Source organism: Cupressus sempervirens, chromosome 6 (genome assembly GCF_028749045.1).
Source record: "Cupressus sempervirens isolate cs-2001-9-10 chromosome 6, ASM2874904v1, whole genome shotgun sequence".
Taxonomy (NCBI): domain Eukaryota; kingdom Viridiplantae; phylum Streptophyta; class Pinopsida; order Cupressales; family Cupressaceae; genus Cupressus; species Cupressus sempervirens.
This window is the reverse complement of record NC_143123.1, coordinates 65,313,981-65,458,159: the sequence shown is the minus strand read 5'-3', so window position 1 is coordinate 65,458,159 and position 144,179 is coordinate 65,313,981. Positions and strand designations below refer to the sequence as shown.

Here is a 144,179-nt window from a genome sequence, read left to right as displayed (position 1 = left end):
CCCATTTGCAACATATCCTTTCAGACACCGAGCTAACTATAAGGCTAGACCCTTCTTCTACTTCAGGATCTACAAAACCTAGGCAGGTGGACTTATTAGATTCTTCATATGGTACTAGTGCTAAAACATACACTTGAATCTAACAAAGCAGATGAAACCCTTAATCTTCTAACACTTATGCAAAGATCCCAGACAAAAAATAGCTAATAACATGACATAATAAATCAATAAGCTAAGTGAAGGCAACACTTTTCTATTCCCTCAACATGAAAGGGAAAAAATATTGATTAATGGTGTTGATTTTTAGAAAAACCAAGACATGAACAACTTAACACTTTGATCCTGTAGCTGACTAGTGCCTTATCTATTGGGAAATCCCACAAACCCCTAACACACATCCTTGAAAATCATTGACATATCCCATACATCAAGACTTTTTTGATCTATCCATTCACCTTGTGAATCAGACATCTACATCTTTCTGAATCTCATACTTGACCTATCCCTTCATGAGATCTACAATCCTATAATGATAAACTAAGCATTTACATGACTCCTTGAATCACAAGCAAACAATATCAACATATAGGATCTAAAATAGATTGCAACTGGACAACATGCACCTTGTACATATATCACAAAAGATCACAAATAGCATGAACAATAGACAAAACTTAGATAGGAGATTAACTTGTTGTTGCACTTTGATTTATTTCCTTGAAACAAATACAATAAGATGCATGAAAATGAATCATAAGACTACCTAACAGATCAAAACTATCTGTATTCTTATTACTTGTTGTTCATTACAAGAGATAAATATGTTGAAGAGAAATGATATCATAGTAATGAAACATATCAAAATTTGGAACCAATTGGTCTCACAGTAAAAACTATCAACCCTTACAACGGATAAGAAAGAGAAAGATACATGAAAGGAATGTAATCCTAGATCTGATTTGGAAGTGAGAAGTGTCCACTTAAATCTTCATTCCTTGCTGTTACAATACATCTCTCATCTTTCTACAACCAAAATTTGATATGATTCTCATCATTATCTATACCAAACTTGGGAATATCTCTTCTTAATGATGAGAAACCCTTATTTTTCCAAAATATCTAAAATGCTGATAATATCTTTAGTAGACTGACTTGGAGGTGAGAAAATCCATTCCTAATTGCATTCTTACTGCCTCTGGTATACATTTAGTTCATCATCTTGGTAGAAATCAAATTTGAACTTCAATACCTAAATGTGGTTACAAACTGAGTACCTGAGACAAAACCTCACATAACTTGAACCAATGGCTTCTTGTGCAAAAAAAAACTCCCAAAATGGAAAATTCACTTTCTCCCAGCTATGACAGAATATAATAGTACTATATTGGTGCATCGAAGATGCCCATAATCTTCATTTGAAAATCATGCCCTTAGACTAGTTTCACAGGTTTGCACCCTTTTTTTAAACATTTAATTTTTTTAAAATGTTTAAACTATAGGTTATAGTTCAAACTTTATTTAAAAGACTTGTAGTTGAAACCAAAAAAAATAAAAATTGTTTTCTAACTCAAAAAATTTCCCTCCAATCCTGCATTTTGGGTGAACTCAAGTTTAATAGCATGTGCCACGTGGCAACATGCCATTGATTGGGGTCTACCATGTCACCTATTGGTGTTTTGAAATGTCACAATTTCAAATTATCCTGATGAGAACAATATACATCTAGGGGCAACTACTTCCCATCTACAACATACCTTTTCAAACATCAAGCCAACTATAAGGCTAGACCTTTCTTCTACTTCAGGCTCTACAAAACCTAGGTGGGTGAAACTATTAGATTCTTCATATGGACCAGTATTCAAAGCATAGACTGAATCTAAACAAAGAAGATGAAACCCTTAATCTTCTAACACTCATGCAAAGATAATAGACATGAAATAGCTAATAACATGACCTAAGAAATTGATAATCTATGTGAGTGCATCCTTTTAGCTCTTAAATAGAAAGGGAAATGGATGCTTATAATGTTTATTTCAACAAATCCCCAAATATAAAACAATAAGAAAAAGTTGATCCTATAGCTGATCAGTGCCTTATCTATTGGACAGTTCCATAAATCACACACATACATCTATGATACCACTGACATATTCCATACATCAAGATATCAGATCTATCTTATCACTTTGTGAATCAGACATCGATGTTCATAGAGACCTCATTCTCATGAAATATCCTTCTCGAATAATCAAGAACCCTATCAAATACATCAAGAATTTACTTGGCTTTTTTTTCCAACATTAAAACATATCAAACATAAAACCTTAAGGGGATGCAAATGGGTCTAAGTTCTTTGTCCCTAAACCAGAAAATATTGTAGATTTTAGAGATAGGAGACAAAAATCAAAATGAAACTAAGAAAAATATTTCTCATTGTATTCATTTCTTTGAAACTATACATTCAAGATGCATGTAAACAATTCATAAAATCACTAAATAGATCAGCAGTATCTATATTGGCTTAACTACTACTATTCATAAAAGAGAGAAATATGCTGAAGAGAAATGGTATCACAGTAATGAAACGTATAAAAAATTGGAACCAACTAGTCTCACAATAAAAACTAGCAACCCTTACAATGGATGAGAAAGAGAAAGATATAGGAAAGGAATGTAATCCTAGATCTAACTTGGAAGTGACAAGTGTCCACTTGAATCTTGATTCCTTGCTTTTGCAATCCATCTCTCATCTTTCTACAACCAAAATTTGATATAATTCTCATCATTATCTATAACAATCTTGGAAATATCTCTTCTGAATGATGAGGAACCCTCATTTTGCCAAAATATCTAACATGCATATAAAATGCTGATAATATCTTTACTAAATTGACTTGAAGGTGAGCAAATCCATTCCTAATTGCATTCTTACTACCTTTGGCAGTTCATCATCTTGCTAGAAATCAAATCTGAACTTCAATACCTGAATGTGGTTGCAAACTGAGTACTTGAGACAAATCCTCACATATCTTGAAACAATGGCTTCTTGTGTAGAAACAAACTCCAAAAAAAAAAAAATCACTTTCTCCCAGTTTTGATGGTATATAATAGTGCTATATTGGCGCATCAGAGATGCCCAAAATCTTCATTTAAAAATCATGCCCCAAGACTAGTTTCATAGGTCTGGACCCTTTTTTTAAACATTTAAATCTTCTCAAAGGTTTAAACTATAGGTTATAATTCAAACTTTATTTAAAAGACCTTTACTTGAAACCAGAAAAAAACAATAATAAAATATTATCTTCTAACTCATAAATTTTCCCTCCAATCTTACATTTTGGGTCAACTCAAGTTTGATCACCTATGCCACATGGTAGCTCACCATTGGTTTAGGGTTTTCCAAGTCACTTGCCACCTAGGTGCCATGTGGAACCCTTTGATTGTTCATCTAGTTATCTAACATGCTGCCACGTGGAAGCTTCTCATTGGTCCTTCTGTGCATAGTCACTGCCCCACATCATCATCTGTCAAACACTTTCCACGTGGAACTTTGATACTGGTCAAATCTCTTCTCTTGCCATGTCATCATTGACCGAGGCCTGCTTCCATGTGTCATTTAGGCACTTTTCCATATTGCTTAATGGTTGAGCAGCTTCACAATGCGGTGAAGCGTTGACTGTCAGATCTCACCACATGGTGAAATCTAGAGCATTCATCTTGGGCCTACCATGTCATCGTTGACCTTAGAATTCATGCCACTTGGAAATCTTTGGTCCTTCTAGTAGGTTGCCACTTGTCACCTCCTGGTTGGTCCGTAAAGGTCCATGCAATCATTCTACGTCAGCAGGTTTGTTCAAAATTTCCTCTTTATCCAGTCCAACTAGCCATGGGCCCCTCTAGCAAGCATTGGCTTAACAAAAACCTTGTGTCTTAAAGATAACCAAGGTTTAGAGTGCTTTGGTACTTAAATAATAGAAAAATACTCTGCCCACTAAATGTGGGATAAAAAATCTTATCTTCCAACTAACAGATCATGTGCTTTCATGATGTCTCATACTTTCCAAACAAAAACTTCACACCTTGAAGGCAAATTGGACACAGCGGCAGATGGATAGAAATAAAATGTTGCAAGCTAAAATTCATGCCTAGACCTTTCCATGGTCATTCCCTTCCATCCACAAAAACTCGTCATGACGCAGATGAAGATGCAAGGCTCTAATAAGAGGTACCCAAGCCCCTTCTTACTCGCCATTGAACTGGTGTGTTGATTGCTGCTTAGATCTCTACTGCTATCATATCTTTTACCATGTCCAACTTTGAGCTATCTCTGTGAGTCCAATGCTTTGATGGGATTCATATTGATTTCTATTGACACGTGTGAATCATGTCCCTAGTGCGAATCATCTCCTCCCCATAATGAGATTCACACTATGCTTCATGTGTACATCATACTTAGACTAGTGAGAAGTGTAAGGTAGAGAGGATGGAGTCTAAATGGCCACCTAACAGTCAAGCTGGCAGTTCCCTACAAAGCGGCTCTCCTCAACACAAAAATCAATACCAATGACAACACTACAGACAAAAATGAACTATCCTAGATTTCTAATGCCCATTTCAATGGAGTGTTTGATCAGAAACACCCTCCCATTTCTAGGCTACAGCTCCTTCAAAAGTGATAGGGCCTTATTATATTATCTCTAGCCATTAAGATTTTACACATTGCAACATGTCCTTTCCTCCCTTCCATCATGGACTACTATGCATTATGTCAATAATAACATTCACACCTTTGGGAAATGTAAGATCATCTCTTAACTTTACTGAAAAATTAGTCACATCTTTGAAAACTTACCTCTGCATGACCCCTACTCCAGGTGGGTATAATCTCAACATTTCATTCAGTATAATCCCAATAATTTTGAGCTTTGCTAAATATTCCATGGTGATATTTTTGTGTCCACACATTGCACTGCCTTCTTCGTGGGCTTTTCTCTTGTCAATCTCAACATTTTTGTTCACAAGTTAGAAGAAACAAATGCTACACTCTTTCTTAGGTTGAACTCTATTGGTAACATGAAGATGGCTATACTAGTAATTTTCACAACTTATATTATATTTTCCCCTATGGCCAAAGCATGTGAATCTATGATTTTAACAAGGGAGTGTAGGAAAGAGTAAATAATGTCACATAAAGTGCTGATGATTATTCATTAATAACAGTGTTGCTTGTAGTTGAAGGCCTCTAGACATTCTTCCCATGTGTCATAGTACACATTTTGAGAATCTTGATGCCTTGAACTCAGCTTTGGAATATCAATTATCCGTAGTCCTCAACTAAAACAACAAGGTGTAGTTAAAAAAATTAGTGCCTTTACAATCCATTTCTTACCTAATGGCCCCTACTTGCACTGACAACATTCATATATATGTTAATGTCATTTCAGACTGGGCCTCAATGATTTATATGTGTATCATAGCCTTGCAAACTCATTTGATCTTCTAATGATGAGGAATTTTTCCTTTAAAACATTTATTTTCATTGGTTCCCTAAAAAATACATTTAAAGCAAAATATAATATCTTGAAAAGCCATATCTTGATCATAGGAGTCGGGTCACATGGTGGTTCGGCTATTTTTTTTTTTGTTTTCAAACAATCGAACCCTCAAAATGATTCAATGAGCATTTGACATTGATTATAATCAAATTTAACCCTTACTGCATCATTGAAATATCAATTAAACTCATTTTACCATATATCTGCAAACTGCCAAATTCATCCCAAGGAGTCCTTTGACTAGCCTTAAAAATTGACTGAAATTGACATCTGGGCCCTGAAATCATGATTCTTTATTTTAAATTCTCTTAGACTAAAAATCTTGCCTCATGACGATCAATTAGTGAAAAAATATTGACTGTCAAAGTTGCCTTCATGAATTGCTTGCAAGCAAACATGTCAGTCAACCATAAAATGCATTTGGTTTTGTCTTCGAAAATAGGTCAGATTGACACTTGGGGGTACAAAAATTGGGGCATTAGTTTACTATCATGAGGAGAGTATAAATCTGGGATTTGGGCTCATGAAAAATAATTAGGAAAATTTGGCAAGCGGTCAACGTGGGCTACCTGGATTTGCAGGACTGGGAACAATGACAAAAATGTGATTTTTGCAAATGGAATGGACCTAGAAAAGTGTGTAGATGGATTCGCCAAGACTTACAAACTGGCACACTTAAAGTATTTTTAGAGTATAACATAGCCAAATTCAAAGTTATGACATCCCGAACAAGGGTATCGATCAATTTGCACTTTATGATACCGATAAAACTTTACAAATTGCATATGGAATCACGTTTAAAAACTGATCAAATGGATTTGTCATAAGCTCAAATATGAAATATAACAAGTCTCTAACCTCTAGAATATAATGCAAAAGGAATTTTCTCATTTTGGTGAACTGGGTCAAAATTATAACAAGTCAAACAGGGCCTCCTAGAGTTCTAAACAATTTGTATCAACATGACAACAATAAACAACTGACTTTGAGGGATTCAAAACCTATCCAACACATATTGAAATGACTTAAAATTTGAAATATAGGTTCTCTGATATGCATACTAAACATTCCAAAATTGGTGAGTCAGGAAACATTATTGGGTGCAAGATATTGACATGCAAACTAGGCTTCCTGTCATTGTTTGACACTTAAGCAAAAATGCAAATTTGGACATTGCTCAAAATAGAACTTCACAGAATGACTCAGAATGGCAATTTATCTTCATGGAATGCATGGATATGCTGAATGCAAGGATTTAGAAACATTCAACACCTCTTAGGCCTCAAATGGACAACTGGGTAAACATGAATTAAAAGCACTACAAAGGGCTCACAAGCTTGGAATGGTACTCAAATCAGGAAGGCGATTTTGAGTCCCAACAGTGGCTCTATTTGGGGATGCATGTCCCTTGTGGGCATGGAAAGGATCTCAGACTCACTAGAAGAGGCAGACCATAGACTTGACAACAAAAACTTCTCTCAAACAACTTACTAAAAGAAAAAAACAACTACTCCTAAACTATACAAATGATGACCTCGAGCCATCGAACTTCAACAAAAACTTTTATCTCTATCATAGATCTCATTTTCATTTGCACTTTCAGGAGGTATACTAAAAACATGTCTTCTATCAGTTTCACTAGTCAAATTAACATCTTGAATCAAATCAATTGGCAAAATAGAATCTACACCTTCACTTTCATAATGCATATAAAAACTAGGATCATTCTCTACAACTTGCTCATTATGAAAGTATGGATCAGCATGGTCAAACATATTAGCATCAAATTGAAACTCTTCTTCATCGAATGAATCATGCATGTTATCAATCTTGAATATGAAAGTTTCATATTCAACTTGGGGGAAAAGATCACACATACCTTGAAATTGTGTATCCTTATATATAACTGGATGGTACTCGAATGTGAAATAAAATTTATACTCATAAATGTCATCTATGTCAATATTTAAGACTAATCCAAAGTCCTCCAATGATTCTTTGCAATCAGCCAACAAATTAGCCATCAAGTTAGAATATTCAGCATATAACTCGTTGCAAGGTGCATGTTGATTTTCAATCATAACTTCATTAGACACCTCATTATCAACATCATAAGATGCAACGTCGTCATCATAATCACTATCACATCTAGAAGAAGAGCAATCTGATCTCTTACAGTAGTAGGATAGCATATCAGCATTAACCAAATCTGAACATTTCATTTGCTCTTCAAAAAGCAGGTTGATAACTCCATGCAAAGCTCCCTTATAAATGTTATAACAAGTGATATGTTGATCAACATCAAGTTCTTCACCATACAATGGATTTGTGAAAAATTTAAAACCATTCCTAACATCACCGTCATGAACACTTTTAGCATATGAAGAAGAAAAATCAGAATCATCACATGAAGACACACCATCCACTCCATCAATGAAGCATGTAGAATATAAATCAATGTTACTTTCATTGTCTTCTCTAAGATGATTTAAATGTCTTCAAAACCAATCATCTTTCATTTTATCAATAGTTGTTGATGCATAAATCTTTGAATCACTTATATATTGTTGATTACTACTGCATGCAACCTTATGACATTCATCTATACAACTAAGTAATTCATCCTTATAAATGATCTCCTTATCCTCATATTGTGTAGACAACTCTTCTTCAAAAGTTTCAACCTCAATCTGATTTGTATAATTCTGAGATGGAACTTCATTTTTAGATTTAGAAAAAGAGTTCATACCTTTACTTGCATAAGAGTACTCACTTTCATTGTTGCTTTCTTCTTCCCAATTTGCATCAGATTCATATGAAGATGAACATGTGTTATCACTAGCCTTTTCTTGATTCAAGTAGCCACTCTCATCATCTTCTTCATATGATGCTTCTTCATAATACACCAGATTAACAACCTTTCCTTCATCACTTGAAACATAACTTTCAGCCTCTTCATCCTCACAAGACTGAGATGAACGCATTTTAACTTCATGATTAGTAACATTCTCAACACAAAGAAAATCATCACTAGGAGAAGCTACAACTGAAATCATTTCTTGCATATATAAATGATCAAGTGAATTAACTATGTCATCTATTGTTGTGATACTATAAACATGTGCACTATGTTCAACAAAAAAAGGATTAGCTCTTCTTTTCAATAAAGAGACTTCATCTTCACATGTTTTTATTTTTGAATTTTCAACAAAATCATTTTCATAAGTAGGGGTACCTACATACTAATTTGAACTTGAACACTCAACATGACATTGGTTTTTCTTTTCGACTTCATCTTGTCGAAAAACATTTCTAGAGAAATGACTCTTAGTTAGTCTATACCTTCCATTGTTTTCAATCTCTATTGCTATCATGAATGCTTGATGCAAAGTCTTAGGCTCTTTATCTCTCAACCGATAACTTATCTTCTCCAAATGCATTAAGATAAACTACTAGACATACTTGATTATCTAGTCTACATTTCTCAAGAATCTCATTTAAAAATCTTGCAAATTTGATATTAATTTTAGGAACTAATCCATCATTCCTAATTTGGATCTTCAAGAACTTATCAAAAGAATCAGAGATGCTTATTCTTTCCCCAAACTGCTTCATGAAGGGTAAATGTAATTCATTCCAAGATAAAATAGAACATACTGATAGAAAGGAAAAACAATCTCTAGCATCACCTTCTAAAGTTTGAACAAACAACTTCATATGCACGTTTTCATGAACAATTTCAAAATCACCAATCAAATCACTAAACATGATGATTGGCTAAATCCAAATGGTTCCCACTGAACTTAAGAAAATGTTTTCTAAGATCATACATCATAGTGTTTGAGAAACCATGAATGCCATCAAAGAGTAATGGAAAGTACCTTTCGACAGAGATAGATCTATAATCTTTATTCATGAACTACATACTAGGTGAAAATAAATTTTCCATTTCTTACAAACTTACAACTCATTCACCAAAATTACTTTTAGAATTTGTAACTTGTAGTAGATCTGAAATTTCTTCTACCAATTACAATCCCTAACATACTTGAAAATGTAAAAACATTTGATGAATCTATCCTTCATAAAGTATGCTGAGATGCATCAAACAAATCTCCTATTTAGTACTAAAAATACCACTTGATGGAGAAGCTTTTGTAGAATTTACTTTCATGGAAAACAAATCTCATGAAAGTGGAAAATACCTTGAGTGTTGATGCCTGAAAACTTAATCTGTTGATTTGGCATGAGTGCAAACTTCATTTCTTCACACCATTTATCACAACCATATAGAGCCACCATCCCCTTGAGAAGAAAAAAGTGAAATCACTATTGTAATTCATTTTTAACATTTAAATTTCTCACAACAAAAGATTTGCATACAACACCGAAAACTTATCAAGAACTTGTACTTCTCTTTTCTTTCCAAGATCTTAAAATAACTTTCAGATCTGCATAACTAATTTGAAAACCCTTAAGAAACATTTATATAGAACCAACTTGCACTGGTACAGAGATATTTCAGAGATTCGCCACTCACAATCATGAGAAATATTTAAAAAATAATTTATCACTTGACAAATCTAGACTGAACTTTTAACTTATAGTATCATCAAAGACTTAGAAAAGAGAAAAAGCCTTTGATCAATTCTGACTCTAATTTAACAACAACACTTTCAAAACAATATCCAACTGAATTGATAGAAGGTAATTTCACTAGTTACAATATAATTTTCATTCAAATTTCAAACCTATTGTCATTCTGAATAAAGCATCACTAGGGTGCATGGTAATTAAGGAAATTGGAAAGAACATCAAAAAACTTAGTGCTGCAACTTTTTTCCATGCACTTCTTTTGCTGTATTGAATCTCCTCTCTTCAAATTCTCAAGGTTTTTCTACCATACTGATTCAATACAGTCCCCAACAGAGTCGCTATTTTTTTGGTGAATCAGATGAAAAACCATTATGAAAAATAAGATTGAAATATTCAATTCACACCAGAGATTCTTGTCCTTTTAACAAGGCTTATTTGCCATCATCTCCCTAGCAAAGTGACCACTTTATTGGTGTTTTGAAATATCATGGTTTCAAATTATCCCAATGAGAACAAGATACATCTAGGGGCAACTACTTCCCATCTACAACATACCTTTTCAGACATCAGGCCAACTATAAGGCTAGACCCTTCTTCTAATTTAGGCTTTGCAAAATCTAGATGGGTGGACCTATTAGATTCTTCATATGATACCAGTATTCAAAGCATAGACTAAATCTAAACAAAGTAGATGAAACCCTTAATCTTCTAAAAGTTATGCAAAGATCCTAGACATGAAATAGCTAATAACATGACCTAAGAAATTGATAAGCTAAGTGAGGGCATCCTTTCAGCTCTTAAATAGAAAGGGAAATGGCTGATTATAATGTTTATTTCAACAAATTCCCAAAAATGCAACAATAAGAACAAGTTGATCTTGTAGTTGATCAATGCCTTATCTATTGGGCAGTTCCATAAATCACACACATACATCTATAATACCACTAACATATTCCATAAATCAAGATATCATATCTATCTTATCACTTTGTGAAACCAACATCGATGTTCATAGAGACCCCATTCTCATGAAATATCCTTCTCAAATAACCAACAACCCTGTCAAATCTATCAAACATTTACTTGGCTCTTTGTTCCAACAAAAAAACATATCATAAATAAAACCTTAAGGGGATGGAAAAGGGTCTAAGTTTTTTGTCCCTAAACCACAAAACATTACAAATTTCAAAGATAGGAGACAAGAATCAAAATGAAACTAAGAAGTTTCTTGCTCATTGTATTCATTTAATTGAAACTATACATTCAAGATGTATGCAAATAATTTATAAGACCACTAAATAGATCAAAAATATCTATATTAGCTTAACTACTACTATTTATACAAGAGAGAAATATGTTGAAGAGAAACAGTATCACAATAATGAAACATATCAAAAACTAGAACCAATTGGTCTCATAGTAAAAACTACCAACCCTTACAATGGATGAGCAAGAGAAAGATATAGGAAAGGAATGTAATCCTGTATCTAATCTAGAAGTGACAAGTGTCCACTTGAATCTTCATTCCCTGCTATTGTAATACATCTCTCATCTTTCTACAACCAAATTTTATATGATTCTCATCATTATCTGTAACAAACTTGGGAATATCTCTTCTGAATGATGAGAAACCCTTGTTTTAACAAAATATTTGAAATGTTGATAATATCTTTTCTAATCTAACTTGGAGGTTAGAAAATCTGCTCCTAACTCATTCTTACTGCCTCTAGCATACATTTAGTTCATCATCTTGCTAGAAATTAAATTTGAACTTCAGAACTTGAATGTGGTTACAAATTGAGTACCTAGGAAAAAAAAAACCTCTCATAACTTGAACCAATGGCTTCTTGTGTAGAAACAAATTCCAAAGACAAAATATTTACTTTTTGCTAGTTCTGATGATATATAATATTGTTATATTGGTGCATCGAAGATGCGCATAATCTTCATTTGAAAATCATCCCTTTGGACTGGTTTCACAAGTTTGCACCCTTTTTGAAAACATTTAAATCTTCTCAAAGGTTTAAACTATAGGTTATAATTCAAACTTTATTTAAAAGACTTGTACATGAAACCAAAAAAATAATAATAAAATATTATCTTCTAACTCATAAATTTTCCCTCCAATCTTGCATTTTGGGTCAACTCAAGTTTGACCACATGTGCCACATGGTAGCATGTCATTGGTTGGGATTTACCACATCACCTACCACTTAGGTTCCACATGGCACCCTTTGATTGGTCCTCTAGTTATCTGACACACTACCACATGGCAACTTCTAATTGGTTCTTCCATGCACAATCACTATGACACATCATCATCTATCAGACACTCGCCATGGCATTGCCATGTGGCACTTTGTTATTGGTTGAATATCTGATCTTGCCATGTTAGCGCCAACCAGGGCCCGCTTCCATGTGTTGGCTAGGTGCTTCCCTGCATTGCTTAACGGTTGAGTAGCTTGACAATGCGGGGAAGCACTGACCATCAGCTCTCACCACCTGGGAAAATTTGGAGTGTTGATCTTGGGCCCTCCATGCCATTGCTAACTTCAAAATTTGTGCCACTTGGCAATTTTTAGTCTATCCGGTGGGTTGCCACTTGTTGCCTCCTAGTTAGTCTGTACAAGTCCACGTCATCTTTGCACGTCGGTAGGTTTGTTCAAAATTTCCTCTCTGTCTGGTCCAACTGGCCATGGGCCCCTCTAGTGAGCATTGGCTTACCAAAAACCTTGTGTCTTAAAGACAACCAAAGTTTAGAGTGCTTTGGTACTTAAATAATAGAAAAGGCTCTACCCACTCAATGTGGGATAAAAAATCTTACTTTCTAGCTAACTGATAGCATGCTTTCATGGCGTCTCATACCTTCAAAACAAAAACTTCAAACCTTGAAGGCGAATTGGACACAACGACTGATGCATAGAACGAAAATGTTCCAAGCTAAAAGTCATGCCTAGACCTTTCCATGGCCATTCCCTTCTATCCATGAAAACTCATCATGACCTAGTTGAAGATGCAAGACTCTAATAAGAGGTACCCAAGCCCCTTCTTACTCACCATTGAACTGGTGTGTTGATTGTTGCTAGGATCTTTGTCACTATCATGTGTTTTACCACATCCAACTCTGAGGTATCTCTGCGAGTCCAATGCTTTGATGGGATTCATGCTAATCTCCATTGACAAGCATGAATCATGTCCCCAGTGCAAATCACCTCCTCCCCATAATGAGATTCACACTATGCTTCTTGTGTATGTCATACTCCAGACTAGTGGGAAGCACTAGGCAGAGAGGATGGAGTCTAAATGGCCACCCAATAGTCAAGCTGGCAGTCCCCTACAAAGCAACTCTCCTCAACACAAAAAGTAGTACCAATGACAACACTATAGGCAACAATGAACTATCCTAGATTTTTGATGCCCCTTTTAATGGAGTGTTCAATCAGAAACACCCTTCCATTTCTAGGTTGTGGCTTCTTCAAAAGCAACAAGGCCTCCTTACATTTTCTCTAGTTGTTGAGCTTCCACACGTTGCAACATATTTTCTCCTCCCTTCCATGCTGGACTACTATGCATTATGTCAACAATAAAATTCACACCTTTGAGAAATGTAAGATCATCTCTTAACTTTACTCAAACATCAGCCACATCTTTGAAAACTTGCCTCTACATGACCCCTACTCCAGGTGGGTATAATCTCAAATTTTCATTGAGTATAGTCCCAATAATTTTGAGCTTTGCTAAACATTCCATGGTGAGATTTTTGTATCCATTGATTGCACTGCCTTCTTCGTGAGCTTTTCTCCTATAAATCTCAACATTTTTTTTTCACAAGTTAGAAGAAACAAATGCTACACTCTTCCTCAGGTTGAACTCGATTGGCAACATGAACATGGTTGTGCTCGTACTTTTCACAACAACATATATTATATTTTCCCCTATGGCCAAAGCATGTGAATCTACAATTTTAAAAAGGAAGTATAGGAAAGAGTAAATAATGTCACATAAAGTGCTAATGATTATTCATTAATAATAGTGTTGCTTGTAGTTGGAGGCCTCTAGACATTCTTCCCATGTGTCACAGTACACATTTTGAGAATCTTGATGCCTTGAACTTAGTTTTGGAATATCAATTATCCATAGTCCTCAACTAAAACAACAAGGTGTAGCTGAAAACATTAGTGCCTTTACAATCCATTTCTTACCTAATGGCCTCTACTTGCACTGACAATATTCACATATATGTTAATGTCATTTCAAACGGGGCCTCAATGATTTATATTTGTATCATAGCCTTTCAAACTCATTTGATCTTCTAATGATAAGGAATGTTTCCTTTAAAACATTTATTTTCATTGGTTCCCTAAAAAATACATTTAAAACAAAACATACTATCTTGAAAAGCCATATCTTGATCATAGGAGTCGGGTCACATGGTGGTTTGGCTAAAAAAAAATTGTTTTCAAACAACTGAACCCTCAAAATGATTCAATGAGCATTCAAAATTGATTATAATCAAATTTAACCCTTACTGCATCACTAAAATATCAATTGGACTCATTTTACCATTTATTTGCAAATTGCCAATTTTGTGCCAAGGAGTCCTTTGATTAGCCTTAAAAACTGACTGAAACTAACATTTAGGCCCTGAAATCAAACATGCTGATTCTTTATTTGACATTCTCTTAGACTACACAATCTTGCCTCATGAAGATCACTCAGTCAAAAAATATTGATTGTCAAAGTTGCCTTTGTGAATTGCCTGCAAGCAAACATGTCAGTAAATCATAAAATGCATTTGGTTTTATCTTTGAAAATAGGTCAGATTGATACTTGGGGGTATGAAAAACTGGGGCATTAGTTCACAGTGATGAGGAGAGTATAAATCTGGGATTTGGGCTCATGACAAATAACTAGGAAAATTTGGCAAATGGTCAAAGTGGGCTACTTGGATTTGCAAGACTGGGAACAATGGCAAAAAGGTGATTCTTACAAATGGAATGGACTTGGAAGAGTGTGTAGACGGATTTGCCAAGAATTGCAAATTGGCACACTTAAAGTATTTTTAGAGTATAACACTGCGGTACAATCCATTTGATTTAGGAAATCACAGATTCAAAGTTATGACATCTCAAACAGGGGTATCAATCAATCTGTACTTTATGACACCCGTAAAACTTTACAAATTGCATATGGAATCACGTTCAAAATCTGATCAAACATATTTATCATAAGCTCAAATCTGAAATATAACAAGTATCTAACCTCTAGAATATAATGTAAAAGGAATTTTCCCATTTTGGTGAACTGGGTCAAAATTATAACAAGTCAAACAGGGCCTCCTAGTATTTTGAACAATTTGTATTAGCGTGACAACAATAAACAACCGACTTTGAGGGATTCAAAACCTAGTCAAAACATATTAAAATGACTTGAAATCCAAAACATTGGTTCTCTGATATGCATACTAAACATTTGCAAAATGGTGAGTCATGAAACATTACTAGGTGCAAGATATTGACATGTAAACTAGGCGTCCTGTCATTGTTTGACACTAGCAAAAATGCAAATTTGGACATTGCTCAAAATGGAACTTCACAGAATGAATCAGAATGACAATTTATCTTCATGGAATGCATGTATATGCTGAATGCAAGGTGTTAGAAACATTTAAACACCTCTTAGGCCTCAAACGGATAGCCAGGTAAGCATGCATTAAAAGCGCTACAAAGGGCTCAAAAGCTTGGAATGGTACTCAAATCAGGAAAGCGATTTTGAGTCCCAACAACCCTAAGTATGGAAAATAATATTCTCTATGTGCCTTGACAAAAAAATATAGCAAAAAGTGCTATGAAAATAAAAGCTTTTATAATTTTTTATAAATTCAATTGTACCAATTTTGCATATTGAATCGTATGAGTCAGGCTACAAAACAATATTGTCCCAATTGTGAATTTCACCAAATATTGGCATGTTTATAGGGTGAGTGCACCAAGATGGTGTACAAAAAGGGGGGTATAAGTGGACACCTTTTTTCTGAAATTAAGTAAACCTAAACTTGGACAAGACACTTGAGGGTCATCCACTAAAAATGTCAAGATGTGTAAAACATATAAATTGTAGTACTCTGAATCCACTTTCTAACCTACTAGAGTTTTTACAAAATGGATAAAGATTAGATGGGTCAAACCTTGCACACACAAAAATATTTTTTTAGAAAACATAATATAGCTATTTCCGTGTGCAGCACAAAAAACATAGTTATATTTAGTATTTTGCATATCCCTTTGGTTGTATGATAGTTAAGAGTCATTTTAGAAGTTGTGTAGGGCCCATTTGCCATTGCACCAAAAGCCATGACTGTTAGTGAACATGGAAAACCACATAATTAACCACCTATGGGCAGGGGAGCGCGTCGCATCACCCAACAATCTCACCCTCGACGTGCATACCAAGTGCTTACGCAGGTCGAGAAGGCACTAGGGAGATTTGAACCCATGACCATGCCAAAACTAGGCTCTGATACCAATTGTAAGGCCCATTTTCCATTGCACCAAAAGCCATGACTGTTAGTGAACATGGAACACCACATAATTAACCACCTGTGGGTAGGGGAGAGCGTTGCATCACCCAACAAGTTGTGTATTTTTTTGTAAATTTATGATGAGTATTTTTTTTGTTATGAATTATTGAATAGACCACATACTGAAATTTTGGTACATGTTTGTCTGCTGAGCATAACTTGCATCAAAATAATTGAAAATGGCTTTTTTTTAAATGTGTATATAATCAAGTATAGAATAGTAATATGTAATTTATTTTGAATTTTGCTATGTATATCAAAAGTTATTTAAAAAATGGTAGACATATGTCTATGAGGAATGTCAAGGCATTAGTAAAAGTGATTAAACTTTAGAATGTTAAAGTTTTCCAAAAAAAGAAAAAATTATATGGTTAGAAAGCTAAGAAGACGTGTAAGATTATGGTAGTGATTTTAGAGATACCCACTTCACCATTAGTGTACCTGATGAAGATAAAGACGATAATTCATCTTAGAATATGAAAAAATGTCTAAAGGAAAAACAAATGGAAGTTAAATAGTCTCCCAAGATTTTGGGTCGTTTTCCTAGGCTATCACCAAGCCATAACCCAATCGGGTTTTGTGGATTCAAATAATCCGATTGGGTTATGAAAATAAAAAATGCATTTAGAACCCAATTGGGTTCTATAAAACCAAATCAAATTTTGTATTACTACTTCACAAGGTTAGATTGAGAGAGAGAGAGAGAGATCGGGTTATGTATTATACTAAACAAGTGTCTATCATATCCTCCAATCCCTGTCTCCATCCCATCCTCTCTCTCTCTCTCTCTCTCTCTCGCTCTCTCTCTCTCTCGCTCTCTCTCTCTCTCTCTCCCCTACCCCCCTCTCTCTTTCTCCTATCTCCTCTCTCTCTCTCTCTCACACACACTCTTTCTATCCTTTCCCCAAATCTCTCTCTCTCATATCCCCTAATCTCTCTCTCTCTCTCTCTCTCTCTCTCTCTCTCTCTCTCTCTCTCCCTCCCCCTCTCTCTCCCCTCCCTCCCTCCCTCCCTCCCTCACTTTCTCCTATCCCCTTCTCTCTCTCTTTCTATCATATCCTCTAATTCTTGTCTCCATCCCATCCTCTCTCTCTCTCTCTCTCTCTCTCTCTCTCTCTCTCTCTCTCTCTCTCTTTTTCTCCTATCCTCTTCTCTCTCACTCTTTCTATCACATCCTCTAATTCTTCTCTCCATCCCATCCTCTCTCTCTCTCATTCTCTCCATCTCTCTCTCTTACTCTTTCTATCAAATCCCTAATCTCTCTCTCTCTCTCTCTCTCTCTCTCTCTCTCTCTCTCTCTCTCTCTCTCTCTCTCTCTCTCTCTCTCTCCATCCTATCCCTTTCTCTCTCTCATTCTCTCCACTTCTCTCTCTCTTTCTGTCATATTCCCTAATCTCTCTCTCTCTCTCTCTCCCTCCTATCCTCCTCTCTCTTTCTCCTATCCCATTCTCTCTCTCACTCTTTCTATCATATACTCTAATTCTTCTCTCCATCCCATACTCTCTCTCTCTCTCTCTCTCTCTCTCTCTCTCTCTCTCTCTCTCTCTCTCTCTCATTCTCTCCATCTCTCTCTCTCTCTCACTCTTTATATCATATCCTCTCTCTCTCTCTCTCTCTCTCTCTCTCTCTCTCTCTCTCTCTCTCTCTCTCTCTCTCTCTCTCTCACACACACACACACACACACACACACACACACACACACCCTTTCACTCTCCATCTCTCTTATTATCTTTCCCTCTTTGTATCCTCTTCCACCTCTTTATCCTCACCTCACCCTCTCATTCTCTCCATTGCTCCCTCTCTCCTTTAATCTACCTTTGTATAGTAGTAATACAGAACCTGACTGGATTATACAAAACCTGATTGGGTTATTTGTCCATATAGATAATGTAGTTAGAACTCAATAACCCAATCAAGATATTTGCCCATATGGATAATGCAGTTAGAACTCAATAAATCGACCGATTTATTGAAAACTATAAATAAAACAAAATGTCAACAGTTATTATGTTGTTTCAGTGCGGTCCACCAGATTCTACTACTGTTTCATATGTATTTCTATACTAGGTATGCAAGTTGATGAGGCATATTAATGTCTTCATTTTGATATAGTTTTCATAGTTTGGATTTTCTCTTTGTGCTTTGTCAAAAACATTTCCAAAACATTTGTGTAAATATCTTGTGAACTTATGCCAGAGACAGCTAGAACTTACTAAACCTATGGGTAGTGTGTATGACATACTTTTCTTAATATTATACATAGAATGTAGTATTTCATATAAATATCTTAACCTATGTTCTAATATTTGAATAAGAGTAGGAATGTTATCTTGCATATATGTTATGGATGTTTCTCACTTTCAGGAAAATGAAGAGCGACCCAAAGGGTGGTGATTACTGCATTAAAGGAAGAGGATGATGGAGACTGATCGTGGCAAGGAAAGCACAGTTCAGTTCCTATGGATAAGTTGTGCCTGTAGAGGAGTTACTGTTCCAAAATATCTAGGAGACTCAACTTGCTATATTTCCTGCAAGTTGTTATTGTATTTCTTAGTAATAAATGTACTATGTCATGGTTGATCTTTCGCCTTCTTTTCTAGTGATGTTTGTTCAAAAATTTTATATCATGTTTTAAATAAGTATCCAATCCTCTATATAATGGATTTGGACCGTCTTAGTAAGCTAAGGAGAAAATAGACAATGTTGCTTTAAGATTCAGAAGTTACTCTTTTTTTGTTCTTCATGAATTATTCTATTGATGTAATCAAAGAAGGATTTTAATGAAAGAGTGATTTTGGAATACTTGTTGTGCTCATAGTTATTTGAAACCAACCAAGAAGTTAACTTGGGAAGCGGAATAGATTTCTGTAGAGTAGATTCATTCTTTATAATTTCTTGTTTTCAAGATAGATTTACTGTATTCCTCCTACAACATTGTTACTATGAAATTTCCTATAGCACTTGCGGAAAATGATCATGGTAGATGTTTTGAGTTGTTAACAGGTTCATTTTCCAAAGCTTTCTACATTTATATGTTGTTAGCCCAAGTGTGTTTACTATTTTGTAATAGTAGTATAGATTCTTTTCATGCATTTTACTTTCCTGCAGCATAGGTGTTAAGACTCTTAAAGGAACTTAATACACATACTATACTGACCCATTTCAAGTCCTACATCCTTGGGTTGACAATTAAAGTGTATTTCATGATGGATTAGGTAGTCTTTAGAATAGATAAAGTATCCTTGAGAGAGACAATGGTGTAATTATCTTCATCTATTATGAAACCTTGCACAAGTGTAAGGTTTTTTGTGCTTGGAAATGCTAAATTTTATATTTTTCATGTGCCAAAATCTTATTTTATGTTAGTATCTTATGATTGAGCATAAAATAATCATGCAAATTTGTTTAGTTTTGTATTTTATTTTATTTTTTATTCATGTTTTTTTTGTTCAGTAATTTGCACCTATAATCATGGGAAAGAACAAGAGATCAACAATTGAAAAATGAGAGGCAACACATGCAAAAACAAGGGAGCATATGAGGAGATTGCATGAAGGTACATCATCAAATGCTTCCAATGTAAGTGATGAAAATATACCTATTGATATTGATGTCATAAACACACCTAATTTGACAAACGAAAATGTTCAATATACCCCATTTGAAATGATTATGACAAATACGCTTATGTTAGTTGATGCCCCTAATGTGACATGTCAAGTTGAAATGATGAATGCACATGATGTAAGTAATGAATATATAGAGCATGCACATACATCAACATCTTCTAGAATAATTCGTAGAAAGCCAAAGTTTATAATTGACATTTTTGAAAATACTTTGAAGCCAATGCATGATAAAATGTCAGAAAGAAATTATATGAGAATTGTTCAAAAGATTTGGAACAACTATTTTGAAAATTTAAATCAAAGTGTAAGATGCCAACTTCTTGTTGAAATGGTTAAAAATCTAAAATTTAGAGAGACAATAAGAATTTTTAGGTTGAGAACATTTGAAAATAGTAGTGAAAGAAGCATTATTAGAAATCTCTTTTATGCATACCAATCCATTGGTTCAAAAGCACATACTAAAGATGCTAATACAAGTCGATGGGTCCTCACATCAACATAATGGGAAAGGAAATGACAAAAACTTGTATGATAAGAAAAACAATGAAATCATTAAGGATAAGTAGAACAATGTTACTCAAAGCCTTAGTGAGGCAAGAGAAAATATAGAATTCTAATGAGACTTCTTTTTGGCCATTCAAAGGTAGACTCCCAAATAAGGATAAAGTTATTTTTGATGCACTAAGAACATTAATAGAAAAATATTGGCACAACAACACAAGGGCTTTACCAAACCAAAAGATGTTCTCAAAAGATGAATTGGAAAAATAAACTGTGAGCCACATGCAAAATATTTTTTGGATATGACTCAAACACAATTTTATGAAATGTTTCTTCAAAGATTCCCTCAAATTAAAATCAGCCAAAGGTTTTTTGAGATGACAAAACCATTCTATGTTAAGATAAGTCATAAATGCACTACATGTTATTGTAGGGTTCATGTTGAGTTTTCTATGCATTATTATGTTTATCGTTATATATATTGTACTTTGTATACTAACAAAATATTGCAGGAATGTGGTCTACAATTACCTCCTATGTCATTGAGAGAATTTATTGAAAGTGTACTATGTAATGAGATGATGGGTGAATTTATTATAAGACCATGTGTTTGAAAGGTTTTTGCCCTCAACTTGCATAGATGCCTACATATAGATAGCGCACATGAAATTGGTAAGATACTAGTTTCTCTTAGAAAGTACAAGTTAGTTATACATGGCATTGAAGATGGAAAAGAATTAAAAATGTGTGAAATAGTAAAAAGTGATGTATGTGTAGCTGATTTTATGAAATTGTTTCAAGAGAAAATAGTTTATGACTACATAGGTCAGACACATAGAGCTAGATGGCTAGATGAGCAATTCAAGTTGTGTAAGGACACTTTTCCCTTGGGTACGATTGTGTCAGTTGTTGACTTCACTAAAAATTGTACACTAAAACCTCAAAATGAAGTGCAACCAATGTATTACAACTCTATACAAGTGTCAATTTTTGTATACATAGCATTTATTCATGCGCATCATGGCACAGAGGATGACATAAATGTATTAAATGAGTATCACTTCTATATCATTGATGATCAAACTCATTCATTAGAGTTTTGTGCAGGATGTTTTAGAGTTTTCTATGATAATTTGAGGGAAAGAGATGAAAAATACAATCAACACATTATATGGTTAGATAATTGTGCTGCACAATTTAAGAATGCAAGGATGTTCTATTGGTTGAGTAGGATGCATGTGACAAGTGGAGTGCAACATTTTTGGAATTTAATTGAGGTAGGACATAGAAAGGGAGAGCATGATGGTGTTGGAGCATGTGTGAAAAGAGCCCTTAGTAGAGAGGAATTAAAGTATGAAGGTGGCACAATATTATAAAATTATGAAACAAATGTCCAATGATGGAATTCTATGATGGGACTAGGTAATAAATGTAAGTCTATGGTTTCTAGATATCTTTGGTTGATGAACTTAACATTGAAAATTTGCAAGATTGTTGTACACTTGCAAGAGCAAGTGAGATGCATTCATTTCGAAGTTCAAATGCAACATCACTAGCTATTCATATCAACATCCTACAACACTAGGACTCAACTAGGTTAAAGCATCAACATATTTTGAGCATGTATCTGACCTAGTTGAGGTAGGTACTAAGTTATCAATTTAATACTTAGTTAAAATAGATTACTTTCAATTTTGCCATTAACTTATCCTTCTATATAATGCAGGTCATGTATATGCAGTTAGTGCATATGAGAATAATGATGAAGCAACATATTACTTTCTATGTAGGTGTATTGAGCCTAGAAAGAAACTGATAGCTACAGTCATTGATGGTGAGGATATTGAGTACCCAATAGGATCCGTCATTGTGACAAACACATGGTTTAACAGGTAGTATATTTTTCTCCCCTACCATGAAGATATCTTTAAGTCAATTTGTCATGTATAATGTATCAATTTTGACTTTAAATTGTCTTTATAATTAAATGTAGGTACCCTATCAAGAATTCTACAACGTGGTTATTTGAGGATTTTGAGACACACATACATATTCTTCATTACTTTAACCTTATTGTTGTAACAAATATTTGATTGATACCATATCGTGGTAGGCCTCTTAACAAGTAGTTGTGGAAAGTACGTGAATCTGATCACGAGGCAATACTTGATACAATAAGGGTTAGAGCTGATCCAAAAAGTTCCCTTGATTGATTGTGTGCTATATAGCTGAATCATTCTACATATGGTAGAATAATTTTAAAAATTTTGTAACTATTTTATGTGAAATGTTGCAACTTCGTAGTGATGTACATATGTAGATGCTAAATTTTGTATATAAATCCGATAAGAGATGTCACATGTGCATATTTAGATGCCAAATTTTGTATATAAAACCAATAAGACATGCAACATGTGCATATTTATATGCCATATTTTGTATAAAAATCCGATACTAGATGTCACATGTGCATATTTAGATACCAAATTTTGTATATAAAAAGAGAAGACATGTAACATGTGCATATTTAGATGCCATAGTTTGTATAAAAATCCGATAAGAGATGTCGAACATGTGCATATTTAGATGCCATATTTTGTATATAAAACTGATAAGAGATGTAAATATTGTGCATTATTGTTATAAATTTGTCTCTTGAACTCTTTTTTGTGGGTTTGATGATATCCTTAAAAAAAATTCAATTATCTCCAACTTATATGGATTTAGATGGTTGTCCTCTTGCATTTTTCTCCCAAATTTCCCAAAACATCAAGAAATAAATTATAGATTTGGATACCCATTTGACATCTCTACAACATATGCAAAGCTTGGATAGGGTTGTTTTGGATTGTGTCCTTGCTGTCACACTACATCACCCATTTTTAGGCTTAAAATAGCCCCATGATTGGTAGAAGGCATGATGATGATGTCATCATGAGTTCAATAGGGTCTACGATGATTTAGGGTTAGGTTTTTACCATAGATAAGGTTTGTGGTTAAGTTTGAGATGATAGGAAGGTCATTTGACCAAATTGGTGAAAAGTTGCAAAATAAATGTTAAAAGTGCAATGTGCAACTTTGCAACTTTCAAAAGTTGCTTGAGCAACTTTTGGAAAGAAAGTTGCAAATAATTTAAGAGGAGTCCTAAAGGGTGACTAACCACCCAACCACCCTATATAAAGAATGAGAAGAGTAAAATTTCATAATAGTGCAAAAATTTGTTAAAAAGTTGCAAAGTGCAATTTTTGCAATTTCTTGCAAAAGTTGTCAAGAATGCACAACCAAGTGTAAAATTTGATTGGAAAACAACCAAATGACCTTGACTAGACTCCACAACCTGACTCCTCTTCCTCATCTCCATATCCATGCGTTCAACCATGCCCCATGCTCCATGGTTGCCTTCAAACCAACCAACCCAACACCCCTCAATCTCTCCAGTAGGTGTGGAATTTGACAAGAAACCTTCTAACCTTCCAAAATATTTCCAAATGTTGCAATGTTGCTCAGTTAAAATGAGCAAGGTTGTGTATATTTCAAACCATTAGTCCTAGGATCGAATTTTTTGCTCTGTTAGCTCTAGCTAGTTGGCTTTAGACTAGGACCAACCTTTTTCCAGACATAATGTCCCTCTGACTGTATCAACCACATTGAATAGAAGCATCCCTAAGGGTCTCTAAGCACCATTGGGCTACAATATTTGATCAGACATTTCTTTGAGCTTGTGAGAGGTGTTGACAAACTATCAGGTGCTATAGGATCACATTATATAGGCCTACAACAACCTATCTCAATTTTAGATATTTGACTTTGTTTGGATTTGGCATCCGTATCTCTCCTATTGCCAAAAGTTGCAATGTTGCTTAGTTAAAATGAGTAAGGTTGTGTATATTTCAAACCGTTGGTCCGAGGATTGAATCGTCTTCTCTTTTAGCTTTGGTTGGTCAGGTTTAATATAGGACCAACCTCATTTTAGCCACAATGTCCCTTCGACAGTATCAACCACACTGAACGGAAGCATCCTTAAGGGTCTCTAAGCACCATTAGGCTTCAATCTTTGATCATACATTTCTCCGAGTTTGTGTGAGGTATTGAAAAATTGTAAAGTGCTATTGAATCATGTTATCTAGGCCTACAACAACCTCTCTCATCTTTTAAAGATTCGAATTTGTTTGGATATGGCATCCGTATCTCACCTATTGCCAAAAGTTACAATGTTGCTCAATTAAAATGAGCAAGGTTGTGTATATTTCAAACTATTGGTCCTAGGATTGAATTGTCTACTCCATTAGCTCTTATTGGTTGGGTTTAGCCAAGGACCAACCTCGTTTTGGCCACAACGTCCCTTTGATGATATCGACCACACTGAATGGAAGTGTCCCTAAGCTTCTCTAAGCACTATCAGGTTGTGATCTTTGAAACAAATACAAAAATCATGACATATTTTTACTTTTCATGTCTTATTACGTCAAAATAAGTGACATATGATTATATGCTATAATGAATTTGATAAAATGTTACATTTTATATATAAAATAGTGAATGTTCATGTGTTTGATTAATTGCAAGAAAGTAAGCTAAAATACAAGTTTGTATGCACACATTGAAAAAGTTGGATGGAAATCCAAGTTTAATGTATATCAAAATGAACAATATATTATGTCATACCAATCATATAGTTACAAAAAGATATTATGTCTCATCAGTACAATGCAAAAGTCAAATACCCAACAAATGCCGAATGTGTACAATAGAAATGTCAAATGTGCACAACAGAAATCTTGAATATAGACAATAAAAAAGTTGAACATATGTCAATGTCATGCAATGCCTCTTTGATGCAATTTGTGGCTCACCAAGTGTCTATATAACCAAAATTAGAATACACTATCAAATATCTTATTTATAAGTAATATGAAAATAACTAGAAATTGGGTTCTAAATTATGGATAGAGTTGTTCATTACCTCATCCCTTTTTCCCCACAATTGGACTAAATGATAACGATAATGGGCTCCTTTGTCGATGGGTGGGACTCCTAATAAAATGATGAGGTTGAGTGACGATGGGAGACACAACTACTGATGAATCAATGCTCACGGGAAGAAAAACCACCGATGAATCAGTGCTGGTATGAGGCAAAACATGTATGGTAAGTGATAAAATGTTAGCATTATAGAGTGGCATTAGGGATTCCAAATAGAGTAAAAAAAAAATAAGGTATTGTAGCCTGAGCTATATCTCCCATGCTAGTAGGAGGTACAACCACTGATGAAGCAGTGTTGGTATGAGGCACAACTTGTATGGTAAGCGATAAAATATCAGCATTATAGAGTGACATTAGGGATTCCAAATAGAGAAAAAAATTAAAAAGTGTACTATAGCCTAAGCTAGATCTCTCGTGCTAGCAGGAGGTACAACCACTGATGAATCAATGTTGGTCTGAGGCATAACCTTTATGGTAAGCGATAAAATGTTAGAATTGTAGAGTGGGCATTAGGGATTCCAAATAGAATTTTTTTTAAAAATGTATTGCAGCTTGAGCTAGATATCTCGTGCTAGTAGAAGGTACAAACATTGATGAATCAGTGTTGGTATGAGGCACAACCTATATGGTAAGTGATAAAATGTTAGCATTGTAGAGTGGCATTAGGGATTCCAAATAGAGTAAAAAACAAAAAAATATTGAATCCTGAGCTAGATCTCTTATGCTACCAGGAGGCACAACCACTATTGAATCAATACTAGTATGAGGCACAACCTGTATGGTAAGTGATAAAATGTTAGAATTGTAGAGAAGGCATCAGAGATTCTATCACACACACAAGATGATCCTAATGCCATGGGTGATGATGATGGAGTTGTCACATGTTGTGATGACCCTAAAGGTGCATCTAATGATGGTCAGGGTGCCATAGGTGAAGGAAAACCACCTAACTATGAGCCATGCTCAATGATAACATTTGTCAATGATGTAGCCACATGAAGAGTATGTAAATCAATAGACTCATTTACAATTGATGGGAGCACAATATGAGGCATGATTTTTCATGCTATACGTCTCCTCTCATGTTGTGGTACCACCTTATGGGCCCCAGGTCTATCCTACACAAATCCTCTCCCTCTGCCTTGGAAATAACATATGTCAAAATAATTTGGCTTCTCGCCAAGGATGAACTCACAATATAGCTTTCTCAAAAAATATAGAGGCACCTCATGATTATTACATGGTGGTAGGTCAAATACCATTACAACCTATCCAAAAAACATGATCTCATCCTAGCATGAGTGCACCAATGAATAGGAAAAATTTTGATTGTGTGTAATAGAGAGTTGTTGGATATAGGGTCGATGAAAAGAGAACATATAGTACATTTCTTTATGTCTTTATCTTTTGATTTTCTGGTATGATAACCCATTGGCATAAAATGCATGACACCTATCCCATTTCAACCTCCCTAGACACCTCATTTGCATTTTGGGTCATTTGTTCAAGGGTATTTGCTAGGGTTGAGTGGTGAGAAAGTGTAATGACCACAACCTATTGACCATTTGGGTAATGTTAGCACTATTTTGTGAGAGGCAGTTTATGAGGTCCTCTTGTGTAGTAGTTAAATGATGTACTTGTGTGTGTGGAGGGTTTATAGGAAGAGGTGGTTGTTGAACAGGGATATTGAGTGAAGGATTTTGTGGTTGTGTCACTACGGGTGGAGGGTTTGTGGTTGTGTCACAATGGGTGGAGGGTTTGATTGTATAGGAGATGGTATTTCTTCTCTCCCTCATTTTCATGGATTCTTTGATGCATCTATATTTAAAAAATTTTAAAAATAATTACAAAACTTATAAATTACAAAATCACATTACAAAATTTGATAAAAAAGCACATAAATGTTGAATAGAATGAAGACTTACCTTGTTTGTGGGGCGCCATGGATGGAAATGCAATCAAAAATTAGTTTTTATGCTAAACCTGGTCAAGTTTTTAAAAGTATAAATAACTTGATTGGGTTATTGAAATTTTTTAAAAAAAATTTAGGGGGTGGGGAGGGGGTGTCCACTTTTTCCTATAATTGATAACCTCCTGAATGTAATGGTGATGTCTAAATTATCAAATTTTACACCCACAATTGAAAGACAAGATTACATTTCTTGAGAAGACTTTTCACACCTTGAGAACTCTGATACTATGTTAGAGTTTTAGGCGACTCTACAACACCCCTAGCATCAAACAAAAGACCAAGATGACTTCCTAATGTAAAATGAATCTCTCACCTTTTGAACATCTACACACTCTTCATTATCTTCTCTTAAATCTGTATCTTTGTACCCTAAATTTGCATGTTATACCACATTCGATTCACAATCTCACCATTATTTCCAAGTCCTCAGACACGCAACATCCATATCTCAAATGACAAGAATTTCATTTCTCCTCCTACGTATCCATTGATCACATATTGGGTTCTTATTTACAAACAAGATATCTTGACTTCCACAAGCTCACATTCTTAGTTCCAAAATCAAGAAAACTAGGTATTTCCTTCTAAATGCAAAAATAACAAACTTTCATTGCATAGGCCTGCGGTTGCATATATTTATTTGTTAGTCTTTTCTTCTTCTCAATCCCGATCTCCCTTCCATTATTGGGTTTTTTTCTTTCTTTAACAACTATCACCTTTTCAATACCACAAGATCCGTGAAGAAGGCTCGACTAATTCACGATGTCATCTCCTGCATATAAGCCACCACCTTTTCCATTATAGGAGCACAAGCTGTTAGTTGTGCGATCAAGTCTCAATAACCCACCAACTCACCTCATTAGCGGATTCCACTATAATAATACCACGCTCAACAAAATAGCAAGATGAACTTCATTAAAACCGCATGTACATGGTGGTCCATCTTGATATTCTTGGTTCATATCGAAACCAACTTACCATTTACATGTTGGGTCATATTTTCCCAAATATGGTGCATGCGGCTTGTTGTTATATAATACTGAACCTAATTAAAAAAATGGAAGGATTTTAACAAGAATCTGACTGTCATGAGGAAAGAATCCTCCTCAAGATTAATGCCAAAACACTGAACACAAAGGATAGATAGAAAGATTATTGCGAAAAACAAATACTGAAAACACTATCTGACATAAACCAAAAACTTGAAACTTGAATGACTACATTCATGAGTACATTCTCTTATCTATTCTTTTGTGCTCTCTCTATCAGCAGTATCTTTTAAACTCTCTACTCTCCTCCTATCTCCTGATTTGGTTACATTGCCTCCCTATTTCAAGAGATGTTAAGGTAGTTTAAAAAACTAACCTATTTGCCTGCAAACTTAATGCTCTTTGAAACATTCTCATGATGTTTTTAACACATTACAATACAATTTTAGAGATTTTAACCCTTTCTTGCCATGGTCTCACAAATTTCAAAAGAACTCAAACATTACAAAATTATGAACTTCCTCATAATATTAATGGTCACGATGCTCTCGCATCACTTCCACAAGAGATTGGAAAGACAATTGCATTAATATGCAAGAATAATATTATTGATAGTGAACTACAACTTGAGATGGACATGATTAATTGAGTCCAATAGATTGATCAAAATGAATACAATAGGCCTCCTTAAATATATGAAAGGTGATAAGAGACAGTGATAAGGAGAAGATAACTTATCGCCTACACAAGGTGGAATCACATGTCCACGAAAGGTGGATCATCCTCCATTATGCAATTAGGTGTGTGCAATGATGAGGATGCTAATGTGATATGTGCACTAAAGGTGGATAAAGATAGCAACTATTACCACCTAGAGAGGAATTCTCCCACACCATGTGCTTATTAAGGTGCAAATGCCTAGGTGTCTCAATGAAAAACTACTATGAATTGCATTATCCTAAGAAAGCAAAAGTAAAGTGTAATATAGTAAATATTTAATTACACCAACACATTTTATTATGGAATCAATGCATTCTGTCTCTAACTTTAATTTATTTTTATGTCAAGTGAATGAGTTCATTTAATATGGAAACTAATTTTTTTTTCTATGCTTTGCTCTGAACTATTGTAGTTTCAACATAAAATAGATAAGGCTATGAATGCATTTCAGTTAATCAAATATAAGTATATTTGAATTGTGTGTGGAAATTACATCAAATGTATATAAATGTATAGATTTTTTAGACAAATGATTCTTTATAAAAATAAATAAATGTATAAATTAGGATATGCCTTGGTACATTTATAGTGTCTTCCATTTTCATATGGCAATAAAATTTCATATATTGTATAGAAGATTATAAAATAGCAATAATATTGTTATTGGACTTGTTTTATAATAAGATATGTGATTTTTTTCAAAGGAGGAGTAATTAAAATACATGGAAAAGAAGGAGACAATTATTAGTGAAGTAGTGGAGGATACATATAGACTTGAATGATTACTCTAAGGTATATATTTAGAGTGGGGAAAGAAAGATAATTAACTGAATTTTCTTGATTTGCAAGATTAAATGGATTCTCAAAAAACTTTTATCTATGTTCTCAAACAGGCATAACGAAGACCATACTAGAACCAGTGAATTGATCCATTAAAAAGGAACTCTTAAGACTGAAAATTGGAGTGAGTCATGCAACCTTCAAGACCAATGCTACATTCAAGTTATTTTCCTATATTTTATATGTAGTTGTAGCTAATGAGTAGATATAGTTTTCTTTCTGAAACAAGAGCTCTAGTCAAGTTTGAGTCCTTGTCTTTGTGATTAAACTGGAAGATAGGGAGACACCTTTTGAATGCATGCACATGTTTGTAAATGTTTTTTTGGGAGATTTAAGACATAAGTGGACCATTTTTGAGTTGGCTTGAGACAATTTATGTGAAAATTAGTATTGTAGTCACTCATTACCTATCTTAAAAGGTTATTTAACTACCGAATCTTTTTAACACTAGTGCAACATAATGGTAAATATTTATTATATATTGGCTAAAGTCTAGCAAAAATAAATAATAGTAATTATTTGAAGGTAGATATTATCATTAATTTGATAAATAAAAAATAAAACACGTAAATAAAGATTTAAGGAGACACTTGATTTGTAAGGAAAAATAAAAAAGGAAAATTTCTATTATTTTCAAAATGAAATAAAGTCTAGAGAAAATACAATAAAATGAGCTGAAAAAAACTTCTAATAATGTCACTTAACATTCTTTTAAAAAAATTGTTGAATTTGTACAAAATACAAAGAAATTAAGTTTATCAAACAAAATAATTCTTAATACCTTTATTACAATACCTATTAAATTATTAGAACATTTTCTTTTATTTTTTTTAATATTCAATTAAATTTTTTAGAACATTTAAGTAAAACAATATTTTTATCCAAATAAAGGAGGCGTACGTGGCCAATAAAAGACTTGGTAAAAAAAAAAGTTTTAATTTTAGACAGTATACGCTTGACAAATAAGAGTAGTAATAATATAAATATGAGTAGAAGAAAGTAACGCTAACATTAATTACTACAAGTTTTATAATTGTAAGATGTCTAGGAAATGACAAGATGAACCAGTTGACTTTTCTTCTATTCGATGTGACCAGTAAGACTATGTGAAAAAGAACTTGTAGATAGATGTGAATGGAACCTCCTTTGTTGACGACCAATGGTGATGAGACATAAAAAACATCAATTTTTTTTATTTAACCTTTGCTGATGTGGACTGGTGAAAGTACTCTCTACACTACCTAATTACAGTAACGTCCATGGGCAGGCAGTTAATGAGAATTGTAGAGGGATATTTAGTTTTTTTTGACAGTGTAATAAATTTGATTGTAACATTTTATCTATTTTTTCATATTCAAAAAATAAAAATAACCCTAGCATAAATGCTATCAGCCAATAAGAAAAAAGAAATTGCTTTTAAAAAATAAAACCATCAAAACCTTTAGAATTGTGAATTTATTTGTCATACCAATTAATTGTAGGGGGGTCTAATGAAAACATTAGTTCCCTACCTATAAATAGGTAGGGACTAATAAAAGTTATAAACTAAGAAACTTGGTGGTTTAAATGTTGCATGTGGATCTTAAGTTTTTGATTAAGGACAACAAGTTTTGAAGGGTGTCTGAAACCCTTTACATTTCAAAAGATTTTCAATAGAGCTCGATCAAAAGATACAACAAACTAAAGGAAAAATAGGTCACCAACCAAAATAAGGTGACCAGGGTGGCCTCACAGATATCACAGTACACTTCTGCCACCAAATAAAAATCAATAAAACAATTTAGGACCCCATAATCCCAAAAGAATGAGACCTAAGAATGACTGTCGGGATCGTTTACATTTTTTACCTTTAACCTTTGTCCAACCTTCCTTTACTAGAGACACCTCCTCCCAAACCAAAGCATTGACATCTGACCCAACTGGAGAATTAGGAAAAACCTCACCATAGACATTGCCCATTGGAACCCATCCAATGGAGGGAGAGGCAACAATGGCAACCACATCGAATAATAGATCAATAGCTAGGTCCAACAGAATAGAGCTGTTGACACCATCAACAACCACAGATGGGGAGTATCCTTAAGAGTAGAGTCTTTCAGCACAGAGTAATGCTGAACCAAAGCCCCAAACCACCAAGAAGGTCTTTTGTTTGATTTCCTTAAAACTGCAGGACAACACACAACAATGTGTCTAGTCTCAGAGCAAACCCTACAACAGAAAGGGATTCCTTCGTAGTCTAGATTCTGAATCTAGGAACCATTAGGGAACTCAAGTTTTATCTTCTCAGGGAGGCCCTTCGAAGAATCCACCACAACGAGAATGCAAGCGTAAGTTGTATGATAAATATCAGATGATTTGGAAGTCCCCAATGGAATCACCCACAGCTTCAAGAACCGAATCCAGCGATAGGTGAAGGGGAAGATTTGGGAGCTTGACCCAAAGAGGCATATGAGAAAAAGATTTAGTTGCAAGGTCGAAACCCTTGTGCCAGGGTTTGGCCAACAAAGGGTAACGATCCTCCTAGCTGAAGCAACTACACAAAATAGCCCTCCTATCATCAACATCATCAAATTTAACTATGAAAAAAATCCACAGGGAAAATCTAAACAGACTCTGAAATCAATGGGTCCTAGTGCTTAGATACCCAAGCATGAAGAGCCTGAAGGGATGGCCAAAATCCTCAAAATCTGAAATTAGCTTCCTTCTTAGCAAAGTCCAACATCATTTGAGCGATTTCATCTGCAATATCATCCTCCAACACCAATTGGATAGGACAGTTAACCGAGATAAGAGTCACAACCTAAATCGAATTTGTTATAATTTTGATAAGGGTGTTCCTCAAAATTCCAAAGAATATGAAAAATATATTGGAAAAATACAACATTCATTAATTTTAATCACAAATGTGCACGGTTAAAGAGTGGAGAAACCCAAGATTTTGACAAAATCCATTGTCGCCCCATCAATTTTTGTGGTATGTCATTCAAGGATTTCAATTCTTTAGTTCCTATGTTAGTCTCATCATTAAAGTTTTGCATATAGAAGAGGATAATATCGAAAGTTTTAGATTAAGACTAGTCGGAGAGGATCAAAATACTATGTATGGAAAATGGAAAGAACCTTCCCAAATGAGGTTTTTTAGTGGGATGTCATGCATCTACCCCACCCTTTCTCGTGATTATCTAGTCAAACTCTACATTCCTAGAACTTTTTCTCTTAAGCAGTTTAGTATGATGGTGGGTTTCATTTTTATCATTTGGGATAGTCAAGAAAAGCATTTTGTCCTTTTTCCTTTAATTACCCAACACAACTTCACATATCTCTATGTAATGATACATATAGTTGTTTAACATTTTCCAAGCTAGCCATTATCCATTAGGTGAAGGCATGTGTCAAAATGGTGATGCCCTAGAGGGCTCTAATGACAGTTTTCTATATTTCTTAGTAGTAAACAACAATATCTGATCGGCTTTAGATTTACCAAAGGGTTTATAACCACATGAATCATGTTGAAGACAACCCAAGCAACTCATCCAAATGCTAGGCAGTGTGATCTCAAGTTTGTATGAGAACATTTGGCTCTATTGCATATATAACTAACTGGGAAAGTAGTAACTCAATTTGATAAGGTTAGATATAATCTTCGTGTTCCTATCTAAGTTTAGCTTCAATGAGAAATGATAGGACAATGCAATTGATCACCTATGGTATTGGAAAGGTAAAGGGGTGAGTGTGGACCATGAACCTATTGCAATTGTTACTCTCATTAATGGTAGATAGCCATGAAGATGTTTTTGATTGATTTGGTTACCAAATGAAGTATGAATGTTAGTGTTAATAGGTTTCCAAGAGAATAATGTTGGAACAAATCCATTAAGGATGGGATGAATTAGTCCATAAGGTTTGTGATAGGGTTGTAGGCTTGCAAACTACCGTCAACAAGTTGATAGTCAACACTATGAACAATTTAGTGTTCTTTTCCATTTCTAATAGTCTAGAATCTATCAAGAGTTGGAATTTGCATTCCAAGACCTCAAGTTAAACATTGGGACATAATATATATTGTGATTTTGATGGTGATATTTAGAGATATGCCTTATGGAAAACTGTGAACATGAATGTACTATATTGAGTAGTTAAGGTAATTGATTTATGAGATAATGTTTATCCTTAAAGTTGATAGCTAGTATACATGCATGAGGGTGTTGAATCTTGGAATAGTAAGTTTGTAAGAAGGGCCCTTGAGGATTGAAGATCATTGTAAGTTGTGACAACAAAGGTAAGGTCATTGTGCTTGTTTGGAAAGGTGTTTGAGACCCTAACTAGTAATTGATAGGATGCTATCCCTATTGCTTTTGTTTGAGTTTGTTTGAATTCTTGTGTTGTTTTAATGATAGGTAGGATCGAGGAACCTACCAAAGTTCTATATCAAGTCTGATTATGATTGGAAGCCTCTAATGATTTGTATGGTCGATAAAATAAGTGATGGAATAACATGATCCTAGTGTAAAGTTAGTTATTTGAAAGCCATATGAGTGTTCTTCTAAACCCCAAGAGATCTCCAATTTGGGATGATATCTTGACAAAGTCTTAGGATCCATGAATAACTCACGTTGGTAGTAACTTTGCAATCTTGACAGTCACTTATACTATTCCATAAATAAAATCATAAATGAGTGATCAACTTCCATGAAGTGATATATTCCCTATTTTCTTGGTGTGATAAAGATATATTCAAACTATACATGCAACCTTATAATAAGGATCAACTAAACAATATGTTATCATCTTGATGTGACTATCACGATTATGAAGGTTAATTGTACTTCGGAACGACCACCATAGAATTACCTTGCCTGACATATTAAAGGAACGCTAAGGTTGTCTCAACCATATTTACTTGTCCTGTGCAAAAATCCAGAGAAGAAAAGTTCATAAGGGAATGAAAAAGGCTACTGTGGATTGAATGTTGCTCAAAGTTACCACTATGATGAGCATTCATTAGCTTTGTCCTTGACACTATGTGTCACAACCATCTACCCAAACATTACATTTAGCTTTAAAACTCAGATAATAAGGGTTTTTAGATATCTGTACAATCAATTGCATGAATTAAAATTTCCACTTTGGCCTTTCGTTCTAGGCAATAGGACCCAAACAAAACATGATTAGACATAAGTGAATATAATAGTTTATGATTGCACAATTAGATTTGTATAGATATAGGTGTGATCATATAAGTGAAATAGTGAGTGGGTTATAGGTTTGTTTTGGTTATTACATATTTAGATGCTTTGGGTTATTTTGATACAAGGCCTCAAATGTGAGGAATATATCTATAATGTTCATTTCTTTTTATACTCATTGTGGTTTGATTAGTCAGAGCATTATCACCTATTGGAATAAACTAGTAAACCAGTCCATTCATTCAACATTCTCATCATTTCATAAACTCAATGATGGTCAATCCAATGTTAATTGGTCATGCAACTAACTATATATTAAGGAGTTTTCTTATTGTTTAGACTTACTGTCTGTTCTTCTCATCTCAAAATGTTTTGGCAACATCCTTCATGTTGCTGAGTATTCCAATATTTTTATGCTATTACCATTCCTGTCATGGTTGTCGGTGCATTGACGTGTTTATAAGATTATATTGTATTCCCTATTTTGAGATGAAACAATGTTTTGTATGCGCATTCCATAAGATGTGGTCACTTGTTCACAATTGTAGAATGTTTGAAACGAATTACAAACTTACATGTTGACACTATACTTTTGCCATGATTTGAATGACCTCTTTATGATATAGAATCAACTATACAATTATAAAAAATTTCAACCAATTGTTATTAGTTGAAATCATTACTTTTTAGTTCTCTCATTATTACATTTTGTGAGATTTTTTTATGTGGGAAATATACATAGCATATGAGAACTCTAGATTTGAGTATCATGAGTTGGAGTTAAAACTATGGTATAAGACCAATGTGAAAAAACTATGGTTAGTAATGGGTTTTATAAGATATTATGAGAATTTTACTAGAATTATAGGCATTTAAGATTGAGAATATCCAAAACCTCAAACCATGTACATTAATTGTTGAAGATTGTATAGTTCATCTTCTTTCTATTAATAAACAATATTAAATTTTCTTGATTTTTAAACTTTTAGTATATGATTCTACTAGATTTGTCATTGTTAATAATCAAAGGATTATTGAGGTATATTTAATGTATGATTATATTCGGTAGCTCTGGGAGTAAATGATCAAATTCTAAAACATAATTAATTATTTGTGCATTTATTGTGGGTAAGTATCAATGGGTAATGGTGTATTGGGACGTTAATTAATATTATCAAATGGTTATGTTGTATAAGTAGGTGATCCTTTCACAAAATCATAATAGAAGGGGTATATTTATTAAATAGTATACTGGGAAATTATCTCATAAACACGTATTAAAAATGTGGAAGCATAGACAAGTGACATAATTTTTTTGACAGAATGCCTCAAAGAGATTATATTTTATGCAATACAATAATTATAGGGTATGTAATCAAATTATGAAACTTAAACCTCAACCGAGACTTCCTATCCCAACCTGACCATAGGTGACCATAGGTGTCCTCCCTTTACAAATTCATCAACATATTTCCTTATTAACGTCTTCCTAAATCTCCCAAGGCATTAACCCACTTAACATATTCTCATTGTCTTCCAAAAACCTCTAGCTCACAAACTCAGAGATTACAACAATCTTCCCTATGATTGATCACAAGATTCTCCTTGACAGATCCATGCCCCCATTACTCTTAGCCATAGTAATTTATCTCCTCTTTGCAATTGAAACCCTGACTTAATGGGCCATTCCATATCCTCACAAACACTTGGACAATCCCTTACAACCCTTTGCAACAATTTCACAATCACTTACATGTGTGACTACCCCAACCCCATCATCCTTGCAAGGGACATCCTCCTATTTTTTTGGGTCTACCCTACTTATTACCAAGGAACTCCTCTAGCTATAATAACCCTTATCACCTTTTTTAGGCTCCACACCAATCCTCAAAATTAAACACCATAATTCTAACCCACATGTATCTATAATACTTATGTGTTGTCAAACGATGATAATTTTGCCTAGTTTCTTAAGATCGACACCTTTAAGTCCCTTGAATTTATATTCTTGGTAATCCAACAACTTATATTATTGAAGACCTTTTTCCCACATGTTACCATACCCCATAGTCATCCAAGTATTATATCATTTTTTTGAAAAGTGTTTACCAAACATGGAGTACCCGACCACGTATCATTCTGAGAGTAAATTAAAAATTACCTCATTCTGTTCCATGTGAAAATGATTTCTTGAGGCTTCGTACTCTTGTTGGAATCAAAGTACATGTTTACTACTCTCATCCTACCAATTTGGAGGTTTATTGGATAAAATACTTACTAGTTTTACATTTTATTATGCTTACTGGTAACCCTAGGTGAGGTTTTAACCATTTTTACGAGAAATTGAATTTCTTTCTTTAGATAAAATGAAATGACCTAGATACAACACCAAAAGGTAGAGAATTGAATGTACTAGAAACTCAAAACAACTTACAAGTCATTTTAATCAATTATCTCTATGAAAATATCCATGACAAAATTGTGGATTTTACAGACAATACTTGATCTTTTTTACCAAATCATTCAGCTCTAACCATTACATGGCTTTTGGTGCATTTACAACATTTATGCAACCATCTAAACCTATTGCAATTGACCAAAATCCCCTCTTAACCATCCAAAACCGATTGATGCACAAAGTTGTCAAGCAATTTTGAGAAGTTGTTTGACAATTTTTTGTGCAATTTTACAATGTTTCTAGTTTTTTTTTTCATTTTGTCAATCTAAGGACTCTAAAAGTATATATTATATGTTTCAACATTGAACATGACCCAAAATTCTCATTTCCACCTTTGTATTTACAACGGTCTTGGTCTCATCGTAATTTTTTTTTGTCTTCTACGATAAATCTAATACCCTAGTCAAGATTTCAAAGTCATTTTCCATGGTTTAATGTTGTTGTTGTTACAAATTCACTTTTAGTGATCACAATAACACAGTTAGATACATGACCAATGATGTTAATATGGATGAAAAATGAACAAGCTAGTGTGATCAGGGAATGAATGTTAGATCAAATTTGTAACTAAGGAATGATGATTTTTGTGTATGTATGAATAAGCTTTTCAACTAATGCTCTTTGAGAAGTATTAAAGTAGAATGGATGGTGATCTTGTGAATATGGTGATTGAACCTAAATGAAAAAAGGTAAATTGGTTGAGTAGACTTGGAATGTACCTTGGGTCACCGGTTTGAGCATTGACATATCTCATATATTTAATCCATTTGCCGACCATATTCACTTTGCTCTCAAACATCAAACATTGTCCATAACTCCATTTGCTAATTACATTATTTTACTCATTAGCACCTATGACGTCAAATGTCACAAAATACCCACAAAAAGGAAATGAAGTTGTAAAAGGTCATAAACTGTGATGGCTCTAATGACCTTATTGATCTCAAGCACTTCAGGATCTAGCTTTATGTGGCCCATGTTGTTCCTTCAAGTCTTGGTGCTCCTACACCAGAACTGGGGACACTGACCTAAGGATGTCCCCACGCTGGATACTTGGGGGTACTCGAGTACTATGTTACTATGTTGAATGTTCAATGGTTTTGGTCCATTTTGCAATTTCATTATGTTTAAGTATATCAATTTTGTATCTTATACTAAAAGTACATCATTTCATAACTAACATTTTAAGTTCCATATAAGTAGTTCTAAGAAGATTTTTGTATTTGTGACATCATTTTGCTTAGTTTGAGAAGTTTCCATAGCCTAAATTTTTTCCTCGTGAAGCTTAGGCTATAATATCAAAGAAGAACAATATAAGGAGACAATTGGTAGATTGTGGTCTAGCTTGAAAAGAAAAGGTGATGGAAGATGTTATTGTCCTGGCAAAAATAGTTTGGGCTTAAAGATTAGAGGACTTTTAATTACAACAATTGCGAAACATTGTAGGCAACATGGTCACATTGAAGGGTGCATGATTATCATCCATTGGTAGTTAAGTTGTTCATTATATCATTTTAACAATTTAGATACATAAGGACCACTTGATGATGACTTCATCCTCAAGAAAATGCTTGCCCAAGCAAGAAAATTGGGGATGCATCCTCAAGATGCATGAAATGGTCTACACATTCCCAGTGGGCGTTGAACGTCTCAAGGATGGCTAAATTATCCCTCGACTGTCCCAAGGATTGATTAAAGTATCCAGCTAGAAAATAATATTAAATGTATAAAAGGTTATTAACTGACAAAGAAATTGCTAAGTCATAGGCCTCACGCACAATGGAAGAAATTTAATGTTGAGTACTAAGGGATGGATATTTGAACAAATATCAAATCGAGGCATGCTAAAATGAAAAAGATGCTTATTAAACAAAATTAACAAATATAGAAAAAATGAAGAATTTAAATTTAAATTTTCCAATGCTAAGGGAAAAAATTTCGACTAAAGATAAGTAATTGATGAGAATTAATGATTAAATAAGTCTGAAATTCTGAATGAATGTCTTAACCATAGTTCAAAATTGTGTAGTCATAGCACCAATAAACCAACTTCTCAAGAGAAATTAGAAGCCGCGAGAAAACATATGGTTTTCATGCAAGAAACCAAGAAAGAGAAGTTGCAAACTTCTTGGCACGAATTTTGCCATTTCTTGGCGCTACATTGCCACTTCTCAACGATAACTTACCAACTTCTTGTGGGCTTCACCAGTAAAATTGGGATGCACAACGAGATGCAAAAATTGATTTCATTTTTGGCGTTCAATATTTTGGCAACGATTTAGAGTGATTGCAAGTGAACACAAAGAAAATTCAAATCTCTTTTCAAGCAAATCCAAATTCACAACTAAGCTTCCTAAATTATTGTTCTTTTAAGTTAAAAATCAGTGTCTTGCCTTAGTTACATCTAACTTTATTGAGACTTTAGAATACCATTTGCAATGTTCTCTAACATGTTTTAGAGTGTAATGCCTAAGATCTAACGCTTATGTTTTTGCAATTTCCAAAAAAGAATCACAGTTTTCCCAATGATTTCATAACCTAATATATTTTTGGTTTTTTCTCTTTCAAGATTGAGCTTGTGTTTAAACTTATTTGAAGTTTTAATCTAATTTAGTTTTTTTCCTAAATATGTTTATTAAATTTCTGAATTTATAGCTTCGATATGTATTTTGTATGTTTAGGTTAATTTTACATAAAATGACAAATATGGTTTTCTCTACAACTAGGTTAGTTGCAACATATGATAGTGGCCCTAGAAATGCATGTCCATCTTAATTCATAGGCAGGTGCCCTAAAGTGGCTAGAGACTATGCATGGAAATATAGCTTTGAAGGAACATAGTTTAATAGTGTGATATGCATAAAATGCAAAAAACAAATTTGTGGAGGCATATCTCATTTGAAGTGCCACTTTGCAAGTATAAAAAAGCGTGACACGAGGGTTGGTGATGCAACTATGAAGGAAATAAAAAGAGAGATGATTGCTTTGATCAGTTCCCAAAAAGAGAAAAAGGTGAAAATGGAAAGGGCAAAATTGGCCATGAGGGCATCCATTTCCGAATAGCAAGGTATGTTTTCTTTTTAAGAATCATTTATTATTTTCTAATCACCATTATTATTTTGGATTGTGCTAAAATAATGAGCATATTTCATTATGAAATGATGTTGGTTGTGACTAGGTATCCCAGTCACCCTTGATGAAGAAGCTACACTTGAGGGCATAGTGGGCTCTCTTCGTGGCCCATGAATTCACACCCCTACCATGCACTCAACTTCCACTTTTGTTGGTTCTAGTAGACCACATGAATATTCTATTGATGGTTATTTTGTGCATAGAAACACACTTGGAGCACAACCATCACTGGAGGGTACTGGATGGTACAATGACGTGCATCAGCAAGTTAACATTCAATGTGTCAATTTCTAGTTTTTTAGCATCATCACCTTAAATGTTGCATCAAGTCCACATTTTTTGAATTTTGTAACTGGTTGTATGACAGCGAAAAAGGGCTGCAAGCCACCTACTCTTGCAGACTTGAGTGGGAGGTTAGTTTACTTTTTTCAAATTTTAATACTTCTACAGTTTTACAATTTACTTATTTTTGTTGAATTTAATTATTTTTAATCGAAGTTGAATACTTACTGTTATTTTTTATTTTGTGCTTGTAAATTGCTCAAAAAATGTTGTTTCTAGGGCTAAAAATGTGGTTGAGTAGAAAAAAATTACAAGGGATGGATGGATGGAAGAAATTGTACCATCATCAACTTTTTTTATTTCTTGCAAGGATCAAATAGTCTTTCTTAAATCCTTGGATGCCTCAGACAAGGTAAAGACAGCTAAGAGTTTGGCTCTAACGCTAGAGAATGTTGTGATGGAGGTTGAGGCTGAAAATGTGGTGCAAATAATAATCGACAATGCAGCAACAGATGTGGTAGTGGGCAGAATATTATAGGAAAAACATAGCACACTTTTTTGCTCTCCTCGTGTAGCACATGTTTTTTACCGTCTTTTTGAGGATATAGGGAAATTGGATTGGGTGAAACCAATTATAGATGATGCAAGGAAGATAACAAAAAATATATACAATCACCCTCGGGTCCTTCGTTTGATGAGAGACTTCACCCATGACGAGGAGTTGATAAGATCTAGGGTCACAAGGTTTCCAATGATTTTTTTAATGTTGCAAAGTGTTCTTGTTTATATGAATCCTTTGAGGCAGATGTTAGCGAGTCCACCATGTCTAGAGTCAAGTTATTCAATGAAGCTCGATGGATGTGCATTGTCTATGACAACCACTTTTTTGATCTACCTACATAAATTGTGGAGGTAACTTATAAACTGCAGAATTTTTTTTAAAATTTTTTTTTTGCATTCAATAATTAAGTTTCATTATTAATTTATGATCCTACTCTCTTATTAATGAATCGTTTTGTATGTTTCAATTGTAGGTGGCGAAGCTCTTGGTTAAAGTTCTATGCTTGGTATATAAGGAACAAATTCCAATGGGGTCCATTTATGAGGCCATGGATAGGGCCAAAGAGGCTATAAGAAATCGATACACGAGAACAACCTAAAATTTGAGCCTTTATGAAAAATTATTGATAGGGGGTGGAGCAATCAGCTCCACGAATCCATTCATGCAGCGAGGTATTTCCTCAACCCTCCTTTCCATTTCTCTCCATCATACAGGGATCCCAATGGAGAGGCCATGGAGGGCTTCAGTAAATGCATGCAGAGGATGGTACCTGACATTGTGGTGAGAAAGCTCATTGTGGTCAAGATGGAAGTGTATCCAAATGTAGAGAAGCGCACACTCAAACCCCATTTATAATATTTGGAATTTAGAGTCTTTCAAATGCATAATAAGTAAGATAAATACTAAGCTACAAAAGCTTGTTGTTACCTTTCTTTCTAGCTCTTTAATAATTACCTTACAGATGCTTGGTGGCAAAATCGAGGTGGAAATGTTCCAAATTTGCAATAACTTACCCATATCTTATGTCAATCATGTAGTTCATCCAATTGTGAGTGTAATTTGAGCTTACTGAAATCCGTTCACACATAGAAGAGTCATGTTGGCACAAAAATACCTAAATGGCGTTGTCTTTGTGGAATATAACCTTAAATTGTGCATAAGAAAGGTAGAGTTGTCACCACTCAACCACTTGATTTGGATGACGTAGATCTTTTTGTGATTGCACAACACATGAGCAACTTCCATTATTCATAGAGGATGACATATATGATTTAAGAGGCAGACTATGGAGGAGGGTGGTTTTGCACCAAGAGTGGAGAATATTTAGGAGGGTAGCGAGAGGAAATTGACATTGAGAGTAGTGACGATGAGGATTCAAATGATCAAGAGTTATTGCTAGCACTAGCACCAACATCAGGACTTGACAACATTTGGGAGGAGGGTAATGAGAGTGAGGATTCATATGACGAGTCATTGCCAACACCATCTACATCACAAAGGACTGCCAAGTCTAGAGCCACTAGACCCCCTCCCTCTCCCATACTTTTTACTAGAACTACTGGGAAGGGTTAGGGGAAGAAAAAGATGTAAACTAGTTTCATATTGTGCTTGATATTTATATTTGCTTATTGTCTTATATAGACAATTTTCTATTAGTAATTTGCTTCAGAATTCAGAGTCTCTAACTACATCGGCATTCCACATGAGAATACAATTTTGTTACTTATTTCATTTATATATATCTAGATCAGCTTGTTTGGTTTGTTTACTTATTTATTGACTCGTTAAATGCATCTAGTTACTAAATTTTGCAAAAAATAAATGCAATTTTAATTAAATTTTAGTCATTTTTTAAAATTCTCGATATTTTCAATTTATCTCTGATATTTTCCTTGTCGAAAAGTGGTAGAGAACGAGACTTTTAACTTTTGTCTTAACAACCAAAAATAATCATTCAAATCAAGATGATGATTCAAGTTGATGCTATGGTCTATGATGAATGGAATTAATAATTTCAAATTATGTTGCTATGATGGATGTTACAATTGCAATGTTATGAAATTCGTGTGTGTAGCTGTTCTCTGCTCTAGGCCAAAAAAACAAAGTACTAGAAGCCCGTTCCCCCATCCCCCCATCCTCTATCCTAGACACTTGGAGTAACATACCAAAAAAAGATGGAAACAACCACGCTTTAATTTTATATTTTTTTAAAATCAACTATTAAAGTTGAAATGTTCCAAGTTTCTAGATATATAGTTTAGTCACGGTTATATTTTTTCACATTAACAAATACATATGAAAAATTATAAGGCTTGTTAGAAAAGCTTAACAATATAGAGCAAAGCATTTTAAGGTTGCCAATATTAATTTTAGCGAACAGAAGATCATAGAATACATTAGATTACATTATATTAAACAACTTCACATACCAATCTAATATTTGTATCTCTAGTGGAGAAACAAGGAGGAGGCTAACAATGAATGTAGAATTAGTAAAAAGATGATGCACAACTTAGAGCAAATAGATAACTTTTTTGCCAATTATACAATTTAATCCTTGCTTGAAGGTTGAAGCCAAGAATCTGAAAGACAACTTGTGATCACAGAAGTAGAGGAATCATCGATCCACATGATTTATGACGTAGAGCATATTCCAATGAACTTCAATCACGAACATTACCTCTGACGGAAGTAAATCAACAAAAGAGATTGAAGAAAACTAAGCTAAATGTTGTGTGTTAATCTGCAATGGACAAATCTATTCAAAACAAATTTTAATTATCCTCCCACAGGGGACTCCATATGACCATCTTGCAAATTCAATAAAGTCATTTGCTGCCAAGAGAAGAACTCAACTTTTCAATCTGCACACAACCAGCAGCAAGAAAATGTTTAGAAATCTGGAATGCTTGATATCCATGCTGTAGATTGCATAATCTTACTCTTTTATACCTGGCTGACAAGCATGTCTATTTGCTCTCTGTACATTTGCTTGACATCAGCAAGATCAGCCTTAAGTTCTTCTAACTGCAGTCATGCAAATGATGAGTTTAAAACTGAATAAAAATGATGACACTGCACCTACGCCTTCTTTGTTTCAAATAACTTAAAAGTTAAATCCATTGAACAAACAGCATTGTTACTCCGAAAATATCAAGTTACCATTTTGCTTTCCAAGTTTGTATTATCATATTAGACACAAAAACATATTAAATGGACTACACAATAATTTATACTTTGCCTCTCATTTGCAAATGTCCTCACGCAATGCATTATTTTATAAAAAGTGTAACATGGGGATATAACCCCTAAGGATGGATGTGCACCTCCTGTACAGAGTCCCCATCCCTGAAACGGGATCAGAGACCTGGGAATATCTACTTGAGAACAAGGTGAACTGAAGGTGCACCACAAATTTCCAGGATGTTCCTTGAGCAACACCCAAACAAGATAACCAATGCTATTTTCCAAGAAAATCAGCAAGAAGGAAGAGAACAGTGGAAAATTTAACCCATATGGCTGCAACTCATCCATAAAAAATTGTGAATCCCCCACATAAATAGAGACGAGAGAACCCGAACAAAATGAGAAACCATATTAATTAAACCGAATAGAAAGCAGATATGGACCTTCATGTGACGAGTCTAGCTTAATATGTCGAAACTATTTTTTGCTGTATTTTATATGGCTTTAACTTTTCACTGTTCAAAAATAGAGTATGGCTTCTCATATAAACTTGAGCTGAAAGCCATGCTCCTGCTCTTACAGAAATAAAGTACAGCATTCATTATTCCCACCACATAATATGAGCCCCCCATACTCCATCAGATATCTAAAGTCTCAATTGGAAAATCTATCGCTAACATAGGGATTTTTGTTTGTAAAAATAGAATAAACCCCCATTTTAATGTCTGAAATGGGAAATCTAAGGCTTGGGAATAGAAGTGTGCACAAAGAACATAGAAACGGGATATTTCAAAATAAGTTGATATTTGAAACTATGCCTAATACATGTTATTTTGTATTACAACTTTCACCCTGGACTTCACAGAATTCACTGTTATCAAATTCTCATTAAGCGTATACATAAATTATAAAGTAGTACTATGATACTACCATTAAATTCTTTACGCAGCAAGGAAAACGAGTTTTACCTCCTCATCGCGCTCCCCCATTAGCTCCAAGGCAGATGTATGTCGCCGCCTTAATGCCTCTAGCTCTGCTCTTAACCCGGGCAAAGCAGCTACCCCTATTCGTAGTTTTTCACACTGAATGGATCACAGCAGAAGTCCTTAGATCTTTCCAAATAAAGCAAAGAAAATCAAGAATATTCACCATTGAAATCTTCCTAGAATTCAAACTTCATAAATCATATGCACCGCAGCACATAAACTAACCTCATTAGTCATTTTGACCAACTCTTCAGCTAATGAATCACGTGTTGATTCCAAAGAGGCCTGTGATCAGACAACAGGAAATGAATCAACGACTCATCCAGCAGATTGGAATTTAAACCAAAAAGATCATTTTTGTTTCTGACAGTTGTATAAATTTGTATTAAAATGGGAAAAGCGATAAAAAGCAGAAGATCAAGTACAGCCCAAAAAAGGATTACAATGTAAAAACAAAGAACAATTATAAATTCATCAGGATAAACCCAGACTTATCCCACCAGAATAGAAGCTATAGTTGGCATCACACATTGAACCTGTTGTTCATAGAGTATCTAAAACAAAATAAGAAAACTCAACCTCTCTTATCAGGGGTCATTCAAAAGATATCTAGCCTATCTTGTTTACTATACATACCAATCTTTCATCCAACTCAATATTTCCTCCATAGGCCAGCCTGTGATTCCTTCCTTATCAGCAATATGCTCTTCTATATCTATTGACGAATTGTACTTGAATTATTTCCTTCTTTTCTGATTAGCATTTACTAATTTGAGCCTTCTTCGAGTTATTTGGTTTCTTTCTTAATCTGTTTCATATATTCAAGAACTTCTCTTCAACATGTCAGATTTCTCTCATTTTCTTTGATGTTTTAAACATTTTGTGTCCTCCCAGCTAGTGCACTTAATTTCTTGTACTTCTCACTGTCTAAATCATCTCAATCTGCAATGTCAGATGCTTAAGCAATTCCTCATTCCTGACAATCTGCATTAAAAGCCACACTCTTAAATCCTCATTGTCTGAGATACCAGCACTGAAATCTCTCATCGAAATATTTTGCTCAAACTTAACCTAGTTAATTAATAATAAGGATAAAGGGATGTCACCGCCAATTTTGGACTAGTCTTTTCAAAATTTTAGTTAAGGTAATAAATCAGTCTCTATTCACCCTAGCTATGCTACTCGTTGGAGAAAAAATTTCAAGTCCTCCAGTCATTTTTGTTTTCTAAGATTTCTAAAGCCTCTGCAAAACCTTGTTGACAACTTCAAAAAAATTCTAACTTTCAGTGGTTCTCAATTTCTAAATTGCCAATGGATTCCCATGTTGGCATTTATCTTAGTTTTTAATTCTTTGAATCTCCTACATAACCCTCCTAAAGTTTCACAATTTTTTATTCAACCTGTCACAATTTACAAAAGCCAGACCAGTGAAGAGACATTGATGCTTTTATGAATGGATTGCCATTTCGGCAATTTCAATAAGTATGAAACCATTGAGAAATTTTCAAGTCTTCAAAATTCCAAACCAAAGAACTTTGAAAAGATAAACTTCAACAATTTAAAAACTTTCCAAAATAGGGAGAATTTTTAAATATATAGAGAGAATTCAAATATGCATATCATAACATTGCTAAACCATTCATCATAGACATTTTGGAAGCTGATAACATAGCAAAAAAATTAAAATTAAAAACCCGCTTGCAACTCAAAAATGAAAACTTTCTTGCTGCTGTTTGTTCTTTTTCTTCTTGCCAAGAATAGTTGAAATGAAGAAATGAATAAGACTTTACCTTTTTAGCCTCCAAATAGGATTCCATCGTTTTTTATTGCTATTTCTACCCACGAAGGGCCCGCACAGCAATTAAGAAATTAAAGGAAGTGTGACTTTTTGCAAAATGGCGGACATTTTTATTTTGCTTGAAAAAAGTGGATGCTATTAGGTACTGGGGACAGTTAGGCCATCTCCAGTACCTAACGGCATCTCCAAGTCCCCTATTTCACGTGAAATGCTGTTTCCAGGAGGTTTCCTTTTTCCTGCATCTTTGGAACAGCATTGGGAGAGGAAATTCCTGTCCCCGTGCCATCCCCGGGATGGAAGTGGGGAAAATTGGGCAGGGGACACGTCCCTGTGGAGTACTGTTTATAATCCAACCTCCCGAGATAAACTTTAAGTGCCAAGGTTATAAGCACACCATAATTCTAGATAATTTTCTGTCTTGAGTAGGGCAAAACAAACTATGTCATAAAAATCTGGCAGATTTTTGGAATAGAATTCAACAAAATCCCAAGACATCTATCATTGAAATTTGAGACTATGTTCTCTAGTGGTCTAGCTCATGCAGCTGGTGGTCGAACCTCTATTCAATGCATGGATTTGGTGCTGGCATTTGTGAGTGTCATGTCCCCTTCTCCGCACTAGTGTTATAGCGCCAGGTTAATCTATCTCCACATCCAGATAGATTAACAACATTAACTATCAGGATGCCTACCAATCACGTCGGAGATTTTTTCTTAAGTACTCCAGTTATCATATTAATGTGTGTGGATAAAGTTATTTTATGTTATAAAGTCATTTACTTTATAAAGTGACTTAAGTGACTATAGGACGAAAATGTTGTTTTATCCCACATCCTTTATTTCAATGTTTTTCCCTCACTTCGAGGTTATAAAAGAAGGGACCTTGCATTGGGATTCACACATCAAGAATTTATGAACTCAAATATTCTAAAGTTCTGGTTGCTTTGATGTGACTGGGCAAACTCTGAGGACGAAATCCCTCAAGTTGTTGAGGAAAATTGGACGTCACCCCAATCCTTACTCTCGGAAAATTAACAATACCAGGCAGAAATCGGCAAGTTGAGATGAACTACAAGTGCATTCTGGTTTTTTCTACAGTGGAATATAATAAGGCACTTAGAGTATATCAGATTTAACAGTGGGTAGTCAGCAGAGGAGGAATGTTCAGACTTAATGCCGTAGGTGGAAGGAGTTTACATTTTTGAAAGATTACATACCTTCTACGGATATTGTATGGGCGGATTGCAATCATAGGTTGAGAGCTTTCATTGAGGGGTCACGAAATCCAAGGCAAGCTCATGTCAAGTCTCTGGGAAGTGTATGAGTGGGGTCATTTCCAGTCGGATACAATAGACGTGTCCACCAAGAACGGCACGGGCTGAGGATCACGGGATGAGCTCGGCACTATCCACGAAATCTGCAGACGGTGCAGTCTGTGTTATACTCTCCACAGGTGAAAGCCGATTCTTACCTTCAGTACTATACCCCCCCACGGTTTGAGTTATATTGCTGCCGACAACAAGTAGGACGGGACGTAGAAAGGTCATCCGCATTGTGTGCGTGGAGCAGACCAAAACACTTTCACAGCATTCTCCTAAACACAGGTCTGTGCATTTCTCTTTCCCTTTGTAATTCAAGTGACTGTTATTTCGGGTCTGCAAATTTGTAATTAACTTATCAATTACCAGTCATGAATACAAGTACTTAGTCTTCAAAACAACTGCAAATGGTTTGAGATAACTATAGATTTCGGCATTTTGGTTCTTATCCGTATACATGTTCATGCTATGTGATTGTATTTGCTATATCCATTTGCAATAAATGGTTTTTAGTTGGGCGATTACGTTGAGGATTAAAATGAGCTGTATGCTCCCTGATTTTCTTTTTGAAAAAAAGATAACAACTACAGTGGTTCCTTCCTTATTCAGCAGTATGCATGCCAACTGTTTGGAAAAATGTCTTGGACAGAAAACATAACAAATTTCTAAATATCTAAGGAAGAATATTACAATGGTATCAGAGCCACAGGACCTGCCATCTTGTGAGCAATAACCAAAATTTTGCAGACCTATTCTTTATCCAAAAATGACAGCCGGGTATGAGTAAAAGACAGCACAAATTCAGTCATCTACAGCCGAAGCAAATAGGTTCTTTAGATCACATTGAGATTGAAGATAGTTTTATGGTGGATGAGGAAGTAGTATTTGGAATAGGTGAACAAACTGATATTACTCCACAGGTTGATCATACAGGACAGGCTGAACCGAAAAACAACATTCAAATGGCACATCTTGAAACTGAATAGGACAGGGAGGTTCGGGAAACGTTGCAGGCTATCAAAGATGGACAAAACAATATTGCTAATGCTCTTCAACAACTTGCAGGTACTATGCAGTAGTTGGTTCCGGCCCATAGAAGAGCACCGAGCCATCACAGTGGAGGCGGTAGTGTCGTTGGATCCTCCAAAGCGGTTAGAGCTCCCACATGTAATACTGAAAGGCCCTTAATTACAATTTTTAATGTAGAAGAAGAAGCAGTACCCACCAACAGCTCCAAATTTATTACCGGACAATGTTATGTCAATGTTTGATGAATGGGATTTGTTTTCAGACCTCATTAAACAAAATCTGAACTTTGTCCAATATTTAAATCAGAAAAGAGAGATTTATAGACAGCAGTAGGATCAAAGACCAAGGGCACCTAATAGGGACCTAAAACATGCTATGAACAAATTAACTCTCCGCACCTTCGATGGCAGCGGTCAAACATCTACTAGAGCTTGGATTCACAAGCTTGATACCTATTTGACACTTAAACCCATGGCTGAAGCGGAAGCCATCAAATTTGCAACAATGCACCTTGAGGGAGCTGCGTATGATTGGTAGCATCATGGATTAGTCACCCAAGATCATGGCCTCATAACTTCATATGAGATTTTCAGCTCCAAGCTAATTACTCGCTTTGACAGGAAAGATACTGAAGTCTATTACAAGGATTTGGCTCAATTACATCAAAGTGGGTCTTTGGATAAGTTCATTGATGAGATTCAACATATATCAATTATGGTGCCAAATATGTCAGAGCAGCGCAAGGTGATGTTATTCACAGAGGGGTTATAAGACAAATTTAGGGATTTGGTTAAGGTACTTAAACTGAACACCTTGGATGATGTGACTAAGATCGCTCATGATTTGGATTCACCTTCATCACTATTGCAACCTCTGAAGAAACCCTATAGAGGGTCTACATCGAGTCAAGGAAACAAAAACCACCAAAAACCAAATCCCCCCATATTGGACTTTGAGACTCGTAATGAACTCAGGAGAAAGAAATTGTGCTTCACCTGCAGGGAACCTTGGATCCTCGATCACAGATGCCTTGGTAAAGGTAAGATTCACTATGTTGAGGTTCTTTCCGAGGAAGAGGGGGGGCAACAAGAAGGTGATGATATTGAGGACAGCGAGAAGGAAGAAGTCGAGGAGCAGCCCCTTAAAGACAAAAAGAAGGTCATTGATGCAGAGATAAACTCAACAGAAGGAAAAACAAAAGGAATCAGCACCAGAAAGAGATAGATAATAATATTCTTCTAATTAATTCATCATCTGAACAGTACATACACTTGCTCTCCTATAGATTTCTTCTCCCCATAATTTCATATCCAAAAACTTTTATCCAAAGCAACTTCACTCCAAAAAAAACCTATCCAACTCTAAACCTGAAGACTCCATTTATACAAGCTAAAATGGTCTAGGGAACATTCTAGATTATTACATAGGAAAACTAACCCTACTAGACCAAAATGGCTTACAGAAAGATCTAGATTCTTATCTCTTGCCAAAACGGCTTAGAGACTGTTCCAAAAGAATATAGAATAGGGTAAACCGACCCCACAAGGACCTGTATAAATTCTAAAAGAAACTCCTCCAGTTGACTCACACAGAACTAACGCTCGGTAGTGACTGATTAGCATATGTGCATTCTTTATTTGGGTGCTTCTGCACCAGTCACTACGGAACAGCCTCCTGTTATAGCCACTCTTTCTAGTGATCCAGCATGTCATCCTTTCAAAGTGAAGGGTGTGATTAGGGGATAGCGCATTGCATGTCTTTTGGATACAGGAGCATCCCATAATTTCATTAGCACATGGATGGTATCTAGGAGAGGTTTGCAGATAGTTGACATACCCAAGTTTCAAGTGAAGGTAGCCGGTGGTGAGGTTTTGAGATGCACAGAGAAAGTAGTCAGCTTGCAGATACAATTTGACAATTATCTTTTAGAGATTGATTTCTATGTCATGGATTTGGATGGGTTGGATGCCATTCTGGGTAGACAGTGGTTGAGGACTCTCCGCAAGTACACTTTTGTTCACGAGACCATGCAGTTGAAATTCTCATAGGGTGATCAGTTAGTAGTCCTAAAAGCCATACCAGATAGTGAGCCCAGATTGATAACAACTCACAAGATGGAAGCCATTTTGAAGCATGTTGATATAGAATGGGCGACACAGTGCTTCATCTCTTCGAAGGAGACACAAGATATAGGACAGCAATATCATTATGACATTCAGATGGTCCTAGACAAGTGTAGGAGGGTGTTTGAGGATATACCTCCGGGAATTCCACTAGATAGAGGGTTTGAGCATATCATTGAGCTACAGGAGGGTGCCAAACCCGTCATTACCACTCCTTATTGTCACCCCAGGCACTACAAGGAAGAGATAGAAAAAACGATCAAGGAACTTCTAGATATGGGACATATCAGACCCAGTTCTAGCCCCTTTGCCTCTTCAGTGGTATTGGTTAAGAAGGACGACACCCTTCGGATGTGTATAGATTACCACGCCCTAAATAAGAGAACTATTAAAAACAAGTATCTGATCCCCCGCATTGATGAGTTACTGGATGAGCTCCATGGGGCTATTTATTTCTCGAAAATAGATCTTCGATCAGGCTACCACTAGATACAAGTCTGCGAGGAGGATGTGCAGAAGACAGATTTGGGCTCACTGCACCAGCCACTTTTCAGTCATGCATGAACCATATCTTCAAAAAATAGCTAAGGAAGAGTGTGTTGGTTTTCTTTGATGACATATTAATCTTTAGCAGGACTTGGGAAGAACATTTGCAGCAGTTGGATGAGATCCTTAGTCTCATGGAAGAACATTTTTTATTCGCAAAAGAGTAAGTGCGAATTTGGGTTAAATGAGATTCTCTATTTGGGTCATGTGATTGGTGCCGAGGGGGTTAAGGTGCATCAGGAAAAGATCAGACAATCCTAGATTGGCCACCACCAAGAGATGTAGTTGAGTTGTGGGGTTTCCTTGGTCTTTGTTCCTATTACCGGCGATTCGCCAAAGGTTTTTCCTAGGTAGCAACACCCCTTACCAATCTAACACGGAAAGGGGCATTTAGGTGGATAGAGGATTCAGAGGCAGCCTTTGATAAACTGAAACAAGTGATGCATACATGTCCAATGCTAGCACTTCCTGATTTTTCTAGACCCTTTGTTTTGGAGTGTGATGCTTCAGAAAGCGGAATAGGGGCAATATTGATGTAGGATCGTCATCCCATAGCTTTTGAGAGCAGGAAATTTAGGGGTGGCGAATTACTATATTCTACTTATGATAAGGAGATGCTAGCCATAATGCATGCCTTAGCCAAATTTAGGCAACACTTGGTGGGAAGTAAATTTACAGTGAAGACCGATCATAACAACTTACGCTACTTCCTGGAATAGAAGGAATTGAATGAAAGATAGCAGAAATGGGTCGGCAAGATCCAAGCTTAAGATTTTGACATTGAGTATGTCAAGGGAAAAAATAATATAGCAGCTGATGCTCTTTCCCAAAGACCCCCAATGCTAGAGTGTTATGCCATTTCCGAGATTTTAGCAGATTGGAGGTTCCAGCTGTTAGTGGAGTATTCTAAAAATGCTCACGCATGTCAGATTATGGATAGTATACTTCAAGATGAGCAGTACAAGGTAATGAATAATGTTATATATTACAAAAATAGAATCTACCTAGTATCCAAATCTAAACTAAAAGGGGATATTATGCACACCATACACGATGCACCATCAGCGGGGCACCAAGGTTTTTTCAAAATCTATAGGCTGGAAGGGGCTAAAGGACAATGTATTACAACATGTTAGAGAGTGTCGGTCTTGTCAACAGAACAAGTCTGAACAAGGCTTTCCTACAAGTTTACTTCAGCCTCTCCCTATTCCAACTCAGAGGTGAGAGAGTATCTCCATGGATTTTATCACAAGGCTGCCTACGGTCCAGGGCAAAGATTGCATTTTTGTGATGGTAGACAGACTAACTAAGTTTGCACACTTCTTCACGATTGCCACGGATTGATCAGCCTCTCAGGTGGTTGAGTTGTTCTTTCGAGAGGTTTTTTGTCTCCATGGATTACCCAGGACTATTGTGAGTGACAGGGATAGTAGGTTTCTCAACACCTTTTGGTAGAAGATTTTTAGATTGACAGGTACAAAGTTAACTCCTAGCACTAGCTATCACCCGGAGATGGATGGTCAGACTGAAATAGTGAATAAATGGGTGGAAGGGTACTTGAGAAATTACATTGCAGGTCAATAGAGAGCATGGGTTAAGTGGTATTTGGATGACTCTTTTTTGCACTCTTTATGGTTACGAGCCTCTCTCTTTCCCATACGGATAGATTAACGACATTAACTATCAGGATTCCTACCAGTCACATCGGAGATTTTTTCTTAAGTACTCCAGTTATTATATTAATGTGTGTCGATAAAGTTACTTTTTTCGTCGGTAAATATTATAGCTGACGGGTTGGTGTCGTCAGTAATTGTTGTGTAGCCGACGAGTTGATGTCGTCAATAATTGTCATGTAGCCAACAGACCCCTTCGAGAAGGTTCGGCGAGTAGTATTTATATCCCGTCTAGGTACATTGTAAATCATCTTATGAAGCATTATGTAATCTTTTGGCATATGCGAATAAAAGAATACTGTTGCTGTTGTTCCTGTTCATTATCTGTGTGCATTACTTAATTAATCTATGCGGTAAACATTTGGCGTCGTTGCCCTATGAACCTGGAAGCTGGGAGGAATGAAGATTAATGCCAAATCAGCTTAACAAGGATCGAAATAAGGTCAAGGGAAAAGATGGAATCCGTACTGCGCAAAAAAATTTAACTCTGGCATAGCAAGCCGAATGCCGAAAGAGATTCCAGAAGATTGCCGAGATAAACAGGAGCGCAGAAGAATTGTTGGAGACTCAACAACGGGTAGAATTGGTGGAAGCACGGGAGGAGTTTTTGAATTTGTGTTCGTCGAGAGAAGAGAATCTAGACGGAAGAGCATTGACTCACACGGCTCGGAGTGCCAAGGGAGCACAAGCGTGGAGTGAACTCTTCGTCCGAGATACACTTCCGCAAGGGACAACTTCAGAAGATCCTTCTTCACCAAGGTTCGCAGCTGTTGAGACCGCCGGTGTGGGAGAACAATCCGCCGGTGTGGGATTGCAGACCACCGGTGTGGGAGAACAGTCAGCCGATGTGGGAGTGCAGACCGCCGGTGTAGGAGAACAGTCCGTCGGTGTGGGAGTGCAAACCACCAGTGTGGGAGTGCAGATCGCCAGTGTGGGAGAACGGTCTGCCGATGAGGGAGAACAGTCCGCTGGTGTGGGAGTACAGTCCGCTGGTGTGGGAAAACAATCCGTCGGTATAGGATTGCAAATCGCCGATGTGGGAGTGCAAAGCCACGATGTGGGAGTGAACAACGCCAGTGTTGCAGTACCGAACAACACCTGTGCACAAAACCCAATCGTGATGGCAGGACCAAAAGAAAAGCTGCCGAAGTTTGATGGTGATGGTACGGCCGACCCCATTCGACACTATAAAACATGCAAAACGATTTGGTGGGCAAATGGCATAACAGATACAAACAAATGGGTCCAACAATTTCCGGCGACCGTACGAGGTGTTGCAATTGATTGGTTCACCGATGCAGATCCCCAAAACCTAACCACTTGGGATGACCTTAAGGAGTTTACAGCGGAATTTCAACTACTCCACGACGACAACGAAATCGTCGCAGAGATATACAATATGAAGCAAGGGAAGAATGAAATTGTCCGCGTCTACGCCAGGAAATTAAAAGATTTGATAAGTAAAATGGAAAATAAGCCAGCGGACGAACTTCAGAAAAGATGGTTCGTGGAAGGTCTACACCCGAAGTTGTGGAAGAAAATGAAAATTGTGCTACCGTCATCATACATAGAAGCATACAACAAAGCACTGAACTTGGAGAGCGAGCAAAGGACGAAAAAGTAGAAGAAGAATAGTTCCTTTGACTCAGATGACGAGGAGTCCTCGAGTGAGGATAGCAGTGATGATGAAAACAGTAGCAAGAAGGTCCGCGCCCTACAGAAGGACATGATCCGTATGATGAAGGAATTTAAAAACATGCAGGAGACAAAGGGAAGCGAGCTGTGGTGCAGGGAATGTAAGACAGACGGTCATACTAAAGGGTCCTGTCCAAAGAACTAGTTTTGCGATATTTGTTAGATCATGGGTCATTCCACAAAAGAATGTCCCTTCAACATGAAAACCAGAGGACCTCAACTAGTGTTTCTGGCACAGGCAGCTTCCACGTCAGGAGGGAACGGAAATGCAAACATTGATAGTGTCACTTCGGGTGGGTATAGAAATAATAGCAGAGGGCAAAACAACAATAACAATGCGAACAATAACAATAACAATGGCAACCGAAGTCAAATCTAGTACGATGCGAATGGACGGCCAATTGTTCAATGCCAAGCATGTAATTTGTGGGGTCATTTTGCGCGGGATTGTACAACGGCAAACACACTGAAATTATTATGCAGGTGGTGCGGACCCGGCGACCATGAAGATGCCAAGTGCCCAAAATCCAGAGTAAATTTGATCACTGTCGGGACAGCTAAAGAAGAGGTGTTGGTGATTACACGAAGGCAAGCAAAAGAGTACCTGGACCCGCCGGAAGAAAAGAGGAAATTTGGGGAAGCACGGGCGGAGATTGAAAAGGCATCGCAGGCGAAAACATCTCAGTTGAGGGACACCACTAGCACTTCGGCAAGGAATTGCACAGAAAAAACATTGTACGGCAAATTTTGCAAACGGAGATACCTGTCAAGATAAATGATTTGCTTCTTACGATGCCCCAGCTCCGATCCGCTTTCACAAATATCGCGCTAGCTCCGAGGATACCAAGAGAACAAGGTAGAGGGAAGGAAATTGTTGCAGGTGGAGAAGACCAAATGTTGCTAGCCCTCACATTCGGACGGCATCCGACGGTCGTCGAGATGGGGACCCTCGGACATGTTCTCACAGACACAATAGTTGACGAAGGGTCCAGCATAAATGTCTTACCAGAGGAGACCTGGAAAAAGTTGGGACAGCCAAAGTTGTGGCCCCCTACCTTTCAATTGCTCACAGCGGACCAACATGGCATCAAACCTCTGGGCATTCTCATGGCACAGCTTGAGTCGACTGGCACACAGCCGTTCCTGTTGGACTTTGTCGTGATCCCATTGAAGAGAAAAGGATACGATGCCATCCTTGGTCGTGGATAGCTTATTCAAGCCAGAGTCAGACACGATTGGAAGAAGCACACCTTGTCACTCGAATATAAAGGCCGGCTATTTGTTATTGATCTGCACACCCAAATGGTCGGGGAAGAGGCCCTATCATCAAATTCCGGGGGAGAGGAGGATGAAGAAAGACAACGTATGGAACCAGATTAAGAGGGAGTCCTGCGATTGGACGGAGGCTCAACAGATGACGATCTAGACTCAATGAACGGCCTTTTCCACTGGTAGATGGAGGATTACGAGCTCTTTCCGAGCTATAATATGTTAAGGGTCAATGAAGGTGAGGAAGAAGAGGGAAATGAATGCCCGAAGGAATACAGAGAAGCGGAAGAAGGAAAGGAGGTTACGGCTGAAGCTAAAGGGAAGGACATACAATACAAACCCAGTAAGAGGAAAAATACCACTGTCTGAAACACAGTGAATAGACCACGTGGAAAGAAAGGGTTACAACGCACCACAAATGTGGTAGAAAGGTGCCGGCAGCAAGGAAAACACATCATACGATCTGTACAAGAAACTAAGAGGAAGGGTTTAATAAAAGCTTTAGCGGTACAGAGTGAAGGTTCTCAAATCAAGAATATAGCTATTGACGGCAAAGAATGGCAGCCGGTGGAATTCATGGTACGCAACATGGAAAGCCTAAGGGAAATATTGTATAATCTGAACAAACTCTAGGAGAAGCGATCTGTGGTTCAATGCACTTTGAAAAGACAGGCTATGGAGATAACTCAAGCGTATGATTACGTTCTGTTGGCGGATAAGATCATGCAGGTGCCTGGAAAGAAAATTTTGCCAAGAAGAAGTGGTCCCATGGACTTGGTATCCGCGGGCACTGGACACGGACACTGAGTGTCCCGCAGATAGGGTATCCCGTGGACACCGCTCGCGGACACACAGTGTCCCACAAACACCTTTGTCATGGAAGGTGACACACGGGTGAAACAGTTCAAAAGGTCCTTTTGCCGCGGAAGGTGACCCACGGGAAGATTGCAGTACACCGGTAGACGCAAAAGAAGGGTGATAGGAGGTTTCCAAAATTTAAAAAAAAAGGTCGACAGATTCAAATTGTTCAGAATGAGTAACGCATAATGCCAAAGGAAAGGGAAAACATCAATGGTTGCCAGAAAGAGTGTGGAATCAAAAGAAAATCACAGAAATAGTGTGTTCCATGCAATTTTGTGTGGGTTTTGGAGTGCTAAATTGGGAGCGCACCTGGGACGAGGGCGCTACCCCTCAACCCCGCCGAGGACGTTGCCCCCTGGACTCCCAATTGTTGCAAATATCAGTCGTGGGAAGTGTGACCAGTTGATGAGACCTAGAGCTGCTGCAGGCGTGGAGTGTTTGTGTACCAAAGTGGAGTAGGTGTTTGGCATAAGGCTGTCTTGGTGGATGCATAGAGAGCTCGGGAGGAGCTAATCATCTAGTTGAGGGCAGTAGAGAAACATTTGGCTCAGTGTACCCAAGAATTGGAAGCAGAGAAAGCGGCACAGGTGGCTATCAGGGTTAGATGTCAGATTGGCTAAGGTGACAGTGTTGAAGACCAATTTGGTGCAAGCACAGGACGAATGTGAAAGGGATGTGACAGAAACAGATTTATCTTGTTGTAGTTAGTCAATTAATGTATTTTGGTTGTTAATTTGTCTCAGATATTTTGTAATTGTCGTCCGGAGACGACTTTTTCTTTTGGGGGGGATGATGTCGTCGGTAAATATTATAGCCGACGGGTTGGTGCCGTCAGTAATTGTTGTGTAGCCAACGGGTTGATATCGTCGGTAATTGTCATGTAGCCGACGGACCCCTTCGGGAAGGTTCCACGGGAAGTAGATTAGTATTGTTATGTAGCCGACGGACCCCTTCAGGAAGGTTCAGTGAGTAGTATTTATATCCCGTCTGGGTACATTGTAAATCATCTTATGAAGCATTATGTAATCTTTTGGCATATGCGAATAAAGGAATATTGTTGCTGCTGTTCCTGTTCATTATCTATGTGCATTACTTATTAATCTATGCGGTAAACAACTTTATGCTATAAAGTCATTTACTTTATAAAGTGACTTAAGTGACTACAGGACGAAAATGTTGTTTTATCCCACATCCCTTATTTCAATGTTTTTCCTTCACTTCGAGGTTATAAAAGACGAGATCTTGCATTAGGATTCACACATTAAGAATTTATGAACTCAAATATTCTGAAGTTTTGGTTGCTTTGATGTGACTGGGCAAACTCTTAAGGACGAAATCCCTCGAGTTTTTGAGGAAAATTGGACATCACCCCAATCCTTCCTCTTGGAAAATTAACAATACCAGGCAGAAATCGGCAAGTTGAGATGAAATACAAGTGCATTCTGCTTTTTTCTACAGTGGAATATAATAAGGTATTTAGAGTATATCAAATTTAACAATGGGTAGTCGGCAGCGGAGGAATGTTCAGACTTAATGACGTAGGTGGAAGAAGTTAACATTTCTAAAAGATTACATACCTTCTACGGACATTGTATGGGTGGATTGCAATCATAGGTTGAGAGCATTCAGTAAGGGGTCACGAAATCCAATGCAAGCTCACGTTAAGTCTCTGGGAAGTGTATGAGCAGGGTCATTTCCAGTCGGATACGATAGACGTGTCCACCAAGAACGGCATGAGCTGAGGATCACGGGGTGAGCTCGGCACTATCCACGAAATCTGCAGACAGTGCAGTCTGTGTTATACTCTCCATGGGTGAAAGCCGATTCTTACCTTCAATGCTATACTCCCCTACGGTTTGAGATTATATTGCTGCCGACAACAGGTAGGATGGGAAGCAGAAAGGTCATCCGGGTTGTGTGCGTGGAGCAAACCAAAACACTTTCATGGCATTCTCCTAAACACGGGTCTGTGCATTTCTCTTTCCCTTTGTAATTCAAGTTGACTGTTATTTTGGGTCTGCAAATTTGTAATTAACTTATCAATTACCAATCCTGAATACGAGTACTTAGTCTTCAAAACAACTGCAAATAGTTTGGGATAACTCCAGATTTCGGCATTTTGGTTCTTATCCGTATACATGTTCATGCTGTGTGATTGTATTTGTTGTCTCCACTTGCAATATATGGTTTTTAGTTGGGCGATTACGTTGAGGATTATAATTAGCTGTATGCTCCCTGATTTTCTTTAAAAAAAGATAACTACAGTGGTTCCTTCCTTATTCCGCAGTATGCATGCCAACTGTTTGGAAAAATGTCTTGGACAGAAAACATAAGAAATTTCTAAATATCTAAGGAAGAATATTACTGTGAGACATTATAAACATGATATCAAAGAAGTCAAAACGGCAAATGATAGATTAGATTGGTGGCAAAATTAGACAGTTCGATTCCCTAAAAGAGATAAATAATTTGACATGGGCATGGAAAATGCCAATCAGTTCTTCGATTAAAAGAAAGAAACTTGTTTGAGCAACATAGTGAGATTTTGTTAAAAGTTCCAATTAAAGGCAAATCACAATTGCCTAGAAATATTGTCTCGAATAAAGTTATGAGGAGTGAAGAAACATGTACAATTTCACTATTAAATGTGTCACTTTATCACTATGATATGGTATGGGCATGAATAGACTAACTGTACAAAGATAATAAGTGACAACTTACTTGGTCAGCTATTAAATTTTCACACAAACCAATATTGGTTCTGTCCGGGTTACATGCACAAAGAATATATGATGCTATCATACAAATCTACGAGTTCTATCCACAATTACCATTAGTAGTGAGCAACAAAAACTAGAAGAGAGTGGCCATAGTCCTCAATGTGGCCTTGTCAAATGGCTCTAGCAATTTTGCGGGCAAGGATTGCTAAGTAATTCAGATCAAGAAAGGGAGGGAGTTAAAACAAATGAGGATGTTGGTCCCAACCAGTTTTGAGGGGAGGGGGGGGGGGGGGGGTTGAATCAGTACGAACTTTTCAACCAGTTACAGCAGCAAACTTATTCACTATGCCTATTACCAGTCTTTTAACTAGTAAGACTATAATGAATACAGTACAGTAAAACCATAAGAGATCACACAAGAAATCATACATCAATGATACAGATATTTTTATGTGGAAACCTCCAGTGTGAGGGTGAAAACCATGGTGGGAGTAATATACCCACTAGCCTTTCCTTGCAAGTAAAAGGGTGCCCTATTAAAGGCTTACATTTGTTCCTTCTAAGAACTCATCCTATTAGGAATGAACATAATCTATTGGGATTACAACAACTTGCTAAGGCTACCTTGTGAGAGGATTTAAATCTCTTTCCAAGAGATACCTTGTTAGAGAATTTAGATCTCTTTCTAAGAGATACCTTGTTAGAGAATTTCAAAGACTTATTACAAGTTTTCCCTGTAAGAGGCTTACAATGGTTGCAATGGTAAGAAAGAAAACTAAAGATTAGATCTAAGAATATGGCACGCCTTGCCTTGTAGATCCACAATGATTACCAATGAAGATTTTGTGATCTCTTTCCTCTGTTCTAGCTTTTCTCAATTAACGCTCTCTATCCACTTCCACTTTCGCTTCCTTGAGCACCAATCTGATGTTAGCTCACAGTTCTTCCTTTTTGTTCTCGTCTATCTTCCATAGATCTTCGAGCACCAACTAACAAAGACAACTTTTTCAGCAATGAAGTTCGAGTATCCTTAAATCCACTTATTCAATTTGGGTGTCGAAACCTAAAGTTATCCCGCTCAATCAAGAATTCAAATTTCGAAATTCACAAGCAACCATAGTCACAAAATACTCGTGACTACCTATACATCCATGCCTATGCCTGTAGGCATGTCTGTCTGTCTGTAGGTCTACATCTAGACTTGTGTCCTTGCTTTCTTTTGTCACTTCTCTCTACATGCATGTCACATTGCTACCAAACTATTTCGTAGTCTTGTCACATCAGTGGTGACTCAGCTCTAATCGACTAAATTTTACGCCTATTAGTCGGTTGTAGGTTTGTCTGTATCATATTCCTTGTTGTGACCAGTATGCCAGTCTACCGGCGGTTGCACTGCCTTGCAACGCTTCAATCTCTTGTTAATTGATTGCCACTCAATGACAACACTTCAATGCTTAGTACTTGAGTCCTCATGATGCTACAACTTAGTCATCACCATTTCGTCGGTCAATCATGCAATTGACTGCTTAAGTCCAACAGAGGAGTGGTCCACTCCTGATGTCACCTTGGACCCCACATATGTATGGGGAAAATTGGATAATTAGGACACTCATCTGCCTCATATTGGTGTTACTCTTGCTGCTTAGCAGCATAATTGTTATTTGTATTATCTAGCTTTCCGATGACTAGTCGTGTGACTCTGAGGACTGACCTTGTGCCCTCCTTTCTTTTATATATGTTGTATATTTTTAATTAATAGAAACTGACACATATAGTCATCAACAAAAACTTAAAGAGAGCATTCAATGCATTCATCATGTTGACTATCAAACAGCTACTTGGCAACATTGGAGATAGAATCTCACTTGAGACGGTCAATCATATCACTTAGTAAAGAGCTACTTCATTCAATTCCCATGACTCACATCCATCAAAGCAGTGGGTGTTGTAACCTTCCATACAAATTACCATAAAAAGTGAGTGGCCATCACATCCTCTAGGAAATATGCACGCAAATTGGAGCAACTAAATAATGCAAAGAAACAAGGAATGAAAGCATTTCCTTTCCCATTGGCCTCACTTAATATATTTATTGATCTTCTTGTGACCCTCAAAATATTTTGAGGTCTCTCTGCGAGGTTACCATGCAATTCTACATAATAAAATTGCTCTTTTATAGTATGACTTTTGTCAGAAATAACCTTAACCTCAAAACAAGATATGATCATACACCTCAATCGGAGAACTGTGAAAATATTTTGAAGTTCGAAGGTTTCTTGTGACATCAAGGATGATGGATTTGATAGGTTGGACCAATTATGTAGTGGACAATGGGGGTTTACTGTGCTCCACGAGGACGTGCCCCCTACTTTGGAACCCCCACTCCTATCCCGGGTATAAAATGGAGACAGAATTTCAACATCGTCGTTTTTGTCCCCTTTTTGTCAACATTTGGGGACATTTTGGAAACTTTGTTTTTTGCATCACAAGAAACTTGGGGACGGATTTGGGTACCATGGACAACCAGGCAGTCCCCTAACCATCCTCACTACCCAAATCCATCCTCTATTTCTGAACATGTAAAAGTGTCTTTTGTTTTTTTAAAGGAATTTTTTTTTTTTAATAATGGGTGGGCCCCACATGGATATTAATCTCAATTAAAAATTACCAAACCCTATTTGGAAGCTAAAGAGGTGGACTCTCAATCATTTCTTCATTTCAACCATTCTTGGCAAGAAGTAAAAGAAAGAGTAGCAAGAAAACTTTCATTTAGACTAACTTTGATGATGACAATCTTGATTTATGTGCCTAGAGGACAGCCATATATTTGGCATATATCATTTGCAAATACATTATTGATTTTGATTATTATGGACATTTGAATATGCAGTTAAACTACTACATTATTGTTTATTGTTTAGTATTTTAGTTGGAATTCTCTTTATGTCATTTCATGCATGAAACTTGGTGTCTTTTGGAAATTTTCTATATGTTCACGATATTTTTACAATCGAAGTATTTGAATTTTGTTAATTGGTTATGTATTCATTGTATTAAGCTTCTAAAATGTCTATGGTGAATGGTTTATCAATGTTATGGTATGCATATTTGAATTCTGTCTATATAAAATTCCCCTATTTTTTTAATAGTCATCCCTTGTCGTCCTCTAAAAATTGGCTTTGAATTGTACCCATACCAGAAACACGTCCCCATCCACTAAAATGTCCCTGTCTCCAAAGCTCCATGGAGCATATGGGTTTTTGGATCTCAATCATGCAGACCTCTATGAGCCTTCTTAGAAATCTACCACTCATCAATTATCTAGTTGATAATTTGTCCAAAAAGGTGTGGGTTTTCTTCTTAAATGGGACTACTATGATGCCTTTCTAAAATTCAAGCCACTGGTGGAAACATTCATAGTGCATCAAATCAAAACCTTATGGTTGGATAAAGGGTGCAATTCACCTTGACTCAATTCAAATAGTTTTGCAAAAAGAAATGAATTCAATGTCACTTAACTACACCATACAATCTGCAAAAAAAAAGAGGTTAAATGATGTTCTAGTGCTATCATGGTGATGGGACGAAAAATGTTGTATGAGAGGAATGTGCCCTTCCAACCGGCGAGAAGCTATGAACACAGCAATTTATTGCTTAAGCAAGAGGTCTTAAAGAGCCTTGCAAAATAATATACCAAGGGAAGCTTGGTTTGATAACAAACCTGAAGTAACATTTTTTCATATTTTCAGTTCAGTTGCAGACGTTTTAGTTCCTAAGCAGGACATAAGCTAGATTCCAAAAGTATCAGATGTTTCTTTTTCGTTATAGTGAACAATCTTAAGCATGTAGATTGATATTTTGCCCAACAAAGTCATTGTTTATTAAGATGTCGATGTCAGAGCAATGCCCACATTTATCCAGTATTCAACATGAGACCAACAAAGTTTTTGAATCTTGTAGATTATGGTACTTTTGAAAGATGAACTCTGCAATTCTTTAGGTTAGCCATGTAGCATTCTTTGGATGATGCTTCTCCACTTGTCAACCGAAGACATGAGAGTAAAAGTGTTTCCACATCAAGTTTAGCTCAAGTTAAGAACTTGGCTTCACCACACTCGCCTAAGATACATCAAAACCCTAGGTGGTACTATTCCATTTTGGAAGGTGAGCATGAGCACAAACTTTTTACATTAGTTGAAAGACATCAAACAAAGAGAAATAATTTAACTGATTTAACTATTGAGTCTATTTGTTTTGCTGTATCTTTTAATCTTTTCCCAATGTTCGAAATACAAAAACATTCTAAGCAACAAGGAAATCATTGATAAAAAAATTGCATACATACTTGGAAATTGGTAGAACTAACTCCGAGTAGAAAGCTCATTGGGCGCCAATAGGCCTATAAAGTAAAATGCAAACTTGAAGTTTTCCTTGGACAAGTACAAGCTACGTCTTTCTCCTAAAGTATATTTGCAATGAGAAGGATAGACAATGAAGAGAAATTTGCTCCTGCTACTAAGATGGTCACGTTTTGGTTGCTTCTCTCCATGGCTGCTCAATTTGACAAGGTGTATCAAATGGGTGCCAAAGTTGCCTTCTTGAACAAGGACTTGGATGAAGAGGTCAAAATGGTGCAACCTAAGGGTTTTGGGTTCCTAGCAATGGTGCAACCAAGTAGACTCCTCAAGCCTGGTATCTCAAAGTTGATAAACATTTAACACATGCATGATAATGGATTTTGATTGACAAATTCACACAAGTAAAATCATAAGCTATCATACATCTAATTTGTGGACTACAGAAATTCTAGATTCAAGAGTGATTTTAATCCAAATCTTTGTCAAAAGTGATGGTTATTGTGTATGTTGATGGTCTTGCCATAACAGCCAACACCGGCACACTGACTCAATAACTATAATCAGATTTTTGTGTGCTGTTGACATGTATGATTTAAGCCTACTACATTATTGACTAAGACTCGTGTTTTCGTAATTTGATCATAGCATCTTCAAGGTTCAAATCATATATGCAATGAAACTTTTGAAGCGATTTGGGATGGTGGATTATAAATCATCCTCTACACCCACAGAGGTCAGGCTGAAGTTGTTAGCCTCTAATGGTTCATAACCGGCAAGTGAAATACTCTATAAACTGTTGTTCAGCAGCATGATATATATTACAACTGTTGATATTGTGGTGACTTATCATGTAGTGGGGGTCGATACTGTGGTACCTTCCCCGGCTGGCGCGCAGCGCCAAAAAATTTTTGTGCTTTTTCGGGAAAAGAAAACCGGCAACATTGTAAAAATCCTAAAATGGTCAATTTTAGAGGTTGCCCTAAAATGCTGTTGTAAGCGGCTGAAATGCATAATGCATTGTAATGTTGGTGAATGTTTTTGCTGGATAATAGAAAGGTTGAAGGCTGTGTAGGTAAACGTAGCCCAGGTTTTGGGTAAACCATGTTAAATCCATGTGTTATCTATGTTCTTTGTGTTTTCTTCTCTTGTTTCTGCATATAACTGTTTATTCTTATATTGTTCCGGATCTGTCAAACCCTAACAACAACCACATGACTGGAACTTTGCTTTGTTGTTATCTATCTCTATAGATTTTTGTCAAAACTGAAACTCTCTTTGGATGGCTGCAAATCAATTTTTGTAGTATATCCAAGATACTCTTGACTTTGAAATCTTCATCAAAGAACAACAATTCTCGGTTTGATTGGATATACAAACTCCGAATGAACAGGATTTGTTGATACTTGGCAGTCTCCCACCAAGGACATTTCCTTGGGCTCAAAAATGATTTAATGGTGAAAAAAATTCAACAGACAATCGCTATGTCCTCTATTGAAGTTGAATACAAAAATTTTGTAAGTCCCAGTCATGAAGAAATTAGGTTAGATAGAAACTTGATAGATCTTAAGGTCCCTCACCATACTCCTCCATTTTCTCTGATAACCAGGGAGAAATAATGTTGGTAACAGTTCCACTTTATCATGTTCTGACGAAACACATCAAGACTCATCATCACTATATTTGGCAACTGGTGATTTTGAAGACATTTCTCTTCATTTCTGCACTTCTCAGAAGCAACCTGCTGATTTAATGACTAAAACACTTGGTCCTCATTGCTTTCTCAAATTTTGACACAAGGTTGGTGTTGTTTCTGGAATTGACATAAGGAGGTTGTACTAGTTGCTTCTCTTTGAATGACCCATTGTACCGACATTAATATGGCAGTTGTAATATCTATTTTGCCTAATGCTGTATTCTCTCCTTGAGACATAAGCCTTTTACTCTCATCTCACTTTTTTGTGTAGTCTAAGGATGGTGTCCCACTATACAAGCAGCAACCAGGATTTTCCTCACACACTAGATATGCAGGATCTGTCATTCTTCTGTCTAAAGAGATCACTAGCTAGACAATCCTGTTACAGCTTCCACTCTATTATTAGAGAACAATCTGCCACGGATTTTGGGTGAGTCTCCAAAAGATATTATGTAAGGATATATCTTGTGCTGCTGATGTACAGGGAAAACTCAAACGGGAAACAAGCAGCAATATAAGTAACAAGATCTACTACAAATCAATATGCAAATGTCAATGACTCTCAGAACAAGATTGTGACAGTCTTGAAGAAAATAAATTGTAAATGAGCCATAGCTGGGCATAACTGGGCTGCAGTGCTTCATAACAAGCATGAAGAAATGAGTAAAAACCCCAGTGGAGATGAATATTGAATTAGTTATTATTGTGGAATTAGTTACAATTGTTGATGACTGATAAATGGGATACAGGTAATAGTATAAAGAAACAAAACATTATTGTGAACCTCCACTGAAACGTACTATCCTCTTCTTAACCTGCAAACAATATACTGGATAGTAATTGAAAGGATTGTAACTTGACTTGATCTTAGTCAGTAGTTAGAATTAGTTCATCTGTCGGAGTGGGAAGACTTGGTCTTCGGATTAAAGGAGTGGATCCAACCAATTTATTAGTTGATGGTTATCTAATCGGATTGCTTCTATTGTGTTATACCCATTACTTGACGTATTTACAGTCACCAATAATGAATGAGATAGAAGTGGTTAGTTAACTGCCAGAAATCATGGTGAAATCTGTTCGCCCAGTTTTCATTAGATACCCCAATAAGAAATTAACCTTCCATTAATTTTGAATAACTAGTGATTAAATAGGTAGTGCTATGAAGAGGAAAGGAATTGTTGATCATTACAAAATCAACAAACTCGCTCCTGTTTCAGAACTTGGATACTGCTACAGAAGCACACCGTCTGAGACACTCAGTATCACGTGGCTCAACAAGGTTATTTTGGACACCCAACAGGACCAGACAGCAGCAAGGAGTATACAGAGAGATAGGTGACTCTAAGATCTTTTCTGTATATACCTTTTGTGCATAATTACTTTTGAATATTTCAACAAAATTCTGATGAAACAGATAAGCAGGAAGTTCCATCAGTGAATAGAATGGCAAATTACAGCCTGCCTCAAGTTGTAATAGAATGAATCAAATGGAACAGAAATGTTTGAACTCAAAAATAGCTCAAAAGGAGCATCAGTTGAAAAATAAAAGAGAAACTTGAAAGCCAGTTCTATATTGAACCTGACATTAACTTAATTCAACTGAGATATTCAAAGCATCAGTTCTAATTTATGCAAAGATTTTGCTAGTATTGGCATGGTGTGATGGTAAAGTTGCGGTGGTATTATTCTTGCTAGCAAGATTCAAACCTTACTGTGGTACTACTATTGCTGGTGTGATCGCTGAATTCTGGCAACTAGTGTGCTATTATTGAATGTTTAAACTGGGAGATGAGGTTCCCCATTTGTGACCTTACCAATTTATATCTTGGGGTCAAAATTGTTTACCCCTTTTTTTGAGAAATAAAATTATGAAAAAGATTTTTTATCAATTCCAATAGAATATTAACAAACAAAAAAAAAAAAAAAACAAAACACATCAATCTATATTAAGACAACTAAATTGGCTGTTTAATGTTTCTCTGGGCCTGTGATTTTCCTGTTTTTTATGAAGAGACTTTCCTGGTTAACCTGTTTTTAGATTGATGTTACTCTATTGTTTCCTAAACTAGAGTAACATAAGATGCACCTCATTAAAAACAAATAACATTTTAACGCACCAAGATGTAACAAAAATGCTAACGACTGTTGACTTTGAGCAGAGCATGGTCATTAAATGGGGAAAAAAAAGCTACGAGCTTAATAAAACCAACAGGAGATGCCTCACTTTCTATTATCCTAATTTTTTGACAGAGATAAATGGTCAAATTCCTTTAGACTCCAGGAAACTATCAACGAAGTCTCCATGCACACCCCTAGAGAATGTTACTGCACATAGCCAGTATAACCTCAAAACAAGTGCACGTTTTCACAAGAAAATATCTTCTAGCTGTAACAAATATATATCTAATGGCAACCAATTTTAAATTCTTGTTGCTCTAGAGAAAACAATCCATACTAATGTTCTCGCAGCATTTTTACTTTCCATCTTTACTCATTTTCATTCAAACCAAAGTGCTCCGTTAAACTAAGCAAAGATGAAAATATGATTGAGAGAAATGAAACCATACCAAACGAGTCATGTAGGAAGATAACTCCCCATCCTTTTGACGTAGGATAGCTTCTAGATGTTCAATAGTGGCTGGTGCAAAGCTTTTTCCAAAATAAGCTCCAAGTTCACCAGTGCTTCTCCTGTCAATAGGGGCCTGTTCTAAGGAAGGATCTAATGAAGCCTGTAAGTAGAAGCTTTCTTCCATGCTACTTGAACTTCCAGCACTTGAAAATCGCCTTAGATTATTGCTTGCTCCTTTTATTACATAAAGAAAGGACAGTCCATAAGAACTAAACTCTGGATTTTAATGTCAAGAAACAGATTCACTTGACTCAATTAAAATAATTACCATGATCTAAATAAGAGTTTGTATATTTCAAAGTGTCATTCTTTTCTAAGTTTGGCCATACTTCAGGACGAGCAGTCTTTTCAAGATCTAATCTAGCAGTTCTCTCCCGTTCTAGTTCCTGCAGAATGATTATTCTAAGAAAATTAATTTAAAATTAAAGATATTTTTCCTGCAATACCAGGCTACCAGCATAAATCATTCTATTTATTTGGGCTACATTTTTGTTTCCTTGAAATCAATTATCAGGCATATAGTTTATTTTTTATCATATTAGTGTATTCCATCCATTTGAAGAGTTTGCCAGAAAAATCAAGCACACATTGAATCACACGTATTCTTACATAAGCTATCAAACAACGAAAAAAGAACTTAATGAACAAAAAATGAAATTGAGACTTTGTAATACATGGTTGACTTGCAAATCTTGTCATACTCAAATTCTTGTCACACACTTGAAACTTTTGTAAAATGCAGTTGATCTTAATACTATGAGAAAGATTCATTCATTGCCACCTGCACAAACTACCCACTAATCATCCTTCAAATACATTGCATTTCCTTATTAAAAACATTTCACACTTAGACTCGCACGCAATATTAGAGCATTTCATCCATAATCCAGTTGACAAGAAAAATCATGCAGACAAATTGAATTCAATATTATCAAAACATGTAACAGCCTTTGCACAATGATTGATGAGAGAATAATGAGTCCCCCATTTCAAAACCTGACTGATTTCTATCTTAATTAGCCTTTGCTCTTTATCCCAGCCCCTCACAGATAGGCATTGATTTCTTATCGACTTGTGTGGGCATTGCCCGCTTCATTATTTTAGTGCTTTCATTCTTTCATTTTGCATTCTTAAAATCTTCTTTTCCTAGAATTTTATACTGTAAACTGATATATTCTCAAGTCAAATTGACCTACTTTTGATCACTTATGGACATTAATACACTTTCTTACATACATAGACTACTAAGGAATAAAGAATGAAATGAAAAAAAAAAATTGAGAGTTTCAAAACAAGATCTGACCACTTGTAAATTTTGCCACGGTTAAATTCTTGTCACAAATTTAAACTGTAATGAAATGCAGCAGACCTTAATACTACAATGATGTTCATCATATATCTTGCTCATACTATGCAGAAATAATCCTTTGTTTACATTTTCATTTCTTTAAATATGAGCATTCGGCACCTAATTTCCCTATATCAATTTGTTCCTTCCAGTATCCAATCAACCAGTAAAAATAAGCACACACTATTTCATAACATAAATACATGCTTACATAAGCTGCTACTATGCAAAAAAGAAAAAAAATAGTTTTTAAGAAAAAATGAAAACAAAACTTTCAAAGAACAAGATCCACTTGCAACACCACACATTCTTCTCATGAGCAAATGGAGTTGACCTTACTATAATAATAGTCATCATATACCCTATAGCATTGATTATATATTCTCCTCATATGACCACAAATCAGCATTCCTATTCCCAATCGAGATAACATATCAATCAGTAACACCTGCTCAAGTAGTTGTCGTCGTGCCATTTCTTCCACCATATCATGCTTATGCTGATTCCTCAGCTCTCTTATTTCATCTTCAAGTTGCTTCGCACGACCTTCCTGACTAGCTGCTGTTTCTAGGGCAGCAAGATATTCTTGACGATTTTCAGATGCCCTTTGTCTTTCCTTTTCTAATGAGCGAGTTATTTGTGCTTGTTCAGCCCTAAGACATGAAACCTGCATTTGGTTACCAAGAAACTAGATATGAATGCTAAGCTTTAGGAATTGCTTAATCTTCTTATCAAAGAAATCATCCTTCATAGAGAAAAGTTTCACATATTTTAACTGATGCTTACACACCTGAGCTTCCAAAACTGCCATTCGAGATAATGTTTGAGTAAGACGTTCATTCATAGCTCGCTCTCTTTCTTCTGCTGATGCAGCTCTTGCCTCTGCTTCCTGTTAATTATGTTCTCTAAAATTTCATACTAACTTAAAGTAGAAGCTGAAGCCGACAAAAAATGATTTCACAGCTGTAGAAAATTAAACTCAGTAAGTATAGGACCTGGACACGGGAATTAAGATTTCTTTCCACGCCAGACCATGCTTCAGCCCGCATTGCTGCAGTTTCCTGTGTATGAACAATATAGGCACACTCAAAGTTACAAAGAAGCTACAAACAAAACTAAAGTTACCAATACCCATTAAATAGATATATATATGTTTATAGTTGGAAATGTTGTCATTGATGTCAAAGGTATATAGATGATTGGCAGTTTTCATTAATGTCAAAAGAGAGAAGGCATCATTATCATTGATTTAAATGAGATCTATGTTTAGGAAAACCTAAAAGGCCATAGACCACTAATCAATAGACCGGTTGGTAACATTCAAGAACAAGCAAAACTAGATATATGGTGCTCATTACTATATCAGACTTACTCTCTTGTACCAGTAGTTTATGTTTGATGATGAGAATATATAAACATACAATGTTTTATGTCATAGTACATTTGGTTTTATGGAAAACATAAAGTGGAGAAGAGGATATTCATGTTAAAACAAGACCAAGGCATACAGAGAGAAGCAATGAGGAAGATAGTGTGAATTCTTCAAAGGTCAAAGGTTGGCAAAACATTACTATGACAAACTATTCCAAGGGCATTCTATTGCTGATATGTTGAGAATCGCAACACAAGGAGACGATTGAATAGAAATGTACAACCTGTACATATACTTCCAAAGCAAAATTGAAAATATTGATAAGGAAGAATTTGAGATGCCCGTAGACTGATGTAATAAATGTAGCATAATTAAGATCAGATTTTTTTCGTGATATAAGTAGGGTGTGTCAAGAAGAAGATTTAAATTTTAAAATAAATAAACCAACCACTGTGTATATGAAGATAATGCATCATTCAAAAGCATTTTAAAAAGGGAAGTATACAAAGATTTAACAAAAGAGTAGAAGAAAATACAAGATCAAGAGAGTGTATGTATTGGGCAGATTTGTATGAAGAGAATATAAGAGAAGAAGATTATCATATGCAGATTTGGGAGAAAATAATATAGAAGTAAGATCTTGTGAAGAGATTTATGTGGATATGATTCATTGAAGATGTAGGAAATTGAGTCTCTTATAGAGGAAATTGTAATTACCATTCAAGAATATAAGACTTTGTATGTGGTTAATGCCTCATATTGGAAAGATTCGTGTCTCTCACCAAGCTGGTGCCTACCAGTGAGGATTGGTACCTACAGATTGAGAGGATTGTTATCTCTAGCGAGTTGATTCCTATAAAGATAAGACGGAATACTGCCTCCAATAGGTTGGTGTCTACAAAGTTTGTAAGATAAATTTATATAAGCAATATTTTGACATGGTTTTCTCCTGGAAGGGTTTCTACATAAATATTATGTTACTGTGTTCTTCTCATGTGCGTGATTATTGATGTTATTGTGATTGATAAAGTTTTAAAATGGTAGAAGTTGTATTAAAATCACTCATCCCCACCCTCTTCATATAACCATGTCCTCTTCTATGTATATGTGCAATGATTAGAGAGGTAGAAGAGAATACCTGCATTGCTTCAATTTGTCGCAACAGTGGTCTTGTGGACTCAGGTACTCTTAATACCAGCTCTTCGTAGCGCATTTCAGTTGCCTGCACATCAATAACAGAAATACCAAATCACAAAACACAAATGCTATCAATAAATCTTACCTTGACTATAGGCTATTCATGTAAACACACAATCAATGCAGATATACCTGGCACCGTTTTTGAAGATGATCAATTTCACTCCGTAACTTGTCTTCCAGAGATGCTGCCTAATACATGAAATGGGTGCATCATGCATGTCATGCAAAAAATTATATTTCCTTCCAAAAATACAAGAAAGCCCTCCAAGGCAATGAAAAGTTGCAAATCCTATTTCACAGGCCTAGCAAACAAAACAAATGAAAGAAGCCAGTGCCTGATGTTCTGTATTGGTAAGAGTATCTCTAAGCTCTTCAAGTGCTTGTACAAGTGCTGATTCACGTTCTCTAGCTTCATGTAAATGATGCTCAAGCTCTGTTTTAGCTTCAGTGTTTCCACGTGCCTCTGCAAGTGCCTCTGCCTCCTTTGCTTCATTTAATGCCTTTGTGTAGAATTCCTTTTGTGCAGCGAGTTCTGCTTGACTACTTTCCACAGCCTCCTGTAAAGCTTTCTCCGTTGCTGCTTTATCCTTCTTAATACTTTCCACCTTTGCTTCTTCTACCTTATTTAACAAACCTCAAGAGGACATTAGGCAGTGTCAAACAGGCAAGAAAAAAACTATTACATATGACATTCAAAACGCGAAAAACTAAAATCATTCACATGTTAATTTTCTATATACAAGATAAAACATGGCTATTCAAGCATCCAGTCCCAGAAAATGATCTAAATAAACTTGTGTAGTTTCCAAAAGACACCTTATTTTTAGCAAATTATACATGGTATTTAACAGTAACCCTTACACCCTCCAATGCAAAAGACTTGGTTGAGGATTTGGACATATCACGTTAACAACAAACCTGGAAATCATTTTCTCCTTGTTCTTTAGAAGTTTCTATGAAGCAATGATTCATAGTGAACAGAGTAAATTAGAAAGATGAAATTAGCAGAGCCAGAAAGGTGAAACAAATCTACATCCTCACAGAACCATCTAATCTAGCAAGAATCATGCAATTGTCACTTTATTTATTGGGCCATATATACCAACTATTTTATCCAATTTATTTCAACTACAACCTGCTTTTGGGTCACCCAATCCTATCCTTTAAATAGAAATTAACTCAAAAATCAAACTAAATATGTTAATGGGCCTGCAAATTACTTGATGAGAAGAACTGGTTCATGGTTATATTTTCTTCAATTTAAATAGAAGCACACACTAAACTAAAGCCAATGGCATAAAGGACAGCACACCAAAATTTCCCTTTATCAGCCAAAACAGAAGCAAGCTATCAATAAAAACCACAGAAAGCCCAATATCACCACCTTAAGGGCGGTGGCGAGTCAGCGACTAATCCAACATCATTCTAAACAAATCTTCAGCCTCATGATATCCCTTTTAAAGTCTGATCATGACAATAAGTTTTTCCAGGGCTTGCAATTTGTCACAAAACCAAATGATTGAATATAATATAATATTTTCAGTTCCATGAAAATTGCTAACAGAGGGATTTCCAGAGGAAACCATGTCCAATAGGGGAAGAAAGAGACTGACAGACTAACTCTTTGAGATCAAACAGTTTCTCGGTAACTATGGATTCAATTTCAACAGGGATTTTCAGCTTTCCTTGTCAAACCTGTTCAATGGAGAGCTGCCATTTTTGGTGACCCATTGGTTTATGCTCTACGTAATATACTTTCTATTGCTTGTTAAATAAATCTGTATCTTTACTAAGCTCTATCATCTTACAAAGCATAATATTAATTCGAATTCGTTTCTAGATTTGAATGTGTATGTTCTTCTAAATGGCAACAATACACTCTTCTCTGATTGCAGAAACTTAACAGAAGGTGAAATTATGGGCTTCTCTTTGCACCAATACAGATACTACTACCCCCAGGCTGAGTATAGACAAAATTGTCCAAGGTACTATTGATGACGAACGGGTGAGGTATGCACGCGAGCTCAACTTACATGTTTGTGGTCTTACATCTACTTCTGACCCTGCTGTTGCTGGATATACCTTTCTCTCGGATCAACTTGGAATCTCAAATATTACCTTGGATAGATGCTGGTTTGGTGCGGGGGACATCCTTTTCATCAAATTCTCTTCTTTTTTAGATAGGCTTCGTGCCCTTAGAGCGAAGAGAAAGTTATTTTCTCTCCCCTCTAAAATCTATCTAAACGAAGATCTTACTAAGCCACAGGTTACAAAACTCAAATATGCTCGAGGAATTGTGCAGAGGCTAGGCGTGCTAGGAAATGGGGTTGTTATTAGGAATCTTAGAGCAGTGGTTTGTGATTCTCCTCCTACTAGTTGGGTAGAGAGGGCAACCTCTAAATCAGCATGACGGTTTTGACAACAGTCTGACAGGAGGAAGCCCCCTTCTCTTCTTGTCAACTGCTGGAATGGTAATAGCTCCTTATGGTCATTACCCGGTCTTTTTCGGGATGCTATGGGATCCTTAGATATTTTGGCCGTTACTAAGACTCGTGAGAGCCCCATACGCCCTCTTCCAGGTCATCCAGGGTATCAATGGCTACCAGTTTGCAAAGAGGTCTGGAATTCTGGTGGGGTCCATGGGTCTAGGGGTGTTGCCTGCTTGGTTCGTGATGATATTTATGGCTTCACTTCAGTTGTTCACTCTGACACCTTTGCGAGACTTATGTGGGTCCGAATTGGTCAACGGAAATACCGACAAAGAGATATTTTTATTGTTGTTTGTTATATTCCACCAACCTCCTCTCCTTATGCCATTCATGACCCGGAGAATGGTCACCCTTTTTGTAACCTTCAAGAAAGCATTTCACAGTTTGAGGCTTTGGGAGACATTATTATTGTTGGAGACTTTAACGCTCAAACCAAGGATCTTCAGACTCTTTGCATGATCGTGGCTTTGATTCGAACTACACTTCTGAGTTAGACCCGAATAGTATGGGACTTCCGCACACCTCGGAGTATGTTCTTGGACCGCTTTCAAGTTATGACCGTCACCTCCTCCAGCTCTATGAGTCTTCTGGATTGTTGATTCTGAACAATTTATCCTTCCTTCCCGCATCGGACCTTTTCACCTGTTGGCCGCACTGTGGTGGTGCAAGTGTTGTGGACTATGTCATTTCCTCTCATTCCTTCATTTCTTCCATTTGTAGTTTCACCATTTCGCGTCTCCCCTTGGCTGATCATGCTCTTCTTAGCATTCTTGTTAGCGTTACACCCCACCCGTCGCAGTCCTTTCAATCTTCTCACTGCCCACTTGATACCGTCTCCTTTACTACTCGCTTTCATTACCCCGAGAGCGATGGTGAACTTTTCACTTATCACCTTAGGAGACTTCTGACACCTGCTAGTTTTAGTGAGTCGCTTGTTGCATTTGACATGTTTGACTCACTTGCCTCTGCCATCTGCGATTTTGCTCTCCTTTCTATTCCTCACTATTCCCCTCCCTCTCTCAAAGCTAAGCGTCGGAATACTTGCCCTATAAATAAATGGTTTCATACTGATTGCAAAGCTTTCCATTGCTCGATTCACATAGCCTTTGAGACTCGGTCTCCTGCCTTCACCCAGCTGCACCTTTCGTATCTCCGTTATCTTTGCCACAAGAAACATTCTTTTGCCTCTTTTCAGTGTAGAACCCTTTGCTCCATGCTTATTCAGAATCCCCAAATTTTTTAGCGTACCCTCTTCCTCCAATGCTCCCCCTCGTCCTCCACTCTCGACTACCACTCTCTAACCTCCCATATCATTACGCTTTATGACCTTCCTAGGAAGCCACCTCTTCACTCCACTTCACCTCCTTAATGTCATTTGTTCACCTACTCCAATGTTATTGAGGCCATCAGATCTTTGAGATGCAGCAAAGCAGCAGATGAAGAGGATTTCCAGGCAGAACTTTTCAAACTTGGTGCTTTGGTTCTTGGAACTTACCTTTCTACACTCTTCAATAGAATGGTTTGCACTGGGTCTCCTGAGTCTTGATCTAGACATGTGGTTTATCCTATTCACAAGTCTGGGCCTGTTTCTGATCCGAGTAATTATAGAACTATTATGATCGGACATATTTTTGCCAAACTGTATGCCACTGCTCTGAACACCATGTTATCTAGTGAGCTTGATACAAGAGGCTGTCGAGCGAAATGGCAGGCTGGTTTTCAGGCAAACTATTAGACAATGGACCATGTTTTCACGTTGCAGGCTATCACTGAGGAGGCTAGGCACCGCTCTCAAAAGGTATATTGTTGTTTTGTGGACTTCCATAAGGCTTTCGATTCTGTTCCTAGGTCGGCCTTATTTCAGAGACTTCATGAGATTGGGATCTCAGATATGTTACAGACTACTATTATGAGGCTTTATGAGAAGCTAACTGGTAGGCTCTGGACTTCGGAGGGTTTTTCTGTTTTGATTCAAAGCACCATTAGTGTGAAGCAGGGATGTCTTCTTTCTCCTACACTGTTTGGTTTGTATATTGATGAGTTGGAGGATTTCCTTGTGAACTCCTCTCAATCGGGCAATGGGTGCTATTTACATCAGGTTTTGATTTCCATTCTCCTTTTTGTTGATGATGTGGTTCTCTTGGCCTCTTCTCCTGATAGCTTGCAAAGACTCCTTCATGATCTAGCTTATTTTTGTAATCAGCAGCAGCTTGTGGTCAATTTGTCTAAGACTCAATTTATGGTCTTTAACTATTTAAAGACCTCTCATCTTCATTTCTTTCAAGGTCAGGAGGGTGACATTACTTCCTCTTATATGTATCTCAGTGTGAAGTTCTCGAGGCCCAACTTTAGCTTGAGACCAGCTATTCCGTCCAGAGTTAGTAAGGGCATGGGTTCCCTTGCTTTGTTGGAAAGATAGTGCTTCAAGCATCATTTCCAGGATATTTCGTCCAAGTTGTCCCTTTTTGACTCCTTGGTCCGTTCGACAGTTCTCTATGGCTCGATGGCTTGGGGGGCCTTCTCTTATTGCTTCTGATTGAGCTTCTATAAAGAGGGTCCAGACGTTGATGTTACGGTGTATCATAAGATGTCACAAACTCACTCCTCACAACATTGTCTTAGCCGAGTTTGGAGCTCACCCTCTTAAACTTGCCGTCATTTTTTACTTGATTTGGTTTCTTCATCGGCTTCGTGGTTTTATGGAGTCGCAAGTTGACCAACACAGATTCTATCATCTGGCATATTGTTCTTCTGTTGAGATTATAAGATCTGACCTCTACTAGATCTCGTTGTTGGTAGGCCCAGGCCACCTCTTTGTTGGATTTGATTGGTATTGAGATAGATCGTCTTCCTCATCAGTTTTCACTTGAAGCTCCTGCTCATCTTCTCCCCTCCCGTCAAGAGTTGAACGAGCACGTCAAACAGGTAATTTACAGACAATACATTACTACTACTTGGAGTAATCCCTCGAGAGGTCTTCGACCTAGGATGGCCTTCTATGCTGAGCATTTTCTTGTGATTCAGGATGGTATTATTGCTCGCCTTGCTTATCTCTATCGGCGTTAGAATCATGCCTTATGGTTTTCTCTATGCTCATTTAGGGTTGGCTCTCACCGCCTCTGAGCTCAGATTGATCACCATATGGATCGAGTGGATCGGATATGTTAGTTGTGTACTTTAGCAAAGGTTGAGACGAAGATCCACTTCATTTTTCGATGTCCTCTTTACTATGAGATTAGTGGGAGATTTTACTGCCTTTTCAGAAACTGTTCTTCTCTTTCAATGTTCTTCAGTTATATTGATCAGCGATGTCTTGCACTTTATCTTCAAGAGGCCACCCATCTTCCAAAGATTTCCATGCAGTCTTTTATACCTCAGAGGCGTACTTCAGACCAGCTCATTATTGCCTTGTCTCCTCCCCGGGGCTTGAAAAGGCCTTCTAGTACTTCTCATTCCAGATCGGTTAGATACTGCACCAATCTATCCAGGCAGCGACAGTCCTATAGCAGCTCTACACAGCAGTCTAAGGCTATGGATTGTCCACGGGTTTACCCCTCTATTACTGATTTCTTTGTGACAAGGAAGGACCCTTAGTCCTTACCTTGTCTTCTTTCTTGTTTTGTTCTTGGCTTTTGTTTCTTCTCAGTCACCATTTGGTGCTTTTGCTTTGGTCGGCTCTTTTGTTTGTATGCTCAGTCCCATAAACCTTGTTGGTTTTTTGTGAACATTAATATTATCTTATCTTATCTAGCTCAACGTTTCGAATCACACTGCGTGATCCATCATCAGGATGAGTGTAGGATGTACACTCTATGATCCATCATTAGGATGAGAAATAATGGCAAATATTAGCACCCTAAGTCATCTCAATAGAAAGGCTCCAGTCAGCCTCAGGATGGTTCAAAGAGGAAGGTGTAGTGTAACTACTATCACAAATATGGCCATTTGCTCAAGAATTGTTGCAATCAGTTGTCTTCTGGACAGTGGAAACAGGGAGGTTCTCAGTCTAAAGCTAGTGTTGTTGAGCACATAAAGCAGAAAGAGTCTCCCTTTCATGCCTTCATGGCTAAAAGACCTACAAATCATGTCAAATATTCTACTTGGTATATAGATTGAGGTGTATCTTGGCATTTCTATCACAAATGTGATTGGTTTACAAATATTCTCCCTTTATTGATTCAGTTATATTTGGAAGAGGTGAAGAGTATAGTATTGTTGGAAAGAGCAACCTTTAGATACAATTTGGTGGGAGGAATCTCATTTTCCTCAATGTATACTATGTTTTTGGCATGGAACTAAACCTACTCTTCATGAGTCAAATTATGTAGCATTCTCCTCAACTTGATGTGGTACTTAGGACATACAAGTGATCGATTGTTAATTGTGCGACACACACTACTATAGATGTTGGCATTGAGGATCATGGTCTATACAAACTTATGCATACTAGTGGTTCTCTTGAGCATGCCTTCACAACAAAATCATCACCTAAACATTCACTATCTTTCTCAACTTGTTTGGGATGATTTAGTGCTTGGCCTACCTGATATTCAAACTCAGAATCAGCTAGTTTGTGGAGTTTGTCGTGCTGGAAAGCAGCACAGAACGTCATTCAAGAATGGTGGCTCATTGCGAGCCTCTAAGGTACTACAGTTGGTCCATGTTGATGTATGTGGTCCAATAAATACTCATGTTACTGGGTGCAAGTATTTCTTACTTTTTGTTGATGATTTAGTAGAAAAATGTGGCTGTACTTTCTTAAACAGAAATTAGATGTGTTTACTATATTTCAAATATTTTCGGCTTTAGTAGAAAAAGAGTTTGGTTGTTCTATTATATGTCTTAGGTCTCATAAGGGGGGGTTTGTTCTATTGTTTTCTCCACTTTTTTTTATACACATGGCATAAAACTTCAGTTAACCAGACTATGCACTGCTCAACAAAATGACATGGTAGAGTTGCACAACCGCACTGTTACAAAAATGGTTTGGTCTATGATGGAACACAAAAATGTTCCTAAGATTGGCCATAAGTGGTGTTTACCGCAGTCTATCTCCTTAATCAATGTCCCACTAATGTTAAGGGGAAGACTCCTGAGGAAGCCTAGACTAGTTGAAAACTTAAGATCAACCATCTAAAAGTTTTTGGCTCTTTAGCATATGTTCAAATTCTAGATGCCTAGCACTCCAAGTTGGATTCCAAAAGTCAAAAGCTCATGTTTACATGATATAGTGACAAGCATAAGGCTTGCCATCTAATTGATGTAGATACTGATCATCTTATCTTCACTCAGGATGTTGTTTTCAATGAAGAATGAGGACTATTTCTCTTGTCCTAATCTGAGCAAAATTATTTTGAGGATCAACCTTTGAAAGTCTTTGATTTGGGTGTCTAACTTCTATCTGAATTTGATGATGCACTACTTGACTTTCCTTTGGATGATGCTAATCCTCCACCTATTGCAGATCCTCTTCCACATCTAGCTCCAATTGTTATTCCTCCATCTCATGTTGGCACATCTACTCTCCAACCTAAATGGTGCACTGAGACAATCAGCAGCCTTCATCTTGATGGACTCATTGAGAGTAGATCTTCTAGAAATAAGGGCAAGCAATCAGATACAATTAATTTTGCTCTCATGGCCAACCTTCATAGTATTTATGAGCCTTGCACATTTAAAGATGCAAAAGGGATTCCAAAGTGGGAACAAACTATGGATGTGGAATACCAAAGTCTTATGAAGAACAACAATTGGGTTCTCTCTAATATTCCTATGGGGAAGAAGCACATTAGCTGCAAATGGGTGTATAAGGTAAAGTACCATGCAAATGGTACCTTAGATAAATACAAGGCCAAATTAGTAGCTCAAGGGTTCACGTAGGGAGAGCGCATTGATTATGAGGAGACTTTTGTTCCGATTGCCAAGATGAATACAATTCATCTTCTTCTCGTCATTGCAGCTCAATTTGGATGGAAAGTCCATCAGATGGATGTTGAGAGTGTCTTCCTCAATGGTGAGTTGTAGGAAGAACTCTAAAAATGACATGGGCTCTTGGTTTCAAGGTTGTTGGCAAAGACCATCGAGTATGTTGACTTAGAAAAACACTCTACCAACTCAATTAGGTCTCTCGAGTGTGGTACATCAAAATCGACCAATACTTGGTTGCCTATGGTTTTCCACATTGCTCTTATGACAGTAATTTGTATATCAAACACTATGGTGATGATATTCTCTTCCTTGTTGTCTATGTGGATGACTTGATCATTATGAGCAATACAACACATTTAATTGCAGAAGTCAAACAAGACCTATAGAAGGATTTTGATATGACAGATTTGGGGCTTCTCCATTATTGTTTACATGTTGAGGCTTGGCAGATTGATCATAGCATCTTTATTTCTCAATCTAAGTATGCTAGGAACTTGCTTGGCAGGTTTCGTATGCAAGATTGTAAACTTGCTTCCACACCTATGGAGTGAGGATTGAAGTTTTGCTTCTCCTACTATTGATGAAACCACTTACAAGCAACTAGTGAGCAATCTCATCTATCTCACTGTCACTAGACCTGATTTCAATTTCGCAATGACAGCCCCCAAGGCTGATCATTGGGTAACAACTAAGCATGTGTTGCATTATGTAAAGGGCATCTCTTATTACGAACTTCCTTACACTAGGAGTCATGATTCTCGACTCAGTGGGTTCACAGAGTCAGATTGGGCAAGTTCGGTTGATAATAAGATGTCAACTTCTGGATTTGTTCAGTTCAGGATCTAGTACAATCACTTGGACTACTAAGAAGTAGCGTGCAGTCACACTCTCTTCCATAGAGTATTGTATCGAGGAATTGTTAAGGCAAAGTGTGAGGTAGTTTGCCTTCGTTAGATGTTTGCAGATATGCATTTATCTCAAGTAGGCTCGACTCCTTGTCTTTCATGAAAAAACCAATCATGTGGACTTTCATTGTCATTACATTCTGCAGTTGATTGAAGACGAAACAATTCACTTGTAGTATGTTCCAACAACATATCAGACTGCAAACATTCTCACCAAGCCTCTTGGTCCAAATAAGTTTGTTAAATTCAAAGACAATTTGGTGTTGTGGACAGATTGATCATTAAGGGAAGGTATTAAAATATTATTATTTTATTACTTTAATCATCATATTTTGTATATAATGTAACTTAGATAAGATCATTCCTAGAATACTCTTTAGTTTCCTATTAAAGACTTTATATTTTGTGTTTGTAAAATTCTTTATAATGATCTCTTCAAGCATTTGTTAATACATCAAAATTTTCACCAATTACTTAACGATTGTTAGATAACTGGGGAGAGGGGGGTGAATCAGTTATCCTTAGGTTCTTAGTAACACTTTTCAAAAACTTAACAACTTAAACTTCCAATAAACAAGCTCGGTAAACAGATCTAAACTTCTCAATAATATTCAATTCAATATTTGCCAGTAAACTGTAAACTGTTAACTTATACCAAGTATCAGAGTAATTGACTGATACTGTAAACTTCATAAACCTCATATACCGAGTTGCAGCAATAAACAATAAACATCAAATAAATATGCAACATTATCATCATCTACACATTTAGCCTCAAGTATTTGTAACGTGGAAACCCTATTAAGGGAAAAACCATCTGAGACCGATAACCCAAAGGTTTTACTCTTCTGAAGTGAGCTCGATTAGGAGCCAACCTAGTTAAAGGTTACATGGACATTGTCAATGTGACCCTGTTAGGAGATTTAGACAAAATATCATTTAGAGGGCTTACAAACATTCAATGGAATGTCACCTTAAAGAAGATTTACAAATAAGATTGTTAAGTCCACTCAATTAAGAGATTTTCTACTATAATTGTTAGAGTAACAGTGAAATGATCTGATAATAATGCAACTACCCTTGCTATTTCAGATCTCCATTTTGCTCATCTTTTGTCCTCTATTCTTTCTCTTTCTTCCTTTTGGTTGATCCACTCATACACATCAGCTTTGCACTACACTAGCTATATTTCATGATGCTACATTCAAGGTATTTTTTAGTGGCTAATATTCGCAAATTGGCTAGTTTTAGAATTTTTTGACTAGTAATTTGGCTAATAATTTAAGATTTGATACAACCTAAACCGCCATAGTTTTATAAAATTTAGTTCTATAATATTTAAAATCGCTCAATAATTATTTTATTGAAAAAATTAAACTCAAATATTCGCCACAATATTCATTACATGATTAGATTTGAGTCACCTAAATATATAATATTATTGGAGAAATTAAATTGCACTGACCAATAATTATCATAATTATCAGTTACTTTAGGGATATATCACCAATATTTAGTTTTCACTATTGATTTAAAGTAAATGTAACGATCCTCATATATTCTATGAGCTTAAAAAAAGTTCAATTTTGATTTGTAATATTCCATGATGATTAATTAACTTCATATTATTATTGAGATTCATCAATATTTTATACAAAAAAATTATGATTCAAAAATAATCGCTAATACTAATCATATTTAGAATAGAAAATTGAGAAAGCCAATAGAAATTAAAAAAAATTCAAAATAATGAAAGATTCACCAATATATTATATCTCTTTTTGGAGGCGGCTTTCTTAAAGTTTACCCTAGCTACATTGTTCGATGACACTTTGGCTATCAATTACAATATCAATCTAATCGGAAAAAATGAACATCTTGTTCATCCCTTAAATAGACAACTTATTGCCGCTTTACCAAATTCTCCAATACTTTGTTGCTTAATCACAACCATTTGACCTTCATCCAACTTAGATACATTGAATCTAGAACTTTGAGCTTCATTTCAAATAATTACATCTCCTTCATCATATCTTCTTTGAATTTCTACACCTATAATTCTCCATTTTGCTCATTTTGTCCCAATTCTTCCTCTTTTGCCCTTCCGGTTAATCCACTCACATACATCAACTTCACACTTCCTCTGCTACATTTCACAATGCTGCTATGCTCGGTGACCCTTTGGCAATCAAATTATCAGTTATAACATAAACTTGATCAGCAACAATAAACATCTTGTTCATCCCTTAAATAGAGAGGTTATTGCCCTTCACTAGATTCTCCAATGTTTTGCCACTAAATCACAACCATCTGATCATCCTCTAGCTTGGTTACATTGAATCTAGACACTTGGTCAACACGTTTTCTACTTGAACTTTGAGCTCCTCTTCTAATCAATAAATCTCCATTATCATATCTTCTTTAAATTTCTCCAGTCGTAGAATTCTTAACAAACTTCATCTTTATCTTAGAAATTTCTTGATCAATCCTTATTTTCATCAAATGTCGGCCTTTAATTGAATCTTCTAGAAACTATTCCACTTTCCTTTGCTCGGTTAACACTACACTCGCTCAGACAATACTAAGCTCGGTTAACACTATTCTTGCTTGGTTAATATTGTTCATCCTTCACTTACTCAACATGTGCTCAGTGACTATTAGTCCTTCATTACCAACCTCACCGTCTAACTCAATGCAACTTCATTGTTTCTTTGTCTTTCCACTTTATAACTTATTTCCTTCTTTACTAACCAACATAACTTGCTTATACATGATCTCAACACTTAATCAAATCATTTAAAACAATCAAACCAATATTACCTTGCCAAAGTCTAACTCATCAAGTGGCCTTTGAAATTCACATACTTATCAACAATTTCTTCCATTCTTTTGTCTTCTTCATCATTCAGCCAACACCACATCCTTTAGATGATTGGAAACCTTACTGAATTAGCATATGTCTTACCTTTTCAAATTTGACATCAATGACAACATAACAACTGATATGACATTTCCACATACATCATCTTTGTTATCTTCAACATAATTAGTTGGGGCTTATAGCAATGTTAGCGTAGTAGCTACAGTGTTCTTTTGTTTCATATTGCAACAATTTAGATATTTGAAATATTTAAGCTATATAATATATTTAATGTAGAAAGAGAAAAAAAATTGTTTGTAATTGCTTATTTTTTTGTAATTGCCTATCCCTCATGCTACTTCACTATCTATTGATTCATGTAATTATTAAAAAAATAAGGAATTAATTGAATGGCCATATTAACTATTAATCATTAAATAAATAATTATTAAAATATATTTTATTATATAATAAACAAACAAGTTAATGAATAGAAATATATCTTAAATAATACATTACTAAATATTACATCTTCTATTAGGCTATCGAACATATATAGTTTTTTTAGTTTTTTTATCGATAAATGGTTGAGGCATAGATTAATTATTGTTATTTATTGAAATTAATTATTATTAAGCTCAAGTAGGCTTGAACCCAAGACCTCCCACATGAGAGGCTCACAAGTTACCATTGTGTTGTAGGCTTTTACCTGAACTATTATGAAGTAATTGGTAAATACTTGCTTGTTATTAACAGAGACTAAAAGGTCTATATATATAAAAAAATAAATCGATGTTTCCTTAACGATCATAAAGAATAGAAACATTCTATTCTAGCTATAAAAAAGCTTAAAAAGCTAACAGATAACTACAGCTAACCAAATATTAGAAACATTCTAATATTTACAATAGATTACAAATTGATTACCATTAACTAATAATAGATGTTTATCTATTATCATAATACACTTTCTTAATGGTTAATCTATCGGCAACACCAAGTTTGTCCTCTGAATTTGACAAACATATTAGGACCAAGAGGCTTGATGAGAATGTCTACAGTTTGATCTGTGGTAGGAACATGCTGCAAATCTATTGTCCCGTCTTCAACTAGTTGTCATATGTAGTGACAGCAAACATCGACATGCTTGGTTCATTCATGGAAAAGTAGATTTCAGGCTAACTTGATAACGCCTTCATTATTGACAAACATAGTAGTCGGTCCTCCTGGTGACATCTGCATCTCCCAAAGCATCCGATGAAGCCAAACAGCTTCACATCCTGCCTTAACAGTCCCTCTGTATTCGGCCTTTGTAGACGAGAGAGAAACTGCCTATTGCTTCTTACCGGTCCATGTGACGGCACTGGAACCAAACTGAACACATATCTAGAAGTTGACTTATCGTCAACAGAGCATGCCCAACCTGAATCTGTGAACCCACTAAGTCTAGGATTAGAACTTTGAGAATAAAGTGGTCCATAATTCGAAGTGCCCTTCACATAATGAAACACACGCTTTGCAACCATCCAATGATCAGCCTTGGGAGCTGTCATAAATCGTGAGGTGTAGCTAACTGCAAAGCTGATGTCAGGACTAGTAGTAAACAGGTAGAGGAGGTTGCCTACTAGTTGCCTATATGTAGTATCATCAATGGGAGGAGAATCAGACTTGGTTGACAATTTGAGACCTTTCTCTATGGGTGTAGATGTAGGCTTGCAATCTTGCATACAGAATTTGTCTAACAGAGCCCTAGCATATTTGGACTAAGAGATGAATATGCCAGAAGACTATTGCTAAACCTCAACACCTAGGCAATAATGCCTAAGCCCAAGGTCAGTCATATCAAAAGACTAGCATAAACTCTCTTTGATTCCCTGAATCAAAGATGTTGAAGTGTCAGTGATGATCAAATCATCCACATAAATAACCAAAAGGATGATGTCACTATCAGTAATCTTGATGTACAAATTTGAGTCTAAAGAACTCCTCTTGAAGCCTTGATCACTGAGGTACTTATCGATTTTTATGCATCAAGCTCGTGGGGCCTACTTCAAGCTGTAGAGAGTTTTCACCAATCTGATAACCTGATGGTCTTTACAACCAACCTTGAAACAAGAGGCTGCGTCATGTAGACCTCTTCATGGATATCGCCATTCAAGAAAACACTCTTAATGTCCATCTGATGGACCTTCCAACCAAACTGTGCTGCCATGGCTAGGACTAATCTGATAGTGCTCATCTTTGCAATAGGAGGAAAGATCTCATAATCAGTGCCCTAACGCTAAGAAAAGCCCTTCACAACTAAACGAGCTTTGTACTTATCCAAAGTGCCATCCGATTTGTATTTGATTTTGTAAACCCATTTGCAGTAAATGGGTTTCTTCCCAAGTGGAAGATCAGAAAGGACCAAATTGTTATTCTTCAGCAAACTCTGGTGTTCAGATGTCATGGCATGCTCCCAATAAAGAATTCCTTTAGCCTCGGAATATGTTTGAGGTTCAAACACACTATGAATGTTAGCCATGAGAGCAAAGTTAACAGACTTTGTAGGTTTGCTCTTTTTCTTAGCAGTTCTCCCATGAATGAGCTCATCATCATGAAGATCAGCAAGTGTCTTAGCCCACTAGTTATTCCGGAGAGGAGAACGACCAACATTAGGATCAGGAGATGCTTGGTGATCAAGTTCCTCATTAGAAGGATCTGGTTCAAACTCAGGTGAAGCATCTACAAATCAAGGTGATCTTGCAGGACAAGTTGGAGGTGTCTATAGAGGGATCACTGGTATAAAGGAGCTGCAGGACCTACCGGAGCCCTCCAATCAAGTGGACCTAATGGAAGCCTAACTCCCAAATAATGAGCCTTCACAGGCTGGCCTACTGGATTAGGAACAGGAGAAACAAGCATGAAAGGTCCTCGTTACTTATCAAAGACTACATCACGACTGTAGATGAGATGAGATGTCTCAACATGGATCAGGTGGTACGCTTTGTGAAGACTATTGTATCCAACAAGCATGAGTTTCTCACTCTTGGCATCCAACTTGGTGCGTGACGCATCAAGGATCCAAAAAAAGCAAGAGAGCCAAAACCTTCAAGTGATTGATTCTGGGCTTGCAACCTAACCTGGCCTCTTTCGAAGTTCTACATTTGACCGCCACCATGGGTGACCGGTTCAAAAGATAAACAATGTTGATTGCTTCTACCCAAAACTTCTTCAGAACATGTCTATATTCGAGCATGGATCGATCCATCTTAGTGATTGTTTTGTCTCGTCGTTCAACTACATTGTTCTGTTGTAGTGTGTGGGGTGTGGTTAACTGGCGTTTGATGCCATGAGTATCCAAGAAGCTAGAAAAATCATTAGAACAGAATTCCCCCCATTGTCTAATCTAAAAGTAATAATAGATTTCCCAGACTCTTTTTCAACTAAAGGTTTAAACTTCTAAAATATATGAAATGCATCTGATTTCTTTTTAAGGAAATACACTAACATTTTTCTACTGAAATCATCTATAAACAATAGAAAATACCTAGACACAGGAACAAATGGAGTGGCCATAGGGCCACAGATATCAGCATGAACAAGCTAAAGTACCTGAGAAGCTCGCCGTGAATCACCACTTGTGAAAGGTGTACCGCTGCTTCCCAGCTTGGCATGCATCACAAACTCCAAGTTGTTGAGTCTAAATCTCTGGCACTCCAAGGACTAGCTCATCCTGAGCAAGTTGAGAGAGATAATGCACATTTAAGTGCCCATATCGTTAATGCCAAAGTGTGCTAACAGAAGACCCCCAAGCAGCCATAGCTAAGTCTGGAGAATCACCAGAATCAGTAAGCCAGAAAAGATCATGACCCTCAAGACCCATTGCAACAGTAGACTAAATCGCCCGTTCAATGATGGTACACTGATGTGAACTGAAGGTAACATCCAAGTATGGAGAATATCGCAATAACTGACTCAATGAGAGTAGATTTAGTTCCATCCCTGGAACATAGAAGACATCGGGGAAAATGAGATTCCTCACAGCAAACTAAATCTGAATGTCGTCTTTGCCGACAACAGTGTACTCTTCTCCACCACCAAAAATAACATCTGAAAAAGGTTGGTCGCCAGTAAACCAAACTCTGCAGTGAGTGAAATGACAAGAGGCACCTGAATCAATGTACTAGGTACACGACTTCATATGATTTGCAGGTCTTTTAGCTATTAAGGCGTAAAAGGCAGATTCCATCTACTCAATGTACTCTGCACTGTTTGCTTTGGGCTGCGAACTTGATTACTTAGATTGAGTAGCTAAGTGTTTCCGACATTCAACCTTCATGTGACCAAATTTGTGGCAATAGTTGCATTGAATGTTCTTCTTCCAGGAGCCTTCTATAGCTGAAGCAGAGGACTTCTACTAAGAAGACTACAAAGACTTGCCTTTATCCTTCTGAGAATACTTAATCAAGGAAAATATACATTAGACCACTTGAAGAGATTTGGAATGTGGAGCTGTAGGCTTATGTCTTCCCCCATGGAGACTAATCTACATAAACTTATGGAAGCAGCAGCGGAATCACCTTCCATAGATTCTACTCTTTACAAGCAGATGATTGGATCCCTTATGTACTTGGTAAATACAAGACCTAATATTTGCTATGTTGCTAATGCATTAAGTCAGCTTATGTATGAGCCAAAGCAGATTCACCTAGTTGCAATCAAACACATTATGAGATACTTAAAAGGCACTCTTAACCTTGGACTCAAGTATGAGAAAGTTGAATTGGACCTACATGGATACACAAACTCAGATTGGGTTGGAAGTGTTACTGACAAGAAAAGCACTTCAGTATGTTGTTTTAGTTTAGGCGCAGCAATGATATCATGGATATGCAGAAAGCAGTCTTCAATAGCACAAAGTTCCACAGAAGCCGAATACATTGCAGCAACAATGGCCTCTCGAGAAGCAGTTTGTCTTAGAAAGTTACTTGTGGGATTATTTGGTCAAGCCATGAATCCTATGATTATTCATTGTGATAATCAAAGTTCAATCAAGCTTTCTGTGAATCCAGTTTTTCATGATAGGTCCAAGCATATTGAAATTCCTTACCACTATGTAAGAGATATGGTAGATAGGAATACTGTAAAATTAGAATCATTTGCACTGTAGATCAAACAGAAAATATTCTTACCAAACCTCTCTCTCGAGTGAAGATAGATCACTTCAAGAAAGACTTAGTATGGTTGAATTGTAATTCATTTGTATTCTTTAAATTATTAATAAAATAATTGTATCGTCAGGCTATTGATTGTTATGAGCTCCACCATTTGTATTCATTATTCAAGAGGTGATGATCTCTGAGATAATGAACACTATTATAAAAGACATTATGAGAAATGACGATTTATTAGATAATGTGCTAAATAGTAGAGATAACTGTCAGATCTAGATGAGTTCAAGATCACATTGTGATGTAGACATTGTTATGCCTATGAGTCACAATTTGGATAAAAGAAGAATTTTATTATTCTCCGGAGTTTATCATGTGTTCTAGTAGATCTTAACTCAGGATCATGTTGTGATATAGGAATGTCAATACCTATGAGTCACAACTTGGATAAATGAAGAATTTTATTATTTTCTGGATTTTATCCTGTATATTGTATTCTTTTCAATACTGTTATCATTAGTATCACTAATATGTCATATCACAGGTTTAGTAATATAAAATAATATCATGTGTTCATGACACCACATACTCTGAAGATTCTGATAGATATAGAGTATCAATCTATGCTTATTCATCTTAATTGATGATGCTAGATATGTTCTCTCTCAGTATGATTATTAAGTTAAGAGGAAGCGTTAATTTTGTAACTTCTCAATCATGCTGATTTGACAATACAGATTGTACGGATCAGAGTAAGAAATCTATGCCTTTCTTGTGATAGGCTATATATATGATTGTCTTGTCTTAGTAAGGTATCAGCGTCTCCCTTGTGTTAATTAGATAAGTCTAACTTGTCTTTAATTAGTTAGGATAAACACTAACTAATGACATTGTCCGTTGAGTGCCAATTCTGGAAAAACTAATCAGGGCCGACCTAGATAAGGACATGTCTCTTAGAGAGACATGCCCTTTGGTTGCATATTTATATAGGATGGGAATGTAGTTAAAGGACACACAAATAGATCAAGTCTGCTCCTTTAAGTAATTCTGCCTAAACTCGAATACTTGCTAATACAAAAACATTTCAGAATTATAAACTCATAGTTAGTATATATGTTCTTACATATATAAATATATTTATATACAGAACTTATTACTATTTGACTCATAGAAGTTGTAGTGTTACCAAGGACGGGCTTCTATAAATTCCAAGCAATTGATCTTTGTCCCAAAATAGGGCGGGGATTAGTGGCCCCGAGTGCCTTGAGGGCATCATACCAAGAAAGGCTTAAGGGCATGATCTATAAACTTTGAGTGAACCCATTGCAAGTTAGTGTCTAGGCAACTTGGATAACATCTACTCTAAGTCAGCGAGTTGAGTTCAGGACAGATTTGGGTTCAAGTTTGGATTCCTGGGTTCAAGCAAAAAAAAAAATCTCATTTGGGTTTGTGGGTGGGTGCATGTGTGTGTATTCAAGAAAATAAGACAAACATGCATAACTGCAAAACTTAGTCCATTTCATAGTATGAATATATGTTGCTTGATCCTTGTTCAATGCCAAATGTCAAAGATAAACATTAAATATCCGCTCATTAATCTATGTTCATGATTGTAAAGAAAACCATACATTGAATCACTAAATTGCAAAATGAAATTTCAAAACATAGAGAAGTTCATAAAAAAATAAAGTTTGAAACATAATGATAAATGGCAAGTGTTTTTATAGTTTATCAATGATCATAGTATCAAATGCCCTCCAAGAGTCAAATGGAGTATCAAATAATGAGGGATCAATAGCTTCATCCTTGGCTGCAACTATATCTAGATCCTTATCATTGGAACAAACAATCTCTACAACCTTCTCTTAAAACTTGCAAAATGGGCACACCAAAATGAGATATTAGATTAGTGAAATGTTTTTTATTTGGCTCCTTTTAGAGTTACATTAAAAAAATATTATTTTAAGTTGTTTTATTTCATTTTTTGGACCCTACTGTTGTAGGTCCTCCTAGGGTCACCATGGGTTCGCCCGGTTTCTTGCTAGCAAGGACCCAGACAGACCCACTGTCCGAGATCTGAACCCTGCCCAAACCTGGACGCGAATCCGGACCTGCACAAACCTGAACCTGGACCTGAGCTCCAGGATGTGAATCCTGTAACACAGCATCTACTCCTTCCCTCTTTTAGCTGAATTAGTAATAAGGTTGGATATGAGTGTTAAAGATAACTTAAATCTAATAAGATGAACAGCTGTTCCTATTAGGGAACATTACAATCCAAACCCTAATCGAGAAATATAAGATAAATTAAGGTCGGTCCCGACAAGGGACATTACTCTTTGTCATAGACTAGGAAGAAATAAAAAATGCTACGAACAAATTTTACTTGTAGAAGCTTGAGGCTGTTTTTGCTTTATAGTATCTTATGGCTAGTTCTTGGCAATTGCAATCCAAATTTTTGCATGTTTTTCTCTGTACTGCCATGTGTATAGAGACATAAATATTTATGCATTCTAATAATTTGGTTGCCTATGTACCAAAGAATCTTTGTAACACAGGTAAAAAACTAAAATGTGGTTGTGTACCCAACAGAAATTCCAAATTCTTTTGAAGCCGGTAAACAATTGTGACCTACTCCATGAAAAAGTTTTACTGTAGCTGGAATTTGACTTGACAAGATAACAAAAAGAATTATAGCAGAAGCAAATATTCAAATACCTGTAACTTGGAATTCAGCCGTTGCTTCTCTTCTTCTAATTCCCGGATCTAGCACAAACAGACAAACCAACATAAGTCTGGTTGAAACGGAATTACAATAAGAAAAACTAGTCATCACATTTCATTAAATGCAAAGAGATTGAATTCTGGGTCTGGGTATAGCAATCTGCTAACAGACCTGAGCCCTCAGTTTTCTCATCTGAGCTTCTTGTGCAGCTTGTTTCTTTGAAAGCTCTTCACCTACAAGTATGAGAGACAAAGTAAAACAACCCACAATGAACCGTTTGCAAATGAAAGCAGATGAGATTATATGGAAATTTCATTCAACAAGATTAACATAAACCAGCACAGAAGCATATAAGACACATGGTACACATATTAAATTGCAAACAAGCACTTTCATTAGCTCTTTCATCTTGATGATGGATCACGGAGTGTGATCCAAAACGTTGATACAAAAATTGTCACACAATCTACCCAGAAATAATACAGCAAAAACTTTCATTATTTTTAAAAATAACATATACTCTTCTTTATGGCATTGGTCTTCTTTATTAATGCATAGGGTTCAATCCATACCAGTGATTGAAGTAAAAATGAGATGGGTTACTATAGGTATTCGAGTTGAACAACTATCTCGTAAATAATCACAAGCAACTATACATGATAAAACAATTTAGTAAAACTTAGTACATTACAGCATTATGCAGTACTTAACTGTTCCCTCTAAGGAAAGCATTTCTTACTTGTAACCAACATGTGTATGTAAGAATAAATCATATTATCAAAATTGTGGTCAACATCTACACCTCAAACCTGTAGACTAATTGGTGTACCAATGACACCAATCATTTACTCATGGGGATTCAGGCATAGTGGGAGGATCAGAAGCTTGTTGATGAGAAACTGAAGCATGGTTAGTATACAAGTTGTAGGCACAGATTATCAGGATGAGGAAGGTCATTGTGGCATAAGAAGTTGATTCACCAGATCAGACTTTGACTGTTGTACCAGGTAATGCAAATGCTGTTGTGGAATCTATCTTATCACTTGCACCTTCTAAACATATGCAGAGTTCCTCATTTATGGTCTTTTATGTTCATAGAACTGGACCAATTCTATCAAGGCAAAGTTCAGGCAATACTCCCTTAAGGTGTCTCTATGTCAAGGAAAACACCATCTTTATATTCAGGGAATATTCTAAATACAAAAAGCCTCAAAAAGAAATCCCAGTCATCAACTGACATGTATTATTCCGTGTTTAATAATTTCTCCTCCATTCCCTAAGTTGGTCTTCAGTAGCAATGCCTATTTACTTAATTGGAGCATCCACAAGTAACTATTGATATTGTGTCTGTGTTCAGCATCAATAATAATACATCAGTCAGCCATGTTTAAAGATCTGTATATATTATAAATGCATAAAGAAAGGAATACCTATCCTAAGTATAGATCACAACAATAAAAAATCAGAGTAATTATAGGTACATAAGATACCAACTAGATCATTTTTTAAAATTGACATACAAATAAAATGCCCCAATCCATTTATTAATTAATTTGCCCCTCTGGACTGCCATTCTCTTTCTCACATTCCTGAACTAACTGGAGGCTGGGTAATGCCAACTAGCTTAGCAGAAGCAATCTGTGAAAGATGAATAAAGAAGAAACAACAATGACAAAGGAGGCATGAATGAAGCATAATCAGTATGATTTATATCATTTTTACACAACACCATCAGATGTTGGGTATGTAGCCCTCAATATCTAACCACTTTATTAACTTCAATTTTCATTGATATTGCTATCAGGATTTAACTGTGTAGTTTTTGAGTCAAACACATTGACCCATATATCTCATGAATCCATCTTTCATGAGAATAAATGGAACACTTAGCACTCATTGGATCTAGGTGATGCTCACAGAGGTGAAGCAGCGGGACCTCACTCCAGCTGGAACTGGGATGGGTGACCTCCCGGGAAGTCCCGGTGTTTCACCTCTGTGAGCATCACCTAGATCCAATGAGTGCTAAGTGTTCCATTTATTCTCATGAGAGATGGATTCATGTGTGAATCACTACTCATGATATATGGGTCAATCTGTTTGACTCAAAAACTACACAGTTAAATCCTGATAGCAATATCACAATTCAATTTTCATACTTAATAACTCTAAACAAAATATTATGATAGCGGCATAACCTCCTAGCTTCCAAGTGAGGAGGAACATCATTAAACTTAATCCCCGTATCCATAGAACAAGATCACTCTTGATAACTATTTAAATATACACAATGTCAGAAAGTCCTGGAATAAGTGGAATCTCAATTACTATAGGGATGGACAAACCTGAGTATGATAACTACCCTATAACCTATCAAACTGCTACTCTGCAAACCATTTAAGCTATATAAGCATAAATGTTGCTCTTGTCATTATCAAGCTTCAAAACAATTCTGACTGTGTTCCCTGAACTCTAAGAGGCTTCAAGATGCCTTCCAGGGTTAGCAATCTTGATGAAAGTGTCTCTAATCCTAATTGCAATTCTTTTCCAGAGGAACTACCACTTGTCCCTTGTTTTCCTGCCTATTTTGAGTTTATTCCCATGTATGTGCAATGTTTCTGGATTAAATTGTTTAATGATTTTTTAACCATCAACATTTCGGATCACACTCTGGTCTTTCTTCTCCTTATGGTCTCTTACAGCATCCTGATGATGGATCAAAGTGGATCTGAAAAGTTAATGGTTACAAATTATTACACAATTTAATCCACAAACATTGCACATATATATGCTTTGTGGAAATCTAACGAATTTTATTCCCATGTTTTACTGGGCTCTAGCTAAAACAAACCCGGACATTGGGTGACAGCTTCTGACTTCACAAGAGTTCACAAAAATACAATTTTTACACGAAATATTGTCATATATGTGCCTTCATACAAAATAAAAAGTTCTTGAGAAAATGTTAAGCCTCAGATACACAATTATCAGAATGCAATGACTACATATAAGTTTATAACATATTAACTGCAACCTCGTTGGTCAGCCCAAAAAATGAAGCATGCAATGCAATGATTTAACTTCCCTACCTGAATTCGTAAGGATAACCTTTCACACTTGAATAATTTGGAATTGAAACCAAACATCACTTCCATGTGACAGATACCTGGAAATCTCTTCGTTGTATTGACGAGATCAGAGGCTTTTCCACAAAAATATGAGCTTAATCTTATTGTTAACAACTGAATCTTGCCGCAAAACACCTTGACACTTGTCTGCAAGAAACCCTTCACTAGAATTACGCTTTGAGCCCTCTTCTTTTGCTTGTAGTATTTTGGTTCCTAGGGTTTCCATTTATGTTTTGAGTTATTATTCACTTCATTAGCTTCCAGCATTCCATGTTCTTCAGAAATTCATGGCAGATCAGGTCATGTCCAATCAGCACATATTTGGTACAAAGATGCTCAATCTTCTAATTTGTAGCCTTTAAATGATTTGATCTCAGTAGATTCGTGTTCGTAATGCACCTCAAATGATCCAAATTTGGCCTCCAACATTGTGGACCTTACCTAAAGCTTTTGTGATGACACCTGAGCTACTTTATGCAACCCATTATCTCTCCCAAACATCTAAAACAGTAAAAATTTATCCTTGCACACCACAAGTTATCCCAATGAATCGGTAATGGCTTATTCCCTGTTGTTGAGATAAAAAGCAAGGCTTTGAATGAACGAACAACAAATATTCACTCCATTCAGTAACTGATGACTTGGCCACCTCTAAAGTAGAATCAACTTGATGGAAACAACACTTGATACAAAACGATTTATTAAATTATACTCTTTTGTGATTTGGAAATCTAGTAGCTGATCCTTGTCCACTCCTTTTGCCAATATCAAGCGATTGCCACCAAAATTGTGTCATTAAGCACAATTTTTTATATTAAGATCTTTTACAAATTGGGTGCTCCTTAAGAGCAACAATTACAACTTATTCAAGCTCCTTGAGATGAATACAACCAATAGAAGACCAACAGTCAAAACCTATAATTCCACAAAGATATCCCTCTTGGGATTTGAACCAAGGTGTCCACAATGAGAACTCACTGCTTCAACCAACCAAGCTAATCCCCTTAGACCCATTAAGCACAATTTCAAATCTCACGAAAAGATCATATCCAATCCCTTGTTTTTATTGACCCATCTGCTCATCCAATGACTGCATATGCAGCCTGTGCAGTCACCCACAAACAAATGTCAAAACTCATTTCAAATGACTGTTGATTTGTCTAATAGAGAGGCTATGTTGGGTTTGAGAGTCTCGTGCACTTTAAAAATAAATGCAAGCATGAGATTGGACTTTCAATTGAAGTAGAATTTTTGAAAAGGAACGCACAGATCTAAACAATTGTAATAACCCAACTGGCTCACATGACTGCAATGCTATGTAGTTTGTCTTCCAAATGTTATTTTTAATATGCAACTCCTTTGTCTTGTAAGAACAAATGCAAATATTAAAATATGAAAGCACTTAACTCCAGATAAATCAATACAAACAGTCACAAACTAGACTTGCAATGCAGATCAATATTTTGCACAGAGAAATTGTTATGTTTGAAATGCTAAATTTACTGTTTACTCAAATTGGCTGAACATTGAGGAGTAACAACAAATGTTGACCGTTCAAATTTATACTGCATTCAGTGCAAGCAATTATGAAATAAAACATGAACCTGGAAATGTCAATACACAGTAAAAGATTGAGTGTCCTACTTCCTTCTGAATCTGATCAGAGCTTTCTGATATTAACCAGATCTTTATTCACATTAGATGCTTGCCTGAAATTAGCTTTGCAATCTTCTCTATAATTGCAAGAGCTTGAAATAACACTCACAGCTCTATCTAATTAAACTGCAGACCCTGGTTTCAAGCGAGATGTTTGAGGTGAATCTCAGGCTTGAAATCATGAATGCAGACCCCTGATTTTTGCAGCCGCAGGCCTTCCTATCCTAAGCACAGGCCACCAATGATTGACAGCACCCCTGGGTTGCTATTCACAGCCTCAATACTCAATCTGCAGACCTCCAATTCTTGCACACAGGTATAGGAACCAGACGCCATCCTCAAAGAAATTTATCAATCCCTAATTGAACACAATCGTGGCATCAGATTGGAAACAACAGCCCTATGATATTTAACAATTTCTCCTAACTAAGATTGCAGGATAAGATTGAATTCTCAGTCACCAATTCCTTCAGCGCAAACAATTCCAATTGCTTACAATCACTCTTCAATCACAGAAAACCACAGTAGAGAAGTAGACAATAGCAGTACCTCAGCTGCAATTACATAGATAATTCAAAGAAAATTAGTCTCCAGATAAGATCAGGAAACCCTTATACTTCAGCAAGGGCACAGAAATCCACTCGAGAAGTTTCCTCAACACAACATCATTTTATAACATGTCATATAATATAATTTATTGATTTCTTTTGGCTCCCAAACACGACCTTTCCAACCACATCATAATATTCTCACACACAAGGCTATTGTTTCTTATGCCCAAGATTTAACACTCTCCAACCCGGTTCCAAAGAGCTATGACACTAAGCTAGCCAAAGTACAATATCAGCAAAAATAGCAACCTCAGCATATTTAGATGAATAATAATAATAATTCACTTGTCTTGAGAAAATGACTAAAGAAGCATCTGAATCGAAATCTAACACCAGAATGATCCTGATGAAGGAAGACGGTGAATGAACCTTACAGGGTGACTTACTATAAATAGATGCTGCCTCCAAGATTCTTGGAGCCCAAATCATAAGCCCGAAATTAAAATTGAGAGCGTTACTCAACTCCTCTAACTCAACTAAGCTCGTCAGAACCAATTGTCGACTTACTATAAAATTTTAAATAGTAAGTCCCTCAAATTGAGCCAAAACTCACCATAGGCCGTTGGAAAGCCAAATAACCCCACAACTAAGACCCTCAAATCCCACTATCATCTCACGAGGGTCGCGATGATGAATTGACCAAGCAATTACAGAAACCTACTAGAAATGGTAACTTTACTACAACACAAACAACCAACCTACTTTAACATTATAGAATGAGGAAGACTCTGATACTTGGCTACAGCATCCAAATTTCCAGCAAAATGCAAATTAGTAAGTCCAACATTCAGGATCATAAAAACGAGGTGAGAATGGTGTTTTAATGTGAGCACCCATCCTTGTGAGAAATCTAAAAGAAAAAAAGTTGAATGGGTAACCAACTACACCACTACAGAAAGCTGTCAGCACTCAGCAACAGCCCTCCAAATCTGTAGCAAAATGCGAAAAACAGGCACAATATTCAGCAGTGGAAAATGACATGAAAATAATGTGTTTTTTATGTGAGCCTCCCCGTCTTCTGTTTTTCGTTATAATACTCATTTTTCTGTTGGCTAAGCCCAATTCATCATTCATGTCTAACAAGCCAAAAACACTCTGACAAAACCTGCCAGGAAAAAACATTTATGCAGAAATTGTTGCTGCATTAAAAAAAAAAAAGACAACAAACCAAAAATAAATATTTCCATCAGCCATCCATTTTTGCACACATCTTGTGACAGGACAGGACATGCCCATCATGTTCCCCCAACATGAATATATTTTGTGCCGCACTAGAACAACAGATTCAAATGGCACATAACACAAATTTTGAGGAGGACAATAATAAGAAAGAGTATATCAGCAGCAGCTCGGCTATTCCTCTAATCCAAAAAGCTCTAAAAGGATGTAAGAGAACAAGAGCAAGGAAAAACATCTCAAACAAGTTCCCATCTAGTCCATGGTATGACAAAGAATGTAAGGCTGCAAAAAGATGTCTTAAAGGGAGAAAGAAAAACAAAGCAACAGTAAGGGAGTACAAGCAACTAGTCAAATCAAAAAAAAGATGAGTATGTGACAAACAGAAGGAAGGAGCTAATCAAGTTAGGGAAACTTAACCCTAAAGGATTCTAGAGAGACTTACAACAGGTTGGAAAACATGCTGAAAATAAAATTGTAATATGAGAGATCGGAAGGAGAGACATCCCCCCTATAATCAATAGCTCGATTGACTTATTCTCAATAGAAGACATCAACCTAGGGATAAAGAGGTTAGCAAGTGGCAAAGCCCAAGATATTGATGGGCTGCAGGTAGAATTCTTAAAATGGGGGGCAGATTTATTGGCACCACACATCCAGAACATTTTCAACAAAGTCTCCCAAGGCTGCTTTCCCACAGATTGGATTACCAGCGTAGTTATCCCACTTCACAAGAGCGGGGATGTAAAAACCCTCAATAGGCTATATCCTTAACAAGCGTCAATTTGCTTTTGCTAATCAATAGTTTGATATTTTGTCAAACATTTGGCATGCAAATTATTATCACTCAATAAATAATGCTTTAAATTCACAGCCAGCTGCTCACAATTTTAATTGATTAAGTCTTTATCAATTTGGACAAATGAACACCACTAAACAATTAAGAAGTAATTCTATAATTGATGGCAATGCTACTAATATCCAATTTAAAAATTAACTTCTGGAAATTTACAAGAATGCAATAATGAACTTGGAAATTAACTTCTAATAGATGAAATATGGATTGCAGCTCTCAAGAAATAATCCAATTTACTTGCAAGTTCAGAAATACATGCTCCTCGCTTATAATCGCAGGTGCTCTAAAACCTGATTGCTGCCCTCCAATAATTGATTGCAAGCTTCCACAGAGTCTAAAATCGTTGCCAAATATAGGGACAACAACCACAGTACATTCCTCTTTAACCGTGCCAGACAATACACAATAATGGCATTCTAAATCACAAATTCTCCAGCCACAATGAAATTCTCAAGTACAGTACATAACAGTCGAGAAAAACTATAATTTAATTAAGACAATTCTATTATAATTAATTCACAATACCTCAGCTGTGAATTACCAAGCACTTCTTAATTTCAAACCCTTATACTTCAGCAAGGGCAAAGAAATCAGCAAACTCAAAAACTCTTCGTAGGCAACAAAAGAAAATAGTCAATCGAATGCTTTACTAATCAAATGGGCTCATATTTGTAATCTCCAAATGGCACAAAGTTTCCCAAATGAAGTTCACTTAAGAAGCTTCCCACACACAACATTAAAACATAATAAAATGTCATTATAAACTAATTTATTAATTGCTTTTGGCTCCGAAAATGCCCTTTTCCACCATAGCTTCAAATTCTGACATGTAAGGCTATTGTTTCTTGTCCCCATGATTTAAAACTTTTTGTCCAGGTTCCAACGAGCTATGATATTGAGGTGAACAACCAACAACACTAACAAAAATAGAAACCTCAGCATATTTAGATGAATAATAATAATAATTCACCCGTCTTGCAAAAACAACTAAAGAAGCATCAAAATCAAAATCTGACAACACCAAAGTGATCCTAATGATGAAAGACGATAAATGAATCTGACGGGGTGACTTACTATAAAGACACTCCCTCCAAGATTCTTGGAGCCCAAACCAGAAGCCCGAAATAAAAATTGAGAGCATCCTCCAACTCCTTTGACTCAACTGAGCTCATCGAAACCAACAGATTGACTTACTATAAATAGTAAGTCCCTCAAACGGAGCCAAAACACACCATAGGTTGTTGGAAAACCTATAACCACACAACTACGACCCTCAAATCCTACTGTCAGCTCACAAGGATCGCGATGGTGAACTGATCTACCCAACTGCAGGAACTTGCTAAAAATGGGGACATTACAGGGGACGTCAACAATCCTTTCAATTACCGCACCATCGTGGTGAATCCTCTTTTAGGTAAGCTCTTTAGGAGTATGCTAGAGCGTAGAATCAGCAGTTGGGCAGAAAAAGAGGAAAAAAGAGCGAAGGGGCAAGCAGGATTCAGACCAAAACACTCCACCATAGATCACTGCATTACCTTAAGATACCTCATAGAGAAGGTATGGGAGAAACAAGGTGACGAAGCTTTTTGATACTGTCCCCAGAAATAAACTATGGAGTAGAATGGAAAAACTAGAAGTGCCAAACGAATACAGGGTTGTTGTTTATAAGCTGTATGAATAGGTTAAAGTGAAAATCGGAACTAAAGAGGGCATGTCAAAGTGCTTCGGGAGTAACATTGGGGTCAGACAGGGATGCCCACTCTCCCCTACCCTGTTTGGACTTTATATAGACAAGCTGGAGGAATGGATAAACAAGGCCAAGGGGGAAGGTATCCAACTTGTTGGTTATGTGGTTAGACTGCTTCTTTATGCGGATGACCTCATCCTCATCGCTAAGACTGTTAGAGGCTTGAGAGAGTGTTTAAGTAGACTAGAGACCTTTTGCACGGAGGTAGGGATGGAAGTAAACACATCTAAGACCAAAATCATGATCTTCTCCTTAACGAAAAGGCAGCAGCAACATTCATTCATATTTAAGGGTAACACATTAGAAATCGTGAAAGAATACAAGTACTTAGGGGTTGACTTTCATTATCAGCTAGGCTGGGAAACCTGCAAATCAAAAAGGATACAAAGGGGATGGAAGGCCTCTTACCTCCTTCAAAACAGGTGCAGGAAAGCGGAGTTGTGGGACTCGAAGATTCGAAAAATCCTATTTGGGCTTTTGGTGATTCTAGTTGTCCTATACGACAGCAAAATATGAGGGAGCAATGTATCAAACCATAAATGGCAACAAATAGAAAGAATTCAAAAACATTTCATCACCACCAATCTCAAAGTCAAATCAACAGTTCCCTATGAGATTCTTTTGGCTGAAGCAGGCATATTCCTAGTGGAAGCCAATGTAGTTATTCACTTGCTCAGCTATCTAAAAAAAGTAGAAAAGATGAATGCATACCGCTGGCCTAAGTTAGTGGTTGGGGAGAAGCTAGACCATCAAAAGTAGACATGGAGGAAACAAAATAATAAATGGCTCAACAAATGGAACATTGATTATCAAGAGTGCCCAGAAACCAACACAGAGATAAAAAAGTGGGTATTAGAAAAAGTTAGGACTGCCATGTGGACAAATCAGATAGGTAGAAAAAAGGCTTACTATGTCAACAAATTTAAAGACACTTGCGAGCATAGTGACAAAGATTACCTAGGAGCCAACATCAGAGGAAAGGCAAGCATCCTGATAGCTCAATTGAGGTCCAGTTCACATCACTTGAGGTGTGAAACCGGCAGATGGAAGATCCCTAAAGAAAGGTGGGAGGAGAGGATTTGTAGGTTTTGTAATGAGGGCGCAGTGGAGACGCAATGACACTATATCAAGGAGTGTACGGCATACAAAGACATCTGGGTCCAATTCATGGACACGATACAAGTGGACAGTATAAAAGAGCTTTTTGAGGGACCAAGACTTCACAAGGTGGCCGCCTTGCTAATGCAGCTCCACAAAAGAAGGAACAGCTTGGAAAAATCCCAGCAGGATATTTAATGGATATTTAGTGGATCCCCCTTTTTGGTCCCATAGACCTTTGGTCTCGTGGACGTTAGTAAAATCATTTCATTTCACCAAGGATGAGAATACATAATACAGTAGGTTTACCATCCATGACCACTAAGGCTTCAGCATAACAGCAACTGTATTTGTTAGGGACTTGCCTACAGTATGTGCTTCCCAACGTACATTTCTTTGGTTAAACCCACTTGATTTCTTTCCCTGCTTTCTGATTTGTAATTTTGTATTTATCTGCTGAAGTGTTTTTCCACTACAGGTGGCTGATATTTTATCGGTCTTGTTCAAATTTGAAATTCTAAACACTCTTCCTCTCAAATTTGTAATTCTAAGCACTCTTCCTCTCAGTAGATCGATTTCCTTAAAATGTTTTGCAGGTTTCATGTGGGTGTAATGTTGCTTGGAAAATATTGGAGTATGGATAAGCGTGCACCATACACTCATCATTAAGGAACATGTAAAGGTTCATGTCCAGTCCAAGTCATCTAGTTAGCATTTTCCTGTACATATTATGTATACGGTATGCCACTTATGCTGGGGCCCACTAGGTAAATTAATATGATTGCAATTGGACGATTGCCTTCCAGTAACCAGATGGCATGCACATGAGACTTTAAAAGAAAACAGACAAACCTTGCAACAGAACCTAGTGCATTTGGTCCAATTTGGTCCAATTTACCAAAATAGACACCAACCAACAGTTCATGTGGCATAGAGCTTGCTCTTAGTATTTCTCATCTGCAATAAGTTTTTTGCAATTCATCTTGGAGTTTGTGGCCCGTCTATAGCAATATAAGGCCATCCCCACTTGCAGAAGTACACAATCCTTGACTCTCAAGCACTACAATCCAGAATGTATTTCACACTTTGTTCTGCATGTGTGGCCAGTTACTTCTCTGCAAAGGCCCCATCAATGACTTAAACAATTCACCCACCTAGAGATAGCCTTCATAGTGCAAAGTAGTACAATTCGTAGCCACAGGTACCCTTGTACTCTGTTCAAATGCCATCAACTCCTCTCAAACGCATTTAAGGCACCAAAGTTGCAAACAGGGCAAAATCCACTTGCAGATTCTGTACTTTCTCTGTCATCCAGCAACTTTTTGGAGGGAAATGATCTCATAACGGATTTGCAAACCTTCTAGACCCTCCTATGTTTAAAAGTTCTCTTCTATAGCAAAGCCACTGAGCTGACGTACAAACAGTTTCGCAATCCTTTTGAATCTGAAACAGGAAACCTATGTATTTATCTCAAGCATTAACTTAATTAATGTTGCACCATAAGTAATTGTGAATAATGTTTGGGGAATTAATATATGAGATTGCTACTCCAGAAGTTCTGACTTGTTGCCTGTCTATTAAATCTTATTAGATATGTGTGTTATTTTTTCAATTGTTGTTGGCTATGATACTGAGAGTTACAAAGCTCTGTCAAGGTGTACAAGAAAATCTATTACGGTTAATGCATTTTAATTTTTATTATTTACTTTTAGTGTTTCTTCACTTGTCTGTTCACACAGATTAGTTGTAGGCTAGAATAGATAAGGAGCCCACCTCACAATCCTGAAGACTGATTTGCTTGTTACATCCCACATCAGCATTTTTTTCCATTTTTATTGGTCCAATGTGGCACATCTGTGGATTTTGCTGAAAACAATTGATTATAAAGAGTATATTCCATAGCCCATGGTCTTCTTACCCTAATTCTTCTCCATTGTAATGGGTGACATTTTCAATTCCCATTGACCTAGTTTAGTCATTTGTGGACAGTAATATAGTTTCTTTCTTTCCTTCTTTCTATGATAAGTTAATTAAACATCTTTTCCTTTCTTTTACCTAAATCACCACTGTGTCTACTTTCTTTTCTTACTATTAAACTTTAATAGTCTATCATGTCATAGTTCCAAGTCTAGACAATACAGCCCACATGCTAAGCATAGCGCGCTAAATAGTTTGAAGAATTGTGCACAAATGGATCCATTCAGTCTACCAGCTGGTTTGTTTATCACATGTATCATATAAGATACAACTTCCTTCCCCCTTGCTAATTCCACAATTCAAAAACTGTCCATTTGCTCTGGGTTTTTAGAGCAAATCTCCATTCAGTCTACAAGCTGATTTGTTTATCACATGTATCATATAACATACAACTTCCTTCCCCCTTGCTAATTCTACACTTTAAAATCTGTCCATTTGCTCTTGACTTTTAGAGCCACCATTCACATCATTCTTAGTTTCCATCTATATTTGCAGCACCTACTTGATCAGTTAACTTTTCAATATATACTTTGTGAATAAACCTTTTATAAACCATACCCTATTCGTCTACAACACCTTTCTCAAATTCGCCAATAAGCTTGTAAAGTCATTTGTTGTGTGTCATAACTAGTTTGATTTTCCCTCAGTCCATATTGTAAAGTTCTACAGTTCAGGGTTGCATGGCGGGGGGGTACTTAGGGTAATGGTACAGGGACGGGGGTACTTGAGTACATCAAACTTTTTTTAATTTAATTTGATAATTTTAGAAAATCTGAAATTATGAGTCCTGATAATGGTTCTTCAAAACAAGAAAAGTGATAAAATTTGCAAATGTAAGGTATTGTTTTCAATTTCAGATTTTCAATATATTTGTATTAATAATATATGATAAATGTTTAGATGCATAACATAGAAGGCAGACGTTAAACACTTCTGACTTGAACAGTGATAAAGTTTATTGTTAACCAGTATCATATCAGAGTTTCAAACTGATTACGTATTGAATTGAGCTTGATAAACAACAAGCTGATATGCAAACAAAAATCAGAAATCTTAATCAAGGTCCTTAGTTATGATGCTCCCCACTGAGTACCTAGTACTTGGGGAACGTAACGGAACAATGTGGGATATACTCTCTAAAATTCATTGATCAACACCAATGGTACAATGTCCCCCAACTATGTCTACCTAGTCAATGTGATGTATGCAAATATAATTCTAAGATACTACAATGAAATTCTACCTCAATGCAGTGTTGCCCAACATTAAATTCCTCAAGTTTTTTCCTACTAGGCATGTTGGGCATATAATGGGCTCAAAGCCATGTCCTTGTACTCATTCTTGTCATATCTTCTTTCTAATAGCTAATTGTGTTCAAGGATTGCACACTTAACTATTGATGCTCTTCGTAACAACATCAATGTTTACAAATGGTGATACTATACTGGCCAATCATTCACATAGCTACAACCTCATACAATCAAAATTTCATCAAAAGATAGTTTTAATAAAAAAGAAAATTAATCTTTCATTTATACTTTTTAATTTTATAGCTCTTAACTTTCTAAATTTCTCTTACCCCCTTGTTACCTCCTTCGCCCCTAGGTCACCTGCCCGTGGGACGAAGTGGTCACTCAACCATTCTTCTGGTCACACCAGATCTATGAGTACTTGCAGAGGGTACACTCGACAGCATCACCCTATCTCCAGTGGCTGCTTGAGACGATCCAGAGCACACCCGCATCCTAGACCGTATCATTCAATTCTGGGCTACTTCTCACCTATGAAGAGTATTTAGTATTTTCTTGGTTTTATTCTTTTTCTTTCCTGTTTTGTTCTTTCTACGGACACAATTTGGTGCTCCCATTGTTGGTTGTTGCCTTGTTGTACACTTTTCAGTCCCTTAGAGCCTTGTGGTCACTTGTTGGACATTAATAAATTTATCTTATATTAATAGGTTGCTAGTTAGTCTACATCAAAGAGGAACTGAAGCACATAGTCCTCCATATGCTCAATAAAGTGCAATTGACTACACTCTAAAAAAACAAAGGACTTGGTGTATGTGCATTCAAAACAAGAGAACACCTAAGTAGGATATTGAACCAAATCATATTGACTTGGATACTTCCACTTCTCATGTTGTTGCACTTGTTGCACTTAATGTTGAAGACAAGTCAAAATATCAAGCAAGATTGTGCCAGTGTGAATGCTAGCAAGATTGTGCTAGTGTTAAAGCTGGTAGCATTGTTTGTAATTTCCATTTTACCAATACTTACATGATCTAATATGGAGGGTGATGATGTTGTACTTGAAGACCCATATGATGATGCTTGATCAGTGATGCTTGATTGTTGATGTTTGACATTGATATTTTATTTTTTAGAATATAATATATTTTATGGAAGTGTAAAAGACCGGAAAAGCACATCAGGATGTTGCTTCAGTTTAGGATCAGCTATGTTCTCTTGGATATGTAGAATGCAAGATTTTGTTGCTCAAAGCTCTACTGAGGCAGAGTATATTGAAGCAGCTATGGGAGCTCGAAAGGCAGTGTGGCTTTGGAACTTGCTTTCAAACTTGTTTGGTGAACCTTTGAAACCTACTACGATTCATTGTGATAATCGAAGTTGTATCAAGATATCTATGAATCCGGTATTTCATGATTGATCCAAGCATATAGAGATTCCTTACCACTACGGGAGAGACACGGTGGAAAGAAGAGCTATTCAATTATAATATATTAATATAGATCAAACTGCTGACATTCTCACCAAGGCTCTCCCTAAAGTGAAAGTTGATCATTTCAGAAAGAAACTTGGCTTGATTGAAATGTAAGTTTATGAGATTGAGTCTCAACTTTGTAAAATTTGTATTAATTAAATAAAGATGTTTAAAGTGTAAACTCTTTTGTCATATGTGTGACTCTATGACTCATGGGCCTACCCTATGTTCATTATTTAAGGAGATAATCTTTTATAATGAAATATTGATTTTGATAATATAAAGTGACGACTTTATTATTATTAGATTACTATCATGATGAATATCATGCGACTTGATATTCAAGGAAAGATCATGTTAGTTAAAAGAGCATGTTGATGGTTACCATGTGATTTGATATCTGTTGAAGATCAATATGTTCAAATTCATGGTGGATATTATGTGGATGTACCATGAACTTGTATGGTGTATATCATGTGACTTGATATCTTTATACTCACCATAACTGAAAAGAATATCATGAGACTTGATATTCTTATATATATATATATATATATATATATATATATATATATATATATATATATATATATATATATATATATATCTTGAGGATATTACTTCTTATAATGAGAAAATTCATATGTACTCTGTCTTCCCTAGCTAAGAGGGAGTGTTGCGACAAAAAGCTTTGGTTCAAAAAATTGCACTGATCACATGAGACCATACTCATGTATATATACATGTCGATATGCAGAATACCGATATGTATATATACATGAATATAGTCTGAATATTCTTAATGGAGATCGCAGAATTCAAAACTGCCAATGCATATTATTATTGAATTAATATCTCATATTTGAATTCACTAAGGGCCCGTTTGGTGAGCGGAATAGGAATACGTATTCCGGAATACATATTCTGGAATACGTATTCCGGAATAGAACGTATTCCTATTCTCCGTTTGGTTCAACCAATATTTGATGGGAATTCGCGGATCCGAAAATTTATGTTTTCTGAAATAAAAAAATGGAATAGGAATACGTATTCCAATACCACCTATTTGGATGGAATTGCAAAACCCCATTTTTGGGCCAAAATAGGAATACGTATTCCATTTTTGCCTCATATTCCAATCCCGTTTTGGTGCATCCAAACAAGGAATTCGAAATTTTTGGAATACGTATTCCTATTCCGCTCACCAAACGGGCCCTAAACAATCGTATTTATACTGATTCTTATCGGTTGCAAAAGACTTAGTTAAAGTCTTAATGGCATTAGTTCTTGTTATGACAAATCATTGACTACATCAGTGAATGGACATGTCTCCATTTGGAGACATGCCCATTCATCCATGTACCCATCCAAAATCATATATATAGTATATGCCGCCCAATATTGCAACATAGAAATTGATTAATGTGTGCAGATTGAAGGCAATACAAACGTCGATCTTGAATAAATATTTATCATCATTTGTATTGAGTTTTATATATACTGTGCAACACTTGTATACTTCATTGGCATTAACTGTACCTGCAGGGAATATACATGATTCAGCAGCGAAAAGGAAATCTGTAAGTAAACTTTAGATGGTATCAAAGCTTGGCTAAGGAAATATCACACTAAGTTTATTGAATCAGATTTTTACTTTAAGACAAGCAATCCTCTCTCCCTACAAAATAACAAACACAATGAGATTCGAACATCACCTTGGAAGTGTTGATAACTTCGAATCCTGGAAACTTCGAGTAATGATGTTGTTAAAAGAAAACAAATTGGAATCATTTATAAAAGAGGACAAAAAGGAACCTAAAAATGATCCTAAAAAATCAGAATGGATTGAGAAAAGTGAATAGGCAATGAAAATAATTGTAGATATTGTTTGAGACCACATAGTACCTATTGTGGCAAAACATACCACAGCTTATCGTATGTTTCGAGCTCTTGAAAATGCATTCATAATCAATAATACTGGTAGAAAGCTTGCTCTTAAAAGGCGGATGAATAGTATAAGCATGAATAAAAGAGAAACTATAAATGCTTTCTATATGAGAATCACGAACTTAAGAGATCAATTATCTGCACTTGGTTATGAGATTGAAAATCAAGAGTTATCCTTAAAAGCATTAGGAGGACTTCCAAACTCATGGGAATCCTTTGTATAAGGCATAAGTGCTAGGTCTAAAATCCCTAAAATGGATTGTTTAAGACCAAATTGTCTTCAAGAAGAATTGAGATTAATGATTAAGGGAAAACACAAAACCCTAGATGAAGATGTTCAAGTTCTTAATACAAATGCTCCTAAGAAAGGAAAGAAGAAAACAACGAAAGGAAAAGAAATTTTCATGGAAAAGGACAATCCAAACAGAAGAAAGATTTGTCCAAAATCCAAAGCTTCAAATGTGATCTATACAGACATTATGCAATAAATTGTCCCATTAGATCTAAACCTCAAGCATCTTTTGCAAATCTGAGAAGTCAAATGAAGGAAATGAACATGAGAAATATGCTTTCTATTCTGCATTATCCAGGCAAATATCAACTAAAAGGAATACATGGATAGTTGACAAGGGATCTTCCAGACACATCACTGGATATCAAGATAACCTAGAAAGCATGAAAATAGAAAGAGATGAAGAAGTTACAATTGGTGATGACCTTGCACACTCAGTAAAAGGAATTGGGACCTGCACCATCAAATTGAAATCTAGAAATTCTATTCGACTTTCTGGAGTTCTCTATGTACCAAGTATTAAGAGGAATTTAATATCTATATCCGCTCTTGAAGATGATGGATATAAAATTGCTCTCAGGGAAGGGAAAGTACTAGCATGGCCTAAAAAAATTCAAATGAAATATGGCACAGAAGACTAGGTCATATCAACTTTCGTGCCCTAACATCAATGGAGAAGATAGTAACTGGAATGCCCAAGTTAAAACATATTCACAATGAATCATGTAAAGGTTGGGCCTTAGGGAAGAACACTCAAAAGCCATTTCCCCATAGTTTGAGCAAAACTAAAGAAGTGTTGAAACTAGTATATTCTGATCTATGTGGGCCCATGTCTATACCATCTATAGGAGAATTCTTGTACTATTTGATATTTGTTGATGATTTTTCAAGGAAGACATGGATATACTTCCTTAAATGCGAAGCGTCTAAAGAGATTCTCTCTAAATTTAAAGAATTCAAAACTATCACTGAGAACTCCTCCGGTAAGAACATTAAAATTCTGAGAACAAATAATGGGAAGGAGTATACTTTTGAAATATTTAAAAAATTCTGCAAACTCAATGGGATTAAGAGGGAGTTCACAATCCCTTACAATCCTCAACAAAATGCGGTTGCTGAAAGGAAGAACAGAACTATTGTAGAAGCTGCTCGGCTCATGATTTTGATGAAAACTTGAGTACGTCTTTTTGGGCTGAAGCTTCCAACATAGCAGGCTATATTCAAAATAGATGTCCTCACTCACATTTGGACAGTAAGACTCTTGAAGATGCATTTTCTGGAAAGAAACCTGACATCAGTGACCTAAGGATATTTGGATGTCCTGTATATGTTCATGTACCTAAGGAGAAAAGGACTAAGTTAGAACCTTCTGGAAGAAAGAGTATTCTCATTGGTTTTAGTGAAACAGTAAAAGGATACAGAGTCTACATTCTAGGACCGAAATAAATAGAACTAAGCAAAGATGTCATCTTTGAGGAAGACATTGCTTTCAAAAGAGCCAAAACCACCGATGAACTAGATACATTTGATGTATCTCCAGAAGAGACTCCTACTCTTGAGATTTAGAGGGAGTTTCTTGAAGAGACTACGACTAAAACTGAAATCCTTCCAGAGACTCAAGAAGAGAGTCTTGATCACTCTAAAAGGCCACTTTGGGTAACGAAAATAATAAAGGAAGGAGATGGATTTGCAGCCCCTTCATGAACCTTCTAAGAAAGCAAGAGACCTAGAAAATTGACATATAATGCTTTCATATGTAAGAGCTTGAATCCTGAACCTTCTAGCACTTTTCAAGCACTTAAACATCAAGCTTGGAAAGACACCATGGTGGAATAATACTAGTCTATACTAAAAAATGATGTTTGGGACATAGTTTCAAGACCTAAGGAAAAATATGGTGTCTTCAAAATGGCTCTTCAAAGTTAAGTATGCGGCAGATGGCAGCATTGAAAAACATAAAGCTCGTTTTGTGGCTAGAGCTTTTTCTCAAAAGGAAGGAATTGATTTTGAAGAAACTTTTGCACCAGTTGCCAAGTACACTTCTATTAGAGCTGTAATAGCTATTACAGCAGCCAAAGGTTGGAAAATCCATCAAATGGATGAAAAAACTGCTTTTCTTAATGGAAAGATAGAGGAAGAAGTATACCTAGAACAGCCAGAAGGATTTGTAACTCGTGATGCTGCTTCTTATGTGTGTCATGATGCTGCTTCTTATGTGTGTAAATTGAAGAAGGCTCTATATGGACTTAAATAGGCTCCCCAAGCCTAGTATGGAAGGATTGACAAGTACCTTTTAAGTCTTGGATTCACCAAGAACGTGGCTGATCCAAATCTCTACTTCAAAGTAACTAAAGGTGATATTCTAATTCTTTATGTTGATGATCTTCTGATTACAAGGGAAGAACACCTTATTAATCAATGTAAGAAGGATTTGGTTTTTGAATTCGAAATGACAGATTTAGGAATTCTCCATTACTTTCTTGGTTTGGAAGTACATCAGAAGCCTGGTAATATATTTCTACATCAAAAGAAGTACACTATTGATATTTTGAAAAGATTTGGAATGTGGGACTGTCGACCCATGTCTACACCTATGGAAACCAATGTTCACAAGCTAAAGGAAGCAAGTGCTAAATCCAGACTAGTCGATCCCACGTTATACAGATAGATTATTGGGTCCTTGATGTATCTTGTAAATACTCAACCTGATGTCTGCTATGTAGTAAATGCATTAAGTCAGTTCATGTGTGAACCTCGTGAGATTCATCTTGTTGCTTTGAAGCACATATTGAGGTATATTCAAGGTACTATTGGGTATGAACTTAAATATGAGAATACCAGCTTGGAATTACATGGATATATTGATTCTGATTGGGCCGAAAGTGTAAAACACCGGTAAAGCACATCAAGATGTTGCTTCAGTTTAGGATCAGCTATGATCTCCTAGATATGCAAAAAGAAAGCTTTTGTTGCTCAAAGCTCTACCGAGGCAGAGTATATTGCAGCAGCTATGGGAGCTAGAGAAACAGTGTGGCTTTGGAAATTGCTTTCAAACTTGTTTGGTGAACCTTTGAAACCTACTACGATTCATTGTGATAATCAAAGTTGTATCAAGTTATCTGTGAATCCGGTATTTCATGATAGATTCAAGCATATAGAGATTCCTTACCACTACGTAAGAGACATGGTGGAAAGAAGAGTTATTCAATTAGAATATATTAATACAGGTGATCAAACTACTGACATTCTCACCAAGGCTCTCCCTAGAGTGAAAGTTGATCATTTCAGAAAGAAACTTGGCTTGATTGAAATGTAAGTTTATGAGATTAAGTCTCAACTTTGTAAAATTTGTGTTAATTAAATAAAAATGTTTAAAGTGTACACCCTTTTGTCATATGTGTTACTCTATGACTCATGGGCCTACCCTATGTTCATTATTTAAGGAGATAATCTTTTATAATATAATATTGATTCTGATAATATAAGGTGATGACTTTACTATTATTAGATTACTATCATGATGAATATCACGCAACTTGATATTCAAGGAAAGATCATGCTAGTTAAAAGAGCATGTTGATGGATATCATGTGACTTGATATCTTTTGAAGATCAATATGTTCAAATTCATGGTGGATATTTGTTACATCCCAATTTTTGCCCTAAAATTTTAAATTGATTATAGTCGTTGAACCAAATTATTTTTTCATGTTCAAATGAAATTGAATTAGTTCATTATAGTCGTTGTTATAACATGTTAGTTATAGCCGTTGCTTATTCCTTCATGTTCATGTGAAATTGAATTAGTTAATTATAGCCATTGTATTGATTTAATTATCATATGAAATGGAGTTAGTTAATTCTAGCTGTTGTATCAATTTATTCATGATCATGTGAAATAGAGTCAATTAATTGTAGCCGTTGTATACATATATGATGAACAAGCTAGTTATTATAATATTCATGAAATTCCTAATGGTCACTTAATGATTTTATTTAACAATTTATAAATCTTGAATTGATGTCTTGGTGAGAATGTTGTTTTGAATGATTACAGGATGAAGACGAGAGAGAGAGGGGAAGCATTGCAAAACGAGGTCATCGGAAGGGGATGGTCATATGGTTCAGTCATCAGAAGCGACATGTTTGACCTAAAACCATCTTGGCAAGGTTATTAGAACTTGACAACATATTTCATGGTGGAACCGCATGAGCTATAAGTAAAAACGTTCTAATAAAACAATGTAAAATAAATATAAGTTCTTACCTTTAAGAATTATCAAATATTAATATCATTTAATTATTATTTTATATTCTCAAATATGGTCATATGTAAATAATAATAAAGTGACACCATTACATTAAAAACATTAATCCAACGATGCCACCTTACCATTACGTACATATAAACATAATCAAGAAAATAAAACAATTATAAATAATATTAATTATTTAAAACCTTTCATCTTCTTTTCCTTCTCAATTTTTCCCTCCTTTCTTCTTTTCCTTTTAGCCGATTTGAACGAGTTTTTGAATTTAATCTTGTAACTGACGGCAGCCGAAAGGTCTGGCCCAATCTATAATATGGATTCCTTATGGTCTTTCGGCATTCTTTTCATGCACTCTTGACCGGATTCTCATTTCCCTAAGTATCGAATTCCTTGATCAGTATTATTGCGCCAACTAAACCCTGCTCTGATTTTTTTATTTGTATCAACTCAAACCAATACCATCCACCGCAAGGAAGGCAGGATTAGTCAAGCGTAGGCCCTTCTCAGACTGCGGTGACAAAGAGTCACGTAAGAATTTATTTGAAATTTATATTACTTTCCATTGTTATTATGAATGCTGAGTCGGCCGCAAGACCAAAACCAATATATGTTCATCATTATTCCTTGCAAGTATGTCGTTTCCTTTGTGTTAGAGACTATGATCTGTGATTGATTTCCCATTTAAAGTTTGTCTTTTTCTTAATAGTGATGTAAGACAATGATAAAAGCCGGTTATAATCTTTTTCAAGTTCATTGTAATCTTTTAAAGTTCAGTCGACTGCCATATGCAATATCATAACAATGGTTCTTATTCAAGTCTGTTATTCTTTTTAGTATCCGAATATATAACTTTCTAAAATCTTCTTGAAAAGCTATCTTCTCAGATAAAATTATTTTGTAATCTGATATAATGTTTGATAACTGAAAATGAGATAATAAAAGAGAGCACCAAGGAGTTCACCAAGCTAAATGCTAGAATATGGTGAAGAAGGTGCGAAGCATCTTAGTAAAGTTAATCTGAAGGCACCAAGGAATCACCGGTTTGATGGCCTAATTATGGTGAGGAGGTGTAGATAAACCTGTAAAACAAGAATGATATTAGAATCAAATTAATAATAAATTAATTAATGCATTAGCTCATGCAAGATCCACTTCTAAAATAAGTTGTCAAGCTGAGTGGTGGAGATCAAGTTGTAAACCCACAATTTGAAATCCTTGGCCCGGGTGGAATTAGGCAAATTTGCCGGAACATTTGATCTTGTTGTTGTCTAGACACTTCAGTTATTTTGTCAAATAACTGTTGGGACCTCAACCCACCTAGATACTCTGATGGCTGGATCAATGAACATCCCAAGCCCGACCTGGGGGTAGGGAGGGTTGTTCTATTAGATTAGAATATGTAGGGATAAGTAATGGTCCGCAGTTGGGAGGTAAAGCCTATGTCAATGCTTCTCCTCTCACCAAAGCCAGAGCTTGGGCAACCATTGAAAGAAGTTTCACAAATTAATCTGTATGTTCTTTTGAACCCTGTATGTTTAGTTAATTTTTTTCAAAATTGAAAGTCATTTACTTTAAAGATAATTATTACATTAAGGTAGTTAAATGATCATATATATTTCGATTTGAATTTCCTTTCAAGAACATCTGCTATTTATTTTCGGTTGAAATCTAGAAGTAGTTAAATGATTACATCTGATAATTACTTTCAGCTGATCAATTAAATTAGTTGTTAATGTTTCAATTTGTATTCTTGGTAGTTCAGCATTGTAAATAGATTTATTTCAGTTTAAACAGTTGTTGGAAAAACTTAGTCAAGTGAATAGAGATAGAAATCAGTTAGCTTAAGCCTAAAATTAGTTAGTAAAAATTCATATGTTACAATATTATGTGACTTATATCTATTGATGTACCATGAACTGGTATGGTGTATATCATGTGACTTGGTATCTTTATACTCACCATAACTGAAAAGAATATCATGAAACTTGATATATATATATATATATATATATAATTTTGGATATTACTTCTTATAATGAGAAAATTCATATGCACTTTGTCTCCCCTAGCTAAGAGGGAGTGTTGAGACAAGTAGCTTTGGTTCAATAAATTGCACTGATCACATGAGACCATACTCATATATATATATATATATATATATATATATATATATATATATATATATATATATATATATATATATATATATCTTTCGGATATTACTTCTTATAATGAGAAAATTCATATGCACTTTGTCTCCCCTAGCTAAGAGGGAGTGTTGAGACAAATAGCTTTGGTTCAGAAAATTGCACTAATCACATGAGACCATACTCGTGTGTGTGTGTGTGTGTGTGTGTATCAATATGCAAAATACCGATATGTGTATGTAGAATATAGTCTGAATATTCTTAATGGAGATTGCAACATTCAGAACTGTCGATGCATATTATTATTGAAGTAATATCTCATATTTGAATTCAGTAAACAATAGTATTTATACTGATTGTTATCAATTGCAAAAGACTTAGTTAAAGTCTTAATGGCATTAGTTCTTGTTATGACTAATCATTGGGTGTGACCATTCCACCGAACAGGTAAATCGGTGAATGGACATGTCTCCATTTGGAGACATGCCCATTCACCCATGTATTGCAACACGGAAATTGATTAATGTGTGCTGATCGAAGGCAATACAGACGCCGATCTTGAATAAATACATATCATCATTTGCATTGAGTTTTATATATACTGTGCAGCACTTGTATACTTCATTGGCATTGACTGTACCTACAGGGAATATACATAATTCAGCAGCGAAAACGAAATCTGTAAGTAAACTTCACAATTATAGTATAAATATATTATACATATCTATTATATATAATACATATGTTATATTGTGATTTTTATTGTTAATATATATTATCTAATAATGATTTATTATAGAGACATCTCTCTTATATTTATAAGAGATTGGGATCTGCATTTGGAACATATCTATAACAATGGCAATATAATTAAATTTGCAAAAACGATCCATGTTACTTAACATGGTATCAGAGCTTGACTACAAATCTAAGAATGGGTCAGCACATTACTTTGCGTACTAAGAACAAAACAAAAAAGGAGTTCGATCCTACTTGTGTTCAATGAAATCTTCATGCCAAGGAAGCAAAAATAGATAAGGAAATCAACACAAGCGCTTAATAGTATATGGCAAGTTAGAAGTTTTGGATCAACAGAGAATTCCAGCGTGTGTATCCAGTGCACAAACACATGGAAAGTATGTCCATTAAGGATAATGTTCAGGTTTGTCTTGACATAAAATGTTCTGCTATGAAACTCACCCATAAATTGAACGTGCAAGATTAAAGGATATGGGCGAATCTATTACACTTCAAGGAACACTCATCGCAAATATAAGTTTTAATATTCAGATGGCTCTTAATGGTAACAATGGTTAGTTGGAAAAGTCTTTCTCTGTTGGATGAAACTAGCACAAGTGATCGTTTGTTGCAACAAAAAGACCCATATTAGCCCAGTGAAGTTAAAAGCATTGAACACAGAATGGCACAAGGTACTTGAGTTTGAGGCAATGGAGGAATGATCGATGATCTGTTACACAAACTAAGAAGCATCATTCGCATCCAGCATAGTAACAAAGAGAGACCATTTTAAGAAATACCAAACTAAAATCGATATCTACAAAGGATAATGCATAAGGATATAAGTCGTGAATAATGATCAAGGATTTATCATATACAAGATAAAGGACAGTTTATCGATATTCCAAAAATCATGATGGTGTGCGGCAGGTAATCAAGGTCAATGGTTTAATAAAATATTCAAATGAAAATTGAAGACCATCACCGCGTTATAAAAGATGGCAATTAAGTTATTCTTCCAAGTGGAAAATGGCACTCCATAACATTTTATTTCATTCCGGCTACGAGGTCAACAATACTGAGGATGAGGCCACAATTTTTAACGATATTGTAAATTGTACATTGAAATATATCGAAAGTGTTCCCTTGTGAGTTGCCAAACATCACAGAATAAGTTCGAAGTGCATCCTACATGGCTCGATGGTGGCAAATTCTTGCAGGCTTGAAGGGACAACGCATAATCAACAATTTTAAATACAAAAGTTAACAATACATAAAGAAATTCAAAATAAACTTGGATTAAGGATGCACACCACAATTTTGGTAAATAAGAGCTGCCAATGAATGACAAAATTCAACTAAGAGCTACTGATGAATGACAAAATTCATTAACACTAGCGACAAGAAATACCGACTATATTGAGATCAAACACAAAGATGATGCTTAGATTTAATTTGAAGGATTTAATATAGTTAGCAATTATGATGTAGAGAGAAGGATGATTCACGTCCGCAGATAGTAGAATGAGCGCAATTAATATCTCAATGAACTCATGGAGTTAGCTAGAGAGTATGCCACACATATGATACTAAAGCAACCATCCTTCAGTAACTGATCGAATGAGGAATCTATCCATATGTACATTGGAGAAGAGTTGGGAGTTAAATGATTGATAGTAACTAAGATGAAGGAGATTATAAATATCGAAGGATTGGAAATTTCTTTTCAGCATTTGTAGAGAAATAGAGAAGCAACTAAATGAAGATAGCATTCATCAATTATATGTTTGTGTATAAATTGCGGGAGTTATGAATTTGATAACTAAGGCGGATAATATCAGACTTAATTAGAGATGCATGACATGCATTTTGATGGAAAACTAATACCGGTGGAACAGTTTATGATTGTTGATTCTGAAATCACCAGATGGCGTTTGATAACTCTATAGGGGGCAAACCTTGAAAAAACATGGTAAGGTAACTATAAAGGTATAAGTCATTTCATAAATATTGAATTTTATGTTTAATAAACTGTTTATTAGATGTTATATTCAATTATTTTGAAATATTTGTCAAATCAAAGGGATACATATCTAATAAATATAAAATGCATATATATGTAGAAATATCTTTTAATTTAATAATTTAACATTATTAAATGTAAAAGAATTAGTAGATGTGCAACAAGATAGTAATATAATCACTTATGAATATATTATATAAGTGAATATAGATTAAAGTATATCTTTAAATTAGATATTTATCTATATCGCATTGGAATAATCTTATATTATTATGCAGAATTATTTATTATCCTTGATTATTTTATTTAACTAATCATTGCAGTCTCTCTTATCTATATTTTTTTGTATATACTACAAGAGCCATGTGCATTGATCTTTTCGTTCAAGAATGTTATTTCAGGAAAAAAAAAGATTGAAATTCAGAGGGAGGCTAACATTTGAGGAAACCTTAAAAAAAAAGAGGAAGCATATAGAGGATATGATTCAATCAACCTTTTGTGATCTTGATCATATTAATTCAAAGGGAGTAAACCACATTGTGATAGATTCACTAATGATATAAATTTGGAATACACAGATTACAAGATGTGCGTAATATAGGTTTAATCCAAAGATCAAACAAATACCTTTGCATGAATGAAGGAAAATTGAGTTGTTGTGAGACGTTAATGAAGCCTTTAAGAATTCATTTGAAACATCTACGAGTCTCTCTTTGATGAATGAAACTTGACGTATGAGTTGTAGATTCATACATGTGGCACAGTCATACTCAATCAAGATATTCGCGTATTGTGGACGTGTAATGTCCCCTACTTAATGTGACCATCAGGGTCAATAGATTATCCTATGACAGGAGCTTCCATAGGCTAATGGTGTGGTTAGGGAGCTCATTTGGCAATATTTTCAGGAGTTACAAACTTTAGTAAGTCAATGGGAGTCAAGTGATATGGAAATTTCAGGTGTTCAGCTTGGTAGATTTGGTTGAGCTCTTTCCGACAAGCTATCATACATGGTATTCTAAGTTCGACTCTTATATGATTTTAATGCCGAAGTTAATTTACTTTATTATAAAGTGATAATTAGATAAAAGACTTATCAATTAAGTCACTTTATTATAAAGTTGTTTTAAAAAGGTATTTCCCATTTATCCCACATTGCTTATGCAAATGATGTCGACTTCTTGGGGGACTTTATATTCTCTTGGCTAGAATGAGTTGGGGCATGCTTGGATGATATTATTATTAAGCTATTGGATTTCTGGGAAATCTAATTGTCGAGCTTGGAGGACGAAACCCCTCTTTGATAGCATTCTCTTTGTTGTTGAAAGACACAGCCAGGAGGATTATCGATTGTTTTCATGCAGGAAATCTGTAAGTAAACTTTACAATTATATTATATATATATATAGTGATTTATATTGTTAATATATATATTATCTAATAATGATTAATCATAGAGACATGTCTCTTCATAAGACATGTCTGCTCCTCTTATATTTATAAGAGATTGGGACATGCATTTGGAACATATCTATAACAATAGCAATATAATTACATTTGCAGAAACAATCCACGTTACTTAACACCGTCCACCTGCCCACAATAAATATGGCCAAAACTGCAAACTCGACACTCAAACCAAAACTCAGACAAATACCAAGATTATAACCATAGATTATTTCAATAATCATCCACTACTATGCCCAAAATCCAGATTAAAAGAAATCTCGAACACAAAACCAATCTCCCTATCACCCCATTCCCAATCTCAGAGAAATGTCTGTAATCATTAACCTCAAGTAATGTCTATTGTGCAACTTACATATTTTTCTATCTGGTTGTTAATTCTTTGACTGTATGGTTCAAAAGTTTGAAATTTTTTAACATGATTTTCAAGATCTTTCATGATTGCTTAAACTTTAAAGTCGTGACTTTATGATTCCAAATTGTTGGATTAAGCAACAACAATGTTAGAGATGAGATAAACAATTGATCAACAAGATCAATGTTCAAACCTAAGTCACAAAGTTCGGCAAATTTTTGCCATCAGGTTCGAAATTCGAAGAACTCCAAAACAACACAAAAAAATTCGTTGAAGTTCGACTATCATTTGTTAGCATTCGTACGGATATATCAAGCAATCTTCGATAAAAGGTCTTTAAGGGTTTTTCATGTTCTTTCCTTGCATGCAGAGGCTTTTTCTCGCATCATATTTATGCCTTAATCCATTTTATCAGATGGGCAAACAGTTCAAATGGGCGACACAAGAAACAGAGCAAGCAAGCGAGAGCACATAGGCTTTAGGGTTTTTGTTTAACTAAAATCGACGTACGTACGAACCAAGCAAACCAGAGATGAGCAAAATAGGGTTTCGATCCTGTTCGCTTGATCTGCACCATTGCTTCTAGAGGGGCACCTACGAGACAAATGGTGAAATCAAACGAGGAGCGCCATTGCGGAAACCAAAGATTTGTCATTAGTGAATTTATTTGACCAATGGTTTAATGTTAATAATATTATTTATCTATTATATATTTTTGTATATTAAAATTATATTGTTTTGTATAATAATAATTGTAATGCCGTCAGGTGTCTCTTTAATTTTTTTTATTGTAATGTTATTAAGTTTATAGAGTTTATATGTCCCGCATTTGAAATTGAATAATAATTAACGGTACTAAATATTATTTATTTATATGGTACTTTTATATGCTTAGATAATATTATTTTATATGTTAATATTATTTGTTTTATTATGGTTATTTATATTAGATATTTGTAACATCCTTTAGTTTTTTAAAAAATTTAATGTTATCAATATTATTATTATCATTTATATAGTGTTTTTATATTTAGATAATATTATTTTTTTAAATGATAAATAGTAGTAGATATAATTTATCTATTTAAATTACAATATTGTTCTATATAAATATTTATTTAAATTTAAATATGTTATTTATAGTTTTTAAAATTTAATTTATTTAGGTGAATTTAATGTCGAATTTTTTTCATTTTTTTGAGGTGTCGAATTTTATTCGAATTTCATAGTTGTCGAACTCGAACTCGAATTCAAACCTTGTGACTTAGATTCAAACTATTCAAAATTGAGCAGATTTCCCTCAAACATTTACATCTTTGTTGTCTTAGTTTTTTTGGGTAGTTTCTATTTCCAACTTCTGCTAAAGTTTGTTTCATTCAGAAACATCATAATGTAATTGCCTATGTAATCTAACTTTCATCTTCATTATTCGAATATACAATTACCATATTATGGTACCAGAGCAGGTCGATGGGGTTTTAGAGTTGGGCAAAAAAAAATTGGGGCCTCCTTTCTTGATTTTTTTCCAAATTTTTTTTATCAGTTCTTTATAATGACAAAAAATCATTAGTGAAAAAGTTGTGGGTTTTTGGCAGATTTTTTCATGGCTTTTCTCAATGAAAAATCACGTCAGTTTTTGTATGTGGTTTTTTTGGCGTCTCAGATCCCCACTTTGGTATCTGCTCATGGGATTTTGGCTTCTCTTACACAATTTCTTTTGCTGAGCCTATTCTTGAGCCCTCCCTGTTCACATTTTTCTACAGTTCACAAAATTGCAGCATCTTGTTACTGCATGCAACTTGTATAAGCAACAGCAAGGTTCCGTCTGTTTTCTACCCACATTTTCCAATCTGGGATCTTCGGCACCCTGCTTGCTTCCTTTGTGATGCAATTATTTTCACTCTTTTCTGCTATTTCCTACAACCTGCAAAGGGATTGGCATCTACTCACAACGTGTCTGGGTGCTGTTGCTGTAGGAGTTATTTTTTCCTGCAACCTCCTTTTGTATTTCATCCTGCCATTTAGCAATTTTTGCCCTCGGCCTGCGATATTTTACGGCTAGGGTTTTCAATGAAGGTTTCACATGGAGTTATCTATATTCACTTCAGCCCTTGCTCTGTGTTCTTTATCTGGCTGATCTGATCCACGTTATTCATGAATTCTATAATTTTTTCCACAAAATAATATTCATAGATTATCTTTAAAAAAATCCTCAAAATTTACTTCTAGTTATTTATTATTATTCCTCAAAAATTATATCTTAGTTTTTATTTTTTTACTCCAAAATTATATCTGGGTTTTGTGCAATTTTTTCCCAAAAATCATGACCACGCATTTTCTCTACTGGAAGGTTTCCTTATTTTATCCATAAACAATCATTACTGAGGTTTCAGTTTCTGGATTTTATATTAAAAAAATTAGTTGTTCAGGTTTTAAAAAATTTCCTAAAAAATTATTGTATGAGATTTAGTCAATTTTTCTCCTCAACAAATGAGTCTGATTTTGATAATTTTTTCTCCTCAAAAGTTGTGTCTGGTTTTGATTGATTTTTCTCCTCAAAAATAGTGTCTGGTTTTTTACGATTTTCTCCTATAAAATTGTTTCTAGGTTTTCTTTTTTTTTTCCGAAAAAATCATTGGGATGCTTTGACAGTTTTCTCTACACAAATCATTCTTTCAATCAATTTTTGGGTTGTAGTGCTCATCTGCAAAAGAGTTGGTGATTTTCTCTTTGAAATCATGGTTTCAATTTCAAAAGAATTGGTATCTCTCACTACAAGGAGGGACAATTTTGTTGCCCAACATCAGGTTGGAAGGATTTTGGTTATTTTGGTCATTTCCAGATGTCAACAGATTTCGAGATGGTCTCAGCAGCAGGCTCATTTTGAAGAGCATTCTTATTTTTCGTTACCAGAAGGGGGCAGAATCTATGCCTTCGTGACCAAAAGACCTGCAGATTGTCTTCTATAGGGTTGTTAGAATGATGACCATTAAGGAAGGATACTATAAAATGTTTCTTCAATGGCCAACTTTGTTGTCTTAGTTTGTTTGGGTAGTTTCTATTTCTGACTTTTTGTTTATGCTTGTGTCAATTAGAAACATTGTAATATAATTGCCTATATAACGTAAACACCGTCTTCATTATTCAAATATACAATTACCATTACAATCTTATATGCATGGCACACAATCCTCTCACATGAATGTAGGAAACAAAAATGCTTTGCTCATATGCAATTTGTACGCATCCCTTATAAAATCACCCTTTTCTATTATTTAAGAAAGTTCTCTTCCAACTGATTGATGAAGTGCTTTCAAGATGCTAAACAACAGGTATGTTATTGGACATCATGACTCTTATATAACCATAACTAGCATATGCCTTTAGTGCATTTTGTTATTTGTTCACTCCTCTTATTGAATTATATGCTTTTATTTATAAACAACATTAGTAATTAAGTGAAAGAAAATTACTATCAAGCTTTCTAACTATACATGTCAAACTCTAAAAGTGGTTAGTTCGTACCAAATATGATGTTATCCAAATGAGATTCAATAAGATTAGGTATACCTTCAGCCATAACTTGCTTGATAATTTCATCCTTTTCTTTAAGAAGAACAGCTGCATCACTTTTCCTGCTTTGTTCTCGCCGGAGTGTATCTCTCTCCTTTGTTAGAGCATAAACCTGAAATTAAATAACATCATCAAACACAACAGCTGCAATCCAAGTCAATATTTGTAAATGCCAAGTCTGCTAAAACCTAGGACTGAACTGTTTTAGTAGAACGTAGAAAATAGCATAGCCACCTAAGAATCGTTCAGTATATATCAGCATATGTAGTAATATCATAAACCTTGAGAAAACTATAAGTCTGAAAAGAAGCATTAATGATTCATTCCATTGGAACCCGCCACTTGCATAATTAATTTGCAGATAAACACAATTGCTTGTTAGAAGTGATAAGAGAAAAACATATATTTGGACACATTACTTATCATTTCACTTTGACCTTTATTTCCACATATGATTAGGCTGAAACCTTGCCTGCATAACACACAATTGCTTCTAATCTTGTTCAATTTTTATTACCTAGTTGATGTCTCCTATTCAAATGCTTTTTTTCATTAAAGAAGATTTTCAATTGAGTTAGAGAAAAAAATACAGCAGTAGCTTTTCTTAAATTGATTATTGCCATACATTTCGACAAGGTGAACAGCCTTATACTGCATTTACAGGCAAAACCCATCCATACTTTTTTGGAAAGATGCATGAAAGCATCGGCAACCATCAATACTGAAGAATTTACAGTGCTCCTGGAATCAGCTGTCAGATCCTCCTAGATTTTGAAATTTACTGCTTAGTAAAGCCTCTTTGGGTCAAGACTGTTTTGTGCTAATGATCCACAGTTTTTATGCCAAACAATACAAGGGATGACTCGATAGAGTATTGCAATAAACAATCAGATAAAACTCCTCACAAATATAAAAGATGCAAACATTCAAAAGAATTGACCCTCAATTTCAATTCATTAATAAGATTGCCATCCAAGCTTATTAAGCAAATTCAAGGTTATCTGGGTTATCATCATCAAGCTTACATATGGTTATGGCCAAAGTCCAGACAAGCACACATCTAAAAATTAAGGAATTCTTTAGGTTGAGATATAAGAGCCACCAGTCTTAGTTCAAAATGGAACACTCTTCTTATAATCTTTCAGGTAACTGTATTTGGCCCTTACTTTCCTGACAAAGTTTCTTCTCTGGCTGATTTCCCTTTCGGTATCAATATTGATCATATACTGATCACCTTCCTCCATTCAGCTATTCCATAGATGCCCTTCTTCACCTTCTTCCCTAGAAGGTTGTAATCAATGAGGATATTTATATAATCAATACATTTAGATCACTGACATCTCTTCTATAGCTGCTCAGACCAATGTTGGCTTTATATGCAAAGGATTTATATCACGCTGTAAATCCTATCATCATTCAGTCTAAAACTCTGCAACATCATTGATCATATGGCTTGACAATTCCCCTTGATAACCTATGGATGTGCTTCCACGAGTTACTAGTTGAGAGCAACCAACGTATTGTGCACAGAAAAAGTATCTATAGCTTCATTTTTTAAAGGTGTGACACCAAATATGAGATCCTTGGGAGCTTTTGTTGTCTTCTGTACAACAAATCAAGTGGTTCTTAATTTTTACTCTCGGACAAAAACCTGCCTCTGGATCTACTATATTTCTTTAAGAAGGTGGCATTCAAAGTAATAGCTCCTTATGGGACTCCCAAAGTTGCCAAGCTCATTACTACTTTCAGATAGGTACTAGCATTAGAAGTGGTAAGTGCCCATTGGATATAGTCAATTCTCAAACAGATGAAGATAGACCACTATTACAGTATAATATCTTGAATATGTCTATCTGAAAGATATCAATAAATATTATAAATTAATTATGGGTATCTCAGCCTAGTATTCCCATAACTTTCAGATAGAGGCAATTAACAAATAGATGAAAATTAGACACAAAACTATTTTATTACTTACAGATTTATTCTATTTTACTCTCAAACTATTATATTATTTATGTTTCTAAATACATACATCGACACAGAGATTTTTGTTTTTATTTAAGAATCGTTTTATTTTGTCCACATTGTTTACATTACTTTTCTTTAGAAAGGTATTCTTTGGTAAAGCACTTGTTTGGCTTTTTTATGGAACTTTTGATTTTACTTTTGGAAAGGCCACCATCTATTGTTTCGGTAATTCTATGCTTTTATTTTGTTAGAAAAGGATAGTAAATCTTGTATATTCACATGTTACTTTTAATAGTTCGATTTGAGGGTATTGATATATATTTTAAAATTCTTCTGTTCTAAAAAATAAATATAGGCTCTCAATAGTTTCTCTGCAGTTTTAATCCAGAGTCATGACATCAGATGCTTCCCCGCCCTGCTGCTTAGCCCCACTGACATTCATAAAGGCATTCTAACACCACTGTTTTTTCTTTTCCATTAAAAGTTCATTGGTTGTGGATGTTAAGGAAGGTTCTAAGGTTCTTGCAGGTGCCCATTATTTTTTCTCAAGATTGTGAAACTGGTCTCTTGGGTCCTTGGCATTTCCCCAAGAGCTTTATCACACACCCTAAATTGCGTCCTTTCATGGTTATAGATGATGATGCCATTGAGAATTTTGGTCCAATCCTTTCTGTAGATATATAGCACTTTTGGTCTTATGTCTTGATCTCCCCCTTTCATCTTCATCAGCTCATGCTTCACTAAAGGGTCCTCCCCTCACATGGCTATTTGAACTTGTACTTAGTTCTCGTGGTTCAAGGTTTAACTGCTTTAGGGTTACCCACCTTGTTGCATTTACATTTATTTAAAACTTAATGTTTAATTTTATTTACTTTTTTAACTAGAGGTTCAACCAATGCATTTCTTTCTTGTAACTTTAACGACTAAGTACCAAAGGTATAAAAGAAATAGCATAAGCAGACACAGACATTAAATATCATCAACAAAATATATTATATTTCCCAAAAAATACAATATATAATAATAACCTTAAATATTATTTAGCTGCATATACATGAGATTATAATGGAGATAAGAATGTACATCGCGGATAGAACTAACATCTTGCAATGAGAAGTACACAAAGACACCATAGCCATGTGTGCTTATGCACACAGGAACAGACAGTCAAATCCACATTTCCACCATAAATGTACAAACTGCATATATGTGAGCATTGAATATTACAAGTTTTAACAGACACTAATCATAACACTATTTGCAAGTGATACAATCTTCAACATTTAAGAAAAAGTAGCTTAAGGAAGCATTTCTAGCATTACTCACACAACCAAGGAACATGTTACTATAGATTAGAGACATGATATTTCAACAGTCTGTATAAATCTATTCTAAAGCTTCTGCTAGAAAAATGTATCATTTTCTACCAGGCTTATACCCTTCCATGACAAATTAATACTACAATATAAATTATAATTTGCTAACTGATATTCACTTCAAGTTACTTATACAACACTTAAGGATGAGAAATGTATCATAGATTTTAAATTATACATGTAGCCTTATGCGCCCAACTCTTTGGTGAATCCTTAAGAAAGCTGAATGGTGCAGACCTTTTAACTAATCAATTGAGAAACCTGCATCATTTTCTTTGCATTAGTGTAGAGCAATGGACAAAAATGGTCCAGCTCAACATGATCTACAATCTCTTGGATTTTATTACATGCCTGTATAGGACTGGTAAATGCCTGTATGGGACTGGTCAAAACAAAGCAGGAAAAGGTGGTGACTACTCAGTAGGTTCAACCAATACCTTCCTAAAATTCTAATTTGGTGGTTTACAGGCAAATTGATATGCCAAAGGTTATCATAAGCAGTCTAGAAGTTTGATCAAATTAGAAAATCCTAAGATATGAAACATTATAAAATGGGCATTTGATCCTAAAGGAATCATGTATTGCTGATATATATCGGCCAAATGAGACAGTGGCAACTGAGATCTACTTTTGTAAAGCATAGGAATCTGCAGAAGATTGAAATTAAGACAAATTGATCAATAACATATGCTGATATGAGTTATCATGTAATTGCTACCCAAATAAAAAGGCATTTGATATGAGCTTGCATATAATTGCTGCCCAGATTAGAACTTACTCATATCTTCATTAAAATTGCAAAATAAAAGGACACACTTCGAAGAATTAATTGTAATTCTCACTAATAAAAATCTGGCATGCACTGCTTAATGAAACCATAGTCCAAGTTTCATTCCTTACAAGCAGATAATAACCAAGGTATTTGAAGTAAGGCCGTCTATTACAATCTATGGAACAAAGAGCAAGAAGTACCACATTTCCTTGTGCATATTCAACATGAAAGCAAAGGATTCTATATTTTCCTTAAAAAATTCACAATGATGCACACAGGTCTGTCAAATACCACTGAGGCACTTAAATAGGAACTCAAATATAATCCAAGTTAACATTACTAGAACGTGTTTAGAGCAAATCTATTTTTGAGAAGTGAATGAATTGTTCATATGATCTCGGAAATATCAAATTGAAGCTAGCTAACTGAAATTACTTTCTAAAGAATATTTTGTGTACCTTCCGTTCAAGAGCCCCAAGACGTTGTTGGTATTCATCACGTAATGCATCAGATTCTGCCTCAGGAGGTTTCTTCTATAAAAGTAGAAAACAAAAAGGTAAGATCCATACACATCATTTAGTATGATCAGGATACTCTTAAACAGGAAAATTTACTAGTGGCAGAATAAACTCAGTCATATTCGCTGAAGAAACAATAAGGAGGGAAAAGACTATCAAACAGCATTTAAAAATAGCCTGACTAATTTATCATTTCATAATAAAAGTCAGATAGTGAATCGATTCATACCTACCTTAAGATCCTCGATTGTATTTTTCAGCTGTTCATTTTCAATCAGCAATCTTGAAATCTCATCTGCCTTTGACTGCATAAGCAGAAGTTTAGTGAAATTCAAATAGGTCATAATTTACCAAAGAAATGAAATTAAGATTAAATACAAAGTCTAAGATAAAATTGTTTTTAAAACATTAATATTTCTTATGCTATTTCTTTTTTCTTTTTCTTTATTTTTTCCCTGATAACCAGAACAGTTAGAAGGATCCTAGGATTCTTACACCTTAATAGACACCTTTCTGCTAAATCCGATCAAAAGTGTGAGGATATACCCTCACACTTTTAACAACAATGACTCAAAGAATCATGCCAACCCTTGAGGTCAATTCATACACTAATACTATTTCTTAAATTAGTGAATATGCTGCCATATCTTACTTTAAAATAAGAAAAAGGGGGACTAACATTTTTCTAAGAACAAGTTTGTGTAGTTCACCAATCAGTAAGAAAACAATTGTGCTGTGTTTGGAAAAACGAAAGAACTTAGGAACGATTAAGGTCATAAAAAAGGAAAATCATAAAGAAGGATGGTTAAGGTCATATTTCAATTTCTCTTATTATATGTTTACTACTTGAATAAAATATAGTTACATATAATAGGATTATTCTATTGCATTGACTTCAATTCCTTCTCCTTATTACACGTGCTTTTTCCCCTTTTTCCTCACATCATTTAAAAGTTAAAACACCTTGAGTCAAGCCATGTCCGCAACTTAACTTCTACATTCTTGACAGCCTCTAAAAACCTGATGATGGGTCACAAAGTGTGATCCAAAACATTGATGCAAAAGTATACACAATCAAATCCAGAGGCAGTTAAATGGTTAAATGAAGACATTGTTGAATTGTATATCAATTCCCATGTGAATATTTTATTCAGCTCTAATTTTATGTAATATGGTTATTGCAATAATCAAATTACCTTGCCCATGTCAATTCACATTTAGCTTTGGGCCTGTTTTGATGGACCGTATTAATAAAATTACATAGCAACAAGAGGCACACTTCTGTGCTGAGATTGGCTCCCTCCTTATCTTTATCCTAACCCATTTACTCTCACCTTAGCACACTTCCATTCATTCAACCTATCCTAGTCCTATCTGCACCTATCCTACACATTCACCCTATCATCAACTGTAATATCCCCTCTCCTTGGTACTTAAAGCTTTCCCTGCAAGGATTTTGTTAGTAACATCTTTAAATATAAGACTAAGACATTCCATATTTAAACATCTACATGATCCTTACGGATCTCTTCAATAAGACTTTCCAACCCTCTGGGAGGATCCCCTGTGTTCTAGAGAATGGTCCTCAATTATTCTATCATCTTCCTTGATACTGATATTCAGGTCAGGCTTCATGATCCCCTGTGAAAACCCTCTGTGCCCTTGCAGAACGACCCTCAATTAGTTGGTCTTCTCTTTGAGGACATCCCTTAAGGTCTACAAGATTTGTTTTACCAATTCCCCTACATTTAATATCATTCCCTGCATCTTGGAATGATCTACATTTTCTAAATTTATCTATGAATTAATATCACCCCTACATCTTGGAATGATCTATTCTTTTTATTATTATATTTATTTTATTTATTTTATATTCTATCTGACTATATAGAAATCCCATAAACTAATATTATTATTTTTACAAAGTAAATAACATATCCTATAAACCAATATCATACATGCAAATTATTTTTTTAAACCTACTTACCTTGCTGTTGTCTGATCTCTATTTACCATTTTGGTGGGGGACATGTATTTTATAAGTACCTTGCAAGTTGCTCGTCTTCCACTTTCCCGATATCGTTGACTCCTCTTGCACCCCGCTGTCAATCCCATTATGTATCCTTCCTATGTTGACTGGTTTACATACCGATGTTATTCCTTGTTTAATGCTAAAGACTTTATCAATCGCCATGTGGAAGCATGTGGGCCTTGTTTGTAGTCAATCCCACCCTCAACATTACCTTTCTCTTTTTATATTATATGGAAAGCATTATATCCCTTTGTTATTAGGTCTTGCAAATTTAGACACATTTTACCTTGTCAAAAGCTTTCCTTGATTACTTTGCCCGATGATGTGGGACCTTAGATTCTTCTTCGTTTGTCGTTCTCTCTTCCCAATAGCGCCCATTATTCACGTCTGCCCTTTTCTTATTTTTATGTGCCGTGTGGACCCTTTGGGATAGGTTATGAGTCACCCACTAATTAGTGTAATAGTTTAACATAATGTTTACTAATGCATATTAATGTTTAGTATATAGACATTAGTATCGCTGACCTTTATTTTTTATCAACATTATTCATATTATTGGTTATGAATTTGTATTAATATTATTTCTTATTTATTATTAATACTATATAGAATTATATTGATTAATATAATGTTAATAATTAATAAAATTATACCATATTGCAGATTATTTTTTATTAGATTGATTAGCATTATGGATTAATATTAATGAATTATATAAATCAATTTATCCATAATCTAATAATAAACATGTATTATTAAATTAATAAATAGATGTTATTTATCAATTTGGGCTCATGACATCAACCCACATGTTCGTGCACCTAATCCCAGCCTTGAGATTTAACATCCTCTATCCTGGGCCAATCTCATCATGAGCAGATTTGATCTCACACACAGCACAAACTAACCCCATCATGAGCAGATTTGATCTCACACACAGCACAAACTAACCCCAAATTCAAAATTTGGAGATTTAAATTGCCAACTCCTGCCCTTTTTTACTAATGGTTAAGCGTTGACTTTGTATTCATTTTTGCAACTATTTGTTATATCTTTGGTATTTAATACATTCCTCTGTGCATTAAAAAATTTAAACATCATTCAATCATCCAGGCATCAACTATAACTCTATGCACTTGAAAAAGGACCATTGTAGGATATTTTAATTTGGAGAACTAAAAGGAACTCTAGTCTAACTCTATATCATCTAGAGCATTTGCATTTATGAGTGTCGCCTTTGATATACATTCAAGACCATAAAGTCCATCTAGTCAAGGGGGTCATCCAAATAGAAAATGACACATCTGATCAAAGGTAATTTTCAGTACCACCATCTTTACAAACCGTGAAATATAAGAACTTGAGGAGACAAAACTTCCAGTAATCCATAGTATGCCAGATCAATCCAGTTGATTATAAAATAGTTTTGCACATCACGATATTTCTGCATAGTGCAGAATCAGATACACATATTACAGACCTGCCTGCACAGAATTATCTCTCTTAAAGTCCTCAGAAAAGAAGAAAACCACGAGCATTGATTTATGTATCATATGCAAGTAAAATCTGGGAATCAATAGCATTTATTCCCTTTCATAGTTTGTTAAGCTACGTGCCATTTTCTTCACATGGCTGCTTGGTCTCCCACACCTCCACTCTCTACAAAATCCCTGGCCAGCCACCTCTTCACCTCATCCCCCCCCCCCCCCCGCCTAGTTGTCACCTCTTCACTTTTTCCAAAATCGGTGAGGCAGTTAGATACATGAAAGTAGCAGGACAGCGGGTGAGAAAGGGTTCCAAGTGGAGCTCTTCAAGCTTGGTATTACTGTTTTGGGCTCCTTTATCACAGTACTCTTTGAAAGAGTTCTTTGTAGTGGCTCTCTTGACTCTTGATCGCAACACATTATCTATCTGTTACATAAGACCAGGTCGATTTCGGGCCCCGACAACTATAAGACTATCATGGTTGGGCATACTTTCACCAAACTCTGCACCATCATCTTGAATACTATCTTATCCAAGGAGTTTGATCACCGGCATTGTCAGGCTAGGGGACTGGCTGGCTTTCATACTGATTTTCAAACCATGGACCATATTTGAACTCTGCAGACTACCATCGAGGGGGCTCGGCATTGTAAAAACCCTATGTATGCCCAACAGTACTATGTATGCCAGTGAACAGTGTTTTGTTATTTCTCTTTGATTTTCAGATATATTCTTTTTTAATATGTTCAGAGTATATAATGAACACAAAGGAAGGAGCTATAACTATGCAACAATTCCAGAATTTGCCTTTAATAATAATGGAGAAACCAAGTTTTTATATAATCAAATTCTAAAACAAATCATATAACTCAAAACCTGGCTGCTATGGGTGGCACTTGCTTGCAGTTACAGTCACCAATATATTTGGCCACGTACCAACTGAATTTTGAATTCCCGATGAAGCTCCCACAATAGATAATCAGCTGGCAATCTATATGTGACTTTGGCAGCTCCCTAGGAAAACATCTGCAGATACTGTCAGTTTGAGAGATGCGTCTAGAATGTAGGAATTGTGGTTCCAGCATACAATCTGTTGCTTTGCTGGTTGTACAGGGAATCTGGCTGATGAAACAAGTACGACATCCTTCACTCAACTCCCCTGTCAGGAAACTCAATGCAAGCCAAATACAATAACCGTCCCCTCAGGTATTAAACCGGGGGCTTCCTCTTTGCAACTCGTGGCCAAAATAAATGGCATCCAGGCAAATTGCAGATTGCATAATGTATAACCCAGGTGTGAGACAATGCGAATATCAGAATTGCGTTGTTTCTTTCCACCTATTCACCATCCAGCAATGTTCCCCTCACACCTTGACGTCTAGCAAGAGTCAATCTCAAGAACAATCCTATAAATGAAAACACAGTAATATCATAACCTTCAAAACAATTATCAAATCGATTGGCAGATTTACAATCGATTTCCTTCAGAATGACAATCTCCGTAGCCACAGTAATACAGTAAGGAGACTTGGTAAATTGTTTATAACAGCACAATTTGCAATAAAATTTCCAGAACAAACTCCCAGACACAGGAAACACAGATAGGAGATTTAGATAGTGAAATCACTATACATCAGCAGTGACTTCAAACGTTAGAAACTTCAAAGACCCCTATACATCAACAAGGGCATACAGTTAAGAACCCAGGAAAAAGCCACAAAGGCACAAATCAAATATATAATCAAGCGTGTTTTTCCCAATGAAATGAGCTCTTATTTATAAGCTTCCATTGGCCAAAGTTTCCCTAAAAATCCACTTTAGAAATTGTGGAAGTTTCCCCAAAAAACTCAACACTTATAAACTTTCCAACTTGCTTTTAAGAAATATCTCTTAAAGTCATTATTATAAACATTATTATAATAGTGCGATTCAATGATTAATAACTAAATAAGAACTCATGTAATTTATTACTTTATTAACTGCAGGTGACAACCAACTGCTGAAGCCACCCACTGCACTGCCAAAAATAGACTTACTAAAAATAGTAAGTCCACAACTGAGACCCCCCAAAACACCCTGTCAACTCACAAGGATCGTTATGATGAGCTAACTCCATCAACTATCTAGACTGCCAAAATCGGGCACATTACAAGCATCGCTTAGCGAGAGTCTACTCCTACTTTGCCGACTTTCAAAAAGCTTTTGATTTTGTTCCTCAGATAGCTCTCTTCCAGTCTTAGGGGCATTGGTGACTCAAAGACTCTACTGACTGCTATCATGAAGCTTTATGAGAGTCTGATGGGTAGGTTCAGGACTCTACCGACTGCTATCATGAGGCTCTATGAGAGCGTGGTGGGCAAGTTTGGGACTCCGAAGGGATTCTCAAATCCTATTCAAAGCACCATTAGGGTAAAGCTGGGGTGCCCTCACTCCCCCAGGCTCTTTGGTATTTACATTGATGAGCTCGAGACTTTCCTCCAAGGCTTCTCGTTCCCTAGGGATGGTTGCTACTTCACCAGATTTTGACATCCATTTTGCTATTTGTCGCTGATATGGTTCTTTTGGCTTCTTCCCCAAAGTAGCTTCAGCAAATTCTTGATGGTTTGGCCTCCTTTTGTGATTCGAGAAAGTTAGTTGTAAACCTGGGTAAGACCCGGGTGATGGTCTCCAACTGCTTGAAGACCTCACATCTCTATTTCTACTTTTAGGGTGATGAGATTGAATACATCTCCTCCTATACTTACTTGGGGATTAAGTTCTCCAAAACCCCCTTTTAGCTTTAGACTTGTAATGCAGCCCCAGGTCAATAAGGGACTTGGTTCCCTAGCTATGCTTGAGAAACAGTGTTATAGACATCACTTTTAGGATACCACAACCAAGATATCTCTCTTGGACTCCTAGGTCAAACCGACTATTGTCTACGGCACTATTGTTTAGGGCCCTCTCTTAGAGTCTAATTGGGCTTCGATTGAGAGTCTTGACCCTATACCTTCAATGCATTGTCAGATGTCATTGGTCCACCCCCTATAGTATCATCTTGGCCAAGTTTAGTGCTCATCGCTTCAAGCTTGGGACTATCTTTGATCTGGTTTGGTTTCTCCATCAGTTTCCAAGCTTCGCAAACTCCTCTAAAGGTTCTCACAAATATTCTCACCTAGCCTATTGTTCTTTTGAGGCAGTAGCGAGGTCCGATCTTGCTGGTAGGGCTCGGTGTTGGTTCGCCTAGGCCTCTGCTCATCTTGGTTCAATTGGGATCACAATAAACTGCCTTCCCCCATTTCAGTTCTCCCTGGATGCCCCTGCTCACCTCCTTCCCTCTTGACAAGAGCTAAATAAGCACGTCGTGACCAACATCTACCACAACTTGGTGTAATGACCCGTACCAATAGGCCACTAAACAAAACCCTAAATTTAATACACTGCTAAAATATATTGCTGAAATAAAAGAAATAATAGTGCCAATGTATTCATTCAATGAAAAACAAATATTTTTACAAATGATATGGCAAATTTCAGCACCAAAACATTATGACATAGCACATTACAGAGAAACCCTAATTGGCTATATACAATTGAATACTTGTTACAACTACAGATTGAAATGAAGAACCTGAATTGATCAAATGGTGGAGACTGAATGCTGAAGATGATATGATGAAAGTGCAACTCCAACTGAACCTCCAAACCAGCAATTAAGCACAAGTGAAAGGACTGAAATATCCTTCCCATAGCTGCAATAATTCAGGTGATCTTTCACACCCTCAAAATTGCGTACCAATTGAGAGTTTTCGTTCTCAATGGCCAATTGTGACTACTTGCAGAAACCCTAGGCTCCATAACGCACATCAGCAAAAAGAAATAATAAATCTCGATGATAGGCAATGAGCCCTCAATACCTATTTATTCTTTTTTCCTTGATAGGTCGGCCTCCCTTTTTAATTTTTTCTCTGCTTCTTCCAGCAACCTCTAGAAGATTTTTTTCATTTAATTTATAAAGTTACCTTGTAATATATATTTTTTAATTGATAACTTTATAATTAATTCCTCCAAAAAAATGGGACATTACACTTGGAGTAACCCCTCAGGGGGCTCCCCCCGAAGATGGCCTTATATGTTGAGCACTACATGGATATTCATATATGTTGAGCACTACATGGGTATTCAAGACGGGATCCTTGTTCGCCCTCAGTACCTCATCTATTATTGAACTCATGCCCTTCGCATCTCCTTGGGATCTTTTAGGGTGGGCTCCCATCACCTACGTATTCAAACATATCATTAGATAGACAAAGAGGACAGGATTTGTCGCCTCTACCTTCTATTGCTTGTTCAAGGGGAGCAAGAGCCTGCCATCTTTCTTCAAATACATTGATCAGCGGTGTCTTGCACTTTATCTCCAAGAGGCCATGTGGCTTGGGGATCATACTCTTCAGCTTAAATTCCCGCCGAAACAGACTTCACACCAGCTCATTGCCTCCTTCACCCCTTAGTCCCCTGCCTGGGGGATGAAGAGGTCACTCAGCATTTCTTCTTCTTCTTTGAACCCCACCAATTCTTTAAGACCTCGCAGAGCGTACACTCGGCAGCACCACGCTACCTCCAATGGTACCTTGAAACGGCCCAAGCCCCTTACACACCTTCTCTTATGTTTGTATCCTTTGGTCCTGGACTACTTCTCGACTCTAAGGAGTACTTAGGTTTTCCTTGCTCTGTCTTTTTGCTTTCCTGTTTTGTTCTTTTCGTGGACACCATTTGGTGCTCCCACTTCTAGTTGTGGCCTTGTTGTAATCTTTTCAGTCCCTTAGATCCGTTTGTGGTATCTTGTTGGACATTAATACATTTATCTTGTCTTAATATTATCTTCATTTAGTTTCCAAGTATTCAAATAATGCAGTTATCAAATGCCTACCATAGTTAACTAAGTCTAGGCTATTTTAGGCTAATTGTGTGTATTTATTTAATTAGCCTATATCTTTTAAAAAGAGGTCTTATGTTTACAGTTTTAAAATGAATATGGAAAATGCCTTTACCAGCTGTCCCTAACTAAACCTAAGATAATTTATTATTAAAAGTGTCAATTGTAATTTATTTAATATGCCAGATTTTTATAAGGGCAAAATTGTTCTTTGCAGTTATAAAATGAATATCATGAAACCTTCTCCTCTGAACAATTAAAGAAATGCTTTTCCCATTTTCTAATTGTCATCACCAAAAACTGACACCTCTCGTCCCCTAAACATGTCCCCGTGTTTTCCTATTGTCTATATCCCAAGAACACGAAAGAAAATACATGTATAAACACATTTGCATGCATGCACGAGCACACACATACGTATATAGTATATACATATTTGTTTAGTCACAAAGTTGTCAAAAATTAATAACACATTCAAGTTGTAAACAGTCTTGCTGAGATATGACACTATACACACCAGCAGAGTTGGTGATTGCTTTCTCAAATTGGCATGCAATTTCAGAAAGTGAATCACAAAATTCCAAACATAATTGATTTTTTCAATAAATGCAATTGAGAAGGGGGAAAAACTTTCTAACACAAATCCTTTTCTGTACTTTCTTACACGACTTTAAAAAACAAACCCTTTTCTGCTACTTTCTTAAAGCTATTCTTTTTTCAATTGTTGTGTTTTTCTCATTAAAACCTAAGAGATTTTTTCTTTTTCAAAAAGCATTAAAGGTTTTTCTTCTTTCTTAAATGCTTATATTTCACCAAGAATATGTCATTGCCATGTTAGAGTTGTGCTACTAGTACTCATAGTTATGGAATTGAGAAACCCCTCCATATTAGTAACTCAAGCATCGAAAGAGATGACTAAAAATTAATTCAGCAAGGTATTTTGAATGTAGGTGCTTTATGCCTTGACTTAGTGATTGTTAAAAAATTGATAGTAGCTAGTGTATCCTTTACATTTAGATTTTTCCTGACACAAGATCTTCCTGGGACCACAATAATAACATATACTAAGTTTGAATTAATATAAAATGGCTTTTTGTGGACCACATTTTGAAGATTCCATATAAATGCTTAGGTTCCTTGTCATCAAAAGCTATCAAGTGTTAATCGAAGCATGTGGAAATGAATTAACACTATTTTAGATTAATTCAGAAACACAATGTGCATAACATGTTCAGGTTGAGCAACTTCATTTTCTCTGTTTCAATTGTAGAGTTCAGAGCTGCAAAGATGCCAAAACAGACAATGTTCCCCAATTCTCAAATCATAAATATCCCAGAAAAAAGTTTTAAAAACATTGAAATGCTACTAATCTATCTTTTCAGAGGCTTCCCAAGAATTCAGAAAACAATTAGTGATTAATTTATGAAAGTAGTTTCAACTAGACCAGGGAAGCCAACTCCAACTTTGTAAAGTTAAAATGCAGTCTCAGTGTCAAACAGGTGCGATTCTTGGTTCTTAGCTCCAGAGCATTAGATACATCAATAAGATGACACTAAAGTTAGATACTGAAACAAGTGTTCGTGAAAAACATGTTCCACTGTTACACAATGAAAGACCATATGATATATTTGTTTAGACTCCAAAGCATTTCAAGATAAACTGAGATTTGAATAAGAAAATATTATTGTGCTTACAAGAGCCTCTAAGCCACAATTTTCCATATCTTCTTTAATTTGTTAATATGGACAATACGTTTGAATACCTGAGCCTGTCGTGCAGCACCTTGCAAAGCTGCTTCCATCATTTTCATCTCTCTCTTTAGTCTCTCAGCTTCAGAATCACTTTCTACAAAAAGAGATACAGTTGAATCTGACTTAACAGGCAACTCTTGTTGATTCTGTTCTATGTCGGCAACCTTTTCCAGTTCACCAGTATGTCCAGAAGTAGCAACAATTAGTTTGTCTGAGATCCGATTACTGCATGGCATGGCTTTGTCCTCATCACAAATTTTATCAACTGCAAGCATCTCATTACTCCAAGCTGCATCAACCGTACTCTCATCCTTGCTATTATTGGTAGCTGATGGCAAATTACAAGGTTCAGGATCAGAAGAGGTACATGCATTGGTAACCTCTTCCTCAGATACACGTTCTTGTAAATCCTTGACTTCCTCCCTTTTCCCTGCCTGTGCTGGCAAAACTTCTTCCACTAACTCTGAAACCTTTAATAAGTGATTTACATCTGAGTAATCTTCTGATTGACAAACCTCAGAAGGTTGTAGTTCCTGACACTCCAATACTTCACTAGCAACCTCTGAAACTACTTGGAATCCAGCTTCTGTCTGAGCATTTTCCACAGGATCTAAATTGTTAGTAATCTCTAACTCCCTTGATGAATTTGAATGCTCGTCTTGATCCAAGGCTGAAGGACTATGCTGACACTCCTCTCCACTTCTTGTGGAAGGGAACTGATCCTCATCCCTGGATTGAGAGGCTTGAACCTGCTCTTCAGATTGAGATGCTTCGTCTTGAGAAACAGTTTCTGATGGACTTTGCACTGAGGAGATATTTGTTGCATCTTGCAACACTGTGTTTTTAGAAGACTGAGCAACTTCTTGAACAGCACCACCAACATCTGTATCCCTCTGCTTCAATAGTGTTGTAACTGGATCGAACAGAATTCTTCTGTCTGTTGATATCCAAAAGTCCATTTACAAAAAAGAATAATTAAAAAGAAAATTTAATTTAAGCTTCTGACACTTTAAAGTAAGTACTTATTTCCCATTGAGCATTATCTCAAAATTGAGACCTATAAATAAATGAAAGAATGTCAGCCATGGCTTCCTGGTTAAAATAAACGAGACTTGACTGAACTGGTGCACAAACTCCGAATGCCAATAATATCATATGATTGCAAATAATACTTTGTGAGAGTGATGCTCTATTAATGCGTGAGTGAAAACCATACGAACAAACCAACTGCCAATGAGCCCAGACTGTTACAACGAACAAAACAGCCACATATTTAACATGACTTGAAAAAAATTCTAAGCGAAGTGTAGGAATGGAGATCTATTAGTAGAATCCAAACTCAAAAAATTCTAAATCAAAGTCAGAAATCTGAAAAGTTTCGATCGGAATGAAACTATAATATAAGTGTGCCTGTTTCAAGTTGCTCTAAAAATTTCATATTTTTGATTGCTACTCGGTATTTTTCAAACTCTGGCTGTCAGCCATAATTTTGCAACCACAATACTATTTTCAATTAGCTTTGTTTCATAAGTCCTACCAGCATAACAGAGAAAACGATATTTTTTCAGTAATACCAAAGCCTATAATATTCGTAAGCTAAAGAAATGCGTGATAAGAATCTTCCTAAACTGATAAAAGTTGCAATTGATTGAGTTGCGTTGGAATGGTAAGATAGTGCATTTATGACCAGATTGCAGAATAACTGGTCTTCAAAGTTTCGCCAGCATGCCAGCCAAAGAATCCTTCAACGAGGAATCTTGTACTGAAAGAAGGACACCTATTATTCTGGAGTGCTGAACCCCAAATCTCAAGGCCCACCAGCTCAATGATTAAGATTATCCTTTCCAATTGCATTGGCTAAACAAAGTGCATTCCTAACCATTTTGATCTAACTACGAAGGGTTTTACAAAATGAATGATTTATTACAGTTTATGACTGGTTCGATTCCCATATAGGTTCGGAATAACCAAGCTTGATTCAAAATAAATGAATTTTAAAACCAAGATTTTCGCAAGATTAGATTTACTAAAATTCTTTGGGTAACCTGTCTAGAAGTTTCATCCAGAAAAGCTTTGGCAAAATCCACGTTCTCAACACTTTAGGACCTCGGAACAGATCATTCCCTGGTTCGATTCCTACAAATACAATTGGTGTTTGTGTACCCTATTGAATCGCATTGAGCAGGACAAGGATTCAAAAAAGGGCGAGGGCATATGCTAAAATAGAGATTTCGCCAAATCATCTCAAACCCAAATCGCTTATAACACAACATTCATTTCAAATTCAGCTCAAATGCACAAATATAGGACGACCAAATCAATTAAAAAGATACAAAAGATCTGTTGACACAATTGGGTACTAGCCAGTATGTAATTACCTTCATTTGTACCGTTGGCATCTTGTTTCTCCTCGAAGCCAAGTGCAGTGTCGAAATTTTTTTCAATATTCTTGACACTTTCACTGATCTTGTTGACAGCGCCTGCTAGATCGGGAAAATTTGTGAAATTTACCTTATTCAGCCATGCCATTTTAGCTGCTCACTTCACAAAAATCTCCTTTGGCTACAAATCTACCATTATTCTACCATTGTTGAGTTTTCTCAATGTGTGGTAAATCCTCGGGCCTGTGAAAAAAAGGCGAAGAGAGAAAAGCCTATGATCAATACTTCTTCAGTGGCAATTTTGATGAATCGGGAATGAACTAAACATTAAATGTTTCAATGAAATAGAGGAAGTATGTGGATGCCCAGTTACACCACCAGATCACTTAATAACCAAAAAAATCCCTTCTAAAAGAAAATAGAATCCTCTCCATCGGTGAAAGATTGTTTTTTGATTCAATTTAATAAGAAATCTGACTGTATAGGCAATTTTGCTTTAGTTGGCGTACCCAAAACTTGAATGAGAAGCACTTTTCTGATTATGAAATGCGGGTATAAAAAAATATGTTATGTTTGGTGCGCTTTTGTCTGCTCGTTCACCCGCCGAAAGCACGAAATTACATTAAAAAGTCACGGTTTTCCCCTCTCACTCGAGACAATTAAATATCAAAGTTAAAGGTTTCAATGTTACATAAAAATCTATAGCGGGAATTGACATTTTCATAATTTGGATTTGCTCAAATTAGGTTATGAGACTTCCCACTAGCAATTATGAATTGAAAATAAAAATATGAGGAAGCTGCTGACGGCTGGACTGTTTTTAGTCCGCCTCACAATCCCACTGACGTGTGGGGATTTCCTGATAAAGATGATCTTCCTCCCTCTGCTGGTACTGCTTTGGCAGTATGAGGTTGTTTTAAATGTTTTTTTTTATGAATAGTTTATAGTTGTTGGCTGCAGCCATGTTGTTTGCTCCGGCTTCGGCCGATTGAACTCATTCGCGAGATGATCCTGTATCCCTCGGCCCTTTTTTGTGAATTGTAATTTTAGTAAATTTTATTAATTGAAAAGGACTATTCATCAAAAATAAAAATATGGTTATATTTTTTTGAGGAGTGCTAAAAAAATAGATTGGACTATTTTTTGGAGTTCATCTACAACTCCAAACTTTGAATGCATTGTACTACATTGTTGTTCACCTAGATCTGTGTTGCAGCAAAAATCACACGTATGCCCTAAAGGATTTTAATTTATTAAGGTTTAGAAAGGATGAGTAGTATTACATGATTTACTTCTCTGTGTAAATTCCATGAAAGTGTCGATTTCGATTGGCAATGTTTTATAAAATT

General features: G+C 35.9%; 1 protein-coding gene across 2 annotated transcripts; it reads right to left on the bottom strand.

Annotated features, from left to right (window-relative positions):
• Window positions 1–44,474: 44,474 nt before the first annotated feature.
• GC5 (golgin Putative 5) lies at window positions 44,475–143,318 on the bottom strand. 2 transcript variants are annotated; one of them, XM_089786734.1, is made up of 20 exons: window positions 143,209–143,318; window positions 142,828–143,073; window positions 140,461–141,386; window positions 130,500–130,571; window positions 130,207–130,281; window positions 125,627–125,741; window positions 94,021–94,082; window positions 93,843–93,890; window positions 74,125–74,409; window positions 73,919–73,978; window positions 73,728–73,811; window positions 72,213–72,278; window positions 72,008–72,106; window positions 71,666–71,884; window positions 70,138–70,255; window positions 69,808–70,043; window positions 46,383–46,442; window positions 46,140–46,253; window positions 44,938–45,012; window positions 44,475–44,849 (listed from the first exon to the last, which is right to left on the bottom strand). In XM_089786734.1, exons 2-20 carry the CDS (start codon window positions 142,976–142,978, stop codon window positions 44,814–44,816), a joined length of 2,901 nt encoding a protein of 966 aa, XP_089642860.1. In that variant the 5' UTR covers window positions 142,979–143,073; window positions 143,209–143,318; the 3' UTR covers window positions 44,475–44,813. The 2 variants fall into 2 exon arrangements, with proteins under 2 accessions (XP_089642860.1, XP_089642858.1); XM_089786732.1 differs by having other exon boundaries at window positions 142,828–143,305.
• Window positions 143,319–144,179: the final 861 nt, after the last annotated feature.

Excerpts from the sequence above, each read along its gene's own strand:
- GC5 (XM_089786734.1), bottom strand. The coding sequence starts at position 142,978 with ATGGCATGGCTGAATAAGGTAAATTTCACAAATTTTCCCGATCTAGCA. Across the intron at positions 74,410-93,842 it reads GGCTGAATTCCAAGTTACAG|GTAGAAGAAGCAAAGGTGGA; the intron begins GTATTTGAATAT and ends TTGTTAAATAAG. Across the intron at positions 70,044-70,137 it reads AAACTCTTATTTAGATCATG|GAGCAAGCAATAATCTAAGG; the intron begins GTAATTATTTTA and ends ATGTAATAAAAG.